The sequence below is a fragment of the Convolutriloba macropyga genome, chromosome 4 (genome assembly GCF_964194025.1).
Source record: "Convolutriloba macropyga chromosome 4, txConMacr16.3, whole genome shotgun sequence".
NCBI classification, from domain to species: domain Eukaryota; kingdom Metazoa; phylum Xenacoelomorpha; order Acoela; family Convolutidae; genus Convolutriloba; species Convolutriloba macropyga.
In genome coordinates, this window is record NC_134471.1 from 59410102 (window position 1) to 59554280 (window position 144179).

Consider the following 144179-nt stretch of genomic DNA (forward strand, 5'->3'; position numbering starts at 1 on the left):
TTTACTAATCTCGAGCCCAATTTTTGCAAAAAAATATTAACTGCTGACATTATCGAACCCTCTCCGACGGTAAATCAACCTTTAACGCTGAACAAAATGCTTGTTGATCAAATCGCGGAAAATTTAGCAAACATGGTATGCTTGTCCTGCTATGTTTTTTATTTCGTCGAGATTTTATTTCGTAATGTGTTGAGACCATATGACATCCCAATTACTTCAAATCTACTTTTTTATTCGTTCATGTAATGTTGACTGCACTGCGTGCTTGATGTCATTTTTCACTCTTAGTTGAGCGAGTTTTTGTTCTTTCTTGTTATTAAGTTTTTGGTCACATGTGACTTACCTCAATCTCAAAAATGGCTCCCCCGTCTCGAATGTACGTTTCTGTACTTTAATTCAAATAGATAAGGTCAAGTGAGTGTGCATTTGTTTGCTAATTTTCTACGCAGTCACATTCATTGTTCTGTTCTGCTCTGCGGTATCAAACGCTCACCTCTAATTTCACTGGAAAAACTCAATTGGGCTTTAAAATCTTAATTCAACTGTAAACAATTTGAAACTTCTCATGATCTAAAATGTGAGCACTCCCGCTTGACTTCTTAATGATCAAGAAAAATGTCTATCATTACAAATTTCTGACAAGTAGAGCTCCAGTTTGTCGAGAATTGGCGTTGCATTAAATTGCCACTCGAAATTTTGGCATTGTGACTTCAAGTTCCGATACCATAGAAAGATGTTTGTTCTCCACAGCTGCAGAATTCTTGAACGATTACATGAAATCAAATTCGGTCAAAATGTCAAAAGGTTTGAACTATCAAGCAAAAAATAAACAGCCATTTGTAGACGCTTATCCTGGAGAGATCTAAGGTTTTCGTGAAAAGAATCTTGAAACGTCGCAAATGGTCATTATTCTTTAAACTTCCAGGCCTTGCTTTAAAATTACATCGTTGAATTTGTAATTACTTTGCCTCTCCACTCCATTTGACACACGTAGTAACTGATGTCTGTCAATGGAAGTCAAGTTTTTTAATAGCCGCAAAGCGATATATGGGGCAATTATTGTCTTTCACTTGGTTTTTTACGATTCAAAGAGTTCAAATTTTTACGGGGCGCTGTCTTTAAGTTCTGTTCAAACATTTTGGTGATTTTTGAAGTCAGTTTGAAGTGATGATTTTGGTCACGCCGAAACATAAAACGGAGCCACAAAACGACTGGCTTTGCGACATGAAATTTTTTCAAGCTAATTTTGAACTGGAGTGAGAAAATGGTGTTTGAACTAAAATTTGCTTTCTCGCTGCTCATTTGTTGTTCACATGCGGAAATTTGACTTCGATTATCTGTTTTTATCGGATTGTTTTTTAAATGATTTTTTGATTCCATTCATAGTCCATTCTATGTCTAGTTTTTATAATAGCCGCCGTCAGCCTCTCAGCGGCTTTTTATCTAGGCACTCTCCTTTTTTTATTTCGCTTTACCTTTTGATCACGTTTTTCGTTTTAGATGACGTTTTACAAGTCACGCACGATTTTCACCCTTGACTCTGACTTACTTCACTCACTGTTTCAACTGAGTGGATTTTGCTTTTTTCACGTATTGAATTACGCGATGCAGTGAATTTGGTCAATGTCAAAAGATCAATATGAAAAAAAAACGGGATAAACATATAATATAAAAGGTCATTAAGTCATTATGCATTAAGTTATCATAGTTGATTAAAGCCTTTACTAGCTGGCATTAGTATATTATACTTAAAAGCCTTCAGTTTAGAAGCTGAATTAAGTGTAATTTTAGAACCTAACAGAGTATGCAGAATATACACAACAGAAAAATTATTTCAATTTTTATTTGTTCTGTTTCAATCCCAATGTACGTCAAGCGGGTCAACGGAGGCTATTTTCCTGCAATCTGCCGGCTATGTTTGTTTCATCAATGAAATTTCTTTGAATTGTTTCAGGACTTGTCCTGCTATGTTTTTTATTTCGTCGAGATTTTGTCATGTGTTGAGACCATATGACATCCCAATTACTTCAAATCTACTTTTTTATTCGTTCATGTAATGTTGACTGCACTGCGTGCTTGATGTCATTTTTCACTCTTAGTTGAGCGAGTTTTTGTTCATTCTTGTGATTAAGTTTTTGGTCACATGTGACTTACCGCAATCTCAAAAATGGCTCCCCCGTCTCGAATGTACGTTTCTGTACTTTAATTCAAATAGATAAGGTCAGGTGAGTGTGTTTGTGTGTGTCACTCTAAATGAACGTTATCTAATAGCAGCTAATAGAAGCAGCAATATGTTATACAGCTTCCCAATCAAAATGTAAGATCTCAGCATTTAATGAAAAGAATAAATTTCTTTTTGTTCTATTTTTTTTACTAATCATTTGAGACAGCAGATCTATAAAGCTATTGCGGCTATTTCCTGCCAACCTGCCAACTATGTTTATTTGGTATTCATTAAAAAATTCAGGATTTGTTTCAAATAGCGGTAATAATAGTTAATTATATATAGTTTTTTAACTATCAGAAGTAATTGAAAACTGATAATGTACGAGCACAGTAGCATATGTTTGGAGTTCAAGATCATTTATAAAGCTGTGAGCGTTCAGTTTGTGAATTACGTCAATGTCTGATCAGATTGTGAATGATATTGGTAGTTGATTTTCTAAAGGCGCCGTTTTAGTCACTTTGTCATTCCAGTTGCAACGAACTCTTTGTGTGTCTGAAAGAAATAAAATTTTACCCTTAAGATTGATAACTGACAATTTTCCAACTCAGCTTACGGTTTCAAGTTGGCGTCCAGCAACGTCTCGTTTCTCGAACCGCGTCTAAAATACCATCAAAGATATCTATTTAAAATTATTGCCAATTGTTATCCTATTGGACTTGAATTCAAATCCTTAAATTGAACGATTAGAAGCAAAAAGAATTAGTGCGTAACTTACCCCCTCTACCCTCGAGTCCCTTCCTAGTGAGTCAGCCTTCTCTGTTCTGAATGCACTCTGGTGTCTGTAGAAGGTGCCTGGTACCACTTCACTGCTAGTCCCACTCATTGTAGCCACTGGAAGACCTCCTGACAGGATCTGCTGCTCCTCATGGTGCTCTGATTTCATTGAAACTGACATTCTGTTTTATTTTTATCAAGTTTTAGATATAGTTGAGGTTTTTTAGAGTGTCTGTATATTAGAAATGAAATTGAGACAGATTGGGACTGTTTTTATACGTTTCATTTTGCTTTATGCCATTGTTTAATTTCAACTTGTTCAATGGGTCAGTTAATTGTCTCAGTTAATATAAATGAAATGCTAATTGATCGGGTGCTAGACGGACGGAAGAGTTAATTTGATATTTGCAGTGGGTTTGTGATTCGATTAGAACAATGGGCTGAGAAATGATTAGCCGAACATATTCATAACAATCACGGTTAGTTAATATTCATAATTGAGTGTTGTTCCTTTATTAAATTGGAATTAGTTTTGTATGGCAAGCTGCTTTTGTCGGGAATTTTTGGATTGATATTTAATTGAAATATGAGCCTGAAGAGAGTGTTTTCAGGTCTCGTAATATGAATATTTGTAAGCAATTTTGCTAAATTGAGGTATCAAAATTTCAGAAAATACCTATTGAAAATTGAGTAGAAACCTATCAATTTTAACTGTGCAACTGTATCATTTTGATGCCTCTAACCCCAACTGGAACGAGATAAAATGAATAATATTCGTCTAACAGACAAGAGCACAGATGTTTAAAATTTGCAGCGAAAAAAAATTGTCGATACTTTCATTTTAATATAACTTATCATATCATAATTTTTTTTTCTGTGAAATGTCGAGGAATTCAGCAGTTCTCCGTTTTTCTGAACTTACGATTAGCTACTTGGTGTTTTTTGTTGTAGAATACGGCTCCAAATGTTAAATCTATCGATCGCAAAAATGTGTGTCTGAAAATCTGAATCTTCTAATTGCTCTCGAATTAATCTTGAAAGAAATTTTTGTATTCGTGTCTTTTATTATGCAAGAATTTTGTCTTGACCATTTTAGCTTCTTCAGTGACATTTATCACGCTTGACTTCTTGATTCTTTCCGGCTACAATAGAATCGAGGCCATGTAAGTCGTTCCAAAGCAATTGAATCGGTTATGCTAATTGATTGCCAGGCTGTGAGCAGATTTTGTTTGTATTTAGAATTTAAGTTGCTTAATGCCATTTTATTTTTTAGTGGCATGATGAAGAGTTATATTCCCACATTTTGCCACAAACACTGAAAGATATTAAGTTATTTCTCGTCTTGAATTTATCTCTATTAAATCCATTTGAACTATGGAAAGATTTTTGAAAATCGAGTTACATAAAATTTACTCAAGTTGAAATGATCTGTTTAAACGGTGTGCTTTGTTTTAGCAGGAGAGAAAATTCAAACAACAGGAGAGAGTATTGGGTTGTTCGCCTAACTCCCTGTAATTTTGTTGATGTGCTTTGTGAATAAATGTCAACATAGTGTGACTACAGAAAAGAATTTATTATTATAGCTGCGAAGCTTTTAGCTGAGCATAGCTATATTGCGGTGTTCTTGGTTTTCTTTTTGATTCGCCAACTGACGCTCTTTTTCGTGCCAAAAACTTCAAAAGAATCATTTTGTTGATTTTTCCATTTTGCTATTTCACTGCTTTTTGCTAGTTTTATTTGCGTGACCTCAATTCTTAAATTAATTAGCAATGAGTTTTAAGCTGAACTGTCGGAAATTTTTGACGACCATTGAATTACCTCGCTCTTTAAATAATTTCTAAAATTTAAAACTTGTTTACTTGTTAAGAATTAAGGATGACCACCAGAATAAAATATTGAATTTGAATTTTAAACATTTTTTAGTCTTAAATTAATTTAGCCTTTAAGGAGGTTGGCGACTGCTTGAACTTAATTCTGTATCTGTTGACATCCATATTCTACATCACGTTTTAGTATATTTTACGGTGGCGGGCTTTCTAGTGATACCACTCAAAAGCCTCTACAATGATTATATTGATCGGCCAAAATTGACTGGAAAAAAACCCATTTGGTTATATAGTTCCTCCCCAACTAAAGTAGGTCAGGGCAATCAGTAATTCAATAGTTCTGCGGGTTTACTTTATGTTTAAATAAATTTAAATAAAATGTGAAACCTGCAAATGAGTTTTAAGCTGAACTGTCGGAAATTTTTGACGACCATTGAATTACCTCGCTCTTTAAATAATTTCTAAATTGCTAAAATTTAAAACTTGTTTACTTGTTAAGAATTAAGGATGACCACCAGAATAAAATATTGAATTTGAATTTTAAACATTTTTTAGTCTTAAATTAATTTAGCCTTTAAGGAGGTTGGCGACTGCTTGAACTTAATTCTGTATCTGTTGACATCCATATTCTACATCACGTTTTAGTATATTTTACGGTGGCGGTCTTTCTAGTGATACCACTCAAAAGCCTCTACAATGATTATATTGATCGGCCAAAATTGACTGGAAAAAACCCATTTGGTTATATAGTTCCTCCCCAACTAAAGTAGGTCAGGGCAATCAGTAATTCAATAGTTCTGCGGGTTTACTTTATGTTTAAATAAATTTAAATAAAATGTGAAACCTGCAAATGTAGTAAGGTGATGTAGATTAGAGAAAAAAATTAATTCGGAAATCTAACGGCCACGTTAATTTTTTTTCTCTAATTTACATCACCTTACTACATTTGCAGGTTTCACATTTTATTTAAATTTATTTAAACATAAAGTAAACCCTCAGAACTATTGAATTACTGATTGCCCTGACCTACTTTGAAGTCAAATGTTTTGAAAACTTATTATAACTTTGCTTTGTTGTTTTTTTTCTCGCTTAAAACATTAGTCTCTCTAATTACAGCTCGCATACCATATTATTGGTTCTGCCAAAAGGCACAATTAAATGGCTTCGACTGTGGGTTTTTTGCCAGCTTTAAATTTTTGATGCCTGTCTGTTGTCGTTTATTTTGTAGACATTTGACGTATTCTGACTAACGACAGATCTGAATGGCTTACGTTTTGCAGCTAATTCGGCAATCTGACGGCCACGTTAATTTTTTTCTCTAATCTACATCACCTTACTACATTTGCAGGTTTCACATTTTATTTAAATTTATTTAAACATAAAGTAAACCCTCAGAACTATTGAAATACTGATTGCCCTGACCTACTTTAGTTGGGGAGGAACTCTATACCCAAATGGGTTTTTTTTCCTGTCAATTTTGGCCGATCAATATAATCTTTGTAGAGGCTTTTGAGCGGTATCACTAGAAAGCCCGCCACCGTAAAATATAATGTTAGAAAGATTTTGTTTTTTTGCACGGAGTTATTGCGAGTTAAGGTTTTGTGAATATTTGACCGATTTGCGTTGTTTTTGTTTACATTTTTTGTATTTTAACTCAATTTTAGCCATTTTTATCTAAAAATATTAAAATTGTTAACGATAGTATTGTTGGTTTTACCTATAAAGATAGAAGAGTTGTTAAACAGTTTGACCCAATACTTTTTGATCCAACTGTTTGAACCAATTTCTTGGCTAATTTTTTTTGCTAAACTTTTAAAAATTCTGCTTGTTTGATCAAAATTGGCACGAAATAAGCTTCTTTATTTAGTACACTTTGTTTAAATTTGACTTATCAACACACCTTAAAACTGCTGAAACAATCTTCTTCAACTCTAAATAGGGCTGGTTTTACTTCCTCTTTCTTTGAGAGTGTTCTTGAATACAGATCTGAACAATTCAAAACAAGGCTCACTAATGGCAGGTGCAATTGACTTTCTAAGGAGTTCCAAAGAAACTATATATATTGTTTTCGGTTTTCGAAAGCTTACGGTTGTTTTGACTTATAAAAATATTTGTTTCTCAAATAAACAAGGAATTAATGAGCTTAGACACTTTTTCTCTTCATTTGTCAAATTGTAGTTTAAGGTCAGCAAAGACAGGTAGTTTATGGGTTATCGTTTAATTTTTATTGCTGATTGACGTTTTAAGTAAAGTTTTTTTTGGTTTTATACGAGTTTTAACAAAAAGTTCGATTTTTATCGTTTTCCCAATTTTACGCTTCGTTTTGTTGTTTTTTCACGTCCTTGGCTGATCAGACATTACTTTATTGGCGTTTGAGGGAAAGCACAAATCAACTTACTAATTTTGTTTGAATAGATTATGGTTTTAGCGGCTTCGAAGCCGTCTTCTAACAGAATTCAGTGGAATTTTTTTGTTTTTTACTTTATTTGTCGTTCTTTTCGTAGTCCAATGAAAATATCCGGATAATTACAGGTCTTAGTGGTTTTCTACGATGACAAATGAACCTTATCTACTGATTTCAGTTAATAGCTAAAGTTTTCACGGCTTTGAATTTTATTGGTTCTGCCAAAAGGCACAATTAAACGACTTCGACTGTGGGTTTTTTGCCAGCTTTATATTTTGATTCCTGTCTGTTGTCGTTAATTTTGTTGACATATGACGTATTCTGATTAACGACAGATCTGAATGGCTTTCGTTGGAGAATTAAAAAACCTATTTAATTATTGTAGGTGATAGCTAGTGTTTTTGGAACTTTGAAATTAATTATTTCCGAAAAATACAATTGATCTTTTTTTTAATTTTGCCTTTTTCTGTTTTGTCTACTATTTACCTAGTCTCATTACTGAGGTCAGACATTGCATTATCGGTGTTCAAAGAAGGCGTAATTGATTTTTTATTTTGCGTTATCGTACTTTTTGGAAATAAAATATGTTTAACGGCCTTGACACCGTTGTGTTGCAAATTTCAGGTAATCTTTTTTTCTGCGTTTGTCGTTTGTTTTTGTAGACGTACGAAATTCTGGATAATGACTGGTGTCAGTGTCTTTAAACGGAATTATGATGGTTTTAAGAAGAGTTTAAGGAGGTTTTAAGGAGGCTGACGGAACTCAATTCCTCAAACAGCTAGACCCTGATGGTTTTTGCACCGATGCTCTGGTCTTCATGGCTTGGAATTCTTTCCTCTATAGGTCTGATGACTAAATGCCTGAGGCTTCGGCTAAAGGTGAGGTGCACATAGAAGTATAAGTGAACACAAACCTATTTAAACATTTCAGTTGATATCTAATGGTTTTGATTGTTTGAAAATATTTGTTTAGTAGCCGCAAAGCGATAGCTGAGGTTATTTTTGGCCTTCTCTTGGTTTTTTTTTTTTAATTTCATCAACGGGATTTTTGTTGCGACCAAATGACGTCACAATCGCCACTTCAAATTTTCTTTGTGTGGGTGACGTCATTTTTGACTCTTATTTGAAAGTGCATTTTTCTTTCGTGCTCTTACTCTCAAAATGACTTCTTCATTCTGCAATTGACTTTTTTTCTTTTATTCATAGAGTTGAGGTCAAATCAGTGTTTCACCCTACCTGCAGGGCAGTATTTAAGGGCAGCTATTAGAATCATCATTAATTTAATTATATTTTAAAAATACAACAGCTCCGCATTTTAAAAAGTTCCTTTTTTGGTCTGCTTCTTTTTTGAGACCGCAGATCTGCGAAACTATTGCGGCTATTTTCTGGCAATCTGCCAGCTATGCTTTGAAAAACTTACTTTTTAAAACTTTGCCTTTTTGTTATGTGTCTACGTGTTACCGAGTCTCTTTAAGGACTGTTTCCACGTTTTTTCGATAAAGTACAAATTAATATGTTTAATTTAGGTTTTTTTGACGCTATTTTGACATTCTTATTTAGTTGAGTTTTCGATTTAAATAATGTATGTTGTTGTTATTTGATTTTGTCGGTTGTCTTGTCGTAGTCTAGAATATGCCAGGTCTGATAGGTCCTCTAATGTGGCCTTATTTACTGCGGGATCTGTTTTTTTATTACCAATTATTTTTGAACTACAATTGAACTTTTGGAAGTTTTCCATCTCTTCCTCATTTGGCAATTAAACCAAAAATTTGGATAACCGGGGTCGGACCATTATGTGCAAAAGCACATTACCGGGTCTATCACCGGCTCTACCAGTTTGGTATATCAAAATTGCTATCACAATGCATTTTTAGCATTGATTTCCTGACTGTGCTTGAATTCATTGAGAATTTTCTGCCTCCATCGAGAACCGCGTAGAGGTTTGAGATTTCAGCCATAATTTTGCAAGTACTCTATTAGTCACGTACGTAAACTTTGTTGAAACCGCAATTTGCAAATTTAAATATGCACAAAGTTTATGGTATACATCTGCCAATGTATATAGGAGCTTCTGGCATTGTGACTTCTGAAACCGCAGACTTGGTATTTTAACACCTAAATTTATATTCCCTTTCAAATTATAGTCACTGCTATAAATGGGGCCATTTGTGTCGAAAAGTTTTTAACGACATACCGAACCATTATAGCTGAAAAATTTCCCGAAAATCATTTTTCTTACCGGTATTAATTTTAGTGACTTAGCCGTTTTTCGCTATCTGCCGAGCGATGAGTTTCCGCTTATCAATAATGGTGGTTGGTATAACATCCGGCGTAGGCGAAAGTTAGTGTAAAAATTCTGCGACTGATGTTGTGAAAAAAGTTATTTCATACAATATGATAGCAGTGCATCACGTTCGAGATTCGAGGTCTTGACTTAAATAATAAACAGGTTTTAAAATCTAAGGTCATAGAAATATAAACACAGATACATCACTCATCTCAAATGTCGGCAGTGAGATTGAAAGCATACTTGAGTGATGTCTAGTCCAGCTGTTTTATAATTCTATCCGCTAACGCCCTCTGAACAGCAAAATAGCTAAAGTAAAATAACTGTCGTTTGTGTGTTATTCAGCTTTGCCAGAGAGGCGTGGCCACTTTGGTTAGCAATCCGGACTACACCAACTTGAGCACCTTTCAAAATGCGTGTTCTGGTGGAAGTGCTGCCTTCTTCTCCTCCCTCGCTTTGTGTCCCACAGAACTGGTCAAGTGCAGACTACAGGCCATACGTGAAGTGGCACAGTCCAAAAACGTTAGAAACTGTTTACATATTCGCATGGGGGAGGGGGTTGGGTGAGCTTCAATTCAATTGACCCTCTCCAGGGTGGGCTGAAGCAGGCTACAGTGGTATCGGCTCACTGCCTTGTCATTCAAGAGCAATTTGTCGGACACTCGTCCGCAAAATTGTGTCATCGCAAGAGTTGATAAATGCTTTACTTGTGATTTCAGCAACCGATGCAATTCTCAGGACCAGTGCAACTAACCAGGCACATCTTCAGAACCGAGGGTGTCCCTGGATTCTTCCGTGGCTTTGTTGGAACCCTGTTTCGAGAGATGCCAGGCTATTTCTTCTTTTTCTACGGATACGAGTTTGCAAAGACGCAGTTAACGCGAAAAGGAGAAAATAAAAACGATATTGGTCCTTTTAGAATGGCGGTTTGTGGAGCTTTTGCGGGTGTTTGTCTGTGGACATGCATATTTCCATCTGATGTTGTTAAGTCGAGGTCGCAGTTAGCCGAAGGTGAATCGATGCCGTTTGGAAAAACGTTAAAAACCATTTACAAAACAGAAGGAGTAAGGGCATTGTACAAAGGGTTGTTACCCACTGTGATTAGAACTATTCCTGCAACTGCTTGTTTGTTTTTGACTTACGAGTATTCAAGGAAGTGTATGATGTACATGTGCGGCGCTTCTATTTAGTATCAGTTGAAGCTTTCTTTTGTGCAATATATCTGTCACTGTATTAATAAATTGAACGAAAGATATTAGATAGTGATGATGAAATTTGAAATTGAAACATCGCTAATTTCTGTATTTTTTGTTGCTAGTCGTGTTTAAAGTCAGCCCTTACTAAAACCTGAATATGGTGTGTTCGGGCCTATACTTACTTTATTTCCAAAACTGGTTTCTTTTCAACTCCCATCCCCCATGAACATCTGTAATTGATGTTTTTAATTGCTCTTGAACGAAGTTCATAGCAATTATTGTAAACGTAATGGTCTTTTTTATGCAAATTTTTCGCTTGGCCGTTTTTGCGCTTTTCTTCTAGCACATTCTTTGACTTCCCTAGAGACTTTTTCACGCTTTCGTTCTTCATTTTTGAGTGATCTCTCTTGCTCTCACTTCGAAGTAAAGCTTGTTGCTAATAAAAAATCGCAAAGCAAGAGGGGACTGATAGCCGAGTGCGCAGTGAATCTGGTTATGGATCTGGAGGTGAATGGTTCGAATCTCAGTGTGGGAAGATGTTTTTCCACTCGCCTGTCGTTCGTGAGCAATTCTTCCGACATCAATCGGTTTATGTTTATGCTTTTATTTCAGGTCTTAGCTTTCAAGGTTTTAAAGTTACCTTACTACCATTACCTTGGTATTCGTTTTGATATTGATATTTTAATTGCTCTCGAACGAAGTGTGAAGCAATTAGTGTGAGCGTGTGTCTTTTTTAAACAGTTTTGTTTGTTTGAATGTTTTGTTCTAGAAAATTCTTTCGATTTCACTGCTTTTTTACGCTTGTTTGCTTGATTTTGTGTGACCTAAATTGTTTTTATTTAGAAATTATGTCTTGCTAAAACAAAAGCGATTGTTAGAGAAGCTATCACAGGGGCGTGTTTGCCGAGTGATTAATGCGTCTCACAGGAGGTCGATGGTTTCAACTCCTCCTTCGTCCTAAATTTTTACACCCGTAGAAAATTATCTAGCCTATAGTCCCTTCTGAATTAAACAGCCCCGCCTGTCGTTCGAGAAGCAATTTATCCGTCTTTATTCTGTTTATGTTTTGATATTGTTTTCATAGCGGCTATTTGTTGTTTGTTGAACTTTTTTAAAATGTGGAACATATTTCAGGTCTGTTTTCTAGTTTGATACGTAAAAGTTTGTGTACATTTATTTGATATTTTTAGCGTATGCTTATGAAAAGTCTTTACAGACCACTGAAGTACATTATTTGTTGGTCTAATGCTGACAAAGTTTAAGTTTTTGCGGCCTACATGGTGTTTTATAAATTTTCGCGTGTGAGACGCCACACTATCATTAAGGAGACCACCAACTGTTGAAATTTTTTTGGCTGCATTTTAGGCTTCATTGAGTGAGCGACGTCCTTTTTCACTCTTAGTGAGCAATTTTTTTACAATTCAAAGAATTTGAATTGTATTGGGGCGCTGTCTTTCTTACGACTCGAAGATGAGTATTGGAGAAGTCATTTTTTTTAATCAATTTTATTGGAGTGAATTTTTAAGCGGGAAATGAAACGCGTGAAAAAATTTGGAGTGATTTGGTTGCTGAACAAAAGTGAAGAGCGGAGCGAAAAGAGAGTGGTTTTTGTTCATACCGCTGTTTTTGAGAGAGCAAAAAATTGATCTGTGAAAAAATTTTCTCTAAGCGAGCGAAATTTTTTTGTTCACGTGCGGCATTTTAAAGCAGTTTTTTTCTTTTATTTTGATTAAGAGGTTTGGTTATGATTTTGTCTTAATTTTAGGCAGATTTCGGTAGTGGTTTGAAGGTTTCTGGAAATTCATTTAAATTTTATGATAATTCGGAGGTTTTTAATGTATTTTGCTGATTTTCGTGCTAATTTTTGCGTTTTTTGACGATTATTTTGTTTTATTGGCTCAAATGGGTATTGAAGAAAACCCTTCTACTTGAGCAATTTTATGATAACAATTGATTACAGTTTTGTAGGTAAGAATAATTTTTTTGTTGAGAAATTTGACAAAAAATGGCGAAAATTTTTTCTTAATTTTTCTTAATTTTTTGCAGTTTTTCCCTTTTTTTCTGTTTTTAGCTAAGTTTCTTTGCCTATTATGGCCTGCCTTTTGTTTTGCGAGAATCTGGATACCCCATTGGCTGAAGGGAATTTTTCTTTGGATTTATATGTTCTTGAAATATTAAAAAATTTAGTAACTTTTTCCAGTTTTTCAGTGAAAGTTGTTTTTAAAAGTTTTTTTTTTCATAATTTTAGCCTCAAGTATTTTTTCAAAATTCACAAAAGTGATTTTATGTAAGTACTAGTTGTTTTGATGAAGTTATTTTGGCAGAAATAGTTTTTTCGGGATCTCAATTTATAACAAAATCTGATCAGATTTTTTATCATATTTTAACAGATTTGATTTTATTGTTTTTACTTTTTTGTTTCAAGATAATCATAAATTATTGAAGGCACGTTTTGTTTGATGAGTAGTTGGATGGCGTTTAAATGGATTTTCACTTCGAGTCGTTTCCGGAATTCTTCCGGCTATGTTTTTTTCAAGAACTGTTTACACATTTTCATGATTTTTGAAGTCAAATTTGAGTAGTGATTTTGGTCACGCCGAAACAGGAAATGGAGCGAAAAAGCGAGTGGTTTTGCGGCGTGAATATTTTTCGCTCTAATTTTAAAGTAGAGTGAGAAAATGGTGTTTGAACAACAATTCGGTTTCTCGGTAGTGGTTTTTTGTTCACATGCGGCAATTTCACACTGATTTTTACTGTTTTTTCAATTTTTCGAATCGGATTTTTTTCTAAATGGTTTTCCCAATCCATACACAGCCATTCTAGGCCTAGTTTTTTGTTTCAATTAAATTTTCATTTCTCGCTAGTGGTTTTTTGTGTTCACATGCTGCATTTTGACATCGATTTTCTTTTTTTTCTTACTTTTTATCTGATGTTTTTTCAAAATTATTTTCTCAATTAATTCATAGTCCATTCTAGGTCTAGTTTTTTCTGTTTAGTCAATGAAAATTCTTTGAATTGTACGTCAGGACTTGTCCTGCTATGTTTTTTTGTTCATTCGCGTAATTAAATTTTTAGTCACACGTGACATACCTCACTCTGAAAAATGACTTTCCTTGCTCTCAGAGAGACTTCTGCTTACTTTAATGAAGGCGATAAGGTCAGCTGAGTATATAGCTCTCTAATTGAAGATTGAAGGTTATTTGTTTACAATTTCATCCAAATCCAAATAATATTTCGGCTTCTAGTCGAAAAAACGGAAGTTCTCTATTTTGGTCCTATTGTTTATTTATAGCATCGAAGTGATAGCGGCTATTATTGGGGACATCGTGTTTTTTACAATTGAAAGAATTTGAATTCTATTGGTGCGCTGTCTTTTTTAAAAGATCTGTTCACGCTTTTTTTCCGCTTTTTCACGTCAGTGCTGAAATTCGGTTACACTAAAATACTAAAGGGAGCAAAAATTGAGTAGGTTTGAGCCGTTGCTTTCAAAATAACTTTAAAATGGAGTGAGAAATTGAGGTTTAAACAATTTGGCGGTTGTTTAGATGGGTTGTTTTTCAGGTGCGTCAAGTTGACTTCTGTTTTCAGAGTTTCCTCTCCTTCAGTGCTTTTCAGACGGTATATTTTTTTTAACATTGTGCATATTTGCTCTTGCTTGAATTCATTAAAGGGCAGCTAACATTTTTTATGACTTTGCCACTATTTGTTATGAAATAATCGTGAATTTAAGATTTTGCCCCTTTTTAAAATTATCTGTTGTCTTATCACTTAGTATTATCAATGACAGGTCTGATTGGTTGTTAATGAGACATAAAAGAACCTATTTAATGGCTCGAGGTAATAGCTGGTGCTTTTGATGACTTTGACACTACTTTTTCTCAAATTTTCAGTGAATTTTTGTTCTGCAAGTATTCTTTGTACTTTTTGATGTCTTATCAATTAATTTCATTGGTGACAGGTCTCTGATGCTGCTAATTGGGGTCAGGTTTATCGTTCTAATCGTTTTTGTTTAAAGCTAGTGCTTTCTATGACTTTGACACTAATTGTTTTCAGTAGTAATTATTGTTTTTTGAGTTTTGCTTTTCTTTTGAGTTTTTCAGTTTTTCTTTCCGACTTTGTCATCTGAGCTCTTAGTATCATTATTGACAAGTCTCATTGGTTACTTAAAAGGCTTCAATTAAAGCAATTCATTTCAGTTCATAGCTATTGCTTTTTTTGACTTATACGCTTTTCCGTTTTCAAAAGAATCTTATTGATTTTTTTAAGTTTTGATAGTATTTGTTGTACTTATTGCTGTCTTATCACATAAAATCAAGTCTTAACGGTGGTCATTGGGGACTCAATTAATTGATGGTTAATTAGCTGAATTAATTATTGTATCCTTCAGTAGCTGTCGCGTTCTGTGACTTTTATACTGTTTTGTTGCGATTTATGGTTTTTTCTGTCTTATCATTTAATGTTATAAGTGAGAGGACTCAGCGACCTTTAATGACAGGTTGCTAATGAGAAATAGGGGAATATAGTTGACAATTTGAGTTCATAGCAGTTGTTTTTTGATGTTGATGCTGTCTTTTCAAATTATAAAAATTGAATTTTGTCTTGCTTGTTTTTTATTGTTCTTGTGTTGTTTTATTGCTTAGTCTAATTGCTAAAAGCTCTCATTTGCCTTTTAAAGCGAAGTAAATGGTTTTCAGGTTATAATTGTATACAATTCTTTGAATTGTATTTCAGGACTTGTCCTGCTATGTTTTTTTAATTCGTCGTCTCCATCGATGATTCTTAGTCTCATTGGGACAAGTTTTTTTTTAAATATCAGCCCCTTTTCAGTTGTTTGGGTTTAGATAGTTCGGCCTTAGTCCTTTGTTTGGTTATGTTTACTTTGCATCAAAGTTTCAGCATTTTTGCTCCTCTATGACTTCTTTTATGATGCTATAGTTTTGCTTTTTCGGAAAAGAAAATTATTGTTCCGACCCTCTTGAGGGGGGAGGAACTATATACTCAAATGGGTTTTCTTTTTTTTTGTTCCGTGAATTTTCGCCGCTCGATATATTCATCGTAGAGAGTTGAGACTGGTATCATTAGAAAGCTCGTCCAGCGTAGAATATGGAATTAAAAAGATTTTTTAAATTTTCGTTTTCTACAGGGAGTTATCGAGGTTTAAACTTCTGAGAAAAGAAGAGTGAATTCACGTTGTTTTTATTCACATTTTCCGGAATTTTCGCCTAAAATTTCGTCAATTTTGCTAAAATTGGTTATAATTTTTCAGAATAGTGTCGTTGATTTTATTTTTGAAGACGAACAAGCATGATTGATTGTTTTGATTTAATTTTTTTGGTCAAAAAATCTGGATAAACATTTCAAAGTTTAGCCTTTTTCATCAAAAACAGCACGAAATAAGCTACTTTAGTCCACTTTGATTAAATTTGCCAACACTTCACCCCCAAACAACACTCATACAATCTTTGTAGAGTCAGAGGGGGGCTATTTCTACTTCAGAGTCCGCTGAGAGTGCACTGTAGTTAAAACTTTGCCGTTTTTTGCTAACTTTACTAGTTGATTATCAAAAATGCAGAATTTATTTTGAGTTTTCAACTAACAAATTATCTATATCTACAACATTCGAAAAATCAATTGTTCCTAACGGACAATAAGTATTTAGCAGGGCTAGTTTTGGGCCATTCTTGGACTGTTACAATCCAAAAAAAAATCGGGTTGTAATCAGTCGGTCTGTTTTTTTTTAATAATAAAGAACAGAACATATCAAATCAAAGCTCAGGAGTGATAGGTCACACCAAGTCGCTTGCTTAGCAGCTCCAAGCTAATGCATTTAGTTTTTTAATTGAAAGTTTATGGTCGTTTCTTTTTTAAAAAATAATTGACTTTTCAATAAATAATGACTTAATTAACTTTTCCTCTTTTTTCTTTAATTTGTTCAACTTCCAGCTTAGTGTCATAAAAGAAAGACTGCTTCTTCTTTCTACTGATTTAATATTTATTATCGGTTGCAGTTTTAAGCCTGAAGTTATTGTTTTCTGGCTTTGATACTACAAGATTTCAGATTTTTGTTTGTTTTGATTTTTGCCAGTTTTTCACGTTTTCTAATTTTGTCACATTATCACATTATTGACAGTTCTCATGTCACCTTATTAGCATTCACAATAAGACAAAATTGAACATATTAAAATCCTGAAAGATATACATCATCGTTTTAACGGCCTCGACGCCTCTTTTTTGAAGAAATCAATTGAATTTTTTAATTTTGTCCCGAACTGTCATATATACTTTGTCGTTTCGGTCGTATGAAATTTCCTGTATAGTGATAGCTTTCATTGGCTTTTCATGGAGGAATAGAAGAAGCGATATTCTGATATTAGTAGATAGCTGATGGCTTTCATGACTTTGAAAACAATCGTTTTCCAAAATTAAAAAAAAACTTTTTAACTTCGCAATTTTGTTCATTTTATGTTTCTTTTTGTTACCTAATCTCGTTAGTTAATTACAGGTCAAATTTGACATTATGGGTGTCAAAGGAATAAAAGGGATTGGTGTCCAAAAATCTTTTTTAAAAGAATTTGTTATGACCTTACTGGCTTCGACACCGGTTTTTCACAAAAAAAGTAAATTAATTTGATTTTTGTCATATTTGACGTTCTTTTTGTAGATGCAAGAAATATTCTGGATAATAACAGAACTCGAGGGTTTCTTTTTCATGAATGAACGACCCTATTTAAATAGCTCTTTTTGTAATTAATGCCTTTCATGACATTGAATGTAATTTTGTTTCGAAAAAAAAAATGAAAAGTATTACATACTTTAGCACTTCGCTTTTTTGTCTACTTGTTACCTAGTCTTACTAATGAATTGCCACGTACTACATTATAGCTGTTTGAAGAAGGCGCAATCAAATATTTTTTGTTTGCCAAAATTTGGCTTGACGGTTTTGACAGCGTTTTCTGGCAAGTTTCAATTGAAATTTTGTTTATTCTTTGTTGTTCTTTTTAGCCGCTTTAAAAAATGAATAAGGACAGGTCCTAATGCCCTTCTATAGAAGCAGTGGTAATCGTAAATTTGTGGTAATATTAATTGATTCCTAATGGTTTTTATTACTTTGAAGTTAACTGTTTCAAAAAAAATAAGTTTATTTTTTTACTTTACTGTTTTTGTTCTTTTTTGTATAATTGTTACCAAACCTTTTTATGGACTGGTCGCATATGTTTTCTGGTGATTTATAAGTTATTTTTGTTTAGTTTTAGGTTTATCTGACGGTATGTTGACTTTGTTATTGAATTTAGTTTTTAAGAGGGACATAAGTTTTTTGATGTAATTAATGTTTGTTGTTGTTGTTGTTTGATTTTGCTGTTCGTTTTGACTCGCTTTCTTAATATTGACATATTACAGCAATCTAATGCATCAATTCTTACTCCACTGAGTTATTTGCTTTGGAGGCTATCTTATCGTTCATACAGAATTTTTTGAAAAAGTCTTGGGCTTTTTTGGGATTCGCAAAAAATAATTTTTGGGTTTTTCTATCTGTTCCTCATTTGGTAGACAATTATGCCAAAATTGTGGATGGGCGGGGTCGGAACCTTATGTGCCATCGCACATAATTGAGCCGCCTTGTTATCTATTATGTTGGAACCACCTATCGTTAATCAGTCAGTACGTTGTTTTCACATAAACGGTATACATTGAAATAATTGAGGCCGTCTTTGGTAGAATTTGATCTGAAATCGATAAATACTGCAATTTTTTTCTTTGATCCAATGATCATAATAAACTAAGTTTAACTGTCTGGTATATGATTAATCGAAATAATTTTCCTGCTTATACTTGATTAATATTTTACTATTTTTATCGCTATCGACCGAGACGTTATATGTTTCCGAATCAAAGGTGGGGTGTTTATTGACTGCGAGAGGGCAGTGACAACCGCGTGATATTGCTTTTTAAACAACTCACATTGTAATGACAACTGATATGCTGTAACAATGTTAACAACACCTTTCGTTTTTATCTTCTGAAATTGGAGTGGTGGATGTCTGTACTCTTGTTTCCAGACGCTGTTTCAGGCCTGTTCAGATTTTTGTAGTCTTCAGCTCATATTAATTATATTTCATACCGTAGTAGTTTAACGGTTTTTATCGCATGATTGATGTGTTTGTAGCTCAATAGTCGTGTGTCTTCTTTCAGAAAAGTTTTTGCTAGGGCTTTTTTTCTAGAGTATCCTGTCGTTTGTTTTAGCTATTTGATTTCTTTGAAGTTTTTTATGCTTGACTTCTTGATGTTTGCTCGAAATTGCTGGCATTCTGAATTTTTGATGCTAACTTAATTCGCGACACTTGACTACTCAAAGTCTAATGATAAATGAGCATTAATCAGATCCATTTTGCACACTAAAACTTAGTATCTTAAAGTAAGCTCCAATGACGCCATAATATGAAGTTGTAATTTTATAACTTTTTAAATTATGGGTTCAACCCGGGATCTTGAATGAAAGTTAAATCGAGCTGGACGTTGAAAAGCAATTCATGCGATTTTAGTTGGTATGTGTTTTCTTCTTTTTTTGTCTGTTATGGTCCATTTGAATGCGCCTCCTTTGAAAGATTCCCAGAGATTCGTTTGGTGTGCTTCATTGGAAACAGATATTTGCAATCGACTGCTCTTTCAGCGTGTGGGTTATTTAGTACAACTGTCATAAATTTTTTCCTGGTGGAGTTCGGTTAGGCATTAAGAAGTTATGCAGTAATTGACATCAATAATTGAAATGATGAGCATCGATTTTATTTTTTTCAGTGATTTGTATATACTGTACTTGATTCGACAATTAACGAAGCAGCTTTTTCTCGCTGACTGTGTGGGCAGGATTGCAATGGCTTCAGTATCCAACTTCAAAATAGGAAGTGCCTCTGCTCTCAAATTCAACAAGGATTTTGGTAAGTCACATTGCTACATTTTATTTATCAAGAGTTTTTTACGAGGCTATGACAACCATCCGTGTTTTTCGTATGTTAAAGTTAATGAAGAGTACTATCGAGATCTTATCTTTTTTATAGCTGCAAGCTGAGCGAAGCTATATTGCGGTGCTCTTGGTTTTTTTGTTTTGTCTGACGCTCTTTTTCGTTTTACATTTATTCACACAGCAAAGCTGAAAAATCAAATTTTCTGAATGACTTCTTCCTCTCGTTAACGGCGTTTGCGCGCGTGACGTCATTTCTTAATCTCTCTAGAAAAAGTATTTAAAGCATTTCCGTGATTAGATTTTGATCATACGTGACTCACTCAATAAAATGACTTTTGCACTTTAAAACTTAAGTTTAAATTGCATTAATTTAAGGTCAAAGGAACTCATATTAGCAGTGAAGGTCCCTAATAAAAGGCTTCTGCGGAATGAATTTTAACAAGCTTTATTAATTTATCGCTGAAGGTTTTTTATCTAGATTTTTGAGCGGCGTCGATTTTTTTTTTCAATTTAGATCTGTATCTGTTTCTATCTCTATTATACGGCACGCAAGTCTTTTCTTTCCCAGCTATTCCGGCAATCTGCTGGGTATGTTTTTACTTAATCATGGAAAATCTTGCCAATATCTTGCCATGTTACTTGGCAAGGTAATATCAAGATATGTGCGAACTTGTAAGATCTTTGCATGGGTGTCAAGAAACAAGATCTTCGCAAGATTTCCAAGAAAGATTAACCATGACATGGCAAGACGTACCAAGTATTAAAAATTCAATCGCTCCCAAGAATAAGATATAGCACGAAATCATAAGATTTATCAAGAATTAGCGGAAGCGTCACACTAGGAAGAATAATCGAGAGTAAAAAGTTCTCTGCTTTACAAAAAAGATCATGGGGTTCCCTTTGCTACCTCAGGACTAATAACTTCTCACTCCTTGATTAATTTAATCAAATTTTTATTGCCAAGTTTTACCATGATCTTGCAGGTCTAATCAAGAAAATTTCTTGAAACCCCTTGATAAGATCTTGGCAAGATCTTATCAAGATATACCAAGAAATTTTTTGCCTATCAAGATCTTGATAAGATAACCCTTGTTTTGTCAAGATCTTGCATTTATTGACAAGGTGTGTCAAGTTTCATTTCACTGGGATGTTCTATTGAGCTTCTGCTGAGGGTTTGATCCGTAAGTTTTCCTGTTTGTGCTATCGAAACTTTCAGGCAATAAAGTTGACAAATATGTAATTTGTTGTTAGGTTGTTTTGCGTGTTGCACTGAGAGTGGAGTGCAGATATTCAATACTGATCCTCTGCAGGAGAAGAGAAAGATATCTGAGTTGGGAACATGTTCCATAGTTCAATTGATGGGCAGGAGCAACTTCATCGCAGTTGTGAGTGGAGGAAAAGCACCCATATTAGAAGACTCAGTTGGTGAGTAGAACACAAGTGTGGATTGGTATGAAGGGTGTAATATGCTCAGATATATTACCGTAAAATAATCAAGGGAAGTGGAAGGTTTCAATAATAATGGCAGTAAAAGACAGATAGCAGAAACGTCTCATTTTGAAAAACGTTCCGTTGGTTTAGGATTTTGCAAATGGGCAACGGAGTGATATGGATAGAATAGATGTATAGAATAGGCTCTATCTAGTTCTGCTTGGTAAAATTGGTTTCAATGTTTAGATTTCCCATGTGCAACCAGGCGTAATTAACGGAAGCGCTTGCCGAATTTTTCTCTCGAAGTTCTTTTGTCTCGAATGTTTTTTCATTGTTTTCAAGTCAATCTCTCGTGTTTTAGTGACAATTTGGGACGATGCAAAGAGCAAGATTGTGTCACAACTGAAGTTCAACGAGCCTGTGCTGAACATAAAAATGAAGCCATCTCTGTAAGAATTTTCTCGCTTTACGTCCCTTGACCAGTTTACTTTCCTTCCCTAGTTTATGACCTGTTGCTTAACATAAATTAGTCAATTATAATTGAGGCAGCCAGCTTCGAAGTGGCAGCGTGGATCTCATTTGATCTTCAATTCGTTTTCCGTTTGTGCAGATCCTCACATCAAAAACATCACCTCTTGCTGTAATTTTGCTGTGATTTTGCTGCATCACGTCCTTTTTGCTGTAATTTCCTCTTTAAACACGAATGACCAGCTCTTGTAAACATTTCATAAATTGGGTAATGGAAATGAGCGTGTTGTGTGTTTTAATGTGGAACAGATGTCCAGCAAAGTCTGTTGAGCTCATCATGCAGATATATATTCTCTTCAGATATTGAGTTGGTTATAATAATAATAATAATAATAAATTGTTAGTTAGGAGAAATTATAATTGTTGATATTTCTCCATTCAAGCTGAGCGGAATAATTTTGATATACCAATCAAAGAGATTGGTGTTTAATTGCTCTTGAACGAAGTTCATAGCAATTATTGTAACCGTGTGTGTCTTTTTGTTTTTATGCAAAATTTTCGCTTGACAATTTTGACTTTTCGAGTGACTTTTACGCCCTTGACTTTTTGCGTTTCGCGTGATCTAAAATTCTCTCTCAATCACAATTTCAAGCAGCTAAACTCAATTGGCGGCAATTTAATACTAAAAGTCAAATGAAAAGTGCACCGAAACTGGTGTCATTTTTTACTTTAAATCTTAATAGTGTTAATTTGAATCCCACTATTGAACTTCTTAGTCCCATTTAGGCTTCCCTTCCACCCCCCCCCCCCGAATGAAGCAGGCTGCAATTGATAAGAGCTCCCACTAGTCGTTCGAGAGCAATTCTTCCGACGTTTAGTCGGTTATGTTTATTCATTCGCTGCCTGAGAGTGATAGAGCGAGTACATGAACTGAATTAAAAACTAAAAGCGTGCTATTTTTCTTTTCATCTGTTTTTTCGATTTTTTTAAGCTAGGTTTATCGATGATTTGACCGGTCTAAAAGAGTATTATTTGGATTGGCTTTGATGCTTTTGTTCTTTTGCCGATTTTGAATCAAATCTGGCAAATCTTTTAATTCGGGTGATTTTTTAGTATTTTTTGATGATCTCTTCTTCTGTTTTGACTTTATTATCCGGTATGGTTTTGAGACAATCGGATTTTTTGCAGACGATCGTTGAAAAAAATCTCATTTTTTTTCAATTCCTACTACGATAGATTTTTTAAAAAACTTGCTGCGGTTTTGATACTTCTGACTCTTCCTGAGCTCTCCTTTTTGCATAATTTTGTACAAGAGAAAGGTGTAAGTATTTATTTACAGTGGTTCCTAAGACAAATTGAGTCGAGTCTGAAATTTTTGGATCGTGTTGTTTAGATTTTTGTTCCGTTTGCTAACGTAAATGAAAGCTAAATTGTAGATATCATAGATTTTTATACGAAAAGACAGCTCTTTGAATTGTTTCTGGCTACCTTTTTTCAATTCGCTTGAAGCTTTGTTTAGGTTTTGCATAAGTTACAATTCTGACATCAGTCAGTGCGTCTTTGCACTGACTTCTTCATGGGGACAGGGGTGAAACCATGAATATTCGGCGGCGAATTGCACACCTTGCGTCTGCGCTATACCAAAAATTAATATTTGTAATATTGCTTGTTTTTCAAAGATTTTATATGCGAAAGCTGGTTAACGGTTGACAGCTGCTGTCATAGAGTTGATTTGATGGCTCGTAACTGTTATGCTTTTAAAATTAGCAATTTATATCAATTTACATTTCTAATTTCACAGTATTTTCTTTGATATTTTCCTGTTATATTGTTTTTTTGTTTCAGAATTGTGGTTGTACTGCCGACAAGGATTCATATCTTCCAGTTTCTTCCCGAAATCCAAAAATTGGCATCTATTGATACCAAAGAAAATCTTAGTGGTGGGTCAAATCATTTTGTCAATGCGCCAAACTTGCTAAACAATTTTTCACTCAGAGTTCTCAACAATCAGTTCTTAAAACATTTCCTTTCACTGTTATTTAATGCAAAACTCTCGTTGATGATCAATGTAAAACACAAAACTCTTGAAATTGAACTGTGCATTTTATTGAGGTCTTTATGGTTTGATATGCTTTGGATGATCAATTTAAGGAATATGCGAGCGTATTTTTTCTATTTCCTCTAGCAGCTGCCGATGGAATGTAAAGTTTAATTTTATTTGTTGGCGATTATAATTAATCCGAATCAGAAAGCTTCAAAATTCATGCGCCCGTGTTTGATCAATCGATTAATTTATCCATTACAGTATAATGAATTTTTCTTAGGTATCTGTGATTTGTGCATGGACTCTGGGAAGGACCTGCTAGTGTTCCCAGCTCACAGAGTGGGATCTGTGCAGCTGTTGACAGTATCGGCTGCTGCTCTCTCGCATGTTGTGTCAACTGCACCTGTCACCGTGGCAGCTCACAAGAACCCAGTTGCCATCGTTGCCTTGGATTCCGCTGGGTCTTATGTAGCCACTGCTTCAACTAAGGTAAGAGATTTGAAGTAATTTAACGAAATAGTTGACAAAAACGTGAAAAAATTCAGAGATGAAAAAAAACGTATGAAATTCAAATGTTTCAACGAAAAAACAGTTGAAGATGCATAGGTTTCGAAGCTTATTGAACAGTTCTGAACACACAGTAAAAATTGACATCTGTTTTGAACTATATTGAAGGAAAAAGTTTAATTGCACAGCCAGTCGTTGTCCAATGGTTTTTGGATTTTAAACTGTGAACCTGGAAGGATGCTGGGAAGCGTTATTAGTTACGCAAACAATATTGTAAATATTGACAATTTAGGCATCAATTTAGAGATGATTGTTGTGCGAGAGCAACCACATGAATCATTATTTCCCTATCAGTTCACTAATATGGCTTTCAACTGCATTGAAATACGGCATGCAACTTTTTTCAAAAACTTATTTTGATCGGTTACCATACAATACGTAGATGTCGGCAAAATTTGAAACGAATCGAAGTACTAGAGATTTTAAAAAGCTAGCAGCAGAAAAGGGCTTAAGATTGTTCAAACTCTTAAAATGTAGAGAGTGAGAAGCAGTGTTTGAATTAAATTTTTGGCTTTTGAAGTCAATACCGTCTGTTTCCTTTGGTTTTCGAGTTTTTGATCGCAATTTTCATTGGTTTTTGAACACCGTTCTCACTCAATTCGAGGTCGTCGTTCTTCTCCTGTTTGGTAACCAATAAGATGTAAACAACAAAATGATTCAAGAAAAATTGCGACATAGTTATCGAGTTTCTTAATTTCTATATTCTGCGTTATTGTTTCCTTTGTCTGTTGCTGGCTTTTATTAGCTTGTTGTTTTTTCACCTTGCCGTTTATAGGTATTAACTCTTTATTTTTAACTACTTAAATAATAAAAAAATTTAGCGAAACAGTTCTCTTGAAACTTATCCAATTTTTATTTTTTTTGTTTCTTATCCGGAATTCTTCTGATATATTTTTACTAATCGAAAGGAAGTAATGGAGATGTGTTTTTTTTTCAAAACCTTGATTTCTATTTTCATAGGACGTAAAGTCAGCTGTTTTGGGCAAATTGCCGAACATAGAAGTCAAAACTAGAAAGTTTTAGATCGATTTTTGTGCATTTATTTTTCAGAGATATTTGAGAAAAGTGGGTGTGAAAAGTTTTTGGCTCAGCCAGCAAATTTTCCTGTATCACGTGAGGTGTTTTCAAAGCAGTATTTAATAATACCAAGTGTTTCGACTTCAATGATTTGTCCCCAAAAAATTAACAAGATATTGTGCGTTTGGCAGATTTTTGACAATTTCAAGCATTTGATAAATTTATTGACGAAATTTATGGCGTTTTATTGTCATTTTGCCATTTTAGACGCTTTTAAGCGTTTTCGGTATACTTTTTTTACCGTTTATAGTGAGTTTCGTGGTGAGAGAGAGAGTCTCGGGTTGTTTAATTGACATTTGATGCAAGTAAGTTACATGTTGTTTCTGTTTAGGAAAATTGAATATGTTAGTTCTAATTTTGGAGTGATTGTGTCCATTTTTGAATTTTTTCCTCCCTATTTGTTATGACTTGTTCTGCGTTTTCGAAGGATTTTCTTCTCGAATCATTTTTGATCTGTTCTTTGGAACATAATTATGAGAGAGACTTGATTGTTTGATAGGCTATTTTTTGAAATAAATGAACTACCTATGTTTTTCTACTCATTTCTACTCTTTGCTTTTGTGTTTATTATTAGTGTGTTTTAGACTTGTCGGGATTCCCTGATGGTGCACATACGTCTTCAGAAAGTTACGGAAAATTTGTTTTCGGGGTTTTCAAAACTTTTAGAAAACTTTTAGTAAGAGAAATTAAATCTTTTAATTATTTTCTGTTTTATATACTTGGTACTTTTTGTTGATAGTCTAAAAAAAGTTTGGTGATGGTCTATTCTCCATCGTTCAATCTGTAACCGCGTATTCTCGCTCGTGCTCAACCCCACACCTTAACCCCATGCTCAAGCCCCCCATACTTAATTAAGCTAAAGCTAGTTTCCCCAAAGCGAAGTTTGCTACTGACAACGACAACCGCTCACCAGTTGCTTGAGAGCAATTCAACCGACGTCAGTCAGTCATGCTTTCATTTATTCAGAATTTTGGCTGAGCGTTTTTGCACTTCTGTTCTGTTATATTCTTTGACTCGCTTTTGGCGATTTGACTTCTTGGGTTACTTTTTAACACTTATTTTTGCGTGACCTAAATTGCTCTCATTCAGCAATTCAGTCTGTTGCTAAGATAAAACCAATTGGAGATCATGAGTTTGAAACACCCTCAGGTGAGTACCTTTTTGCGCTCATTAAAAGTTCTCTCAACTACCCTTCTGAATTATATTGCCCTGTATCTCATTCGAGAGCAATTCATCGGTCGTTAGTCGGTTTATCTTTTAAAAGGTATTTGAACCGTTAACTCAGTCTTCTAAAGATTTTTAATTAGCTACTACGAGAGTATGTTTTGGAAGAATACGCTGTGATTCAGGGTACATTGGTGAGAGTGTTTGACACAACTCAGAGATCTCTCGTGGCTGAATTCAGACGAGGAGCTGATAGTGCAACCCTATACAGGTGAATTTTCACAATTTTGTATCGGGGTCGTTGATAAAGTGTAAGACATTCACAATTTTGTACAAGATGTTTGTACTTTAATCGAAATGAATTGAATAATGTATTGTATGATGGGCACATCTGTTGGCTAAATCCTGATTATCAGGATTGAGTAAAATAGTTATTATCTTTTTAATAGCCGCGAAGCGATAGGGGCAATTATTGGGGCTCGTGGTTTTTTACAATTTATAGAATTTGAATTGTATTGGGGTCTTTTCTTTAAGATCTGTTCACACATTTTCATGATTTTTGAAGTCAAATTGGAGTAGTGATTTTGGTAACGCCGAAATGGAGCGAAAATGCGAGTGGTTTTGCGGCGAAAATTTTTTCGCTCTAAATTGTAAGTAGAGTGAGAAAACGCCGTTTGAACAGAAGTTCGCTTTCTCGCTAGTGATTTTTTGTTCACATGCGGAAATTTCATATTGATTTTTTTTTATCTGATTTTTTTAGAAACGGTTTTTCCAAATCAAACTCATCCGTTCTAGGTCTAGTTTTTTGTTTAGTCAATGAAATTTTTGAATTGTACGTTAGGATTTGTCCTGCTATGTTTTTAAATTCGTCGTCTCCATCGATGTTTCTTGCGACCTGGCTTCTTGAAATTGACTTTTTCAACTTCAAATGACTTCTACTGTTTTGTATGCGTGACGTTATTTGTTCTTGTTTTAGGTCAATTGCGTGACTTACCCTACTCAAGAGAATAACTTCTTAAATCACTTAATGAACTTAAATTTTTTGAACATTTACTAGTTGAAGATCAATAGTGTGCATCTAACTAGTGCAAAATGTATATGCCCTAATTGATTTCGAATACTAATTTTGAAAAAGCTCTATTAGGGCTTTTTCCTTATAGAGCGTATGTGTCTCATATAAATCAAAGTCAGAATCTAATCCAAAAAGTCTAGTGGTCTATTAAAGAACTAATGGTCAATCTGCCTATCTTATTTCTTTAGTTGTTTCATTTCGTTTCATGGAATGCCACAAGCGTCTATCGCGAAAATTTTCCAGCAATCTGGCGGCCAGGTTTTGTTAATGCAGTTACCTGACCAGATAAAACAGTCCCACACAAAAGAATCGCCGTCAAAACAGTCAGAAAAATGACAAAACAGTTCCGGTCAATTCGCGCTCTTTAGATAGATCAAAAAGAAAATGCAGCTTCACTCTTAAAAAATGTATTGATATCAGAAAACCAAAAGCACTTGAGCTCTGGGCTCATTTTTGGAGTGCGCTGGTTTGAGTCCGAGTTGTTTAAAAAAAATTGGAGGGCGCTTGACTGAGTCCGAGTTGGTTAAAAACTGCATTCTCTCTAGAAATCAGTCTTACTCTGATGTTGGTCATTTTAGACAGTGTTCTGTCACTTCTCTGCCTTTATTTTTGCGTTTTCTGCTCGTATTTCATTTTCTTGATTGGTTTCGGTAGCGATTGTTGTTTTGTGTTGTCTGCTTTACGAAATTAGTGTTCCAGCCCTCATGAAAACTTTTGTTCATGGGAAGCCGTTCTTTATGCAGTAGCGGCAGTTCCAACGTTCAATAGCTTGTTGCGATTTTTGCATGTTACCAGTATGAATGTATTTCTACTGGTAATTGTTCTCAAATTCAACGAACCAAGTCACAAACTCATTTTCGAAGAACTTGGGAGACATAAGTTTCAGAATTATAATAATTGTTCCGACCCCCACTTTAGTGGGGAGGGAGGAACTATATACTCAAATGGGTTTTTTTGTTCAGTCAATTTTTGCCGATCGATATAATCGTCTTAGAGAGTTGTGAGTGGAGTGGTATCATTAGAATTCCAGTCCAGCGTAGAATAAGGAATTAAAAAGATTTTTTCATTTTCAGCTTTTAATGGGGAGTTATCGAGGTTTAAAGTTTTGTGAATAATTGCTGTTTTTATTCACATTTTCAGTTTTTGTCAATTTTGCAAAAAAATGAAAAAATTGTTAACTGTACTGCTTTTTATTTTATCTCTAAAGATAAAAGAGGGTTGTTCAGTTGTTCGATCCCAGTTTTTTGGCTAGAAGTTAGACTTTTTTCGAGAAAAATAGGACCACCTTTGGTTTTTTAGCCCACTTGCTTTAATTTTGCTGGAAGTAGACACCTTAATACTGCGATCGCAATCTTCTTAATATCAGAAAGGAGCTATTTGTAATCCTGCTGGCTTTATGAGTCTTCTGGATCAGAATTTTGCAAGTTTTTTGCAAATTTAAACTCGATAATTACAAAAAAAAGTTTTTTTTGACATACTGAAAATTTTGTTTAAAAATTGATCTATTTCGAAATCATTTGAACAATTGAATATTTTGTTAGACGCGCAGCAATATCTGGGTTGATCTTGATTTCACCGTGGATCCGTACGATAAAAAATTTCATAGATTTAAATGGGGCGCGACTTCAAAGCATTTCCGCTATGTAAATGTTTTTGTAAATTACTGACATAAATCTCAAATCAGGGCTCAATTAATGCCAGATACTATTTACTAAAAAGATGTCCAACGAAATTATAATATGGTTTAAGAGTTAAGCTCATGGTGTTTATGGCTTTGACAAATTGTTTTTGTTAAAATTTTATAGACTTCTTGAGTTTTGCCTTCATTTGTTATACTTTTTGTAGCCCAACGACTTAGTGTCCCCAATCAAAGATTCAGTTAGTTTTTAAGCCGGTATAGATGAACTTAGATAATTCTTTAAGTTGTTATCTAATGTCTCATGACTTTGCATATATTTATTTTAAGAAAAGATCAGTGAATTTTTGAACTTTGCTACTTTTATCTTATTTCTCTCAACTTCGGGCGCAGCCTCAGTAAAAAAAGGGAAATACCAATTCCGTGTGAGGAATACATTATTGTTGGAAACGGTTTTATATTCAACTTATGTTTTCCTTGTTTTGATACTACGCGTTTTCAAATATTTTTTTTTCATTTTCATTTTTGAGCATAGTTTACATTTTTGCGTTTGCAGTGAGCTATAAATTAACCCTTGTAACAGTTTGAGCTTCAAACTTTTCCTCGTCTTTTTTACTTTTACCAGAAGACTTCATAAAATTTTTATATATTTTTATAGATTTTATAGATTTTTATATATTTGTACATTTTAGAGGATTTTTGTTTTCTTTTTGGTTTATAACAATAATCGTCCCACTGGCTTTGAAATTTTGCACAATTGAAGATTGGATTCTGGTATGTCTCAATTGCTTCCTATGGAAATATAAATGAAAATGTCAGTGATTCCAGGTGATATCTAATGACATTAATAACTGTGAAGTTAATTGTTTTCAAAAATAGAAACGTATTTTTTAACTTTGCACCTCTTTGCTATTTTTTCGCTTTTTTGTCGATCTGTTAACCAGTTGCATTGAGAACCGGTCCCATATTTTTTCTATTGAAGTATAGGTTAAACTGTTTTGTTTAGATTTTATCTGACGCGAGTTTGATTTTTTTTTATTGGAGACATCGAGTTGTGGTCGTATATAATGTTTGTTTTTTTTTTATTTTTTAATGGTCTTTTTTAGTAGTTCTGTTATCAAAAACTGTCATCGGCCCTCTAGTGTGGCATTATTATATTCCATTGGTTGTTTATTGAACGATATCTATGTTTTTGATCTCTTCATCATTTGGTAGCCAATTAAGTTAAGAATGTGGATGAGCGGGGTCGGAACATTATGTGCGTACGCACATTACCGAGCCTCCTTGTTAGATATAGGTGAGAATTTAAGCTTCATTTTGGTTTTTAAGCATCTCATTCAGTTTGGACTCTGCTTATCTATGTGTCTCAAGTGACAAGGGCACAGTTCACCTGTTTGCAGTGAAGCACCCTCTACAGAACAGACGATCAAATCTGCGACATGTTGTTCCTCAGGTTTGCTATCTTCCTTGAATGCTTAAGGGATTTTCCTTCAACCACGAATATAACTGTTATTGCTATCTGCGAAACGCTGACTACTGTTTTCATTCACTAATCTCTTATACACTAATATATCTATGTAAGAAAGTTATGGCCCTATTCAGGTTCAGAGTTAATTGTTCATACACTAATCTCTAAGAAGAATATCTACTGTAAAAAGTTATGGCCCTGTATAGGATCAGAGTTAATTGTTTCAAAATATACGTGCGATGTGTTTTTGCTCCACAATTTACCAAAGTTTTGGTTATTGGAGTCTTGTGAACCTTGTAGCCTTGTCTACCTTGGAGCCTTGTTTTTTGAACCATGTTTACCTTCTAAACAAATATACATGAGAGTTATTGAATTTGTGGGTTCTGCTTGTGTGAATATTTTGCAGGGATATAATCATTTATGATTTTGGATCTTTTTGTTTTTCACTTCAGTTTGTTAACTCCAATTTTTTTCGCAAACGTTTTTTTTGTCTGATCAATGAATTTCGTGACTCTGAGAGGGCTTTTTGAATTCCGCGTTTTTCGAGGAATTATGGCGATGTGCGACATTTGCGTTCTTATTTTACGGAAAATTCGTTTGTTTTAGGAAGAATCGGAGTCAAACTATTCAAAATTTGGAGAATTAATTAAAAAAAACTATAGTGATCCGGTTACCGGCCTTAATGAATGAGTCAAATAAAGTAATTTAACCTAAACTAGAAAAATGAACTTACATTGGAAAAAAGGAGCCAATATATGTAGTTGAGAACCGACTACTTGGTTTAGACATAACTTAACTTAATCACTTAACTTTTGATCTGTTTTGTCGCAAATTCACAATAAAGAAACTTGGCATTAAAGCTCAAATTTGTCGTCAAGCCCTATTGAGCTCCCCATGAGCAAAGTAGTAATAAGTAATAATTAAACATAACCTGGCGTTTGGTGTTCATAAGTTTGCACTAATTCTCAAAAAATAGTTCTAAACATTTTTTGTTTAATGATTTTCTTGATAAATATTGTTGTTTTCATAGTGGGGACTATATGCCCAGCTGAGTTATTTTGTTCAGTCAATTTTGGCCGAACGATATACTTATTCGTTGCTCACAGATGTGTGTGGTATCATTGGAAAGCCCGTCGTCCTGTGTAGCATAGATCTTTAAATATTTGAATTTGAATTGTGTCTTTTCCAAGGAGTTATCGAGGTTTATAGTTCTCTTCACCTTGGACTGATTTCCATTGTTGTTGTTCACATTTTTCCGTTGTTTTTGCGCCAGTCTTCGTCAAAGTTGTCCTAATCTTAACGATCAGGTTTAATTGTTGGTTTTCCATTTGAAGATAGAAGATGGCTGCTGATGTTGATCCAATTTTTTGGCAAAACTATGGCTAAATTTCTAAAAATTCATTTTTTTTCCCAAAAGAATAGGCTCCAATTATGCTTCTTTAGCCGACTTTGTTTAAATTATCCGGAAACACAGACCTCAAAACTGCTGACATGATCTTCCTTTTACACCGAATAGGGCTATTTTTACCTCCGCAGCCTTAAAATTTTTTTGGAACTAAAATTTTGCCGGCCTTTTGCGAGTTTGAATTGATATGAAACCGAAATGAATCCTTTGTTTTTGATATTTTAAGACTTTTTTGACAAATTATGTAAACTTTTGGAACAATTGCAGTTTTTGAATAGAGAGGTAATAACAAGTTTAGGCTTGGTCTCTTTTTGTGTTTTGGCAATCAAAAAGTAATTGGATGGTATTGGGGGGATTTCCTTTTTAAAATTTTTTGGCAAATATTTCTCTTGTCAAGTTTTTTTTATGAAAGTCTGTGTAATTGGTCTCAAACGAAGTTTGTAGCAATTAAGTCAGTCTTTTTGGTTTTTATGCGATTTTTCGCTTGACTATTTTTTTGGTCTGACGCATTCGTCCTCAAAAACGGATGAACAGGTAACGGCCAGCGGGCAATAAGTGCTCTTAGAGCCTTTCAGCTCACTAGTCCTCAAGTATGCGATTCACAGAATCTGTTTTGGAGACATGCTTATGGTGCGAAGGGCGGTTCTTAGAGATTGACTCGCCCACTGTTGCCACCCCATCAGCCCCCGGTGCACCAACCTCCTCCCCCCCCCCCGCTGCGCTCACTTACGCCACTTAAGCTAAAGTTAGCTTACGCTACTTCAATTAAGCTAAAGTTAACGGAACTAAACCGTGCACAGCTGCTGATGAAGCCAACCGCTCGCCGGTCGTTTGAGAGCAATTCGCCCGACGTTAGTCGGTTATGTTTTCAATTAGAGGTTCAATTACTTAGAGATTCCATTTGCATTTAAGTAAGGCCCAGTGAACAAATTTCATTTTTTCAGAGAAAAAATCATGGTTTTTGTTGGTCCCGCGATATGCTTCCGTATTTTTTTCTAAATTCTCTGGTTTTGCGTGAACTTGTTGTTTTTGATTTTTTTGAGACTTGCGTGCAGTTGTTTTTTTATAGTGTTGTGACGTAGTCTCATCATTCAAAGGTCCAAATGGTTATCTGAAGAGGCTGAGGTGAACCTGTCTAATGGTTTTAGTTGGTACCTAAATGGCTCTTTTATTTGAATATATTTCGTTTAAAAATGCCGTGATGCTTTGTAATCAGCCACCCCTTTAAAAATAATTTCTGGTAACTTGTGGCTTAGTCTCATTAATTACTGGTCTCACCGTCTTTTAATGAAAAATTTCTAGGGTAAATTTTTTAATATTTTTTTGCATATTTGCTTATTTTTGTGGTTATTTTTTGGTTTCTTGTCACATTATTGCAGTAGAAAAGAGATCCCATTGGCATTGAAAGGAGGTGCAGTTGGAAATAAGGTTTCCAGTGAAAAGCTCTTGGTTTAAATGGCTTTGACACTTTTCTCGCAAACATCATTAATTTTTGATATTCGTGTCTGATTATCTTTGTCTGATTAGTCGTATGACATTCTGTATGGTGACAGGTCTTAATGCCTTCCTATGGAGCTATAAGTGAAATTATTTGATATTTTCAGTTGATAGCTAATGATTTCGAATTTCTTGGTTTTATCAGTGTAATTTTTAACTTTGCACTTTTTGCTTTCTTTTTCAACTTGTAGCTTAGTCCCATTCACGACAGGTCCTATCAACTTTCTTGTCAAGCGAACATGGGACCTGACTGTTTGTGTGCTTTAACCGTTGTTTTTTACCACTTCCACACTATGAGTTTTGATGAAAAATTTTATGAGTTTTGATACGGCGCAATATTTGTGGTTATTTTGTTTGTTGTCTTTTCACCTTGCCGCTTTTTAAAACTGACCCTGTTCAATCGAGGCCTAAGTAAACTTATTTTTATCTTTTCGGTTGATGGATTATGATTTGAATAGCTTCAACACTTAGTTTTGAACTTCATACACCAATTGTTCTCGAACAGTGCGAATTTTGGAAAAATTGGTATTTCTTCCTCATTTGGTAGACAATTATGTCAAAATGTGAATGTGTGGGGGTCAGAACATAATCAGCAAACGCACATAACAGAGCCTCCTTATTAGTTGTTAAATTCAGGGGGCATACCGATCGAACACCATTGTTAGGTGCCTGCAAGGACTCCCTCAACTTCTGCGATTTTTTTGGATTTTTATGAAAGATGTTAATAGATGTTAAAATGAAATTTTAAGCTTCACATTATATCTCTAACTCTTTTCTTGAGACTGAAATTCATTTGTCTGATGTAATTTTTGGATATATTTTGTACTACAGGAGGCAATGAACTTGTTTAGTTGGGAAGTATTTCACGCAATAATGAATTTGAGGAGACTTCACTTTTGGATACAAAAGTTACTAGTCTACCGAGATGTTCATCTATCTATTCTCTTTAAAATACAAACCTAACTGGTTGCAGAAGAATTGTTTGTTTGAACTTCATTGATGTAACAAGTAAATTGACAAAATTAGCGTCATATGAAAACATTTAGGTTATAAAACAGAATGGCAGACTCGGGTTTTTATCTGCTTGCCAGCCAGCGCCCACTGCCTGACTGCAACAAGAAACAATCGAAGGAATGGAACTGTATCTGTATATTTGGTTGAATTTTGATGGCAAATTGGAAAATATTATTTGGCGACAAAACGTTCGTCTGGTTATTGTTAATTTGTTTCTTTTTAATTGCTCTCAAACTAATTTGTGGCAATTATATTAGTCCTGTCGGTCTTTTTAATGCGATTTTTCGCATGACCAATTTTTCGTCTAACGGCTATTGCCCCGATCCCCCCACCGCGCTGTTGCCCCCCCCCCCACTGTTACCAACCCCTCCCTCCCCATCAGCCCCCCGATGCACCCCCCTCCCCCTCCCCATCAGCCCCCCGATGCCCCCAATTTTTGCATTTTTTTAAAATAAAACTTGCATTTTCAATTTTTTTGAAAATTTTTATCGGTTTTTAGGTTTCTCCAGCCTCAAGAGCCGAGGAACCTCCTGTAGGGTTTGACAATAGGTTACTGTATAATTTCTTAACGTAATGGAATGTGTTTCATGATTTCAACAACACGAATTTTTGCATTTTTTTTTTACAAAACTTGGAAATTTTTGACATTTATTGTCATTATTCAGGTTTTTCTGCCGACCAGAAAATCTACGTCAGGATTTGATAATAAGTTACCGGCAAATGTTTTTTGGCCATGGTTTAGTTTTCAACTTTTATCACAAATTTTAGCAGTTTCTTTAGGCAACTTGCAATTGAAACTTTTTTTCAAGTTTTGAAATTTTGTCATTTTTCAGGTTTCTCCAGCCTCAAGAGCCATATAACCTGCTTTAGGGTTTGATTATAGGTTACTGCATAGCTTCTAGGTGTAATGGAATGTTTTTCAATATTTTTCAATTCAGCAATTTTTAAGTTTTTTTTATCTTTTTGAATTTTTTATCATTTTTTCCGGCACCAGGGTCCTAGGGACCTCCTCCATGGTTTGATAATGAACTGCTGCTTAATTTCTAGAGCTATTGATATGGTTATCAGTATTTTCTTCAGTTTTAGCAGTTTTTTGGTGAATACTCCAGCCTTGGCAGTTTTTTGGTGAAGTGTATTTTTCCATATTTTTGGAAAATTAATATCTTCCAAGTTTATGGATCTTTATGAGCCAGTGAAACTATTTTAAGCTTGAAATAGGGATACTGAATAGTCTCTTGAGACAATGAAATGATTTTGAAGATTTTAATATCTTGAATTTTAGCAAGATTTTGTTAAAATTTGCGATTCAAAATTTTTGATTTTTTTTGTCGTTTTCTGAGTTTAACGATCATTACTGGCCCACGAAGCTTTTCAAGTCTAGCAGATGGGTTACTAGGCGTAACTCCAAAAACAAAAAATAGTTTTGAACATTTTTACTGCGAAATCTGGAAGCTTTTCTTTTAAATTTTGCAATGTTTTGCAAATTTTAATCAGTTTTTTATTTGATTTATTTACTAACAAGGCTAAAAAACTAAAAGTTGCATAGTCGAATCAAGCTAAAGCTAATCTCACTAAACCGTGGCTAGCTACTGACGAAGTCAACTGCTCACCGGTCGTTTGAGAGCAATTTGCCCGACGTGAGTCGGTTATGTTATTACTTCTTGCAATCGACGTGAAAACCGACGATAATTTTCGACCTCTTAATTTGATGGAATGTTAAAATTAAAAGATGATTTAACAAATTATTTAACAAATTAATTATTTATCAGAAAGTTTTTTATACCGTCTTCTAAATTCCTGACCCTTTAGGATTACTTTCTGGTTTGAAACCATTACTTTTTAAACTACGCCAGTAAAATGCAGAAAAAGATGTTATTTCTCAAAAACAATTTTTAATTTTCCTAACATTTCCTTTCTTTTTCCTGGAAGACATTGAAATTACTATCTTCTTTTAGCTAATGAATAATGCGAGCGCAAGTGATCTAAAATTTTGAAACATGGAAAAATGCAAACTTTGAATTTTTTCCCAATTAAAAAGTCAATGGCATTCTAGTTCTGTCGTAACTGGTTTAACAGAAAAGCGAGGCTGACATAAGGTCCATTGGCCCTCAATTACGCTCGGAGGGCTAGAATAATCACCCTTCTTGCTTTCTGAGTTTTCTGAAACGTAGGCGGCATAGACAACGAAAAATAATCGACTAGAAAAGTATATTAGATCTGCAATTTTTAATGTTTTTGAGCGTCTTGCAGTTCTCTAAAATTTCGCTTGAAAAGCCTAATTTGACTTGCATTAAGATGACGAATTGGTTTCGTCTCTCTATAGTGATCTCCGTGTAGTCTTATTAATGTATTTTGTAAATGAATGTCATCATTGTGTGATTTTTCGGACTGTTTTGCATTATTTCAGGAATTTCATATTGAATTATAGAAACTTGGTAATAAGGAACTAAAAGGCAATATTTCATTATGATTTTATAGCAGTAAAGAACTAAAAAAGGCAAAAGGAATTCAAATCATTCTTTTGACATTTTTATAATTGAACTAATATCAACATTGTTTGATTTTCATGACTACCGAAAACATTTTGTTTTCAAAATGGGCAATATGTATTTGTGAATGGCTTTTTTCTAGAGTCCAGTTTTCAATTTTTGATTAAGCAGTATCGAGAAAAGAAGAAAAACATAAATTTGCACTTAAAGGCTAATTTTGATTTTTATTTTAAAATTGCCAATGCAATTCCAGTGTGAAAAAGCTGATCAGTTGAAGGAGAACTGGAAAATTTTATGGAGAGCCAACAAAACAAATGTGCTAGAGTTGTCTCCTGTTGTCTGCATTCTACTAGCCAACAAGAACCCCTTGCGTGCGCCGAGCTGGAGCCCTTAAGAACCATCGCCAAAAAGCGAGCAGGATGTCTCCGTGAGAAGATGCTAAGACTGGACGAGCGAGTACCGGCACACGGCACAGCGAGCAGAAACACAGTACCAAAACTGAAGAGCAAAACACACGAAGCCTGGAAGAAGATCGGGGAGAGGAAGTCTGCCGACGACCAGCGAGATTTCCGTGGGAGCTTCTGCAGGATTGCACTGGAACCTGAGAGTGCAACGAAGCTCGACACAAGGGAACGAGAGTCTCTTGTTGCAGTAGACAGCCCGCTCTGGGAACACCGCCCCAAACAGGTGTCCTTTCGCATGGACCTTACGAGGAGACTGAAAAGAAGCGATGAGTGTACAGAGAAAAGAAGGATAACCGAAGAGTTTCTTGCGTCACTCCCTCCCTGCGACACACAGGTTTGGACAGATGGATCAGTGGACAAGGGACACGGTGGGGCTGGAGCAGTTGTCATCAGAGAGTCGGGAAGAGAGGAACTCAAGACAAGCGCAGGAATATTCTGTTCATCCTTCACGGCCAAGATGACAGCAATCAACATGACTCTAGAACACCTCCAGCGCAACTGGCCAACACAAACAGTCAGGATACACACCGACTCACTATCAGCAGTGGAAGGTCTGGAAGAAGGACCGGAAAAACAAATGTGCAGCTTAGGAAGACAAATTTGGAGCAAGTTAGCCGTATGCCCTGGAACCCAGATAGTTCGGATCCCGTCGCACTGTGGAGTACAAGGCAATGAAGAGGCCGACCGAGTAGCAAATGACGCCACAACACTGGAACCAGAAAAGAGGCCAACCACTCTTCCGACGGCGATGACCGCTATCAAGTTGTACGCAAGGAGGGAAACTCTGAAGTTCTACGGAGGTGCAGCCAGAATCTTCAAAGAGAGGAAGCTTGACAGGAGAAGAGACCAGACCATATGGAATCAACTCATGACAGGCCACAGCCTGCTAGACAGGGCAACCCTCAGAAGCTTTGGGGCGACAGAATCGGACCGCTGACCTGACTGCGACGAACCCCACACTGCTGAACACTTCATGAAGGGCTGTCAACGAGGGGCGAGCCTACGGCATCGGATGATGGGAAACGAGGAGCCAAAAGACCACTTCATCAATAACCCAAGGAACCTTATTAAGTTGGTGAAACACGCGGGGATATATCCATATTAGCCCGGGAGGGGCTACACGGATCCTGAAGAAGAAGAAGAACTGGAAAACAAAAAGAGAAATTGGAAACTCGGTATTAGGGGAAGGATGAGTGTAGAAGTTTGACATTTTTTTTAATTTTATTGCAACGATGATAATAATATTGGATTACGGAAGTTTGTTCTGTACCTAAAAAGGAATATTCCATATTAATTTAATAGTACGGAAGACCTCAAAAGAAAAAAAAATGAACTATTTTTGCTGTTATTTTTTTTGTTTTTCCTGAATTCCTTTTCTTTTTAATATCCTTTTTTTAAATAACGCTTTGGTAGTTTAATAGGCAGGTTTTGTTATGTTATCCTTTTTCCTTCGAGTTTTTTTAGTTGGCGTGAGAACCTAGAACATAGCTTTAGATTTTTCCAATAGCTTGACTCATTGTACATAAATAAAATTATACAAAGAAATTGAGAAGACAAAACGTGATATACAAAATAACAGAAAATTTATTTGAGAACGAGAGAAGGACAAAGATGTTCTTTTTTTCATAGTTTGTTGGATTCGTTATTGAGTTTTGAGCAATTGACAATTTCTGATTTTTTTGCTTCTATATAATTGATGCTTAATGAACGTACAAGAACGTTAGTATTCATCATTCTAATTTAAAAAATCTTTAAGAAAAATTAAGTAAGAATTATTGTTTGCCAATTGATCCCAAAGTTGATAATTTTCACATCATACAGAGATCGCCAGCATGATAAATCAGAATTTCAAAACTGGAAACTTCATCACTTATAGTTTTTAGAAGTTTTTCACGGAAACATTGAAGTGATTTTCTTTACTTTCATTATATACTATTACATTTTGACTGAAGCTGATCACATTTGACATATTTAGGTTACTTGGAATTGAAGAAGGACCATCTGAAAAAATGTTCTGCCAAGGAGACAGATCTTTTATCTTCAATTCTCCCACATAAATAATCTTCAGCTCTAATTTTTTTTTTACTTATCTATTCTTTGATTTTAAAGTCCTTGAATTTTGTCTGTGTCTATGAGTTCGAATACTAACCATGGAGATCTTCTGCAGCCTGTTATTTGTGTCCATATTTCAGTGGGTAAGTTTTCGTATCGACCTTTTTCGCAATTCTTTGTCTTTAAAACATTTGTTTTTACTAAACATTCTTTTGGTTTGTTTGTTTCGTCGAAATAAATGACACCATGTAGTTTTAAGATCAGTAACATTAGCATTTTATCGGAAAAAATAATATTTGGGTAATTTTCAGCTGATTGTTGTTACATTATAGGAATAAAATACTCTTAATTTGTCCAGAGAAATAACACGGCTCCCACACAGACTCACGGGAGCAGTGTTATTATCGTTATTGTTGTTATTGATAAGATTCAAGATATTTAAACTGCTCTCAAACAGTCCCTTTCAGTACCCTGATATTTTTTAGCCTCGACGTGAAATCGGGAACGCTCAATTTAAATATTATTTATTGTCCGATATTATTGTTCCGACCCCCTCTAGTGGGGGAGGAACTATATACTCAAATGGGTTTTTTCCATTAATTTTGGCCGATCGATATGATCATCGTAGAGAGTTGTGAGTGGTATCATTAAAAAACTCGTCCACCGTAGAATATGGAATTAAAAAGTGTTTTCAATTTTCGCTTTTATAGGGAGTTATCGAGGCTTAAAGTTTTGTGAATATTTGTCGTAATTCAGCTGTTTTTATTCACATTTTCGGTATTTTGACCTAATTTTTGTCAGTTTTGCTAAAATTTGTGAAATTTTTTTTACTGTAGTGTTTTTAATTTAATCTCTAAAGATAGAGGAGGGTTGCTGAATTCGTCGACCTGAGGTTTTTGGCTATAATTTTTGCTAAATTTTTTGAAATTTGACTTTTTTCGGGACCAAGTTTGCTTTTTTAGCCACTTATTTTAAATTTGCCTGAAGTAGATACCTTAAAACTGCGGCCATATTCTTTTTAAGCTGACAAACGAGCTAGTACTAAACCCGCTGGCTTAGAGCGTATTCTGGATTTATTATTTTGCCAGTTTTGTGCAAATTAAAACTCGATAATACCAAATGCATTTTTATTTTTGACAAACTAAAAAAATTGATCTTTTTCGCAACCATTTGATTAAATGAGTATTTTAGACGCGCAGTAATATCTGGGTTGATCTTGATCTCGGCATGGATTCTTACGAGAAAAAATTTCTTACATTTTAATGGGGCACGACTTTTTAAAATCATTTCCGCTATGAAAAGGTTGTTTATGTAAACTATTTTTTACTTACAAGAAATTCAAATCATGGATCAATAAATGACAGAAACTATTTAAAAAAAGGAGGCCCAACAAGATTATATTACGGTTTCAGAATAAGCTCATGGTTTTTGTTTCTCTGACCACTTGTTTTCTTAAAAATTTTATGTACTTCTTGAATTTTGCTTTCATTTGTTTTCTTTTTTTGTAGTACAATGACTTAATGTCAACGGTCAAAGATCCAGTTAATCTGTTGGAGCTATGAATGAATCTAGACAATTCTTTAAGTTGTTATCTGATGTCTGTTATGATTTTGATTATAATTGTTTTAAGAAAATATTGGTTAATTTTTGATTTTAACTAATCTTATTTATTCTTCGTAACCGTTTTATGTTAAACTAATGGTGTCTTTGTTTTTATACTACGCGTTTTCGAGTTTTTTTTAACATAATTGCATATTTTGTGAGTTCATGTTTTTCCTTGTCCAATTATCATACTGCTGACAAGTCCAATTGGAAGAAAGCATAGTAGGGAATATGAACAGCGTTAGTAAAAAAGCGTATATGGATATGTTAATTGTTTTAGTTAGATAGTTTATGCTTTTTGGGCTGAGGTAGTTATCTCGCAAAATTTAAATGGATTTTTTGTTTGCCTATGTTTGTTTTCTTTTTTGTTGTACGCCATGTACCTGATAATGATAGGTCTCAATTGCTTCCCCAGGACGTATAACTCAACCTGGTTGAGGATTTCAGTTTGTAGCTGTTTGTTTTAATGACTTAAAATTGAAATAAAAAATAACTATCTTTTTTGCTTTCGTTTTTGTAACCATGTAACTCAATCTCACTAATCAGAAGACTCATTTACGTTTTTCTTATTCAAACACTTCTTTGCGCTTAGTTATACGTTGTGACCTATTGCTTTCACCGTTAATTTCACAAAAAGTTTTCGAGACGTCTATTCTGTTAAATTTTTTGGGTTTCTTTGTTGTCATCTCCTCGTAGTCCTTTTATAAGGAAAGCCTCTCTGATGTCAAAGTGAAGAGAAAATGATAATTTAGATTTCTTGTAGATATCATCTTATAATTATAGTGCCTTCAACAGTGATCTCGTAAAATTGTTGGAAGGTTTGGCTTCTTATTATATTTGTTGTTATTTTGTGGGGTCGTGACTTAGTCTCTTTATTAACATGCCAAGTTGGATTCCTGAGGTATTGTAACTTATTTCATCGTTGTTTGTATAATTTTTAAGTCTGTTAAGACTTTGAAAATACTTGTTTTCAAAAACATATTTGGGTTTTTGAACTTCGTCATTTTTTTAAATAGTTTTTCGGTCGATTTGTAGCTCAGTCTCTGTAAACACAGGTCACAACTTGTTTCCATTGAACTATAATTTGATCTCTATAACGGTTTTAGCTTCAAACATTTACTACGAGATTGCATAAAATATTTGAGATTTTTTGATATTTCTACATTTTATAGGATTTGTTTTCTTTTCAGTTTATAACAATAATCGTAGGTTCCATCGTAGATTCCAATAATCGTAGGTTCCAATAATCATAGGTTCCTTTTTGTTTTCTTTTTAAATTATAACAATAATCGTAGGTTCCATAATCGTAGGTTCCAATTGATAACAATAATCATAGGTTTTTTTTATATTTCTACATTTTATAGGATTTTTGTTTTCTTTTTAATTTATAACAATAGTCGTAGGTTTCAATTTTGGACATTGGATAATGACATGTCTTAATTGCTTCCTATGGATATATAAATGAACATTTTAGGGATTTCAGTTGATATCTAATGACATTAATAACGGTAAAATTAATTGTTTTCGAAAATGGAAACGTATTTTTAAACTTCGCACCTCTTTGCTCTTTTTGTTGAGCTGTTAACCAGTCGCATTGAGGACATGTCTCATCTTTTCTAACGAAGTCTAGGGTAGATTGTTTTGTTTAGGTTTTATTTTGACGCGAGTTTGATTTTGTTATGATTTTATTTATTGTAGACATCGAGTTTTGGTCGTAAACAAGGTTTGTTGTTTGATATTTATTATTGTCCTTTCTAGTAGTCCTATTATCAACAACGTTAATCGGCCCTCTAGGGTGGCATTATTATATTCCATTGGTTGTTTATGGAACGATATGTATGATTTTGAAAGATTTCTGTCTCTTCATCATTTGGTAGCCAATTAACTCAAGAATGTGGATGAGCGGGGTCGAAACCTTATGTGCGTACGCATATTACCGAGCCTCCTTGTTGCCAATCTACTATGACACAGGCATTTCTTAAACACTAAATTAAATTCTGATCAAATATTTTGTCGGATTTTTGTCGGAAGGCAAATATTCGAGCTGGAATTGGCTTGAATTTTCATCCATTCCCCCGCATTGTCTCCATTGAGGCTACTATTCATTTGCATATTTTGTTACAATTCAGCTCTCAAAAAAGCGGTCTTTTAATAATCTCCAAAATAAAACATAGTATAGTCATTGTCAAAAGTTGAATTATAATATAAGCTTTTACAATAGGTCCCGCAACCACTCATTGTTAATTTGAAACAGCGTTACTTTCGTCTGAATATTAAATATTTAAACATTATTTTTGAGCTGTATCCAAGTTGTTAGGCTTGTGGAGTGATTTGAAATCTTTGAATACTGACTGCTCAATTTCATCCAATTCGGCTGCCGTCAAACCACCTGCTTTCTTATGAAAATTGTCGTCCCTGTTCTCGACACCTAACGCAGATTTTTGAAACCTTTAGTTTAATTCACGAAATGTCATGCATTTAATTCTTTAACTTTAATTTTTCATGTTAATACATCAATAAGATTTCAAATATGTTGTACATGATTGTATTCTACAATTAACTGAATCTTAAAATTTGACTGACTCAAATCTTCAAATAGGTTACGGTTTCTGGATATCTGAAGCAATTCAAGAATAAATCGTTTCTAATGAAATACTGAATTGTTACTGATGTTCTTCAAATATATGAATAACTAAGATCGTGTAAAATTTTAAATGCAATTTTTTAAATTTTTGCTCGAATGTTTGATGGAAGTGGAGTGCTCCATTTTGAAGCCTTTTTTTTCAAAAAAAATGAATTTATTTTTGTTTATTCCATTTTTGCGACAAAATTCGAGAAACCTTTTTCATATCAGATTTTTGCGAATTTTGTAATTTTGGACTGTTACGAAAATTGTTTTGTTAAGTTGGTGCGCCTCAATATTTAATTAGGTCGAGTTGCTGGTGCTTCTAGTATAACAGTACTAGAATACGCGAGGGATAGCAAAAACTGGGTCATAAGATAAAGAATCAACAAAAAAATAGTTCAATCCGCTTAAACTGGATCGAAAGGATAAAGACAAACAACTTTTTAATTGCTCTCGAACGAAGTTTCAAGTAATTATTGTAAACGTGTTGACCTTTTTATGCAAAATTTTTGCTTGAACATTTTTGTGCTTTGTTGTAGAGCATTCTGTGACTTCTCAAGTGACTTTCAAGCTTCCCTTCTTCAATTTGAGTGATCTCAACTGCTCTCATTCTGAGATAGTTTTTTGCTAATATAAACCTGATTGTTAGCGGTTGAGTAGTAACATGGTTGTAGACTAGTGGTTAAGATGTCTGACGCCTATCCTGGAGGTTACGGGTTGGAACCACTGTCAGGACCGAATTTTGCGACCCAAAACAATTCTAAGCTACACGCCTAGTTTAAATTGACCCTCGCCTGTCGTTCGAGAGCAATTAATCCGACGTTAAACGGTTATGTTTTTTCACCGGTAAATTTTGGCGGTGTTTTGGCCGTTAATGTTAGTTGAAATTCCCTGCAAATCAGTTTGAGCATTATGAAACTGTCATAGTCCCATTGTAATTTGATGACGAAAAATTACCAAAATAATTTAATTCAAAAGTTGAGCTTAGAATTTGTAAGTCGACGTGAAAAATCAGCAAAAGTATCTGTCTCTAAAATGTTTGAAGGATATTAAAAGATTTAGGGGATATGAATGCCAATCTTAACAGAAAATATTTTTACTCTCTATAATTTTCGAGTTTTTGTACTCTATAATTTGCGCTTTTCTGAGAGATCATTGAAATGATACCACTAATATTGGTTTGGGATGCCCTCAAAAAGTCGAATATCGTGTGAAAGCTAGCATAATCTTTTCAAGATTTTTTTCTTAGACAAACAATGGGTACAAAAACCCACCAATGTAAAAAGCAGTCATATGAAGTAAATCATTTTTCCCAGATGTAGTCCCCCCTGAAAGCAATAGCTAATTAATTTGCGCTTTTCTGAGAGATCATTGAAATGATACCACTAATATTGGTTTGGGATGCCCTCAAAAAGTCGAATATCGTGTGAAAGCTAGCATAATCTTTTCAAGATTTTTTTCTTAGACAAACAATGGGTACAAAAACCCACCAATGTAAAAAGCAGTCATATGAAGTAAATCATTTTTCCCAGATGTAGTCCCCCCTGAAAGCAATAGCTAATTAAATCCAGCAAAAAGTCCGAAGACTTTCTCAAAAATGTGTTGAAAATAGCCAAAAATGTTTTGAAAAGAGCCAAAAATGGGGTTCAAAAAGGATGAATTTTTATGTTTCACTAAGTTTCAAAATGAATTCTTGAAAAATCTTTTTGTAGTGATATTCTAGAAGCAAATGGCTTTAAATTGATACTTCATAAATTAACTGGGGAAAAAATTCAAAAATTGTCTGAAGAAAATACGTGGGGCTAGCATAAAGTTCTCCAATTTTTTCTTTAAAAAATTTGGGAAAAATTAGTTCGTATTCGAGGCAGCGATTTGCATTTTTACGTGCAAACAGTTACGTTTCAATAACTTGACCGTGTTTCATCGTCGCTTGTTATTTTGGAGCTGTTATCCGTCGACGCGTTGATTTGATTTTGTTAGTATGTATTGTCTGTCGTTCGATCAGGGAAATTTATATGCCTCAAATCATCAACTTACCCGGAATGGCACGGCATGTAGCAGTTTGAACCATTATAGAAACGAATAGCAAGAACTTGAGGAATTCATAGTTGCGCATCTCTGAAAGTAGAACGAGAATAATTTAAAGAAATAAAAGATAGAGATAGCGTGTACGTTTTTGAAGAAATAAAAGAAGAAATAAAAGATGGAGATAGCGTGTACGTTTTTTGTTTAATTAAAATACTTTTATAACCAGTTGAGTAATTTTTACTAGTCAAAAAATTTGCATTATATTGTTTCAAAACGTTGAAAATCAAGGATAAATGTTCCGTGTATTGTTAAGGATGGCGTCAGGAATATTTACTCAATTCCATTTTACGCAATGACTAAAATTTACCCTGTTATTAAAATTTAACCTATTTTTAAAATAATTTTTCATGTAACCGTTAAGGATAAAATTAACTTCAAAATAGCCAATATTTTTTTGGTGAAGTATAAATTATTGGAGCAGATTTTCCGATTTTGAAAATTAAAAATAACGCACTCGCGATCAGTATACTTCAACGTATGCCTAGACAGCTACAAATTCCCTTTTGAAATGCCTAATTAACTTTTAATAAAATAACAGATATTTTCCGTTTGTTCCCCCAGTACTTTATGTTCCCCCCAGTTACACAGCACGTGTCATTAAATAGTAAATCAAGATCTTTTCCGTTTGCCCTCCAGTACGTTATGCTCCCCCAGTTACAGAGCACGTGTGATTATATAATAAACCATTGTAAAAATATGGCACGTGCCTCTGAACGTGCAAATATGCAGCCACTAAGCATTGGCACAAACGGAAAAGATCCTAATTAATTTTTCACAATCTAGAAATTATCTTTCTTGGCGGCCGATTATAGAAAACCGATTTTGTTACAATTTTTTTGTTTACTATTTACACGAAATGCTCAATCGAATTGGTTTTTTTGAAAATGAAAAGCAAAATGAGTAATCTACCTTGATGACGGCAAAAGAACAATCAAAAATTGATTGCAAAAATTTCCAACAAAAATTTGAGAGTGCAAATGTAGGAATGGAAAACAAATGACCCAGAACTTTTAGAGAAATTTCTCTTTAACTTCCACTGATAAAAGATTAAGCTGCTTTATAAAAAATGTAACTTGCCTAAAACTTGTTCAAATAATTTTGGTTCAATTATAGCTGATGCGTTGAGGTCAGCCGTTCTTTTAATGAATTATAACCCAAATGATTGTTTCGCCCCTTTTTCATTTTTTGAGCTAAACTTACTAAAGCAAATGTTGTTTCGTCTAGCCGCTCGCAATGAGATACATTAAAGCTGAATTTCATGATAAAATTTCGATGTATAACGATACCAATTTTACAGCGCTCGACCTTATTGTGGGAAGTGAATATGAGGATATGACGAATCAAAATTCATTTAAGGAAAACGAATTGTGGATTTTGTAATAAGATTTTAGTGACAACTTTTACGCTATAGAGCTGACTTCTCTTGACTGCCGACTGGGATCTGCAACAATTTGAACTAACAGTAACAATTGATAAGGAAGTAACGTTTGGTCTCTGTTTAATTGCTCTAGAACGAAGTTTGAAGTAATTATTGTAAACGTGTCTTTTTTATGTAACATTTTTGCTTGGCCGTTTTGCGCCTTTCACGTATGGCATTCACGCTTGACTTCTTTAATTTTTCAGCGATCTGAATTGCTCTTATTCGGAAATTAAGTCTGTTGCTAAGATAAAGGTGATTGTAAGCGAGGAAGTAACAATGCTGGTATACCTTGAGCTTGAATGTATAAGTTGGCCATCCGGGAGATTGCGGGTTCGATCCCTCCAGTCGGATTTTTTTAACCCATAAAATTTTCTAAGCTACACACCACCTCAATTAAATTGCCCCGCCTGTCGTTTGAGAGCAATTAATCCGGCGTTTGTTGGTTTATGTTTTCAAATTTTATGTGAATGTGACTTTTCATTTGATTCATTTGACTTTTCATTTGACTTTTTGCCGACATAAACGCATATTTGGTAGATTTTGACTAGTCTCTGGACTGAAAGCTGCACGGTGCGTCGAAAATATTGGAAAGACTATTTATTAATAGCCGCCCTCATCTTCTCAGCCGGCTCTTACAGCGCTCCTATTTTTTTACTTCGTCGAACTTTTTTTCGCTTTACTCATTTTGCCGCTTTTTCGAAATTTTGCGTGAAATCTTTTTAATAGCCGCCCTCATCTTCTCAGCCGGCTATTATAGCGCTCCTATTTTTTTTACTTCGTCGAACTTTTTTTCGCTTTACCATTTTGCCGCTTTTTCGACATTTTGCGTGAAATCTTTTTGACTTCTCTAGGCTAGTTTCTCTCTTCTTTCATTCTGCTAAAAGTGATTTTGAACATCAGTTGCTCAGCAAAGCAAATCAAAATGAACAGAGTCAGTATAAAAAATTGAAGTCAGAAATGGAAACGGGATAAACCCATAAAGCCCAATTTTAGATGCCCGCTATTTGAACGTCGTTCCTATAAGTCTTAGTTACCATCTCTTATGCTTATTGGTATTAATAGTAGCCCCTGTAGCCTCTCTCTAAGAAACAGAAATATGTTCAACTACGAAATGCCGTCAAAATAAATCGGACTTAAAAATGTTTTTGTACAAAAATTTTTTTTGTCAATATCTTTTCTTTCAATCCCAATCATGCTTATTGGAATCAACGGCGGCTATTTTCCGGCCATCTGCCGGGTATGTTTGACTTCTCTAGGCTAGTTTCACTCTTCTGTCATTCTGCTCAAAGTCTTTTTAAACAGCAGCTGCTCAGCAAAGCAATTCAAACTGAAGAGAGTCAGTATTAAAAAAAATCAAAGTCAGAAATTGAAACGGGATAAACCCACAAAGCCCATTTTTAGATGCCCGGTACTTGAACTTTGTTCTCATAATTTTTAGTTACTATCTATAATACTTATTGGTATTGATACTAGACCATGTCGCCTCTCACTGAGAGACAGGAGTATGTTCAATTACGAAATGACATCAAAATAAATCGCACTTAAAAATGTTTGTATACAAAAATTAATTTTTGTTGATATTTTCTTTTCTTTCAATCCCAATAGAGTTATGGGAATCAACGGCGGATATTTTCCGGCAATCTGCCGGGTATGTTTATTCATGGTATAAATGTTAATATTTAGCTTTGGAGAAAACCGAGGTACCATTTTTTGCCCCTTTATTATGCCAACCCACTCGGTGAGGTTATGCTCTCTAAGCGTATCCTGGTTATTTACAACTACCCACCATTCGTTTAGAAAGACCCACCATTCGTTTGCCCGACGTTAATAAGGGCTGTTCTAGTTCTTCACGTCCCTCCGATTTTTTGTTCCGCCCCACTTTTTTGGAGGAGGATTTATATGCTTAACTGTTTTTTCTTGTTCCGTCAATTTTCGCCAATCCATATTTTGCCAATTTGAATCGATATTTATTTTTTTTAAATGCATTTACTTTTGGTAAATTAAGATTTTCGTATGCTAAACATTTAATAACAAAGTTTTTAGAACAATTGAGTCTTTAATCAGCCGCGCAGTTATAGAATTGCCAGTTTTAGTCTCATCGATGATTTTTGCAACAAAAGGATTCGGATTGGATTTTTGGTCTAACCTTTGAAAATATTTTGTGCATTATTTTCATCTCAATTACAGACATTTCTGTTTCATATAAAATTTAATTTAAGAAGGCCTATTTCTGTTCAAACTGGGTCCATTGAATGACAATTGTGTTTCGTGAGTAAAGCTCATGGTTTTAATGGCAAATTGTTTTCATGAATTTTTATTGAATTCTTGAGTTTTAACATCATTTGATGTGCCTTTTGCTGTCTTATTACTCAGTCTAATTAATCAAGTGTCTTGTTTGCTATCGAAAGGGCTATTAAAGAAAATATCTAATGCTTTCAATTGATATATCATGGTTTTTTTGGTAACATAACTTGATAAGTATCAAAAATTCATCATTTATTTGTGATATATTGACTTTCTGGTCAAATTATCTATTTTGTCAACATTTGAAAAAATAATTTTTTTGTTGTAACTGTGAATCAGCAAGAGCTTGACCAGTATAATTTAGTTGTTGAGTTGTATAGTTCAAAAGTTCGCCGGGTTGTAAGTGCGCGCTGTATATTTTTTTTGAACTACTTCCTTTTTCGTTTTGCCATTAGTTTTGCCTTCAGAACTACTTCTGCCTTTTTTGTTTTGCCTTTAGTTACTGACCGGAATGGTTTTAAAACCTCAAATACTGACAGGTAAAATGTACGTGCAACTAGGCCATTGAACTTGCATTGTATTTTCAGCGAAAATATGTGGTTTTTGGCCTCAACGCCGTTTGCGTAAAATATTCAAATTTTTGAGTTCTACCTGTATTTGTTTATAATTTGTAGTCTTTTGACTTAGTCTCAATAATGACATGTCTAATTAGGTTCCTAATCAGTAAGAAATCATTCTATTAACCATTTTTTGTTTGAAAGCTTATTTGAAAGTTAATACAAAATATATTTTCAGAAAAAGAAACAATGTTGTCACTTTCAATCTTCTTTTGGCCACCTTTAGCGTAGACTCAGCAAAGAGACCGACAGAGAGAGAGATAGAGAAGTCGCCTTCCTTTCCAACTGATTTATTTTGTGGTCTTCCTTGATATTTAATTATTTAAATGATTTTTTGGCGTTAATACTATGTTTTCTTTGCTTTTTAATAGCCGCGTCAACAATTCCAGGCGGCTGTTATTGGACTCCTAATTTTTTTCTATCGTCTAACAGATCTTTGTTTGTATTTACACTGACTTCTTGGAATTAACTTTTTCGATGACTTCAGTGACTTCTACTGCTTTGCAGTTAAAGTTATTGTTCGTGACGTCATTTCTGCTTTCAGGTCAATTGTGTGACTTACCTCATCCAAAATAGTGACTTCCGAACTCACTTATGGAACTTTCATTTTTATGAACATTTACTAATTAAAGGTCAATAGTGTGCATCTAAGTAGCGCCGAACCTATAGTCCCTTATTCTTGAGTATTCAGTTTCAATATCGAATATTAATTTTGAAAAAGCTCCATTAGGGCTTTTTCCTTGTAGAGTAAATAAGTCTCATAAAGTCTAGTGGTCTATTAAAAAGCTGGTGGTTGATCTCGCAATTTTATTTCTCTAGTTGTTAATAGCCGCCCTCATCTTCTCAGCCGGCTATTATAGCGCTCCTTTTTTTACTTCGTCCAATAAAAAAATGTTTCGCTTTACCTCATTTTGCCGCTTTTTCAACATTTTGCCTGATATCTTTTTGACTTCTCTAGGCTAGTTTCTCTCTTCTCTCATTCTGCTAAAGCTGATTTTGAACATCAGTTGCTCAGCAAAGCAATTCAAAATGAACAGAGTCAGTATAAAAAATTGAAGTCAGAAGTAGAAACGGGATAAACCCATAAAGACCAATTTTGGATGCCCGCTATTTGATTGTCGTTCCTATAAGTCTTAGTTACCATCTCTCATGCTTATTGGTATTGATAGTAGCCCCTGTAGCCTCTCGCTAAGAAACAGAATCACGTTATGTTCAACTACGAAATGCCATCAAAATAAATCGGACTTAAAAAATGTTTTAGTACAAAAATCTTTTTTTTTCAATAGTTTCTATTCTTTCAATCCCAGTCATGCTTATTGGAATCAACGGCGGCTATTTTCCGGCAATCTGCCGGGTATGTTTTCAATTCATGGCAGGCCACAAGCGTCTATCGCGGCTATTTTCCGGCAATCTGCCGGCTATGTTTTTTTTTGACATTATCCCATTCTTTATCATCGCATTATTGGCACATTAATGAAGACAAATTTTACACTAATGACGTTGAAAGAAAGTGCAATCGTTTATATTCAGTATTTTTAGTGAATAGATTGTGAGTTTTTAGGCTTCGACGCCGTTCCATCGCAAAATTGGATTGACTTTTTTGCCTATATTTTTCTTTTTGTGGTCGTATGAAATTCTGAACAATGACAGGTCTCTATCCTTTTGTTTGGATTTATGAATGAAGTCATTGAATAATTTCACTGGATAGCTATTGACTTTCCTGAAATCAATTGTTTTCGAAAAGTGTGAATGTTTTCTTTAAGTTTGCGGTTTTTGTTTTCGGATTACTTGCTAATTTTTTTCAATAATGACAAATCCCATGTCTTTTTTGGTGAAATGAGAGTAACTGGGTTGAGTTTAGTTTTTATCTGATGCTGTTTTGACTTTTTTGATAAGTTTGTAAAAATAGATGGACATTGAGTTTAGGTCCTAACTAATTCTTGCTGTTTTTTATTTGATTTTGTTGTTTGTCTTGCCTTTTAAATGCTGGTAAAATCGGCCCACTTATATATTTTTTTGTATATTGGTTTGAGCTTAATGCAAGTTTTTAAGTGGATACACCAATTATTTTTGAACTATAAGTAATTATTTGAAAGTTTTCATTCTCCTCGTGATTTGGTGGACAATTAAGTCAAAAAAGTTTTTCAGCAAGGGTGGGGCATTATATGCAAACGCACATTACCGAGCCTCCATGTTTCTCAATAACCACAAAGTACTGTCCTCTTTGATCTGTTAATGTTTCAAAAGATTTGCATTCATGGCATTCTGTCCGCATTTCATTTTATGCTAAATTTTAAGCTACCAAAAGACATATGTAAAAAGCTCTGTTTTTTATTCTGAAGCTTTCTTAACGCGTTCGAATAAAAAAGTGTTATAATTGAAAGCTCTAGATTTGTAAGTTCTGTTGAGGGAGCTCCTATGTTTTTGTGACATTGTTAAATTTTTGTTGGGTAGATTTTAATTAATAAGTTGTTCAGATAAATTTTTGACAGAAAACACCTTCAGCTATATTAAGTTGAAAAAGTAGAACTTTAAAATTTTCAAAATGCCAACGTTAAAAGAATATATAATCTAATTAACTGCCGCCGTCCGCCACTCAACGGTTGTTATGTATGTGCTCTCCTTTTTTTTAATTCGCTTCACCTTTTGATCACGTTTTTCGTTTTACACAAGTCGCGATTTTCACGTTTGACTTCTGATTTACTTCACTCACTGTTTCAACTGAATAGATTTTAATTTCCTACGCATTCAATTACGCAATGTGGTGAATACTGTCCAAGTCCAAAGATCAAAATCAACAACGCGATAAACAGATAAAGCCCGGTCATTAAGTAATTGAGAATTAGGTTATCAAAGCTCATTAGAGTGTTTGCTAGCTGACATTGGTATTCAGCTGATTAGTTTTCAGTTTAGAAGCTGAGTTAAGTATTGTTTTAGAGTCCAACTGAAACTGCACGCCAAATTAGAACGCTTTTTGACACCTTTTGATTTTCTATTCTGTGGTGTGATACAACACTCTGAGTGAACCATTGATGTCTCAATCGTATATAGTTTTCGGGAACATCCTTTAATGGCTTCTGCTTGTAAATTGTAACGTTCAGTTACTTTTTTAGCTGGAAAACAAGTTACCATGTGAACTCTTGTTTATAATATCAAATGAAGTTTGAAGCATTTATTCAGTGCTTTTTTATTCAAATTCGAAAGACTTTTTTTCACGCTTGACTTCTCGATTTCTGCTTGACCTATTTTCTCTTCAATTCATAATTTTAAGCAGTTGAACGTATTAAATGTATAACATTGTTTGAATATGAAATAGTATACTCAATTGCTGATTTGCGTCTTTGTTGTCGAGAAAACAATGCTAATTTCACGTGCAGTTTATACTAATGTTTTCCAGAACTATTCCGTTTTTATATGAGAATTGATAACATTTGATTTTAACGTTTGATTGATTCCTATGATAAAATGCTAGTAAACATCACATATCACCGCAAGTCATATAAGTTGTAAATCAATTATGATTTTCATTAACCGTAAGGTTATGGGCCCAGAGCTTTTCTGAGATAAGTAATCAGCCCAGCCTAAAAATGACACTATGCTTCTTTGTCTCTGCGCTGCATTAGGGGATTGCTGACGTCAATTGGAAAATGAACGAGAGGACAAGGAGAGACGAGACTTGTATCCAAGCAGTTGTCAAGAGTCAGAAGGAAAGCAAGTGGGATGGAAGCTTTAGTGTGCTCTAACTACGTTGGAGAACGATTTTGTGGAGCTCATTGGAGGACTCCTGTTTGTGCAAAACGAGCTTGTGTAGCTGATTGGAGACTCTGTTTGTGTGGAGGAGATCGTGTAGCTGATTGGAGGACTACTGTTTGTGGAGAACAAGCTTGTGTAGCTGATTGGAGACTGTTTGTGTGGAGGATTTTGTGTAGCTGATTAGAGGACGCCTTGTGTGGAGAGGGAGCATCTGTAGCTGATTGTGGACTCTGTTTGTGTGGAGGAGATTGTGTAGCTGATTAAAGGACTCTGTTTATAGAGAGGGAGCATCTGTAGCTGATTGAGGACTCTGTTTGTGTGCAGGAGATTGTGTAGCTGATTAGAGGACTCTGTATGTAGAGAATGAGCATCTGTAGCTGATTGTTGACTCTGTTTGTGTGGAGGAGATTGTGTAGCTAATTAAAGGACTCTGTTTGTGGAGAGGGAGCATCTGTAGCTGATTGTGCAGTCTGTTTGTGTTGTGAAACTTGTGTAGCTGACTGGGTGACTCTGTTTGTGGACACAGAAGTTGTGTAGCTGTGTGTGTGTGTGGCTTTGTTTGTGGAAGCTTGTGGGGGTGTCTTGTGTTGAAGTGGGAGATGTTTTTGTAGCAGAACTTTCAACGAGGACTTCTCCGGCATCTTTAGTATTGCTGAGAACAGCTCAGTTTAAACAATTGTTTTTTACCCTCATTTCTCATTGTGCTATTCTTACTCTGCTCATAGTGCTTTCTTGTTGAATTCTCAATATGCTAAAAAGCATTTTTTGGCTAACACAACGACACACCGATTCGTCGCTTAATAACGAGGCCACCAACAGGCAACACATCTCTAAACGCTGAAAAAACGGCTAGGGGTTTTGCTCTAATTCAGAATAATTTTTTACCTCAAACTATATCAAAAGAGCAAATTCTTACGTAGAAAAGTACTAGTTGTCGTGTAAACCACGGTAACACAGGGTACATAGGCTGAACTACTGTTTGAGTTAAAACTAGGTAAAAGGGATAAAACTAAAAGAATTTAAAACAAACAGAAAGGTAATGAGTTCAAAGTCAGAAAAAAAATTTTTAGTGGGCGTGAGGATGACTTCATATATTTTGCGGAACATTTTGAAGCTCGTATGCACTCATTGAAATTAGGAAAAAGTCCTTACTGGTGATGCCACACATGAAGATTATATGCCTACTGTTAGGAATGGTGCATCAGAGGAACAAAGAACACAAGCTGTAAATAAAAGAAGGGAAGAACTTGAAGAGAGGGAAAGGACTTTATGGTACGAACTTGTTCAAGCATTAGATTAAAAGTTAGTTCTGTTTCTGTGACCACATAAAGGTGATGGTACTAAAGCTTGGGATATACTTTGCAAAAGGTTTAAGAGTTTCCGCAATTGCATAAACTCATACTAGAATTAACTAGACTTAAGAGGAACTCAAATGAAAGCATAGTAGACACTTAACCAGAGAAGACATGAATTATAACTCGACATTGGTGAACGAAGGCGTGACCGAGAAAATGTTTATTTCAATAATTATGAAAGGACTACCTAAAGAATACGAAAGCTTCACCACACTCGTAAAATTTAGTAAAGAAGAGAAAGGTTTAGGAGAAATTAAGCGGGACCTTATCAACTTTGATAACGAGATTGTTCTAAAGAAAAGTGAGTATATTCTACAATATAGAACGAAATTGTTTCAATTGTCAAAACTTTGGATACATGGCTAAGGATTGTTGACTTCAGAGGCCAAATACAGAACAAACAAGGGGACAAAGAATAAAGTGTTTTAAATGTGGTGAGCAGGTTCAAACCTCCAAGTTTTGTAAGAAGCAGAAATCAGAGAAAAAGTTCGTAAGCCAGAGCAGAAAGTGTAGCCAAACGTTCAGTCGGGTGAGTACGAATAGTACGTCTCATTCTTTCAAACCACAAGTAAAAATTCTGCCTGTGAATTAGTGTTAGACTCTGGAGCAACAAGTCATATGATTAATGGTGAAAGTTTATTTATTTAGATTGACAAAGAATATACAGGGACAATAATTAACGCTAATAGTTGCCAAAGTTGAAGTGAAGGACGGGGGACAATTGAGTTAAAAACAGAGGACTCAAAATGTTGGGAGTGGAAAATAAGATTTTCAAATGCACTACTTGTACCTGATAATTCTAAAAATTTGGTCTCGGTGTCGAAACTTAAAGCGGCTGATATTTAGGTTTTTTTCGGTAAGCACTTAGAAACAACAACTAGAAACGGAACAATTTTCCCATTTGAGGAAGATGACAGTCTTTTTCTATGGAAAAGAGTGAATTCAACAAGTTCAGAAAACTAACTTAGCTAGTGGAAACCGGCTAAGTTTATGGCACAAACGTCTAGGACATAATAATGTGGAAGATCTTTTGAAATTAAAGGGTCATGCCATCGGGCTGAAAATAAGTGAACATGACGTAGGGAACTGTGAGACATGTCAAATGAATAAATCAACGAAGCTTCCCGTTCCATAAGATTCTGGGACAAGAGCCAAGGATTGCTTAGATAACAGTATAGATAATAGTCCATACTGATATATTAGCGCCTATTAATCCAGAAGCTGTAGATGGTCACCGATATGCAAGCGGCTTCGTAGACAGCTTGAGCAGGTATCAGAAGGTGTACTTCCTAAATACAAGGGATGATGCAATAGAAAAAGTGTGGCAATTCTCTGCAGATATAGGAAAGCCAGGAACGTTGGTGTGCGATGGTGCGGGCGATTTCAATTCGAGTGAGATAAAGCAATTATGTCTAAGGCCAAGCCTAAGACTACAGCTTTCAGCTCCTTAAACACCATTTGGGGATCAAAAGAACACAATTCGAAGCAATGTATGGACTAAAGCCATATTTAGAATCACTAAAAATTTTAGGTTGTACTGCTTACGTTCATATAGAGAAATCATTCCGAGGAAAATTAGATCGGACTTCACAAAAAGGTATATTCATGGCGTCTTCAGATAACAGCAAATTATTTCTTATAGGAGTAAAGGATGAAAAAGGCACATTTAAAGTTAGTAAGTCTAGAAACGTAACTTTCAACGAACAGAAAAGGTTCAATAATAACTCATTAAGTGCAGGGCAAACAAGGTTAGAAAAGGAAGCAGATCTGAACCCAGTAGCATTTTCAATTGAATTAATAAACGATAATGTGATACCTAAATCAACAGAAGAAGCAATAAAAGACAAATCTGGTATGAAGCAATGAAAACAGAGTATAATTCATTAGTTGAAAACAACGTCTGGGAACTTGTAGATAATCAGGAAATCAAACCTATTGGTAGCCGTTGGCATTCTGCTCTGAAGTGCGCGCCTAGTGGTGAAAAATTGAGTTATAAAGCAAGGTTATTAGCTAAGGGTTTTAGTCAAGTTCCAGGCAGAGATTACAACGAGACCTATTCACCGACAACGCGCCTCTCAACTATCAGGATACTTTAAAGCTATGCACTCCGTAACGGTTGTGAGCTCAAAGAAATGGACATTAAAACTGCATACTTAAATGCTGACATTGATGAAGAGATCTTTATGCAGGAACCTGAGGGTTTTGAAAAGAAAAACAGTGAGGAAGGAAGTCCATTAGTTTGTAATCTTGGTAAAAGTTTATATGGATTAAAACAATCTGAAAGAAATTGGTACTTAACAATTAGTACTTACCCAAAATTTTCTAGGTTTTTTGGGATTTTCCTCATCTATTGAAGACGAATGCCTCTTTATAAAAAAGGCAGAAGGAGATATAGAGGGAATGAACTGTCTTTGGGTAGATGATATGGTTATATTAGGAACGCGAAATTTTGTGAAAAATTCAAAAACAAAGTTAGAAGTTCAAAATAAGTGGCTATAGTGACCTGAGTTGGTTCTTAAACATTAAAATAGAAAGGACAGAGCACAAAATAATGCTAATTCAAGAGGCTTATATAGAAAAACTAATAGAGAAGTATAAATTGAGTGACTCTAGGAAACTTGAAACATGTCTAGATGTTAGTTCAAAGCTTTCAAAATCTGATTCACCAGATGTAGGAAGTAAAGAGTTTCACGAAATGCAGTATTGTGATGATAGGGGAATAGTAGGATGTTTAAATTATTTAGCGTTGACTGCCAGACCAGATATTGCACATACAGCTAATGTTCGTTTGTAGAAAATCCGGGGAACAACCATTGGAACGCCGCAAAAGCATGTCTACGCTACTTGAAGGGTACAAAATCTGAAAACTTATAGGAAGTGTGATAAGTTAGATCTAAAAGGTTTTTCGGATTCTGACTGGGCTGGTAACTTTGATAGCAGAAAAAGTACAAGTAGTTTTTGTTTCAAGCTTGACAATAGTTCAGGAGCAATCAGCTGGGCTAGTAGGTTACAGAAATGCGTATCAACCTCCACAGCTGAAGCTGATTTGAATGAAGTAGTAGAGACAAGTAAAGAGGCGGTACACTTAGCAAATTTTTTGAAGGAAATAAACATAGATGTTGAGCAACCTTTACAAGTGTTCGTAGATAATCAAGCATGTATTGCTCGTAGTAAGAATTCCATGAACCATGGCAAGACTAAGCACTTTGCTTTGAAAGCACATCATTCGGAACTTTAGGTTTTCAGACTATTAGAGCTGAACTACTTGCCTGACGATCGTCGGCCGGCAAACACCCTAACAAAACTTTGGGAAGAACAAAAATTTCACTTTTCCGTGATGTTCTCCGAGGTTGAAACACTTAATATGATAGCAGGGCTATTAAATGTATAACATTAATTGTTTAAATATGAAAAAGTATTCTCACTTGCTGATTTACATTTTTATTGTCGAGAAAACAATGCTAATTTCACGTGCAGTTTTTACTGATGTTTTCCAGAACTATTCCGTTTTTGCATTTGAATTGATAACACTTGATTTTGACTTTTGATTTTATTCTTTGATAAAATGCTGGTAAACATCACATGTCATCGAAAGTCATAGAAGTTGTAAATCAAAGATGGTTGTATGTAATGTAAAAGGGCGGTAATAACTGGGTACATAATTCGACCAAGATTTTTGCCTATTGCCACTGTTGTCACACATCAATTCCAATTGAATTATTTGATTACAAGATTTGTCTCTGCGTTCCCATTAACCGATAGAACGCGTTTGGCTGCAAAGGGCCAAATGAAAAAGGCGCCAAATGTGATGCCTCGGTTTCACATTAAATCTTAGCATTGGCTTTTTATAAGCGATAATAAAAGCATTTGAATCCGCTTAGTGAACCTAATGTGAGGTTATGAAAGGAACTACCATATTCAGCAATAGTTGTTCGTCATGCTTCATGAGATTTACATGAAGTTCGTATGTAAAGTTGAAGTTGAATAATAAATGTTGATTGTACCTACCTTCATACAAAATTTACAAAATTGCCTAGAGGACCGGTAATTTTGTAAAAGAGCTCTCTTAATTTAATCTTAATATAACTATTATTATGCATCAGTAGGAAGACCCTTGCAAAACCCGCCAAACATGCAGTCGCTATATGACTAATCGATGACTGAACCGGTTTTTTTTCAAGGAAAACTTTTTGTCAATGTGCTAAGAAAACTGACATCTTCATATTGCTGTTTTTCTTTTTCCGTGAAATTGAATCCTGTCATCTTTTCTGTGGGCTATTATTGCGCTCAAGTCGAACAGAATTTTATTTAACTTTACCTACTTTTCCGATATTCTGTGTGAAGTATTTTTGACTTTTCGTGGCTAGTTTCATTCCTCGCTCGTTGTGCTCAATCTGCATTGGAGGCATTGAAAATCAATCGCGTCTATTTTCTGGCGATCGCTCGGATATTTTTGGAACGGTTATAGTTTACGGTTGTGTAAATTAGATCGACATAGTTGCAAGTAATTGTTTCAGTTTACTGTTTCTGATGATATTTTCCATCTGACCGATATATTCTCGAAAGTGACGAGATAAATTGGTAAATGTTTAAATGGTAATATTTAAAGTTTTACACCATATTTTTCTTAACTTTTTCCGTTTTTTTTCTTTATTCATTACTAGCTGCCGTCAGCCTCTCAACGGCTAATGTATAGGCGGTCTCATGTTTTTTGCAATTCAAAAAATTGTATTGGGGCGCTATCTTTTTTAAATAATGTTCGCTCGTTTATATGATTTTTTAAGTCAAATTGGACTTTGGTCACGACGAAATAGGAATTGAAACAAAAAGGCGAGTGGTTTTTTGGCTCGAAATTTTTTTGCTCTAATTTTAAGGAGGGAAAAACAATGTTGTTTCATGCTGTTTTTTTAAAAGTTTTCTTTAAGTTAAAATTGACTTTTCTTTACTTTAATTCAAAGAGATAAGGTCAAGCGAATGTATATCACTCTGATTTAAGGATGTTCATGAGCAGCTAATAGAAACCGCAATAAGTTATTCAGATTCTTAATCAAAGTTTAATTAGATAATCTCAGCCCTTAATGCAAGGAATAAAGTTGTTTTTAGGTATGTCTTCATCTTTTTGAGACGGCAGATCTACGAACCTATTGCGGCTGTTTTCTGGCAATCTGCCAGCTATGTTCTTAGTTTTTTCTCCTCTTTTCCCAAAACTAGAGATGTTTGTGAACTAATTATTGCTTACATAATTTTTTTGGATCATTCAATGGTCTCGATTGCATGGAACAAACTTTTTTGTTGTGTACTTGTACCACGTAAAAACTAATTGAATGTTTATAGTTTCGCAGGCAAATTATACTTTTTGTTCAACATTTCTTTCTGTTATATAACTTATGATTTTTTTTCTATGGTTTGATGCTTTGTGTCAGTAGATACTACATTTTTCAAAGGACAGTTTTTTTTTCGGTGAAGACGAATTCGAGTCGTTTCTGGAATGTTTCCGGCTACGTTTTTTGCTAAGTTAGCGAGCAAAGAAACCAGAAGTTTAAGGAACGAATGTAGTTCCGGTGACCAAATTTGCAGAGCAAGAATTGTTGGTGTGAACAAATTTTTTCTTAGTGAGTGAAATCTTTTGTACATGCGCGGTTTTTATGCTGTTTTTAATTTTCAAAACTAAAAAAAGAAACTGAATTACCTGAGTATTTACAGTCTTGTGTAAAGTTCCAGGCAATTAATTTTGCAGTTAATATGTTTAATAGCCGCCCTCATCTTCTCAGCCGGCTATTATTGCGCTCGTATTTTTTTTTACTTCGTCAAGCTTTTTTCGCTTTACCATTTTGCCGCTTTTTCGACATTTTGCGTGAGATCTTTTTGACTTCTCTAGGCTAGTTTCTCTTCTCTCATTCTGCTAAAAGTGAATTTGAACATCAGTTGCTAAGCAAAGCAATTCAAAATGAACAGACTCGGTATAAAAAATTGAAGTCAGAAATGGAAACGGGATAAACCCATAAAGCCCAATTTTAGATGCCCGCTATTTGAACGTGGTTCATATAAGTCTTAGTTACCATCTCTAATGCTTATTGGTATTGATTGTAGCCCCTGTAGCCTCTCTCTAAGAAACAGAAGTATGTTCAACTACGAAATGCCATCAAAATAAATCGCACTTAAAAAAAAATTTTGTACAAAAATCTTTTTTTTTTCAATATATTCTATTCGTTCAATCCAAATCATGCTTATTGGAATCAACGGCAGCTATTTTCCGGCAATCTGCCGGGTATGTTTGTTATGAAATTATTACAATATTACATTAATGTTTCAAAGGATATAATGTACCTTTACAAACATAAAGGAGAAATGGAAAGTGCACTTAAATATTACAAATGGGAACCAAACCAAAATTTATGTTATTAATTGCTTTAATGAAATCACGAAAATTTGAAGTAACACGACACTTTATCGAAATAATAATTTTCATAGTTTGCAACAAACTGGTTAAAGAAAAAATCTTCGAGATTTCTTTTAAATGTCGCGTTATTACATGGGCAGGATAAAAGTTTTAGGTATTTTTTCAAAATTTCAAGACCTCTTCGGATTAAGCTTTTGTCGAAGTGTTTGCTCCTACTAAATGTTTGATGAAAAACTTTCCACTTCTTTGATGTTTATAGCGAGATTCCATTTGGTCTATTTAATGCTGGGTTGTGATGGTTGAGAAATTAAGAGGAAGAGGAAGCAATTTAACCTGTAGTCAAGCAAGAGGCAAACAGGCAGTATTTTCTGCAGCTTAATATCTATTGACGATTCGAATTTCGAACGATGATAACACGCTTTCAAGGCCAGATTTAGTTGTTTTTGTAAGGTAACGATTGAGTTGTTAATTATGCTCAATAGTACGGCTGAATATTGTAAATGGCTAATTACTAAAGAATTAACAACAAGTAGCTTTTTTCGTGGGTAGTCTCTCAAGAGTCGTATGAGCACTTAATACTTTAGCCATTGTTGAGACCAGATTCGTAACTTCTGTTTGATAGCTGAGCTCATTATCTATAGTTACACCCAGGTTTTTCAATTGAGTTTTCAATATTTTGCTCTCGAATTTGTAAAGATATTGGTTGATAAATAGTCACCCTCATCTTCTCAGCTATCTATTTTAGCTTGCGTATTTTGTTTACTTCGTCGAATAGAAATAGGTCTCGCTTTACCTTAGTTCATAGCTTGTCCAGTATTTTGTCATTTACAAGTGTGTTTAAACATTAGCTCCTCTGCAGAGAGATCTAAAACAAACGGTTAATACTAAAACAATATTTAAAATAGAAGTTGGCTAAACCCATAAAGCCCAATTTCAATTGCCTGCTACTCGAGTTTTGTTTTTATTAGTCTTAGCTGCCGTCTCGACTCTTTGTGGTATTGATACTAGCGCCCTCTATCTTTTCATTATAAAACGGAAGTATTTTGAAATTTACTTGATAATTTGGTAAAGGTATCATTTTTCATGTTTAACTTTTTTTTTAGCTTTTCCGTTTATTTCATTAATTAGGTCAAGCAGCCTCTGAACGGCTATTATTTAAGCGTTATCCTTGGGCAATTCAAAGAATCACGATATGTTATCATGATTTTGGCCACGACGAAACAGGAAGTGTACCGAAAAGGCGAGTGGTTTTGCAGCTGACATTTTTTCGCTCTACTTTCAAAGAAGACTACTTTCGTTCTAATTTCAAACATCGAGAAGACAATGTTTGAACATAAAGTTTGCTTTTTGGCTTGTATTTTTTTTACATATGACAATTTGTATTGGTTTTCAATTTTTTTTTGCTTTTTGTCTAAATGGTTTTCCCAATCCCATTCTTTGTCTAATTTTTAAGTCAATGAAAATTCTTTGAAATGTCTTTCCGGGCTTTCGCAACTCTCGTGTTTGACTCCTGGCTTAATTTTACCGCTTCAACTGATCATCGCATTTTAATTGCTTTCACATTGAATTACTCAATGTAGTGAATACAGTGATGGTCAAAAGAGTAAAATGAAAAAACGGGAAAACCGATGAAGCCAGATCATTCATTAAATCAGTGCATTAGGTTATCAAAATTCATTAGAGCTAAAATGAATTGCGCACCAAATTAAATGAATTGCGCACCTAACTGAAAATGAATTGCGAACCTAACTGAAAATGAATTGCGAACCTAACTGAAAATGAATTGCGAACCTAACTGAAAATGAATTGCGAACCTAACTGAAAATGAATTGCGCACCTAACTGAAAATGAATTGCGAACCTAACTGAAAATGAATTGCGAACCTAACTGAAAATGAATTGCGAACCTAACTGAAAATGAATTGCGCACCTAACTGAAAGTGAATTGCGCACCTAACTGAAAATGAATTGCGAACCTAACTGAAAATGAATTGCGAACCTAACTGAAAATGAATTGCGAACCTAACTGAAAATGAATTGCGAACCTAACTGAAAATGAATTGCGAACCTAACTGAAAATGAATTGCGAACCTAACTGAAAATGAATTGCGAACCTAACTGAAAATGAATTGCGAACCTAACTGAAAATGAATTGCGCACCTAACTGAAAATGAATTGCGAACCTAACTGAAAATGAATTGCGCACCTAACTGAAAGTGAATTGCGCACCTAACTGAAAATGAATTGCGAACCTAACTGAAAATGAATTGCGCACCTAACTGAAAATGAATTGCGCACCTAACTGAAAATGAATTGCGAACCTAACTGAAAATGAATTGCGAACCTAACTGAAAATGAATTGCGAACCTAACTGAAAGTGAATTGCGCACCTAACTGAAAATGAATTGCGCACCTAACTGAAAATGAATTGCGAACCTAACTGAAAATGAATTGCGCACCTAACTGAAAATGAATTGCGAACCTAACTGAAAATGAATTGCGAACCTAACTGAAAATGAATTGCGAACCTAACTGAAAGTGAATTGCGCACCTAACTGAAAATGAATTGCGCACCTAACTGAAAATGAATTGCGAACCTAACTGAAAATGAATTGCGAACCTAACTGAAAATGAATTGCGCACCTAACTGAAAATGAATTGCGCACCTAACTGAAAATGAATTGCGAACCTAACTGAAAATGAATTGCGAACCTAACTGAAAATGAATTGCGAACCTAACTGAAAGTGAATTGCGCACCTAACTGAAAATGAATTGCGCACCTAACTGAAAATGAATTGCGAACGTAACTGAAAATGAATTGCGCACCTAACTGAAAATGAATTGCGAACCTAACTGAAAATGAATTGCGCACCTAACTGAAAATGAATTGCGCACCTAACTGAAAATGAATTGCGAACCTAACTGAAAATGAATTGCGAACCTAACTGAAAATGAATTGCGCACCTAACTGAAAGTGAATTGCGCACCTAACTGAAAATGAATTGCGAACCTAACTGAAAATGAATTGCGCACCTAACCGAAAATGAATTGCGCACCTAACTGAAGATGAATTGCGAACCTAACTGAAAATGAATTGCGAACCTAACTGAAAATGAATTGCGAACCTAACTGAAAATGAATTGCGAACCTAACTGAAAATGAATTGCGCACCTAACTGAAAATGAATTGCGAACCTAACTGAAAATGAATTGCGCACCTAACTGAAAATTAATTGCGAACCTAACTGAAAATGAATTGCGAACCTAACTGAAAGTGAATTGCGCACCTAACTGAAAATGAATTGCGAACCTAACTGAAAATGAATTGCGAACCTAACTGAAAATGAATTGCGAACCTAACTGAAAATGAATTGCGAACCTAACTGAAAATGAATTGCGTACCTAACTGAAAGTGAATTGCGAACCTAACTGAAAATGAATTGTGCACCTAACTGAAACTGCGCACCAAATTAGAACAAATTTTGACTCTTAAAAACAAATTTTGTCAAATTGTATCTCTTCGTGTTTTGTTTTCTGTTCAATCCCGATGTGCGTCAAGCGCCTCAACGGCAGCTTTTCGACAATTTAGGTTTGTTTAAGCTATCTTTAGGCTTTTCTTTCGTGTACATATCCGACGTTCATCCTATCAATTAGATATCTGTTACCTCTGTCAATTTTGAACTCTTTATATTTGTATAAATCCCGGCTTTAGTTTGAAGTGAAATGATATGATGGTAAACAATTTTTGTTGTTTACTAAATATTTATGCTAAATACTTTTGCAACTTATTTCCGCTTGATTTAAATGAACGAATTTGTCGTATCTAATTTGTGCTTTAGGGCTCCTCGGGGGGTATTTTGGCTCCCTATGTGACGTCACAGTGGGCAGTGGCTTCATTCACAACGCCTGCTGAGTGTCCCACAACAGCCGCATTCTCATCTCACAACACCATAGTCGGTTAGATAATTATTCAGCTCAATGGTATGATTGTATTGTTTTTCGTCTTCGTTTTTTAAAGCAGAATGAGCTTCATATCCAATAGTTGTTTCCTCAATCAATAACATTTTTCTCGCCATCACCCCCCTCCCATCGGCGCCCCAACCATCACCATTAGCGTAAATATTCCATGATTGGTGGCCTGTAATAGTTAAACCCTAATTATATAACATGTTTTTTTGTTAAAATACCTGGTACACTTGGGGGTTAAACAATATGGGGGAGGGTGGTTAAACCTCTTTGATGCAAACGAAGAAGCGCATGATAACTAAAAAGTCGATCTGGTTTATGAAACTCAAATTTTCACATCGTGGCCTCGAGGAATTATTTGTCACCTTTTAGCGTCTTTGTTCCGGCAGATATGTTTGCAATGGAAAGTACAATGTCATGGTACAATTGTTTATGATTAGAATCTTCACAATTTCCCATGATTTAATATCATAGTATTTAAACTTTCTTTATACAGATATTATGGAAAATAGATTGATCTGATTGGTTACAATTGTAAAATAAAATAGTTGGGTACTAACCAAAAATAGAAGTAGTTGGAAGAGTTGTGGAATAGAAAGTTGAAGAAGCAAGAAGTTGATTGAATTGAAAGATCAGTAGAAAATTGTTTTATTAAAAGGGAAAGACCACACAAAGAACTCTTAGCATTCGATGGCCTGAAACAAAGGGGAAAGATAACCTCGAAAATCTGATTAAGTCTAAACTAGAATGTAAATAAGATGGTGACAGGTAAAAGTGGTCTATGATTCCTTAAAATGTCGTGTTTTTACCTAAATAATATTGAATCGAAAAACCTTTACATTCAAATAGATCTTATACAAGCGAAAATTCTTTCTTATTTCATTGACACTGAAAGTTCAAAAATTTATTTACTTTATGAGACAATTATCTCAAACTGCCATGGCCTCTTTATAATTGATAAATCGAACTTCCAACATAGTAAAGTTTTAGCTCTTTTAGATTCTACCAACACAAAAATTTACCTATTATCAGAGAAAACCTTATTTTGTTTAACAAACTGAAATGTTGCCTAGCATTGTTGACGCACTTATTGATTCGGCTCATACGGAAAATTCTTTGGAAATTTTCTATTTATTAGAGACAAAACTTATCTTTCAAAACCGTTCTTTAGAAACCTTGTATTATTACTAACGAAGAAAAAAGAGTAATATTTCTTGTTGTTACCGAAGATCATGAAAAAGAGGAATTAATTATTCTCACACTCGACAAACACGCTTTCTTATATCTGAAAAACTATATTCTCATTGCAACAACAGTCGAACTTGATATTTTTGAATTTGAACTTCTTCACTTATTTTAAATATGACAGATGTGGCAGCAGCAGCAAATGCCATTGCAACTGCTATAACAACAAGCATCGGTACAGCGACAGCAGCTGCACAACCTGCTCCTACAGTTCAGTTTACGCCTTTCTCAGGGGGCCCAACAGAAGACTTTCGTGTGTTCAAAGAACAAATTCAAAGCTCAATCGCACTATCACAAGTTCCTAACGCCGGAAAAGTTGACTATCTCAAATTGCATTTAAGCGGGGGAGCACTTAGTTATTTCTTAGAATTACCAGCAGCAAGTAAAGCAGACCTTACAACTGCTCTCAGATCACTTGAGACTCGATATGCTAGTCAAAATCAACTTGAACTGTATAAACTTAAATTTCAAGAACGCAAATTCAATTTGACGAAGGAAACACCGGAAGATTATTTGACTGACCTGATGAAATTAGCAAACATTGCATTTCCAAGCACAACAGGAGCTGGCGCAGTTGATAGAAGTGGTGAACGAACAAGAAGAATTAGAGACGCATTCATTGCTGGAATGCCAACACAAATAAGGCTCAAACTCTTACTGCGTCCTGACACCGATACAGTTGACAATTTATGTTCGCAGGTGTCTAAACGACTAGTGCTTAAAAGTATTCTTCCAGACGATGAAGCTAATGCTACTGCATTTAACGCCGTCACACAACCAGAAACTTCAACGTCATTGGTTACAGCAATCAATTCAGTTATTGAAGCACAAAAGGATCTTGTAAAAAATCAAAAGGAAATGGGAAAACAAATGACAAAACTGGACAACAACTTCAGGAATAGTCGAGGAAACTACTCTCGTGGATATACTCAATACAGAGGTAACTTTCAAAACAGAACACCGAGGTGGACTGGACGACTTCAACAAAATTGGACTCCGAGAAACCAAGGTCAAAGTCGCCGAGGATACGGATACAACAACAATAATTACAACAACAACAACAATATTTACCGAGGACAACAAGGATACAGATCAAGATTTAATCCTATCATCTGCAGAAACTGTGGGCAACCGGGTCACATTGTCCGCGACTGCTTCTACAAAAAACCACCGGAAAGAGGCGGACATTTGCCGTATGATGTTTATACTGGACAATCAAAAAACTAAGTAAGCCACAGCCTGAAAATTTTTTATCAACACTAGCTCACTCAACTAACAGAAAATTTATACACACGCACGGTGAAAAACTTTTCTACGTATACCTAGAATTCGAGAACTTTTATATCGAAGCTTTGCTTGATACTGGCGCATTTTCTAGTGCAATGTCTCTTCCCAATTTCGAGAAAATCAAAGTACAATGTCCTCACTTAGTGAAATCACAATCTGAAAGTATTACAAAAACAGTAAAAATGGCAGATGGGACTTCCGCTTATATAGCTCTCAAATGTTGTCTCATAATATCAATCGGCGGACAAACATTTCAAGAAAATTTCCTAGTCTTGCCACAATTAAACTCGACTCTACTTGGGATGCCTTTTTTCAAAAACCACGAAATTGTATTTCACCGAAGTAAGGGACTTCTTTATCTGCCTGACTATACTTTTACGATACCTCAGAAAAATTCGAAGACAATCACAAAAAAATATGTATTAGAGAATGTTTCACGAGTCTCTATTGCAGCAAATCAGCAGGAAATCTTGGAGTGCAAATTACAAAAAGAAAACAGACACCTGGAAAATGCAATAGGAATAATAGAACCTTCAACAAAATTTGAGCAAAAGACAGGACTCTGCCTCATGTCATCCATTAGTAAAGTCGATAATAATCTAAACACAAAGGTGGGAGTTATTAATCTTCTCCCCCACAAAGTAACAATACCTCCAAACACAAGAATAGGAAAATTCACAATTCTCACGCCAAAACAAGCATCATTTATAATTCCTATTCATCCTTCTCTCATCAACACAACAGAATCTACACATTCAATCTTAGAAAACAAATCTACAAACAACAAATCAAATTACTGCCCATACTACAATGATGGATTTTGGTTCGCCACTCCAGAAAACTGCCCAAATGCTACAACGCTTTCTGGCGTGCAAAGAAAAATATATGACACAATAGTTAATTTCAAAAAATTAGAACTACTTGATCCAACAAAGGACACAAAAAGCAGAAACGAATTTCTTAACAAATTTTATAGGAAAAACACGGACTTCACGAAAATCGAACGCAAAAAAATGGAAAACCTTTTAGTAAAACACCACAAAATTTTTGCCAGACATCGACTTGATTTAGGGAAAAACACAGATTGCCTAGTTAAACTCACACCAGAACATGAAAGACCGATCTATACTCCGAATCCAACAACAGCTATTCACTTACGAGATGAACTTCTTATCGAACTAGCCCTCATGCAATATTACGACATTATAACAACACTGCCTTTTTCAAAATATTCTTCACCAATTTTTGCTCAGAGAAAATCATCAGGTAAACTTCGAATCCTAATTGACCTCAGACGAATAAATCATTTACTCAGACATGACTATAAAAATAACAACTTTCCTATTCCGACCATGGCAGATGCAACTGCGCATTTAGCAGGCAAGAAAATTTTCGCAAAATTGGACTGCAGTCAAGCATGTTTCTCAATGCAAATGGCTGATGAGCTGAGCATACAACTACTTGCATTCAACTTTGGTGGCCGAACTTTTGCCTTCAAACGACTAGCACAAGGACTTAGTAGGTCACCAACTGCATTCAGTTCATGTGTAAGCAAGCATTTACAATCATGTGTAGCAAACGATCAATGTTTTGTTTATTTTGACGACCTAGGCAGTGGTGCTATTGACGGAGAGTCCTTGATACAAAATTTAGATCACATTTTTGCTTGCATTGAAAAATTGGGATTTAAACTTTCAATGGATAAGTGTGAATTCGGTATTCGAATAATTAATTTCCTGGGACATAAAATAACTGAACATGGAATCGCTCCAAACAAAGAGAAAATTGAACAGTTTTTGAAAACAATTCGAATGCCTAAAACGTTGAAACAAGTGCGCAGACTAATTGGCTTCATGCAATATTTCGCTAAATTTATTCCCAACTTATCTGTGAAACTCCAACCATTTTTTCAATTGTTAAGGAAAGAAACTGACTTAATAACTACTCAAGAACACCAAAATAGCCTTGACATTTTGAAAAATAGTTTGAAGGAAGCATGTAACTTATCTTTAAAAATGGCTAAACCAGGATGCCAATTCATAATAGTCAGTGATGCAAGTTATTACGCAGCAGGCTATATTTTGCTTATTGAAGACTATCATGACCACTCTCTTAATCCAAACGAAAAAACCTATGCACCAGTGGCATTCGGATCGCATTTATTCTCGCCGGCTCATCTAAAGCACTCAATTTTTGTGAAAGAATTTTTGAGTGTTTATTTTGCATTCGAAGCTTTCGAACACTATATTTGGGGAGTTACTTCAAAGCCGATAATTGTATTAACCGACAATAAGAGTGTCAGTCGATTCTTCCAAGCAAAAAGATTGCCAACAAATATCTGGAACGCAGTTGACTATGTACTTTCTTTTCATTTTATGTTAGGCCACATACCAGGGAAAGCTAATGCTGCAGCCGATTATTTATCTAGAATTCATGTTAATCCTGGAACAAAATTTAAACTGAAGATTGATACCAAAGTTCCGATAAAAGACATTGACATCCAAGTTTTGTCAAACACGCCAGATAATAGTCTAAGTTCCATACAAAACGATTTTTACACGAACAAAAAAATTCAAAACGCTCCTATAATACAAGTTCACGATGACGAAAATACGTTTGATGCTGAGATAACAGGTTAAATTGATGTTCAAAGTGGAACACTAAATGCAATGTCGGAAGAAAACCCTCTGGATAAATTATATCTGAACGAGTCAACAAACACTTTAAATATTGCTTTTGAACAAAAAAATGATCCTGACATAAAAGAAGTCATTGCTTGGCTTCGAGCAAAGCAGAAACCAGACACAACTTACAGATCATATGATCAACAAAAGTATTGCAAACAGTTCAGCAGACTAGTTTTAGAAAACCAGACATTGTATCGGAAATATTTTGATCATACAGGGAAAATTATTACCAAACAACTAGTAGTTCCAAAACACCTAAGAAAAGAACTCCTATATCGAATTCACAACTCAAAACTGAAAGGACATCTGGGCATCAAAAAAACCATTACTGAATTCCGACGAAAGTACTATTTCCCAGGGTTTACTGAGTTTCTGATAACCTATATAAACAACTGTCTGTCATGCTTGCAAAGTAAATCAGTAAATCAAGAAACAATAAGACCACCACTAAATCCAGTTAGTTCAAATACTGGCTTCCCTGCAGACCTACTCGAAGTTGATATCGTGGGCCAATTACCTAAATCAGGAGGTTACTCATATATTGTCACGGCAATGGATGTTTTTTCAAAATATTTGTTTGCACAAGTAGTAACTTCCCCATCAGCAGAGGTAGTAGCAAAAACCTTAATGCAATGGTTCATGAGACACTCTTACATACCAATGGGAATTCTTACAGACAAAGGCTCTGCATTCACCTCCTCTCTTATTCGACAACTAGCAGAGATGCTCGAAATTCAATTGAATCATGCTACTGTAAAACACGCACAAACAATTGGATTATTGGAACGATCACATGGACCGTTGAAAAGATACCTCAAAATTTACGAAAATCAAACTAAACATGACTGGCACAAGTATGTTGATTTAGCAGTTTTTCAACATAACACTAGCTATCATACTGTTTTGGGATGTCCACCATCATTGATATTTCATGGTAGAATTCCGTGTAACCCAATCGACTTAAGGTTTAATAACAAAACGTTACCAAAATTTGAAAGTAAGTTTGACTATATCAGTGATCTTCAATCAAAGATGTCGACGCTATTCGGTGAAACTAAAGAGTCGTTAGTTTTGTCATTCAATAAATACCGAGATTATTATGACAAAAAAGCAAAAGCTTTTCCACTAAAAGTTCACGAATACTGTATGCTTTTGAATCCACAAATTTCTAATCAGCATGAAAAAGTAGGAAAATTAGAATGTAAATGGACTGGGATTTATGGAATTGAAAAAGTTTTAACACGGAATAACTATTTGATTCGAAAAGTCAACACCAACTTTACACAAATAGTTCATAGAGCCCGTTTAAAACCTTTTAAACCACAGTATAAAGTTGAAGATATAAAACTGATAGACGACAAAAACTTTTGCGAAGATCCACTTATCCCCGAAGTTTTAAAAGAACCTCAATTATTTGATTGTCAAGTTGAGCACATAGTCTACAGACCAATTGACAGCCGAAGTACCCCTTCAGTTATAACTACAATAAAAACACAACTACCAAAAACGTCAGAAATTCCTCATCAACCAAGGCCGAAAACACCTCCAAAAGCACCAGAAAATTTATCACAAACAACCACCCCAACGTTACCACCATCACAAAGCCCATCTCCAACTTTCAAAACACCACCAGACGATTTGCCTGATAAAAATGACATTCTAAGTAGCCCGACCAGGGAAAAATTTAATGAGCCCGGACCAAGCAGCACACCGACTTCAAATTTAGCAAAAATCTTAGCTCGGAAAAAACAGGAGAGAGACCAACAGCGCGAGGCTCCAGACTCAACACAACAACCCTTAATTCCTTCATCACAAAATCAAACTGAACTTCAAACGAAACCCAGTCAAATACCGAAACCCAAAGGCGTAATAACACAAAAATCTGGGCCACAAGTAGCAAATACAACTTCGAAATACGGACGGCAGCGCAAACAAACTCAATTTTTTGGAACTAATACTTAGCATGTTATCCAATTTTCCCGATTACCACCTTATTTTAATTACCAACTTAATTCAACTACCAAACTTTATGTTAACACCCTAATGAAAAGTTATTTTTATTAGGTTTATTTAAAAATTCAACGTACCTTAATATTAGCCAGCTATTAGTTCAAAGACATATAATTTCTTGGATAAATTTCTAACTTAGTGAATGCAAGCTGCAAATTTCAAATAACTTAGAATAAAATGGGTAACCTTGAATGATTCATGATTCTGAGTGCAAACATATACATATCTAACTCGATATAGCATGGTTTCTGCTTAGCTAACAAAAAGCCATTCCGAAAGCGCCTCAGGGTATTTTGGAATGGTACGGAATGCATACACATAAACTATTAACAATTCTTTTACATATAAAAGATATGTTATTACCTATCTTAATACATTAAAAAATTGGAAAAAACTTAAAATATTCAAAAATGAAGACAAAATTGAAAAAACTAAACACACAGCTTTGAAGCCCTGTATCATACCTATCAACTACTGAAATATCAATTTGATCCAACTGCATGTGTCTACGGGGGGTTCACTTAAGTTCAGTTAAGTAAATACTGCTTACAGCTCAAATTGATCACAATTTGAACATTACAGTGTTGCCATTTTGAAATTGCCACTTCTGAGCATGCAGAATTCACCAGCCCACTAACTTTTTCAGTACAGGACACTTTTAATAACTCCAGCAAGCCCAAGGTCGACACAGGTTCACATTTTCTCCAACTAAATTTCTTGACATGCTTTATCCACGTATCTAAATATATTCCTGTTACATATGGTACAAGTTGTATTTTACATATAATAACATTAACCTTGCTCTCGTTCCTTTGTTGCTAGATATTTCTCCTTTCTACCGGGTAACCTGAAACTACGTTTCATTCGTTTACTGGCAGTGAGCAAGGGCGACTTATTCAAACGTTTGTTACTATTTGGCATGTGAGTGACACCACTCCGAGTAAAGGCATACAAATGCTCTGATAACCCACTGACTTCAGTTTTATGGCTCTTATCAAGCTCCTTACTAATTTGTAGTGCACCCTCCATGCCGGCATAACCAAGCAAAGCTTTAAAACCTTCGTGTCTAATTCCAGAACCATAATCCCTCAAAACACGCTCAACCCTATTTAAATCCTTCGTATTACACGCCTCCCAGCCCCACACAAAAGACGCTCCCATAGTAGACGTTAACACAGCATGCGAAGCTAAACTTGGTTGGCACAGAATGTACCCTGGCTGTGGAATGTAACATTTAATATTTTCTTTCATAAACGAATTAACGGGGCCTTTCTTCACAAAATTCATGAAATCATCAGAATTACGAATAGCTTTCTCAAAATAAATGGAATGTTTGCCGGGAGTACAAATGAAATAAAGTTTTTCTCCGAGTAACGTTACAGACACTGAATCGTCACCTCCGGTTTCGATGTGCCCGTCGGTGATCCATGAATTGTATTGCAAAATTGCGTCTAATTTCGTTAATTTTAAACACGTTGGAACATCTGTCGAAACAACATTCTTTAATGACATGCTATAACACCAGGAATACTGATTAATTTCATTGTCAGGACACTAAAGTTTGGAATAGATTCGTGATTCACGGCCCAGCTTGTTAACAGTTGAAGGCAAATTGAAATAACAATCGACATCTGATAAAAACTATTGCTCATTCGAAATGTCATTTAGAAAATTCAGAAAGTTTTTGTCGAATTGGAACAAATTATGGTTACTAATTGCAATTGGCTTGTTTACCCAATCATTCGATATGTAGTTTGCATAGCCCGCTGTTATAATTTTACTTGTTGCTTCCAACCAAGTAGACGATTGTTCAACATCGATAATTGGTACAACATTCCAGCCGAGACTTATCAATTTATCGAAATTTCTAAATATACTGTTGAAATTAACTATTCGCTCATGCAACGATTCTGAATTACTTTTGAAGCGAGTGAGAGGCATTACATCTGGAATAATTTTACGCCATTTAAAATTATTGCTCTTTCATTTGAAGAAAACCACCTAAAATAAAAGAAAATAAAAATAAAGCCAAGAAATAAACTCAAGTTATTTACAGTACATTACCAGAAAGGCAACACCACAAGGCCAACCACAAACGCAACAAAATACAGTTACTAGAATTATGACAAAGTAATGAAGATGCGTTGTGTTTCCCAGTTGAGGCTGAACTTGGCAAGGATAATCAACATTTGTAGAATAATGGACAATTTTACTGTCCTCTACAAATGCCATGTAGTTCTTGCAGCATAGAATATAGGACCTTTCGTCCAACTCAACATTTTCACAACATAAAGATGAAGAGAACAGAAAGAACAGAAACAGGTGAGCAAACATTACCAAAACTGAAAAATTACCTTACCTGTTAGTGTTTCATTATTCATTTTATACATTACGCTGACTGCAGAACTGAAATTAAAACAAAAAAATCATCTTTGAACTTATTTTATAATTTGATCACTGCGCCCCTAAAATACTTCGCACTTGGCAGTAACATCTTTCATTTACGTCAGCAAATTTACCCTTGGGTTTCATAGACAAAAATAAACAAGCAAATTTTACAACTCAAATAAAAGTTTAATCATTCGCTACAAACCTCCTTTGGCCTGTTTTTACTTTCTCAAGAGTTTCATTATGCCTCAGAGGAAGCCACCCACATATGGGATGAACTGACAAAATTTAATTTCACTTCCCCAATCCACGGCTGCTATTTTAAGCACTTTTATTGATTTTTCTGCGGGTAATGTCTATGTTACTGTCTGGCCAACTGTAGCGTGCAATTAAATCCCGCCTCTATTTTTCCCAATCTTCTGATAAGATTCCTCGAATGATAGCAGCAGACATGTTATCACAGAAAAGTTTAATCATTTACAGTGCTTTGATATTTGTATTTTACAAAAAAAGAGATGAAAATCAAATCACAAACAGCGGAATAGAGTTCGTTTACCAGCAAAAACTTTTATTGGCAGAAAAATTCTCAAACGTGGAATTTTTAGTTCCTTTTCCCAGATTGCCCACTGGACTGCATATAACTCTCAAGAACATTTCGGACCAACTAGGAAAATCGTGGTTCTCATACAAGTTTGGTTGTAATCTCACGTATATGAACACTAGCGAATCGATTCTTAACTATGATTACTTCGCTGAATATGTTCAAAACCAATTACAGGCAGCTGATCTTGACATCAAAAATTTGAAAACTGAAATTTCTCAAACCCTTGCCGCTAACAAATCGAATAACAGAGAGAAAACAGGTGTACCCTTGGTGGCATTTGGAGCGTTAACCGCTTTAACAGCAGGCGCTGGAATCGCGTGCGCAGTCGGTAGCATTTTTGGTAGTTGCGGAGGAGCAAGTCGAAATCGTGAAGACATCGATTTTGCCTTGAAAAACTACAAAACAATGACCAGATTTGGACAGAAGTTAAGAATAATCTGGAAGAGAAATTCTTCGTAGTGGCTTCGCAACTGAAGGATATACGATTAAACGAAAAACAAATAATCGCGACGCAGAAAAATCATGCCCGAATTCTCAATAACGCAATCGCAGTTATCGAGTCGAACTCTCGCAGCTTAATGGCATGTTCTCAGTATTTCTATGCTCGGGATCAAAAACTCAAACTCCAAATTAATTTAGCAAGTTCATTATTGGCTCTGAATAACGAAATTAAAAGCTATCGAATTGCGACCTACGCTTATCGGCTAACAATTTTAAATGCCGTAATGACAATGGTCGAAAAATTAATTCCAATGACACTGTTACCGAAAAATGTTTTAGAAAAAATACTAGAAAAAATTGCTAGTCAACAAGTGAAATCAACTGACAGGCTTACTCTCGCAATCCCGCCAGCTCAGATTCTAACATATTACGAAACTAAGTTGTTGACAAGTGTTTCCGTGGAAGAATATGGAATATTATTTCGTTTGGCAATACCATTTGCATCAGGATCAACCGCCTTGAATTTATATCGCGCAATTACTATTCCGATGCCCACTAACGACTCGGATGGCTATGCATCACAGTACGAAACCGAGGCTGACTATATAGCTGTTGCTGAATCTACCCGAAGGATTGCATTGTTATCACAGCACGAAATTGATCTTTGTGTCGGTTCCAGTAGCTTTTCAGTTTGCACTAACGGATTTTCTCTGGAAACTGCGGAAGATACGTGTTTGGGAGCACTTTTACTTGGAAACCAGTTTGCTGCTCTTCAAAACTGCAACATCAACACAGTCAAATTGCCCGTGAAGGAGAAAGCGAAAAACTTAGGGAATGGAAAGTGGCTTATCATATCTGCAACAGAGCAGTTTGATATGTATTTGAGTGAAATGAGAGATACCAATCCTCTCAACAGAAAGAGACTTAATGGTTGTAAGGCATGCGTTATAGAACTAGAATGTGGAACCAAAATCGAAACTCGATTTATGGAAATTCGTGCAGATATGGTGTCCTGTAGGAATGATTCGGTAATGCGAGTAGACGTAAATTTAACAGAACCACTTCGTTATCTATTTTCAAAAATCCCATCTCTAAATGAGATGCCTCATATAGCAACGGAGTCGCAAGCCAGACAGCAGATTATTGAAAAAGTTCAACTGAAGATGACAACAAACTCTGATTACTATCGCAAATCATTTGACCGGTTGAATGAATTAACAACACCAATAGTGGAGGATTTGAAAATTATCCGTCCTTGTTTAAGCAGCAGGTTTACGGAGAGTTCAACGTGGAAAATGACTATTTACTTTGGTCTGATATCATTTGTGATATCATCGGTGCTGCAAATTTTATACGGATATTTTTGCAACAAATACAGAAATCGTTACAACTTAACAGATATGCTAATTGGGCATCAGCAAATCAAAGTGAGGCCGCTTGCAGTTGTAAGTGATGCCGAATACAGTTTTCTTCAAACACAATCAAATTCTGAACTCATGAGGAAGTATTTCATTTTAAAGGAAAGTGACATACGAGAGAGAGTAATGCCATTAGTGCCCAGTTATTCAAGCAGTTCACCAATGAACGAACTTTGTGAACAAATTGCAATGCGAATTCAAAATTCATAAATCGCTTTCTTACACAAGGCTGTGGTCATTATCGCTTAATAAATTGCTTTCAAATGCTTTGAAAATGCTTTCAAAATTTTCTCCTTAATAGTGATAAAATTTAATTTTAGAGGCGCAGTGTCATGGTACAATTGTTTATGATTAGAATCTTCACAATTTCCCATGATTTAATATCATAGTATTTAAACTTTCTTTATACAGATATTATGGAAAATAGATTGATCTGATTGGTTACAATTGTAAAATAAAATAGTTGGGTACTAACCAAAAATAGAAGTAGTTGGAAGAGTTGTGGAATAGAAAGTTGAAGAAGCAAGAAGTTGATTGAATTGAAAGATCAGTAGAAAATTGTTTTATTAAAAGGGAAAGACCACACAAAGAACTCTTAGCATTCGATGGCCTGAAACAAAGGGGAAAGATAACCTCGAAAATCTGATTAAGTCTAAACTAGAATGTAAATAAGAATGGGGGAGGGTGGTTAAACCTCTTTGATGCAAACGAAGAAGCGCATGATAACTAAAAAGTCGATCTGGTTTATGAAACTCAAATTTTCACATCGTGGCCTCGAGGAATTATTTGTCACCTTTTAGCCTCTTTGTTCCGGCAGATATGTTTGCAATGGAAAGAGGCGTAACTTTTTGTAACTTGGCGGTTTCCTATTGAATAGGGCAACTTAACTTATCGTATGAGCGAGATAAGAAGCCATGAAGAATCAGTTTGTTCTTAGTTAAGGCAAGAGTAAAGGTCACTTCAGAAGAATGGAGGATAAAACAAAATTTTCCACTGTATGCGGCTACCTTTTGTCAAGCTTGATTGAATCACCTTAACTGCAGCTGTATTTAGCAATCATGATATAAAACAAATGGATCTTTTCCGTTGCGCCCCCATTGTAAAATATATGGCAAATCATGCGTCTGGGGGTGCAATTATTATGAACGCACTGAGCTGGGGGGCACAAACGGAAAAGGTCCTAAAAGTTTTTTGTGATTAAGAAGAACTGTAAAAGAACCGAGTTGCTTTATTTTTTCGCTGAGCCCAACATACATCCTATAGATTTATTTCATTTAATGTCGGTTAATTCATTTCGAAGTCACGCAATGTTTACTTTGACGTCCTCATGTTATTTATAGCAAGGAATTTCCCGTCGCCAGCCGAATTTTTCTGATAATTTCGCTGATATCTCTGCATAAATAATCTTTATAAATTCTTGAGTGAAGGTCATACGACTGCAAAAAGAACAAATACAAGCAAAAATCAAAGTCTTTTCAATTTAGCGAAGAAAACGGTGTCGAAGCCTATAAGATCAAAACTATTCACCAAAAATAATGAATAGAATCACTTGCGCCTTATTGCAACGCCATTAATGTGATATGTGACTTGTCATTAATGCGCCATTGAAGTGACGATCGGACACGATATTCAAAGAGCACCTCCCAAATTGGAAAATGTCAAAAAAATACCACTATACACATGAAACAATGAGTCATTATAGGGCCGAGAATACTGCCATTAAGGAGAGTAAGAGACAAGACAAACAAGAAAATCAAATAAAATCGACAAGCCTTACTGACGACCAAAACTCAATGTCGATCTATTTTTTTTAAAATAATGAAAAAGTCAAGATAGCATCAGATAAAAGTAAACTAGAGGAAAAAAGTAAAATACCAAAAATTAACTTAACCAAATGAATTACATTTTACCAGAAAAGATATGGGACCTGTCTTTCTTAAGAATGATTAAGAAGTAGACAGAAAACAAAAAGACAAAATTACAAAACACAATTACACTTTTTGAAAACATTGAAACTCAAAGTGAAAGCAATTAGCTATCAACTGACATCATTCCTAGGACTTCATCGAGACCTTAATACAATAGCATTGGAGCTATCCAGAAGGTCATACGTCTGCAAAAAGAACAAATACAAGCAAAAGTCAAAAATTCTTTTCAATTTAGCGAAGAAAACGGTGTCGAAGCCTATAAGATCAAAACTATTCACCAAAAATAATGAATAGATTCACTTGCGTCTTATGGCAACGCCATTAATGTGATATGTGACTTGTCATTAATGCGCCATTGAAGTGACGATCGGGCACGATATTCAAAGAGCACCTCCCAGATTCGAAAATGTCAAAAAAAAATAAAAATTGTAAATGAAAACTTGTAGTATCAACATTAAAAAAACCCATATTTAAATAATGAAACAGCAATTAAGAATGCAAACTAATTCGCTTGAACATTCGACCTCTCGTTTTGCATAGACTACATTTAAATGGTGCAGGAATAATATTGAAAGTTGCAAATCTAAAAAAAAAAACAATTATTTTGTTAAACACAATTTTTTTAAAACCGCAAGACAAGAAGGGGCGTAAATTTTGAACTGAAAAATGGTAAATGTTTTAACTTGTCATTGCACAGGAAGCCAATTGAACGTGTAATTTCTCAGATTAGGTCAAAAGACTACACATTAACTCAGAATACAGGCAGAACTCAAAATTTCCAGAACAACTTTATGCCAACGGTGTTGAAGCCAAAAACCATACGCTTTCAGAAGAAGTTATTATTTGTGTTTATTGGTCTCTCCTTGCACGTAAATTTGACTCGTCAAAAATTCAGGCTTGGTGCCAAATGATTTTGGTCTCTGACTAACATAGAAAAAAGTCTAATGTATTTTAAAAAAGTATACAGCCCCCCATAACAATCCGAAGCATTTATGAAAAAATATGAAATTGCACAACTAGACCAAAGCTGGTATACCTCTTGCTGGTTCTCCATTGAAACGAAAAATGTGCCAAATGTACCGAAAGTTCTAAATTGGCCAAAAGCTCCTTGTATAAAAAAAATGATGAATTTTGGATACTTATCGAGTTTTTTTTTCAAAAAACCCTTATATATTAACTGAAAGCGATAGAAAGTTTCCTTAATAGCTCACTAGTTACCGAATTGAGCATTTGATTAATTAGACTCAGTTATAAAACTACGAAAAGAACAATAATTGCTGGCAAATCTCAAGTATTCATTAAAAATTTACAAAAACAATTGGTCGGAGTCATCAAAACCTTGAACTTAACTCATAAAACAAAATTGTTTAATTGGAGCTTTCTGGAACAATAGGGAACTTCTTTATAATTGAAACTTTAATTGGCAGAGGGCTTTTATCTAATTGGGATTAAAAAAATGCAAAATTATTTCAAAGGACAGATATAAAATACATAGAATCTTTTTTTCATTGCAAAAATCAACAATGAGACCAAAACCGATTTTGCTACCGCTGCACGGCTGTTGCAAAAGGCAATTGTTCTAAAAAATTGCCTAATAGTTTTCTAGCAAACGAAAATCTTAATATCAAAAATAATCTACATTTTTTAAAATATCGGTTTAAATTAGCGAAACACCGCAAAAGTGTTACTTCCTATATTTTTTAGGAACTGGAGGTTCAATTAGCCCTTATATGAGGCGAGAAAGATCGTGTCAACATTTTTTATATCTGCGTCACTGGTCAAACTGGACAAAGGGGTTCAAATAGGCGTATTTGATGCCATTTTTAAAAAGAAAATGCTGAATTTTCAAAAATTTGGCTGAAAACCTTGCCAAAACAATTGGTTCCAACTATTCACCAACTCTCTTCTTCCTTTAGACGTAAAACCAATGAGACTATCTTTGCAATTTTGTGCATATTTTAGTGGAAATTGATTGAAATTTAAGCAAAAATTACGAAAAATATGAACATAACAACGGAAGTTAGTCTAACGTCCACAAATCTTGAAACCTCCATAACTCCTCGGAAAAAGCGAAGCTCATAAAAATCTTTTATTTTAAATTCTTCGCTTGACATGCTTTCTAATGATACCACTCACAATCTTGTACAATAAATATATCGATCGGCAAAAATTGACGGAAAAAGCCAGTTGATTTATAGGTCCTCTCCCACTAAAGGGGGTTGGAACAATAAGTCTTGGAAGTCATAGAGCATAACCCAGATTTTTATTCCTGTGAATATTAATCGATTGAAACATATTTACGTTGAAAGTTGATCAATGGCCGCCCTCATTTTCTCAGCCGGCTTTTATAGCGGCCCTGTTTTTATTGCGACTCGAGGAGCACGCACTTTGGACCCCCCCCCCCCATTTTGCTCACCCCATCCAAAAAAATTGTTAGCATCCTTAAGCCTCAGTCGGACGGTACCGAATCCAACCTCACGTCGGTGGCTTGAGAGCAATCCACCAGAAGTTAGTCGGTTATGTTAAAGCGAACGAGCAACGAAACCGGAAGTGGAGGGAGTGAATAAAGTATGGAGCACGGAATTTTGAACCCCCATTTTGCTCACGCCTATCCAAAAAAAAACGTTAGCATGCTTACGCCCTAGTTGGACGGTAGCGAAGCCAACTGCACGTCGGTGGTTTGAGAGCAATCCACCAGAATTTAGTCGGTCATGTTAAAGTGAGCGAACAACGAAACCCGAAGTGCAGGGAGTGAATAAACTACGGAGCACGGAATTTTGACCCCCCATTCTGCTCACCCCTATCCAGAAAAAACGTTAGCATCCTTAAGCCTCAGTCGGACGGTATCCAAGCCAACCGCACGTCGGTGGTTTGAGAGCAATCCACCAGAAATTAGGTGCACCTCTCATTATTAATGGCTCCCGAGCGAAGTTTGCAGCATTTATATCAGTCCTGTTGTCTTTTTTATACAATTTTTGGCTTGACCGGTGATTAGTCTAACCGTTTGACTTTTCTTCGTCAAAAACTAGATAATCATGTAGACCCCAGAGAGCATTAAGTGGCTGAGCAGCCGTCCTAGAGCCTTATGCACTACTAATCATTTAGTATGCCATCGACTGAAATTGTAGAAAATGCATCCCGTCCCTCTTCCTCCAGCTGGCGATTTGATTTGAGCCCTCTCGTCGAGCCCTCTCAACCCCCCATCGCGTTAGCCCCTCCACTCAAGCCCCTTATGCTGCCATCCCTAAGACCCAGCTGGCTCATATCGAAGCCAAACACTCGCCGGTCGATTGAGAACGATTTGCACGACGTTATTCGGTTTTGTTTTTGTTAATAGCCGCCATCCGCCTCTCATGGGCTATTATTTAGGCTCTCCTCTTTCATTATTCGCGTTACCTTTTGATAACGTTTTGCGTTTAAAATAGGTCACGATTTTCGAGCTTGACTCCTGACTTGCCTCACTCAGTCTTTCAACCGAATGGATTTGAAATTCTTTCACTCACTGAATTACGCAATGGAGTGAATGCGGCCAAGATCAATAGAGCAAATTCAGAAAATGAGATGAACATATAAAGTCCAGGCATTAGGTCATAGTGAATTAGGTTATCAATGTTTATTAGCTATTTGGCATTAGTCTCAGGCTTAATATACTTCATTTTAGAAGCTGTATTATTTATAGTTTCAGAATCTAACTGAAACTGTTGTTTCGATAGCGCCTCAGTAAGTTAAGTTTTTTTGGAGCTTTCTAAACTATTTTGCAGATTTTTAGGCAATTTTACTCATTGCATTGTTTTTCTGCATGAGACTTTTGTGAGCTTATTTTGGCTAGCTTACTATTTATGAGCACTTTTATAGTCTCGATTACATAAAAAATTGTCTTTAATTTGTGTATGTACTTGTACTATATGAAAAAGTAATGAATTTTTCCTATTTTTTTAGAAGTTATTAATAGCCGCCTTCAGCCTCTCAAATGGTTATTATTTAGGTGCTCTCCTTTTATTCGCTTTACTTTTTGATCACGTTTTTCGTTTTACATAAGTCACGATTTTCACGTTTCGCGATTTTTACATTTTCACGATTTTTCAACTGGATGGATTTCAAACTCTTTCAGGCATTGAATTACGCAATGTATTGAATGCCGTCAACGTCAAAAGAGCAAAATCAAAAGAAGCGGGATAAACCGATGAAGCCCGGTCATTAAGTCATAGTGCATTAGGTTATCAAAGTTCATTAGAGAGATTGCTAGCTGATATTATTATTAAGCTTAATACCCTTCAGTTTAGAAGTAAGTAGAGGTTTAGAACCTAACTGAAACTGTATACTGATTTAGAACATATTCTGAAAATTAGGAAAAAAATTCGTCTATTTCAATCTTTTTTCTTTTTCTGTTTTAATCCCGATGTTCGTCTAGCGCGTTATCGGTTTTTTATTTTCCGGCAATCTGCTGGCTGTGTTCGTACTTTTTGGCTAATTTTCCTTTCATTTTTTGACAATTTTGATTTCTGCTTTTATGCGTATGCCCATTAGATTTTAGTTATTTGGAAGGCTAGTTGTTTTTGTGAAGTCGAGTATTTTCCGGAATACTTCTGGCTGTCTTTTTTAAACGTCGTTTAGCAGCGAATTCATTCTGATCAAAGTTCTGTTAAGCAGCGGTTGCTCAGCAAAATATTCTAGATTGAAGAGAGAAAGTATTAAAACAGAGATGGAAATTTTAGGTGCCCGGTACTTAGTTTGTTCTTATGTCATATTTTTCATCTAATGCTTATTGGTACTGTTATTATTCCCTGTGTCCTCTAATTGTGAAGCAGAATTATGTTCAACTACGAATTGAGATCAAATTAGTTTGCAATTTTAAAATGTTTTTTACAAATATATTTTAAAATTTTCTGTTCTTTCAATCTCAATTGGGGTGATGTGAAACAGTGGTGACAATTTTCCAGCAATCTGTTGGGTATGTTTTTACATCTTTTTACTTTAATTGCATTAATAGCCCCCTTCAATCTCGTAAAGGCTGTTATTGGGGCGCTCTCTTATTTACAAATCAATGAAATTGAATTTATTGTTTTTTTTCTTAAGATCTGTTCGCCCATTTTCAATATTTTTTTGAAGTCAAATTGTTGCAGTAATTTTTGTTATGTAGAAACATAAGAGCGAAAATGAGTGTGGTCTTGCGTGGTAAACTTTTTTCAGTTTAATTTTAAATCAGAGTGAGAAAACGGTGTTTGAACAAATATTCGTGTTTTTGAATGTGCTTTTTTTTGTTCACGTGCGACAATTTGCCGTACATCTTTTCTGTTTTTTTTCTATTTTGTTCTAGTCATTTTAACGTCCAGTATAGAAAACGGGTCGGTTGATTAGAACAGATGATAATGTTTATTTTAAATTGATGCCACTAAAGCTGCAACTAAAAACTTCTTTGCTCCAAAAGTATTTCCTCTTATTATCTTAAACTACAATTTTCTCAGGTACTCTGCCAATGATTATTTCAAATGAGTAGAGACCCGTAGAAACTATTATAGAAGGAAACTTGGAAACGAATTCAAAATTTTCTAATTGAAATGAATTCGAATTCTTATGGTATGTATCCAAATGATATATTGATGTTTTTCTGCATCGATTCATTGTCTCGCAGAACATGTATTTCTGCTTTCTCTAGAGTTTTTGAAAACAAAAGACTAGCGACCAAATCTATTAAGATAGCATGGGTTTTAAAAATAAACTCAAACTATGAAAAGATTATTTGTTATTTTAAAAAACAGACACTGAACGAAAAAAATATGTACGAAGGCTGTTATTGTAGAGGAAGAGTTATTTTAAAATTTGAAATCGTTGATCCCTAATTTGACATCAAAGGGTCGGCCTCTTCTTACGAGAGAGGATGGCAAAGATTTGGAACTTTATTGGGAACTCAAGATAGAACTTTTGTCATGAGGTCTTTGAACTTTTTGAAAAATACATCTTGAGTCTTGGAAAAGTATTTGTCTTTTTGAGCACAGACAACATACTAGAAAGCAGAATTTTTGGATGAAGGATAAATTGAATAAATAGATTTCAATAAATTGAAAACGAGTTTTTTTGTTTTTCAATTTATTAACTGTTTTTAATTTGAATCTGATATTTACTGAATGTTTTATGTTGTTCGGGTCTTTTAAGAGATACTTATTTAGTCCACTTGTTTTTACAATTTTTTTCACTACTTGGTAATGTAGCGTTTTTCGTTGCGTAAGAAGGCGAGAAAAGTGAGAAGTTTTGGAAATTTATTCGTCCAATGTTCACCGAGAAATCAACTTTGATATCTGTTCAACAACCAATTCTTTTTTCGAGGATTTTTTCTAACTATGTCACTCTTGTATCTCTGTCAAAAATGGCTTAACAAAATTGTCGGTCCATTTTATTGGAGGTCGGAACAAACTGTTGTTTATTAATCTTTTGTTACAATTTTTCTGCTCATGCACGATTTTTTGTGCGTTCATGATCAGACTTTCGTGCGTTCATGTCCAGACTTTCTTGCGTTCACCAGACTTTCGTGCGTTCATGTCCAGACTTTCGTGCGTTCTTGTCCAGACTTTCCTGCGTTCACCAGACTTTCGTGCGTTCATGTCCAGACTTTCGTGCGTTCATGTCCAGATTTTCGTGCGTTCATGTTCAGACTTTCGTGCGTTCATGTCCAGTTTTCGTGCGTTCATGTCCAGACTTTCGTGCGTTCACCAGACTTTCGTGCGTTCATGTTCAGACTTTCGTGCGTTCATGTCCAGACTTTCGTGCGTTCGACAGACTTTCGTGCGTTCATGTTCAGACTTTTTGCGTTTTTTGGTGTTTCCAGACTATGTAATTTTGAACGCACGACGCCCCCCTCGTGCGTTCATCTTCGGTCTGGACATACTTGCTTCCGTCTGGGATCTCCTCAACCTGGTAGTGATTTTGCAACCTTGATAAGTGAGAAGTTTTGGAAATTTATTCGTCCAATGTTCACCGAGAAATCAACTTTGATATCTGTTCAACAACCAATTCTTTTTTCGAGGATTTTTTCTAACTATGTCACTCTTGTATCTCTGTCAAAAATGGCTTAACAAAATTGTCGGTCCATTTTATTGGAGGTCGGAACAAACTGTTGTTTATTAATCTTTTGTTACAATTTTTCTGCTCATGCACGATTTTTTGTGCGTTCATGATCAGACTTTCGTGCGTTCATGTCCAGACTTTCTTGCGGTCACCAGACTTTCGTGCGTTCATGTCCAGACTTTCGTGCGTTCATGTCCAGACTTTCTTGCAGTCACCAGACTTTCGTGCGTTCATGTCCAGACTTTCGCGCGTTCATGTCCGGATTTTCGTGCGTTCATGTTCAGACTTTCGTGCGTTCATGTCCAGTTTTCGTGCGTTCATGTCCAGACTTTCGTGCGTTCACCAGACTTTCGTGCGTTCATGTTCAGACTTTCGTGCGTTCATGTCCAGACTTTCGTGCGTTCGACAGACTTTCGTGCGTTCATGTTCAGACTTTCGTGTGTTTTTTGGTGTTTCCAGACTATGTAATTTTGAACGCACGACGCCCCCCTCGTGCGTTCATCTTCGGTCTGGACATACTTGCTTCCGTCTGGGATCTCAACCTGGTAGTGATTTTGCAACCTTGATAGTAAACACGAGCTGGGTGCATGCAAAAGCAAAAGAGGCATTTCGTAGGTAGGAATTAATGGAAGGACCAGGAACCCCGTGTTGTTCGAATATGGTATCAGATTAGGTTTTTAAGACCCTATAGTTTTACCAACATTTGTTGGTTTATGCAACGGGGTATAAGCTTTTCATGCAGCTTTGTTTGAGGTATACGCTTCAATGTGCTCTATATAGTATGTGTTTTAGCAATCTGTTCTGATGGTTCCTACTTCAAGTACATCTTCAGTGTAGATGGCAGTGGACTCATCAAAAGAGAGATGTACGACAACTTCCTACAGCTAGCTCTATCCTCACCCGAAAACGATTTCTAACATTTACTTTTTTGCATTCTGGATTCTCTTTTTCCATTGAGAGTCATGTGCCAGCATAGATTAGTTTCTGCAGTCGTTTCTCCCTTAAGTACAAGCTTTTTTGAATATTAATTTAGTTAAGGCATTCATAATAAATTTTGGGTGATATTCAACAACGGTGGTGTACATTTGGGTGCTACAGTATTTTCGATTTTGTCATGACGTTGAATTTTCACGTGAGATTATCCACTTGGAAATAATTTTATCTTCAAAATTATTGGCCCGCTGATCAATTGAGAGGTTCGCATTACAACAAACCTATGGGTGTTTAGCGTTTCAAAGGATTGTGCCATAACTTGCATGATTCCTTGAATAATTTTAAAAACGATTCACCAGCGTTAGTTTCCCCAGGTCTCATTTGGATAATAGCCACAGGGCGTGAATTAGTTCAATATTCCGTTTAAATTATTCACGCTTTTCTCTTCAATTTTTCACTTGTTTCTTTAACTATTATTCTCAAGTGTTTAGTTTGTCGTTTTAGTGTGCATTTATTTATTCTTATGGAAACGATGCAATTTAGATAAAAGACCGAAAGTAGAATACAGAAAATTAATTATTTAGTCAAAATTTGTTTTCGTCCATGACCAAAACGGGGAACATTTCTGATAGTTTCCATAGAAATTTGTTTTCAATGACGTCTTGTCTTATCGCGTTTCTCAACAAGGAAATTTAATAAAATTAGCCATGGTACCTTAGATGACGTTGGCAACGCGTAATGGAGTTGTTTATTTGAGGAAATTAGAGAGACAGCTTCAATCAAACTGACTGCTTTCAACTAATCGATTGGCACAGCATGTAACTGTGCTAGAACTGTGGAATTTCATGAATAATTAGGTAGAATGAACGCATACTGTTTTCTTATCTTCTTTGCTCACCAGATGAAGAGAATTGTTACGTCATAAAGGTCTGAAGTGCTCCTAAGGATTGCTATAGAGAGGAATTATAGATCTTTGAACTTGTGTAATGTAAAAGAAAAATGGGTAGACCGCAGATACTGATCTGAAATATGACGATGCCGACACGGTTTTATCTTAATACTAACTTCATTAGGGAAGCAAGAAAAACTATCTATTTTTTTTCTAAATTTTTAACTCAGTACTCAATTACCACTCACGCAATGTTGATGTGAGTTTCTTACAAGATGTTCAGTTTTCCGAAAATGTGCTTATTAGTTACTTGCCCTAATTGATTTGCCTTTAAAAAAATGTCAAAACTTATGGCGACAAATTTTAAAATTGTTACAAATAGTTACAAACTAAGGTTGTGGCGTAAAATGGTCCGACATTTAATCGCAAGAAACAGGTGAAACTGGTTTAGTCCGAGGTCATTATAACGCGGTACACCACTTGTAGCCATGTCTGCATGGTGTTCAAAACTGCTGAACAAGCAGTATAAAGCGCTTTTTTAGTGAAAACAAATGATATGCAAGTTTCCTCTGATTTAATTTGACCATCCCTCACCAGTGGGTATAGATTAAACTGCTCAGAGTAACCTTTAGCATTTTTTGTGGAGCAGTTCTTTGTTCCCTACAGTTTTAGCCTTAAGCCTTGTAAAAAAAATATTTTTTATTAGCACTTAAGGATTGGCTACGGAATTATAGGAATCCAAATAATAGAAAAACGGTTTTTATTCTGGAGCGATTGAGCAAGTGCGATAAATCATTGAAAGGGGAGGCTCAAGTAAAGCAATTAAAAGTCACTACTGAGACCTAGGCACCACTTGTGCAAATCGAGTCATGGGATGACGCGATGTCTAAAACTGAACTCTAATCAGGATATTATTGAATTGCAACCCTTTGCTTGTAAAATTGATCTCAAATTCAGTTATCCAAGGAACCCACAACAAAAGCAAAGCCAAGGACGCACCAAAACAGCGTTTTCAATGAAAGTGAGTGAAATTATTTACAACAAGCATGTTCCAAAGCTAACAAAGCAACCAAATTTTGCGCCTGGTACACATTTATCAACCAAAATGCCTTCCCTAAAACTTATTCGTGAAAATCCTTAGAAGAGCGACTCTAGCAATCTACTGGAGGGAGGAACTAAAAAGCAGGAGAGCTGATAAAGACTACTTGCTAGATTTTTTGGGTCTCATTCAGAGATATTGAGGAACATTCGTTTCGGAGCAAAGCAGATCTGCATCAACTCACTTCAAAATTTTACACTTAAATACTAGACCCATTAACAAAACATCATTAATAATAAAGGGCACTGATATCTTGTTTTGAGTCTCCGCTTTGCGTCATATGCTTAACAGAATCTTGGCTAGCAGGTAATGATGATCCCAATTGAAGATTCAGAAAGTTTTTGTAACTGAGGATCAAAATTATTTCGATCATTTTCCTATCATTTTGCAATTTGAGAAGAATAGCCAAAGTTGTTTTTCCGAAATTGGTTTTCGTGTCAACAGTTTTTTTAATTAAAATGTCTGCTTGAAAAAAGTTTTTGAATAAAATGTCTGCTTTTCTTAAAAACTTTTCTTAATCAATAGCTACAATAAGATACCAGGAAACGGAAAGTATAAACTGCGCATTTGACAGATTTGAAAATATTTTTAAAGAAGTATTAGCAATGTTAGTACCGTATCGGAGTTCCAACGGTAGTACAATGAGAAAACCTAAATGGTAGTACAAGGAGAAAACCTGAAATTTTGAATTGCAAAGGAAACGAATTACACAGGTCATGGAAAATAGACCGTCAGAACAGCGGAAGATTATGAAATTTAAAGGACTACTTAAGTGGGGAAAACAATCAAAACCAAATAGAAAATTTACTATGAGCCGAAAATCTCAATATGCATCGGGGTCTCAAAACAAGTTTATATATATTTAAATGAGCTTAAGGGCGTTTTTATTAAAAACTCTAGCGTTCCTCACCTTATAAAAGATGGTAGGTGAATTGATAATAACTTAGATGTGGCAAACGAGCTCAACACTTTTTTGTAGGTATAGGACAGAATCTAAAAGAAAACATCCCAAATGAGGTCTTTGTCAGCCGTCAGGTTAATCAACTGTGGCTTAATGAAGCATTTCGAAACGAAATTTTGCAAATAATTGAGGACCTCAAAGAGAAATCATATTCGAAAGTTGATGGTATTAGTACGATTTTAACCAAGTAATCACCTTCCTTAAATTGCAAGTATATTGTTCATCTTGTAAATGAATCTATTAAAGACGGTAAATTTCCACTAAAACAAGCTAAAATTGTACCTCCGCATAAAGCAGGGGCGAAAGACCAGATAAATAGATTTTAACACCATTTTCGCTACTCATTGAGTGGAGTCAAATTTTTAAACGCGTACTGTTTAATCGAGTTTTTACGTACTTTTAAACGTTCGTTTGTTCCATCCCGATCAACTTGGTTTTCGAAAAAAGAACTTAGCACAATTGATGCCATTGCAAAATTAGCGGAAACAGTTTGTGACAGCAGCAATTTTCAGCTAGCCACATTTTTATTGACTGAAGAAAAGCTTTTGGCACCATTGACCACCAAATCCTATGACAAAAGCTTGAACTATATGTTATAAAAGGAGTTTGCCTAAGATGGATTTTTGATTGCATATCGGAAAGACTGCAATCTGTTTCAGTCAATAACTGCAACTCCAGCTGGCTGAAGCTAGATTGTGGCGTTGCACAAAACTGGATTCTTAGCCCACTTTTTCTCATATACATAAATGACCTTCCAGACGTGTGCTAATCTTCAGAATTTTTCTGTTAGCAGATGATACCAACCTAACAGCCGACAATAGTGATTTTGAATCATTACAAAAGTATTTAGTCAACGTAGAGAATTGACCTAATGCCAACAAGCTGGTCCTTTATCCTGAAAAAAGTTGTCAAATGATTATTAAAACAGAAAACAGTGCCTCTAATATCAATAGGTCTTCTGTTTTTAATAAATTCTATTAATATACCTGAGTCAGAAAACTGAATTTTTTTGGAGTGCGCTTGGATCAAAATACTTAAAATTTACTGAGCAAATTAAGGAAGTGAAAAAAATGTTATCAGTTCAGTACTGAATAGTGTCAATACCAAGGCATTATGTTCCAAAAGGTCTCTTACTCCAGTTTTCTTCATCAAAATATCAAACCAATCATTCAATATGATGTGTTGATATATGAATGTGTTAACTTTACCGGCCTTCAAACAAGCTAAATTTTGTACCTCCGCATAAAGCAGGGGCGAAAGACGAGATAAGTAGATTTTATAACCATTTTCGCTACTCATTGAGTGGAGTAAAATTTTTAAACGCGTTATGTTTAATCGAGTTTTTTTACTTTTCAACGTTCGTTTGTTGCATCGTGATCAACTTGGTTTTCGAAAAAATACATAGCACAATTGATGCTATTGCAAAATTAGCGGAAACCATTTGTGACAGCCGCAATTTTCAGCTGGCAATTTTTTTAATTGACTGAAGAAAAGCTTTTGGCACTATTGACCACCAAATCCTATGACAAAAGCTTGAACTATTTGGTATGAAAGGAGTTTGCCTAAGATGGATTTTTGATTGCATATCGGAAAGACTGAAATCTGTTTCAGTCAATAACTGCAACTCCAGCTGGATGAAGCTAGATTGTGGTGTTCCACAAAACTCTATTCTTGGCCCACTACTTCTGATAGACATAAATGACTTTCCAGACGTGTGCTAATCTTCAGAACTTTTCTCTTAGCAGATGATACGAACCTAACAGCCGAAAATAGTGATTTTTGAATCAATACAAAAGTATTTAGTCAACGTAGAGAAATGACCTAATGCCAGCAAGCTGGTCCTTTATCCTGAAAAAAAGTTGTCAAATGATTATTAAAACAGGAAACAGTGCCTCTAATGTCAATAGGTCTTCTGTTTTTAATAAATTCTATTAATATACCTGAGTCAGAAAACTGAATTTTTTTGGAGTGCGCTTGGATCAAAATATATGAAATTTACAGAGCAAATTAAGGAAGTGAGAAAAATGTTATCAGTTCAGTGCTGAATAGTGTCAAAACCAAGGCATTATGTTCCAAAAAGTCCCTGACTCCAGTTTTCTTCATCAAAATATCAAACCAATCATTCAATATGATGTGTTGATATATGAATGTGTTAACTTTACCGGCCTTCAAACAAGCTAAATTTTGTACCTCCGCATAAAGCAGAGGCGAAAGACGAGATAAGGAGATTTTATAACCATTTTCGCTACTCATTGAGTGGAGTAAAATTTTTAAACGCGTTATGTTTAATCGAGTTTTTTTACTTTTCAACGTTCGTTTGTTGCATCGTGATCAACTTGGTTTTCGAAAAAATACATAGCACAATTGATGCCATTGCAAAATTAGCGGAAACCATTTGTGACAGCCGCAATTTTCAGCTGGCAATTTTTTTAATTGACTGAAGAAAAGCTTTTGGCACTATTGACCACCAAATCCTATGACAAAAGCTTGAACTATTTGGTATGAAAGGAGTTTGCCTAAGATGGATTTTTGATTGCATATCGGAAAGACTGAAATCTGTTTCAGTCAATAACTGCAACTCCAGCTGGATGAAGCTAGATTGTGGTGTTCCACAAAACTCTATTCTTGGCCCACTACTTCTGATAGACATAAATGACCTTCCAGACGTGTGCTAATCTTCAGAACTTTTCTCTTAGCAGATGATACGAACCTAACAGCCGAAAATAGTGATTTTTGAATCAATACAAAAGTATTTAGTCAACGTAGAGAAATGACCTAATGCCAGCAAGCTGGTCCTTTATCCTGAAAAAAAGTTGTCAAATGATTATTAAAACAGGAAACAGTGCCTCTAATGTCAATAGGTCTTCTGTTTTTAATAAATTCTATTAATATACCTGAGTCAGAAAACTGAATTTTTTTGGAGTGCGCTTGGATCAAAATATATGAAATTTACAGAGCAAATTAAGGAAGTGAGAAAAATGTTATCAGTTCAGTGCTGAATAGTGTCAAAACCAAGGCATTATGTTCCAAAAAGTCTCTGACTCCAGTTTTCTTCATCAAAATATCAAACCAATCATTCAATATCTTGTGTTGATATATGAATGTGTTAACTTTACCGGCCTTCAAACAAGCTAAAATTGTACCTCCGCGTAAAGCAGGGGCGAAAGACGAGATAAGTAGATTTTATAACCATTTTCGCTACTCATTGAGTGGAGTAAAATTTGAAAACGCGTTATGTTTAATCGAGTTTTTTTACTTTTCAACGTTCGTTTGTTGCATCGTGATCAACTTGGTTTTCGAAAAAATACATAGCACAATTGATGCCATTGCAAAATTAGCGGAAACCATTTGTGACAGCCGCAATTTTCAGCTGGCAATTTTTTTAATTGACTGAAGAAAAGCTTTTGGCACTATTGACCACCAAATCCTATGACAAAAGCTTGAACTATTTGGTATGAAAGGAGTTTGCCTAAGATGGATTTTTGATTGGATATCGGAAAGACTGAAATCTGTTTCAGTCAATAACTGCAACTCCAGCTGGATGAAGCTAGATTGTGGTGTTCCACAAAACTCTATTCTTGGCCCACTACTTCTGATAGACATAAATGACCTTCCAGACGTGTGCTAATCTTCAGAACTTTTCTCTTAGCAGATGATACGAACCTAACAGCCGAAAATAGTGATTTTTGAATCAATACAAAAGTATTTAGTCAACGTAGAGAAATGACCTAATGCCAACAAGCTGGTCCTTTATCCTGAAAAAAGTTGTCAAATGATTATTAAAACAGGAAACAGTGCGTCTAATGTCAATAGGTCTTCTGTTTTTAATAAGTTCTATTAATATACCCGAGTCAGAAAACTGAATTATTTTGGAGTGCGCTTGGATCAAAATATTTGAAATTTACAGAGCAAATTAAGGAACTTTTTCTCATATACATAAATGACCTTCCAGACGTGTGCTAATCTTCAGAATTTTTCTGTTAGCAGATGATACCAACCTAACAGCCGACAATAGTGATTTTGAATCATTACAAAAGTATTTAGTCAACGTAGAGAAATGACCTAATGCCAACAAGCTGGTCCTTTATCCTGAAAAAAGTTGTCAAATGATTATTAAAACAGGAAACAGTGCCTCTAATGTCAATAGGTCTTCTGTTTTTAATAAATTCTATTAATATACCTGAGTCAGAAAACTGAATTTTTTTGGAGTGCGCTTGGATCAAAATATATGAAATTTACAGAGCAAATTAAGGAAGTGAGAAAAATGTTATCAGTTCAGTGCTGAATAGTGTCAAAACCAAGGCATTATGTTCCAAAAACTCTCTGACTCCAGTTTTCTTCATCAAAATATCAAACCAATCATTCAATATGATGTGTTGATATATGAATGTGTTAACTTTACCGGCCTTCAAACAAGCTAAAATTGTACCTCCGCAAAAAGCAGGGGCGAAAGACGAGATAAGTAGATTTTATAACCATTTTCGCTACTCATTGAGTGGAGTAAAATTTTAAAACGCGTTATGTTTAATCGAGTTTTTTTTACTTTTCAACGTTCGTTTGTTGCATCGTGATCAACTTGGTTTTCGAAAAAAAACATAGAACAATTGATGCCATTGCAAAATTAGCGGAAACCATTTGTGACAGCCGCAATTTTCAGCTGGCAATTTTTTTAATTGACTGAAGAAAAGCTTTTGGCACTATTGACCACCAAATCCTATGACAAAAGCTTGAACTATTTGGTATGAAAGGAGTTTGCCTAAGATGGATTTTTGATTGCATATCGGAAAGACTGAAATCTGTTTCAGTCAATAACTGCAACTCCAGCTGGCTGAAGCTAGATTGTGGCGTTCCACAAAACTGGATTCTTAGCCCACTTTTTCTCATATACATAAATGACCTTCCAGACGTGTGCTAATCTTCAGAATTTTTCTGTTAGCAGATGATACCAACCTAACAGCCGACAATAGTGATTTTGAATCATTACAAAAGTATTTAGTCAACGTAGAGAAATGACCTAATGCCAACAAGCTGGTCCTTTATCCTGAAAAAAGTTGTCAAATGATTATTAAAACAGGAAACAGTGCGTCTAATGTCAATAGGTCTTCTGTTTTTAATAAGTTCTATTAATATACCCGAGTCAGAAAACTGAATTATTTTGGAGTGCGCTTGGATCAAAATATTTGAAATTTACAGAGCAAATTAAGGAACTTTTTCTCATATACATAAATGACCTTCCAGACGTGTGCTAATCTTCAGAATTTTTCTGTTAGCAGATGATACCAACCTAACAGCCGACAATAGTGATTTTGAATCATTACAAAAGTATTTAGTCAACGTAGAGAAATGACCTAATGCCAACAAGCTGGTCCTTTATCCTGAAAAAAGTTGTCAAATGATTATTAAAACAGGAAACAGTGCCTCTAATGTCAATAGGTCTTCTGTTTTTAATAAATTCTATTAATATACCTGAGTCAGAAAACTGAATTTTTTTGGAGTGCGCTTGGATCAAAATATATGAAATTTACAGAGCAAATTAAGGAAGTGAGAAAAATGTTATCAGTTCAGTGCTGAATAGTGTCAAAACCAAGGCATTATGTTCCAAAAACTCTCTGACTCCAGTTTTCTTCATCAAAATATCAAACCAATCATTCAATATGATGTGTTGATATATGAATGTGTTAACTTTACCGGCCTTCAAACAAGCTAAAATTGTACCTCCGCAAAAAGCAGGGGCGAAAGACGAGATAAGTAGATTTTATAACCATTTTCGCTACTCATTGAGTGGAGTAAAATTTTAAAACGCGTTATGTTTAATCGAGTTTTTTTTACTTTTCAACGTTCGTTTGTTGCATCGTGATCAACTTGGTTTTCGAAAAAAAACATAGCACAATTGATGCCATTGCAAAATTAGCGGAAACCATTTGTGACAGCCGCAATTTTCAGCTGGCAATTTTTTTTAATTGACTGAAGAAAAGCTTTTGGCACTATTGACCACCAAATCCTATGACAAAAGCTTGAACTATTTGGTATGAAATGAGTTTGCCTAAGATGGATTTTTGATTGCATATCGGAAAGACTGAAATCTGTTTCAGTCAATAACTGCAACTCCAGCTGGCTGAAGCTAGATTGTGGCGTTCCACAAAACTGGATTCTTAGCCCACTTTTTCTCATATACATAAATGACCTTCCAGACGTGTGCTAATCTTCAGAATTTTTCTGTTAGCAGATGATACCAACCTAACAGCCGACAATAGTGATTTTGAATCATTACAAAAGTATTTAGTCAACGTAGAGAAATGACCTAATGCCAACAAGCTGGTCCTTTATCCTGAAAAAAGTTGTCAAATGATTATTAAAACAGAAAACAGTGCCTCTAATGTCAATAGGTCTTCTGTTTTTAATAAATTCTATTAATATACCTCAGTCAGAAAACTGAATTTTTTTGGAGTGCGCTTGGATCAAAATATTTGAAATTAACAGAGCAAATTAAGGAAGTGAAAAAAATGTTATCAGTTCAGTACTGAATAGTGTCAATACCAAGGCATTATGTTCCAAAAGGTCTCTTACTCCAGTTTTCTTCATCAAAATATCAAACCAATCATTCAATATGATGTGTTGATATATGAATGTGTTAACTTTACCGGCCTTCAAACAAGCTAAAATTGTACCTCCGCATAAAGCAGGGGCGAAAGACGAGATAAGTAGATTTTATAACCATTTTCGCTACTCATTGAGTGGAGTAAAATTTTTAAACGCGTTATGTTTAATCGAGTTTTTTTACTTTTCAACGTTCGTTTGTTGCATCGTGATCAACTTGGTTTTCGAAAAAATACATAGCACAATTGATGCCATTGCAAAATTAGCGGAAACCATTTGTGACAGCCGCAATTTTCAGCTGGCAATTTTTTTAATTGACTGAAGAAAAGCTTTTGGCACTATTGACCACCAAATCCTATGACAAAAGCTTGAACTATTTGGTATGAAATGAGTTTGCCTAAGATGGATTTTTGATTGCATATCGGAAAGACTGAAATCTGTTTCAGTCAATAACTGCAACTCCAGCTGGATGAAGCTAGATTGTGGTGTTCCACAAAACTCTATTCGTGGCCCACTACTTCTGATAGACATAAATGACCTTCCAGACGTGTGCTAATCTTCAGAACTTTTCTCTTAGCAGATGATACGAACCTAACAGCCGAAAATAGTGATTTTTGAATCAGTAAAAAAGTATTTAGTCAACGTAGAGAAATGACCTAATGCCAACAAGCTGGTCCTTTATCCTGAAAAAAGTTGTCAAATGATTATTAAAACAGGAAACAGTGCGTCTAAAGTCAATAGGTCTTCTGTTTTTAATAAGTTCTATTAATATACCCGAGTCAGAAAACTGAATTATTTTGGAGTGCGCTTGGATCAAAATATTTGAAATTTACAGAGCAAATTAAGGAAGTGAGAAAAATGTTATCAGTTCAGTGCTGATAGTGTCAAAACCAAGGCATTATGTTCCAAAAAGTCTCTGACTCCAGTTTTCTTCATCAAAATATCAAACCAATCATTCAATATGATGTGTTGATATATGAATGTGTTAACTTTACCGGCCTTCAAACAAGCTAAAATTGTACCTCCGCAAAAAGCAGGGGCGAAAGACGAGATAAGTAGATTTTATAACCATTTTCGCTACTCATTGAGTGGAGTAAAATTTTAAAACGCTTTATGTTTAATCGAGTTTTTTTTACTTTTCAACGTTCGTTTGTTGCATCGTGATCAACTTGGTTTTCGAAAAAAAACATAGCACAATTGATGCCATTGCAAAATTAGCGGAAACCATTTGTGACAGCCGCAATTTTCAGCTGGCAATTTTTTTAATTGACTGAAGAAATGCTTTTGGCACTATTGACCACCAAATCCTGTGACAAAAGCTTGAACTATTTGGTATGAAAGGAGTTTGCCTAAGATGGATTTTTGATTGCATATCGGAAAGACTGAAATCTGTTTCAGTCAATAACTGCAACTCCAGCTGGATGAAGCTAGATTGTGGTGTTCCACAAAACTCTATTCTTGGCCCACTACTTCTGATAGACATAAATGACCTTCCAGACGTGTGCTAATCTTCAGAACTTTTCTCTTAGCAGATGATACGAACCTAACAGCCGAAAATAGTGATTTTTGAATCAATACAAAAGTATTTAGTCAACGTAGAGAAATGACCTAATGCCAACAAGCTGGTCCTTTATCCTGAAAAAAGTTGTCAAATGATTATTAAAACAGGAAACAGTGCGTCTAATGTCAATAGGTCTTCTGTTTTTAATAAGTTCTATTAATATACCCGAGTCAGAAAACTGAATTATTTTGGAGTGCGCTTGGATCAAAATATTTGAAATTTACAGAGCAAATTAAGGAAGTGAGAAAAATGTTATCAGTTCAGTGCTGAATAGTGTCAAAACCAAGGCATTATGTTCCAAAAAGTCTCTGACTCCAGTTTTCTTCATCAAAATATCAAACCAATCATTCAATATGATGTGTTGATATATGAATGTGTTAACTTTACCGGCCTTTAAACAAGCTAAAATTGTACTTCCGCATAAAGCAGGGGCGAAAGACGAGATAAGTAGATTTTATAACCATTTTCGCTACTCATTGAGTGGAGTAAAATTTTTAAACGCGTTATGTTTAATCGAGTTTTTTTACTTTTCAACGTTCGTTTGTTGCATCGTGATCAACTTGGTTTTCGAAAAAATACATAGCACAATTGATGCCATTGCAAAATTAGCGGAAACCATTCGTGACAGCCGCAATTTTCAGCTGGCAATTTTTTTTAATTGACTGAAGAAAAGCTTTTGGCACTATTGACCACCAAATCCTGTGACAAAAGCTTGAACTATTTGGTATGAAAGGAGTTTGCCTAAGATGGATTTTTGATTGCATATCGGAAAGACTGAAATCTGTTTCAGTCAATAACTGCAACTCCAGCTGGATGAAGCTAGATTGTGGTGTTCCACAAAACTCTATTCTTGGCCCACTACTTCTGATAGACATAAATGACCTTCCAGACGTGTGCTAATCTTCAGAACTTTTCTCTTAGCAGATGATACGAACCTAACAGCCGAAAATAGTGATTTTTGAATCAGTAAAAAAGTATTTAGTCAACGTAGAGAAATGACCTAATGCCAACAAGCTGGTCCTTTATCCTGAAAAAAGTTGTCAAATGATTATTAAAACAGGAAACAGTGCGTCTAAAGTCAATAGGTCTTCTGTTTTTAATAAGTTCTATTAATATACCCGAGTCAGAAAACTGAATTATTTTGGAGTGCGCTTGGATCAAAATATTTGAAATTTACAGAGCAAATTAAGGAAGTGAGAAAAATGTTATCAGTTCAGTGCTGATAGTGTCAAAACCAAGGCATTATGTTCCAAAAAGTCTCTGACTCCAGTTTTCTTCATCAAAATATCAAACCAATCATTCAATATGATGTGTTGATATATGAATGTGTTAACTTTACCGGCCTTCAAACAAGCTAAAATTGTACCTCCGCAAAAAGCAGGGGCGAAAGACGAGATAAGTAGATTTTATAACCATTTTCGCTACTCATTGAGTGGAGTAAAATTTTAAAACGCGTTATGTTTAATCGAGTTTTTTTTACTTTTCAACGTTCGTTTGTTGCATCGTGATCAACTTGGTTTTCGAAAAAAAACATAGCACAATTGATGCCATTGCAAAATTAGCGGAAACCATTTGTGACAGCCGCAATTTTCAGCTGGCAATTTTTTTAATTGACTGAAGAAATGCTTTTGGCACTATTGACCACCAAATCCTGTGACAAAAGCTTGAACTATTTGGTATGAAAGGAGTTTGCCTAAGATGGATTTTTGATTGCATATCGGAAAGACTGAAATCTGTTTCAGTCAATAACTGCAACTCCAGCTGGATGAAGCTAGATTGTGGTGTTCCACAAAACTCTATTCTTGGCCCACTACTTCTGATAGACATAAATGACCTTCCAGACGTGTGCTAATCTTCAGAACTTTTCTCTTAGCAGATGATACGAACCTAACAGCCGAAAATAGTGATTTTTGAATCAATACAAAAGTATTTAGTCAACGTAGAGAAATGACCTAATGCCAACAAGCTGGTCCTTTATCCTGAAAAAAGTTGTCAAATGATTATTAAAACAGGAAACAGTGCGTCTAATGTCAATAGGTCTTCTGTTTTTAATAAGTTCTATTAATATACCCGAGTCAGAAAACTGAATTATTTTGGAGTGCGCTTGGATCAAAATATTTGAAATTTACAGAGCAAATTAAGGAAGTGAGAAAAATGTTATCAGTTCAGTGCTGAATAGTGTCAAAACCAAGGCATTATGTTCCAAAAAGTCTCTGACTCCAGTTTTCTTCATCAAAATATCAAACCAATCATTCAATATGATGTGTTGATATATGAATGTGTTAACTTTACCGGCCTTTAAACAAGCTAAAATTGTACTTCCGCATAAAGCAGGGGCGAAAGACGAGATAAGTAGATTTTATAACCATTTTCGCTACTCATTGAGTGGAGTAAAATTTTTAAACGCGTTATGTTTAATCGAGTTTTTTTACTTTTCAACGTTCGTTTGTTGCATCGTGATCAACTTGGTTTTCGAAAAAATACATAGCACAATTGATGCCATTGCAAAATTAGCGGAAACCATTCGTGACAGCCGCAATTTTCAGCTGGCGATTTTTTTTAATTGACTGAAGAAAAGCTTTTGGCACTATTGACCACCAAATCCTGTGACAAAAGCTTGAACTATTTGGTATGAAAGGAGTTTGCCTAAGATGGATTTTTGATTGCATATCGGAAAGACTGAAATCTGTTTCAGTCAATAACTGCAACTCCAGCTGGATGAAGCTAGATTGTGGTGTTCCACAAAACTCTATTCTTGGCCCACTACTTCTGATAGACATAAATGACCTTCCAGACGTGTGCTAATCTTCAGAACTTTTCTCTTAGCAGATGATACGAACCTAACAGCCGAAAATAGTAATTTTTGAATCAATACAAAAGTATTTAGTCAACGTAGAGAAATGACCTAATGCCAACAAGCTGGTCCTTTATCCTGAAAAAAGTTGTCAAATGATTATTAAAACAGGAAACAGTGCGTCTAATGTCAATAGGTCTTCTGTTTTTAATAAGTTCTATTAATATACCCGAGTCAGAAAACTGAATTATTTTGGAGTGCGCTTGGATCAAAATATTTGAAATTTACAGAGCAAATTAAGGAAGTGAGAAAAATGTTATCAGTTCAGTGCTGAATAGTGTCAAAACCAAGGCATTATGTTCCAAAAAGTCTCTTACTCCAGTTTTCTTCATCAAAATATCAAACCAATCATTCAATATGATGTGTTGATATATGAATGTGTTAACTTTACCGGCCTTTAAACAAGCTAAAATTGTATCTCCGCATAAAGCAGGAGCGAAAGACGAGATAAATTGCTTTTATAACTATTTTCGCTACTCATTGAGTGGAGTAAAATTTTTAAACGCGTTTTGTTTAATCGAGTTTTTTTTACTTTTAAACGTTCGTTTGTTGCATCCTGATCATCATAGTTTTCGAAAAAATACATAGCACAATTGATGCCATTGCAAAATTAGCGGAATTAGTTCGTGACAGCCGCAATTTTCAGCTAGCCACATTTTTTATTGACTGAAGAAAAGCTTCTGACACGATTGACCACCAAATCCTATGACGAAAGCTTGGACTATATGGTATAAAAGGAGTTAGCCTAAGTTGGATTTTTGATTGTATATCGGAAAGACTGCAATCTGTTTCGGTCAATAATTGGAACTCCAACTGAATGAAATTTACAGAGCAAATTAAGGAAGTGAAGAAAATGTTATCAGCTCAGTGCTGAGTAGTGTCAAAACCAAGGCATTATGTTCCAAAGGTCTCTTACTCCAGTTTTCTTCATCAAAATTGCAAACCAATCATTCAATATGATGCGTTGATATATGGATGTGTTAACTTTACCGGCCTTCAACCTTTAGTTATATTGCAATAAATTTCTCGGACTCATTTTGTTCCAGGAATACACAAAATGGTAATCAATTTTTTTGAGCAATAGAAGGTCTTAACTGCTTACGAATTGCATACTTTCGAACTTTATGAAATCAATAAATGAAATGCACGCAGATACATATCTTACTGAGTTATCTGAGTTATTATCTCTTGACACCCGATCAAACACTTCGACAAGAAAATGTTTGAAAGTGTTGAAAATACCAAAGCGTCAGCGAAAGTTTGAAATGACTTCACTAAGATAGAGAGATGCCAAATTACTTATCTTTTTTTATCGAAAACAATGTGTTACCATCAAACTTTATTGAGCGTGCTGATTGTTCGTTTGGCAGCCTGGTGCACAAGATCAGATACAACTACAATCTTTCGAATAATGTGTTAACAAAGACAATCTTCTAACTGCTACTTTGTGTGCACTTTTCGAGGAACAAAAATTATTTAAAAAGACATCACAGAATGATTCAATATGGTGTGGCCGAGGTTTCCTAAAGGGACAAAAAAATTCAACATGATATCCAATTGAAAAAATTTAAGTGCAGTGCTCAGTGATCCGGTCGGATCCGTAAGCTGTCATTTCTGAGTGAACAATAGTTATATGAATAATGCAAAGATAATTTGACGCTTTCTGACTCTAAAGAGGAATTAAATCTCTCTGTCTCTCTCTCTCTCTCTCTCTCTCTCACACACACTTGCCTCATACATTTCAGTTGAGAAATCATTGAAATAAACTGAAGTAAATATCAACTATTAAAGCAAGCCTGAAAATTATTTAAAATGTCTCCGAAATACTTTAAGATGTTGAAAGTTATAGTATAGATACGCCACTCAAAATCTGCAATTTTTGAATGTGTTTATAGTTTTGCAGACGTGCAAATTGATATAAATCAGCAGGAAATTAATCCAATGCCGGTGAACTCCAAATATTCAAAAGGGGTTACCACAATATCTTTGTACCAACTTTTACATTTTTTCAAGAAATTTGAAAATTTTCAGGGTCTTGAATATGTTAATGAATGGAACTGGTTGATTTTACATTGAAAAGCAGAATTTTATGCTCAAAGTTGAGAATAATAGACAAACTGTAGAGAAAATGTTCCATTTTTTGCAATAAGCTTTTTTGAGAGATTTCTTTGTAATTCAATTCTAGGCTAAAGAGCTTTAAAACTATTCCAAACAATTTATTGGTCTGGGATGTCGAAATTCAAATTGAATTATACTTTCCTCGCAAATGTCCTGTCTAAACAGCGGTATGATTTAAAATGCTAACAGAAAGCTTTAAATTGATAACGCATCAGAGCATCAGGCTTTATAGGATGCTTGTCCAAAAGTAGTTTTTTGTTGAAAATGTGGAAGCAACAAATCTGCTAATTTGAGTATTCATTCAATTGCTTGTGTTATGTAAACAGCTGCATACAGTTTTTAAATTAAGTGGAATGTTTCAGAAAAATAAGCATTGTTCACAAACTGTTTTACGAACAACACGGAAAAGGCACTCCAGTGTTTTTTTATACTATTAACCGCTCTTGAGCGGAGTTTGAATCAATTATTGTAAAATTGTTTTTCGCTTTTTCGTGTAGTTTGCTTGACCCAGTCATGTACAGGTGTTTAGTCACCCTGGAGTAGTAAAGGCAGAGAAAAGTGAGTACTTTTCAAACGTAAACGTTTTGAATCTGCTCATAAAGAGTTTTCTTTAAGAAATTGGTTTTTGAACAATTCTTTGGTTTTTGAAGTTTTTGATTTTTGAAATTAGTGCATTTTTTTGTTTCGCTTTTTTGCTCTTTTTGTTTTTTTCTCTTAGTTGCTTTATTGGGAGTCCCATTAGATGTCTAATGAGACATAATGGCACCTGATAAATGGCAGACTTTGATAACTGAAGATTTTTTTGACTTCAACACTGTATCCTAAGAAGATATTATTGCATCCTGATCATCTTGGTTTTCGAAAAAATACATAGCACAATTGATGCCATTGCAAAATTAGCGGAAACAGTTCGTGACAGCCGCAATTTTCAGCTAGCCAAATTTTTTATTGACTGGAAAGCTTCTGACACGATTGACCACCAAATCCTATGACGAAAGCTTGTTTCGCTTTTTTTTGCTCTTTTTGCTTTCTCTTAGTTGCTTTATTGGGAGTCCCATTAGATGTCTAATGAGACATAATGGCACCTGATAAATGGCAGACTTTGATAACTGAAGATTTTTTTGACTTCAACACTGTTTCCTATGAAGATATTATTGCATCCTGATCATCTTGGTTTTCGAAAAAATACATAGCACAATTGATGCCATTGCAATATTAGCGGAAACAGTTCGTCACAGCCGCAATTTCCAGCTAGCCAAATTTTTTATTGACTGAAAAGCTTCTGACACGATTGACCACTAAATCCTATGACGAAAGCTTGGACTATATGGTATAAAAGGAGTTTGCCTAAGTTGGATTTTTGATTGTATATCGGAAAGACTGCAATCTGTTTCGGTCAATAATTGGAACTCCAAGTGAATGAAGTTTACAGAGAAAATTAAGGAAGTGAAGAAAATGTTATCAGTTCAGTGCTTAGTAGTGTCAAAATCAAGACATTATGTTCCAAAAGGTCTCTTACTCCAGTTTTCTTCATCAAAATAGCAAACCAATGATTCAATATGATGTGTTGATATATGGATGTGTTAACTTTACCGGCCTTCAACCTTTAGTTATATTGCAATAAATTTCTCGGACTCATTTTGTTCCAGGAATACACAAAATGGTAATCAATTTTTTTGAGCAATAGAAGGTCTTAACTGCTTACGAATTGCATACTTTCGAACTTTATGAAATCAATAAATGAAATGCACGCAGATACATATCTTACTGAGTTATTATCTCTTGAGACCCGATCAAACACTTCGACAAGAAAATGTTTGAAAGTGTTGAAAATACCAAAGCGTCAGCGAAAGTTTGAAATGACTTCACTAAGATAGAGAGATGCCAAATTACTTATCTTTTTTTATCGAAAACAATGTGTTACCATCAAACTTTATTGAGCGTGCTGATTGTTCGTTTGGCAGCCTGGTGCACAAGATCAGATACAACTACAATCTTTCGAATAATGTGTTAACAAAGACAATCTTCTAACTGCTACTTTGTGTGCACTTTTCGAGGAACAAAAATTATTTAAAAAGACATCACAGAATGATTCAATATGGTGTGGCCGAGGTTTCCTAAAGGGACAAAAAAATTCAACATGATATCCAATTGAAAAAATTTAAGTGCAGTGCTCAGTGATCCGGTCGGATCCGTAAGCTGTCATTTCTGAGTGAACAATAGTTATATGAATAATGCAAAGATAATTTGACGCTTTCTGACTCTAAAGAGGAATTAAATCTCTCTGTCTCTCTCTCTCTCTCTCTCTCTCTCTCTCTCTCTCTCTCTCTCACTTGCCTCATACATTTCAGTTGAGAAATCATTGAAATAAACTCAAGTAAATATCAACTATTAAAGCAAGCCTGAAAATTATTTAAAATGTCTCTGAAATACTTTAAGATGTTGAAAGTTATAGTATAGATACGCCACTCAAAATCTGCAATTTTTGAATGTGTTTATAGTTTTGCAGACGTGCAAATTGATATAAATCAGCAGGAAATTAATCCAATGTCGGTGAACTCCAAATATTCAAAGGGGTTACCACAATATCTTTGTATCAACTTTTACATTTTTTCAAGAAATTTGAAAATTTTCAGGGTCTTGAATATGTTAATGAATGGAACTGGTTGATTTTACATTGAAAAGCAGAATTTTATGCTCAAAGTTGAGAATAATAGACAAACTGTAGAGAAAATGTTCCATTTTTTGCAATAAGCTTTTTTGAGAGATTTTTTTTGTAATTCAATTCTAGGCTAAAGAGCTTTAAAACTATTCCAAACAATTTATTGGTCTGGGATGTCGAAATTCAAATTGATTTATACTTTCCTCGCAAATGTCCTGTCTAAACAGCGGTATGATTTAAAATGCTAACAGAAAGCTTTAAATTGATAACGCATCAGAGCATCAGGCTTTATAGGATGCTTGTCCAAAAGTAGTTTTTTGTTGAAAATGTGGAAGCAACAAATCTGCTAATTTGAGTATTCATTCAATTGCTTGTGTTATGTAAACAGCTGCATACAGTTTTTAAATTAAGTGGAATGTTTCAGAAAAATAAGCATTGTTCACAAACTGTTTTACGAACAACACGGAAAAGGCACTCCAGTGTTTTTTTATACTATTAACCGCTCTTGAGCGGAGTTTGAATCAATTATTGTAAAATTGTTTTTCGCTTGTTCGTGTAGTTTGCTTGACCCAGTCATGTACAGGTGTTTAGTCACCCTGGAGTAGTAAAGGCAGAGAAAAGTGAGTACTTTTCAAACGTAAACGTTTTGAATCTGCTCATAAAGAGTTTTCTTTAAGAAATTGGTTTTTGAACAATTCTTTGGTTTTTGAAGTTTTTGGTTTTTGAAATTAGTGCATTTTTTTGTTTCGCTTTTTTGCTCTTTTTGTTTTTTTCTCTTAGTTGCTTTATTGGGAGTCCCATTAGATGTCTAATGAGACATAATGGCACCTGATAAATGGCAGACTTTGATAACTGAAGATTTTTTGACTTCAACACTGTATCCTAAGAAGATATTATTGCATCCTGATCATCTTGGTTTTCGAAAAAATACATAGCACAATTGATGCCATTGCAAAATTAGCGGAAACAGTTCGTGAGAGCCGCAATTTTCAGCTAGCCAAATTTTTTATTGACTGGAAAGCTTCTGACACGATTGACCACCAAATCCTATGACGAAAGCTTGTTTCGCTTTTTTTGCTCTTTTTGTTTTCTCTTAGTTGCTTTATTGGGAGTCCCATTAGATGTCTAATGAGACATAATGGCACCTGATAAATGGCAGACTTTGATAACTGAAGATTTTTTTGACTTCAACACGGTATCCTAAGAAGATATTATTGCATCCTGATCATCTTGGTTTTCGAAAAAATACATAGCACAATTGATGCTATTGCAAAATTAGCGGAAACAGTTCGTGACAGCCGCAATTTTCAGCTAGCCAAATTTTTTATTGACTGAAAAGCTTCTGACACGATTGACCACCAAATCCTATGACGAAAGCTTGTTTCGTTTTTTTTGCTATTTTTGTTTTCTCTTAGTTGCTTTATTGGGAGTCCCATTAGATGTCTAATGAGACATAATGGCACCTGATAAATGGCAGACTTTGATAACTGAAGATTTTTTTGACTTCAACACTGTATCCTAAGAAGATATTATTGCATCCTGATCATCTTGGTTTTCGAAAAAATACATAGCACAATTGATGCCATTGCAAAATTAGCGGAAACAGTTCGTGACAGCTGCAATTTTCAGCTAGCCACATTTTTTATTGACTGAAAAGCTTCTGACACGATTGACCACCAAATCCTCTGACGAAAGCTTGTTTCGCTTTGTTTTTGCTCTTTTTGTTGTTTTCTCTTAGTTGCTTTATTGGGAGTCCCATTAGATGTCTAATGAGACATAATGGCACCTGATAAATGGCAGACTTTGATAACTGAAGATCTTTTTGACTTCAAGACTGTATCCTAAGAAGATATTATTGCATCCTGATCATCTTGGTTTTCGAAAAAATACATAGCACAATTGATGCCATTGCAAAATTAGCGGAAACAGTTCGAGACAGCCGCAATTTTCAGCTAGCCACATTTTTTATTGACTGAAAAGCTTCTGACACGATTGACCACCAAATCCTATGACGAAAGTTTGTTTCGCTTTGTTTTTGCTCTTTTTGTTGTTTTCTCTTAGTTGCTTTATTGGGAGTCCCATTAGATGTCTAATGAGACATAATGGCACCTGATAAATTGCAGACTTTGATAACTGAAGATCTTTTTGACTTCAAGACTGTATCCTAAGAAGATATTATTGCATCCTGATCATCTTGGTTTTCGAAAAAATCCATAGCACAATTGATGCCATTGCAAGATTAGCGGAAACAGTTCGAGACAGCCGCAATTTTCAGCTAGCCACATTTTTTATTGACTGAAAAGCTTCTGACACGATTGACCACCAAATCCTATGACGAAAGCTTGTTTCGCTTTGTTTTTGCTCTTTTTGTTGTTTTCTCTTAGTTGCTTTATTGGGTGTCCCATTAGATGTCTAATGAGACATAATGGCACCTGATAAATGGCAGACTTTGATAACTGAAGATCTTTTTGACTTCAAGACTGTATCCTAAGAAGATATTATTGCATCCTGATCATCTTGGTTTTCGAAAAAATACATAGCACAATTGATGCCATTGCAAAATTAGCGGAAACAGTTCGAGACAGCCGCAATTTTCAGCTAGCCACATTTTTTATTGACTGAGAAGCTTCTGACACGATTGACCACCAAATCCTATGACGAAAGTTTGTTTCGCTTTGTTTTTGCTCTTTTTGTTGTTTTCTCTTAGTTGCTTTATTGGGAGTCCCATTAGATGTCTAATGAGACATAATGGCACCTGATAAATTGCAGACTTTGATAACTGAAGATCTTTTTGACTTCAAGACTGTATCCTAAGAAGATATTATTGCATCCTGATCATCTTGGTTTTCGAAAAAATCCATAGCACAATTGATGCCATTGCAAGATTAGCGGAAACAGTTCGAGACAGCCGCAATTTTCAGCTAGCCACATTTTTTATTGACTGAAAAGCTTCTGACACGATTGACCACCAAATCCTATGACGAAAGCTTGTTTCGCTTTGTTTTTGCTCTTTTTGTTGTTTTCTCTTAGTTGCTTTATTGGGAGTCCCATTAGATGTCTAATGAGACATAATGGCACCTGATAAATGGCAGACTTTGATAACTGAAGATCTTTTTGACTTCAAGACTGTATCCTAAGAAGATATTATTGCATCCTGATCATCTTGGTTTTCGAAAAAATCCATAGCACAATTGATGCCATTGCAAGATTAGCGGAAACAATTTGAGACAGCCGCAATTTTCAGCTAGCCACATTTTTTATTGACTGAAAAGCTTCTGACACGATTGACCACTAAATCCTATGACGAAAGCTTGGACTATATGGTATAAAAGGAGTTTGCCTAAGTTGGATTTTTGATTGTATATCGGAAAGACTGCAATCTGTTTCGGTCAATAATTGGAACTCCAACTGAATGAAGTTTACAGAGAAAATTAAGGAAGTAAAGAAAATATTATCAGTTCAGTGCTTAGTAGTGTCAAAATCAAGACATTATGTTCCAAAAGGTCTCTTACTCCAGTTTTCTTCATCAAAATAGCAAACCAATCATTCAATATGATGTGTTGATATATGGATGTGTTAACTTTACCGGCCTTCAACCTTTAGTTATATTGCAATAAATTTCTCGGACTCATTTTGTTCCAGGAATACACAAAATGGTACTCAATTTTTTTGAGCAATAGAAGGTCTTAACTGCTTACGAATTGCATACTTTCGAACTTTATGAAGTCAATAAATGAAATGCACGCAGTTACATATCTTACTGAGTTATTATCTCTTGAGACCCGATCAAACAATTCGACAAGAAAATGTTTGAAAGTGTTGAAAATACCAAAGCGTCAGCGAAAGTTTGAAATGACTTCACTAAGATAGAGAGATGCCAAATTACTTATCTTTTTTTATCGAAAACAATGTGTTACCATCAAACTTTATTGAGCGTGCTGATTGTTCGTTTGGCAGCCTGGTGCACAAGATCAGATACAACTACAATCTTTCGAATAATGTGTTAACAAAGACAATCTTCTAACTGCTACTTTGTGTGCACTTTTCGAGGAACAAAAATTATTTAAAAAGACATCACAGAATGATTCAATATGGTTTGGCCGAGGTTTCCTAAAGGGACAAAAAAATTCAACATGATATCCAATTGAAAAAATTTAAGTGCAGTGCTCAGTGATCCGGTCGGATCCGTAAGCTGTCATTTCTGAGTGAACAATAGTTATATGAATAATGCAAAGATAATTTGACGCTTTCTGACTCTAAAGAGGAATTAAATCTCTCTGTCTCTCTCTCTCTCTCTCTCTCTCTCTCTCTCTCTCTCTCCTCTCTCTCTCTCTCTCTCTCTCTCTCTCTCTCACTTGCCTCATACATTTCAGTTGAGAAATCATTGAACTAAACTCAAGTAAATATCAACTATTAAAGCAAGCCTGAAAATTTTTTAAAATGTCTCCGAAATACTTTAAGATGTTGAAAGTTATAGTATAGATACGCCACTCAAAGTCTGCAATTTTTAAATGTGTTTATAGTTTTGCAGCCGTGCAAATTGATATAAATCAGCAGGAAATTAATCCAATGTCGGTGAACTGGACTTGTCCAAATATTCAAAAGGTGTTACCACAATATCTTTGTATCAACTTTTACATTTTTTCAAGAAATTTGAAAATTTTCAGGGTCTTGAATATGTTAATGAATGGAACTGGTTGATTTTACATTGAAATGCAGAATTTTATGCTCAAAGTTGAGAATAATAGACAAACTGTAGAGAAAATGTTCCATTTTTTGCAATAAGCTTTTTTGAAATATTTTTTTTTGTAATTCAATTCTAGGCTAAAGAGCTTTAAAACTATTCCAAACAATTTATTGGTCTGGGATGTCGAAATTCAAATTGATTTATACTTTCCTCGCAAATGTCCTGTTTAAACAGCGGTATGATTTAAAATGCTAACAGAAAGCTTTAAATTGATAACGCATCAGAGCATCAGGCTTTATAGGATGCTTGTCCAAAAGTAGTTTTTTGTTGAAAATGTGGAAGCAACAAATCTGCTAATTTGAGTATTCATTCAATTGCTTGTGTTATGTAAACAGCTGCATACAGTTTTTAAATTAAGTGGAATGTTTCAGAAAAATAGGCATTGTTCACAAACTGTTTTACGAACAACACGGAAAAGGCACTCCAGTGTTTTTTTATACTATTAACCGCTCTTGAGCGGAGTTTGAATCAATTATTGTAAAATTGTTTTTCGCTTTTTCGTGTAGTTTGCTTGACCCAGTCATGTACAGGTGTTTAGTCACCCTGGAGTAGTAAAGGCAGAGAAAAGTGAGTACTTTTCAAACGTAAACGTTTTGAATCTGCTCATAAAGAGTTTTCTTCAAGAAATTGGTTTTTGAACAATTCTTTGGTTTGTGAAGTTTTTGATTTTTGAAAATAGTGCATTTTTTTGTTTCGTTCTTTTTTGCTCTTTTTGTTGTTTTCTCTTAGTGGCTTTATCGGGAGTCCCATTAGATGTCTAATGAGACACAATGGCACCTGATAAATGGCAGACTTTGATAACTGCAGATTTTTTGACTTCAACACTGTATCCTAAGAAGATATTGATGAATATTATATTTTCACCTCATTTGGCCTTCCATTTGTCGTACGGACGTTTAGTCTCATTAATTCATTAATTGAGTTTTTAATTATGCGGAAGTGAAAATATATAACGAATTCAGTTGATCAATAATCGTTGTTACGATTTTGACACTGTTTGAGTAAATTATTACTGTTTTTTGCCCATATTTGATGTTTTGGTTGTCTTTTCATGTAATCTCGATAGTAATGGAGTTCATCGGCCTTCTAATGTAGTTAAGTTTGAACCATTTATTGTTTTTGCAGCTAATAGTTTTCATGCTTAAACGCTATTTGTTTCCGAAGAGTTTTTCCTATAATTTTTTTTTAATTAATTCCTTTGTTTCGCGGAATTTATGTTGTCCTTGTGTAATTAATGAACAAATGTGCTTTTTGCGTTAAATGGTATGATTTGCTTGAAAGTTTCATTTTCTGGGCAGTGTTTTAGTGATTTCCAAATAAGAAAACTAGAAAAATTATGGGATCTTTTGTTCTGTTGACAATCAGAGGCTAGTTTTTGCAAAATTGTTGGTAGTCAGATTATTAGCTTTTGAGTTATAAGGATTGTAATTCAGGACTTCTTCGCTATATTTTTTAAAATTCTCTCTTGTTATCTAACGTTGTAAACTGTTATACGTAGAATTTTTTTTTCTTGGTGAAGACCCGAGAAGGGAATGAAAAGAGAATTCTAATAAAAACTGTATCTTTATAGTCTCAAACGATATAAAAACTTACAGTAATATACTGTCAGTCTTATCAGGAATCTACTTATTTTTATGAGGACAGGTTTTATCGTGCAAGATTTTGATAGATGTGGATGCTTATTCTTATGATGTTTCGCTAAGAATTATAGCACATCAGCTTTTTTAACCTTGTGCTGGCAGATCCCTCGAGTGAGACTATGGTTAAAAAAAGCTGATATTCTATAATTTTTGGCGAAATATCATAAGAATATGCATCCCCATCTATTCAGATCTTGCGCAATAAAACTTGTCCTCATAAGATTAAGTAGAATTCTGATAACTTGACAATTTATTACTGTTAGGAATTTATGTCGTTTAAGGCTATAAAGATAAGCACTATTTTTATTAGATCCTGCGCAATAAAGAAAACTTTTTTCTCCGGTCTCCGCAGAAAATAGTTCTACGTATAATACTTTACAGCGTTAGAAGACAAGCAGTTGAATTTAAAAAAATATAGCACAAAAGTCCTGAATTAAAATCCTTATAAATGAAAATCTAATAATCTGGCTACCTATGGAAACTAGCCACTTATTGTCAAAAAGAAGAGATTTTTTTGGATTTGAGACTAGAAGAAAATTTTGGCGAGAAAGGGAGAAAAATTAAGGAGAAAGAGAATGAGACGATAAACGAAAAAAAAATCACCTTTGAGTTAGTTGGTTATTTTCATTCCAAATTGAATAAATTTTTTTTGACTTTTCGAATTCTCTCTTTTTATCAGTGTTTTTAAAATCTGCCTGTCCACAGTGGTGCTGCTGCTAGTTTTAACAAGCAACATGCTATTTTCAAGCTGTCCTGACTGCTTATATAAAAAGCTCTACTTTTTTGTTAAAATTAAAACTGGGGTCAAATATCATTCTGCTATGATCATGTCAATTCTAGCTCTGCCTCATGTGAACTATAGTTTCAGATTTGATCTTTGTTTGTTGTTTACACTTCTAATCATGAATTCGATAACTAACGAGCCAAACATCCGTTCTTCTGAGCGGGGCACGACACAGCCCAAAAGCTACAGCGATACTCAGAGCGTGAAGAAGATAAAGATGGAGGAAAATAAAGAAAACGAGTCTTCAGATGACGAGGAGTATGTAGTGGAGAAGATAGTGGACAAAAAGTTTGACACCGATGGGACTGTAAGTGTTCTTTTTATCTTAGACATTGGTAAGTAATTTTTCATTTTGCTGGCATTTAAAACCTCATTGTGTGGGTTTTTTCAAGTTCAAAATGTGCCATAGGTGACGATTTGATGTGTCATAATCTAAACTGATTTTTTTGAAGTTTGTTCATCAAGGTTTTTCAACTAATCAAAATTGCAATAAATATACTGTATTGTAGCATACCAGCTTTTTAAGCCCGTATCCCGCACGAACTAAGAGACGCTCTCACGAACGTGAGAGCACAGAATAGAATTTTCGAATTTCAAAGTCTGGACGGAAAAAATTGGAGAGAGAAACGAGGGCGAAAGAGAAAGATTTATGATAAGCGTAAAAAAATTCAGTGCCTAAAGTTCACTTCTGAAGTTTCCTTTTATGCTTTTTTTGCATATTATGGTATGCTATAGGGTGTGTTGATATAATCTGAAAGCAATGTTACGCAATCAGTCAAAACTATTTTTTACCATAGCCCAGAAGAATATACATTATGACGCCTCATTTGTGTTGTCAGCAAGTATTGAATTGCTCTTGAACGAAGTTGTGTCTTTTTTACGCTAATATTTGTTGTTGCCGTTTTGTTTAGAATATTTTTTTGCTCTTTAACGTCTCGAGTAATTTTTTCTCAGATTTTTTTTATAACTCAAGCAGCTAATTTAATTCGCGGAAGGTTACTATAGTACTGTAATCAAAAGTGCGTCGAAATTGTTGCTTTCGCTTCAGAATCTTGACATTGGTATTGGAAAGTTATATGGGCATAAGCAGGCTAAATCGAGCAACACCTGTGATTCGAGAGCAATTTGTCAGATTTTGGTCCAGTTTCTGTTTTTATGCATTTCTGCGATAATTTAGTGTCTTGATATTTCCATTAGTACATAAACAAAAAGAATTCTTTAACTGTTGAAGTGATTCCTGAAGTAGTTGAGTTATCAACATTTTGATTTTCTGGGGCAAAATCAGATTTTCTCAGATTTTCATCTCAGAAATCTCACATTTTCATTAATCGCAGGATCTGTATTTCTCTGCTCATACCGATTTTTGATAGCCTTGTTTCACAAAGGTTACAAATGATGTAAATTTGTCTTGAATTGTTGTTCGATTGTAGGTATTGTACAGAATCAAGTGGAAGAATTGGAACAGTAAGGACAATACATGGGAGCCATCTGCCCACCTCACTCACTGTCCTCAGATGGTTGCTGACTTTGAAAGGGAGTGGGCTCTCAAAGAGAAGGAGAAACTCAACAAAGAGACAGTTAGTTAGTCCACATTACCTGCGAGTAAAGGAAACTACACTTTCACGCTTGTTACTCAAATCTCTTCAAATGAGAAAAACTATCTGTCAAAAGTTCTAAAATTGCGTACCTTCAGGCTAATTTTTTAAATGGATTGCTGTCAGTTGTCTAGGATGTTAGGATGTATTTGTTAGGGACTATTGAAAGTTAAAGCAGAGTTGACCTATCGGCTGTGGAAAATGATGAAATAGCATATTAATTTATGGAATATGAAAAAAAAACAGGATATGTCAAACGTGGCGTGGTACCTTATAGCTAAGGTGTCTGATTCACATCCCAATTGTTCAATCCCTTGTCTCCGTGAAGCTACCTGTGCCACGATGAGCTCTCGTAGCCATATCTTCAGGTCGAACATAACCTGGCCAATCCTGACTCGAATTATGACACGTGAACTTTTCAGTCGCATACTGCTTTTGAGTAATATGAAATGGGAGGAATAAAATAGGGCCGCTGATTACAGGCTCTGAACTAACCACTCTTGCGTTGAGAAAAAATACATTCATTTTCATTACCATAAAAACTAATGCGCGTTTTTGTATTATGGTTTGTATATAGCAGATGGGATGCATTTTTTCTAACAAGAGTTGGGATAATTTTTATTCATTACTACAAAGGTGTAGGTAGTTATGGATGAACATAATCTGGCAGAGGGTTTGAATTTTTGCTGTCCCGCTGCAAATACCCAGAATCGGAACTATGAGTATGATATAAGCAAATTATAGTCACGTGATGACGTTTCAGAAAGGGAAGTACGGTTTCGCGCGTGGTCTTGTCCCTGAGAAGATATTGGGTGCTACTGACACTGGAGGTACTCTCAAATTCCTCATGAAGTGGAAAGGCAAAGAGGAGACAGACGTCGTACTCGCCAAAGATGCAAACGAAAAGTGCCCTCAGGTACCAATATCTTCTCAAAAATTACATATCTCAACTAATTACACTCAATATCACAGCCAACGTACTTACTGTAAGGTATAGCAACCAAGTGCACAATGAACTTATCGGTCCATTTGTTTCGATAAGTTTTGGGAAATTTTTACGCGAGTCTAAAAATGTGTAAATTTTCAGCTAGGTTGACTTTTTAAGACCAAGTATCATTGCAACCCGGACCTAACGCGCCGAAAACATTGGCACTGATTCAGAATAGTTTTAGAGAAATTTTAGTTTGCAGTACTGATTAATGCAAAATATGACCTGAATCAGTATTGATAACGTCCTGAATTTCATTCTGATTCAGTACTGAATTTGCTTTAGCGTTAGGTACGGGAAAGACGTCTTGTTTCTAAAAAGTTTTATTTCCGAAACTGTAATGTGTAACACCTGCTTGTGACTCGTTGAACTAACTGTCGTTATAGATTGTGATTAGCTTCTACGAATCAATGATCACGTGGCACAGTGAATGAACAAAAAACATCCCCAAATCATTTTTGACTCTTACGAGGATACGAGTCGTATTGGCAACAATCTCAAATCAAAATCAATTGCTCATCATCAAAAACTACATAAACTGCTTTTAATGTTAAAACTTTGCTTCTATCTGCTTATGAATAATGCAGCTGTTTCTCATTCAAGCCAGACCTTTTCAACTGATAAAACAAAAATAAAAGACTTTATATTTGAGGTTAGAGTTATTAAAGTGCCTTGCTAAGCAGCATTACTGCCGTTAACTGCCATGTTACAGAAACAGTTGTGGCATCTTTTCTTGATTCAAGCGATTTATTGATAAATTAGATTGTGATCATCTGTTGTTTAATCGGACTTGACCTTACGATTGTTGATGTTCTGATTGTTTCTGTTTTCAAACTGATTTTGTTAACCCATGATCGGTGCTTAGCACAATTTTTTCTGCCATCCATTTTAATTCTTGGTCTATTATTATTTATTTAAAATTCTTCAATTCAGTTTTCAGATATTTTTTGAAGGGCCGTGAAACAGTGGAATTCCAAATTCACCAACTCCAAAAGCTGACATCATTTAGAGTTAGGAAGACGATGTCTCATCATATAGTTTAGTTGATAAGAAATGAAATAACAATTATCAGAGTAACGCAACGTTTACTGCCTTTTGCAATTTCCCACCAAATTGTTCACGAGTTGGTTTTTTTCTGGGGAACTAGAATTTTTTCTCATTAGGAAGGAATTTTGCAAGCGTTTACCAGAGTAACAAAAATAGGGGTCGATATACTAGTGTGGAGACAAACACATATATCAAATGGGAAGGAACTATATGCTCAAATGGGTTTTGTTCAGTCAATTTTGGCGGATCGATATATTCATCGTAGAGAGTTGAGACTAGTATGATTAGAAAGCTTGTCCAGCGTAGAATATGGAATTAAAAAGATTTTTTTAATTTTAGTTTTTTACAGGGAGTTATTGAGGTTTAAATTTTGAGAAAATAGAGTGAATTCCGGTGAGATTTTATTCACAATTTCCGGAATTTTTTACTAAAACTTCGCCAATTTTGCTAAAATTTGTTAATATTTTTTAAAAAGTGTTGTTGATTTTTATTTGTAAAGACACAAATCTTTATAGTGGTCTATTTTTATTAATTTTTGTCAAAAATTCTTGCCAAGTATTTCAAAATTAGGACTTCTTCATCAGAAACAGCGCAAAATAAGTTTCTTCAGTCCGCTTTGATTAATAGCCGCCCTCATCTTCTCGGCCGGCTATTATAGCGCTCCTTTTTTTCACTTCGTCGAATAAAAAAATGTTTCGCTTTACCTCATTTGCCGCTTTTTCAACGGTTTGCGTGATATCTTTTTGACTTCTCTAGGCTAGTTTCTCTCTTCTCTCATTCTGCTAAAAGTGATTTTGAACATCAGTTGCTCAGCAAAGCAATTCAAAATGAACAGAGTCGGTATAAAAATTTGAAGTCAGAAATAGAAACGGGATAACCCATAAAGCCCAATTTTAGATGCCCGCTATTTGAACGTCGTTCCTATAAATCTTAGTTATCATCTCTAATGCTTATTAGTATTGATAGTAGCCCCTGTAGCCTCTCTCTAAGAAACAGAAGTACGTTATGATCAACTACGAAATGCCATCAAAATAAATCGGACTTAAAAAATGTTTTTGTACAAAAATCTTTTTCTTTTCAATATCTTCTATTCTTTCAATCCCAATCATGCTTATTGGAATCAACGGCGGCTATTTTCTTGCAATCTGCCGGGTATGTTCGAATTTACAGGAAGTACAGACCCAAACGCCACTAACACAATCTTTTTAGACTCAAAATGGGGCCTTTTCTACTTCAAATTCCGTTGAGAGTGCTCTGTAATTTAAACTTTGCCGTTTTTTAATAAGTTTATTCGTTGATTATCAAAAACGCAGCATCTATTTTTGAGTTTTTAACTAACAAAATATTAATATCTGGAACATCCGAATAATTAAGAGCTCCTAATAGACAAACAACATTAGAAAGGCTGGTTTTGGACCAATCTTGGACTGGTATAATCCAAAAATAATTCGGATTGTAAAAAGTCGGTCTTTTTTTATTAAAAACATCGATCTTTTCTACATTAATTAAATAACAGAACATTTCAAATGATAGGTCCAATTGGATTCCTAAATAGCTCCGAATTGTTGTTTTTAGTTGATTACTTGAAAGCTTATGGTTGTTTTGTTTTTAAATAAATAATGACTTATTGAACTTTGCCTCTTTTTTTCTCTTAATTTGGTCATTTTGTTGCTTATTCCCAGCAATGAAAGAATGCTTCCTCTTTCTATAGAAATCAAATTCTTTCTTTATTCCGGCTTTACGCCTTAAGTTATGTTTTTCTGGCTTTGATATTACTAGATTTCACATTTTTTTAAAAATTTTTTGGGTTTTTGCCCATTTTTCACGTTTTCTAGCTTTGTCACATTATCACAAAAGTTCGTATGTCACATTATTGGCTTTCAGAATAAGGCAAAATTGATAATATTAAAATCCCTAAAGATATAGATTATGATTTTAACGGCTTCGACACTACCTTCCCGAAGAACTTTTGAATTTTTTAAATTTTGTCTTTAACTGTCCTTTCTACTTTGTCATTTTAGTCGTATAAAAATTCCAGTACAATGACCCGGTTTCATTGGCTTTTCAGGGAAGAATAGATGATCCAATTATCTGATATTAGTAGATAGTGCGTGGCTTTCATGACTCTGAAAACAAATGTTTTATAAATTGAAAGGAGACACTTTGTAACTTCGCAATTTTGCTCCTTTTTTTGTCCGTTTGTTATCTAGTCTCGTTAATTACAAGCCAAATGGGACATTATTTTTTCCAAAGGAAGGTTTCAAGAGGGATTGGTGTCACACAATCTAATGTTTTTATAGAATTCGTTGACTTTACTGGCTTCGACACGGAAAAAAATCAAATTAATTTTTGATTTTTGTCATGTTTGACGTTCTTTTGTAGACGTAGAACATATTCTGGAATATTTAAGTTTTCAAGGGCCTGTTGTAAAAGAAAAAAGAATTTATTTAATTATTTCTTTCTGTTATTAATGGGGTTCATGTCTTTGGAAATATTTTTTTCGAAAAAAAATAAAAGTTACTTAATTTTTTTTGCATTTTTATCCACTTGTTACCTAGCTTCATTAATGAGAGGTTAAATAATACATTGTCTGTGCTGGCAGAAAGTGCAATCGATCATATTTTGATGGTCATATTATGGCTTTACGGTTTCGTTTGCGTTTTCTGCCAAGTTTTAATTGATTTTTTTGTCTATCTGTTGTTCTTATTGTAACCGCATGAAAAATTGAATACCGGCAGTTCTTAAAACCTTCAATGGAAGGATTGGTAATCGTACACCTATAGGGTATTTTAGTTGATTTCTAATGGTTTTCATTGCTTTGAAATTATTTGCTTTGAAAAAATAAGCGAAAATTACAACTTCACTGTTTTTGTTCTTTATTGTCTAATTGTTACCAAGCCTTTTTATTGAGCAGTCCCATAACTTTTCTGGTGAATTATGAAGTTTTTGATGTAATTAATTTTTGTTGCTGTTGTTTGATTTTGCTGTTCGTCTTGATTCGCCTTCCTAATATTTGCCCATCTCGTCAATCTAATGCACCATTATTCACTTCACCACTGGGTTATTTGCTTTGGAGGCTATCTGTTCGTTCACACACCAATTTTACTTGAGTTTTTGGGTTCTTCTGTGTTCCTCATTTGGTAAACAATCCTGGCAAAATTGTGGATGAGCGGGGTCGGAACCTTATGTGCAACTGCACATTACCGAGTCGCCATGTTTGATTCATTTCTCTACAAAGAAGGAGACAGGTATAATATGAAGTGATTCGAAATAAGCGTTCATACAAATCGAATCTTCATTTTTTTCATTTATTCCCTGCTTTAAGAAGATTAAACACTCCTGAAGCCATTATGACATTTTATTTGATCGAGTTATAGACAAGTGGAAAAGAAAAAATCATGTAAGCAAAAATCTCTCAGCTTGTCAACAGTTTAAGCTTTTTTTGGCCAACAGATGTTGGTTTTTTGGATAACAAATTTGATGGTCGGCGATGTTTGTTGTGCAATATTCAAAAATCTTTTGCAAATGTATACTTTCACAACGAAAAAGCGAGTCGTTGTACTGAAACAAATAAATGTAATAATCGAACCCTTTTGAAAATTTGTGCGCAATGCTTAATATTTTCCCTATTTATACCTAATTTTTGCTAAATGTTGCCAAAGCTTACCAGGGCAATTTAAAACTAGAAAAATTCTGAATCTTCATTTATAAAAATTTATTAGCAAAATATTAAATTGTTGCTAGTTGATCAAGTATTGATTTGAAATATTTCCAAGTTGAAAACGAAAAACAACTTTGAATCTGTATCAGCATTTTTTGTTTTTCTCGTTTATATTTTGATAGTAAGCTTTAATAATTTTCTCATTAGTATAAAATATATCAATCACGCGGCTCAAAAGTGGATTATGGTCGTTTCCGAGATTTAAAAAAATTGTGAAAAAACGGTCTTACAATTAAATTTTGACCGACAATATACTTTTCAGTACCGAAAAATGCTAGAATGTTATTAAAACTTTCCAGAGAGAATTCTAGAAAATTTCAAACAAAATTTAGAAAATCTCATAGCCATTGAACACAAGCATTCAGATGTGTCTACCAAGTGCGCAGGCTAAAAGATTAGTTTCCTTATAAGCACATTTTTTTGTTGATGAAACAGACGGAAATTTAAAATGACTTTAATACCTGAATTTAATTTCTTTAGTCCAGTTTGATTAAATTTACAGGAAGTACAGACCAAAACACCACTAACACAATTCTTTTCTGGTGCATTAAATCTTTTGATGTAATTAATTTTTGTTGTTGTTTGATTTTGCTGTTCGTCTTGATTCGCTTTCTTAATAATTGCCCATCTGGTCAATCTAATGCACCATTATTCACTTCACCACTGGGTTATTTGCTTTGGAGGCTATCTGTTCGTTCACACACCAATTTTACTTGAGTTTTTGGGTTCTTCTGTGTTCCTCATTTGGTAAACAATCATGCCAAAATTGCGGATGAGCGGGGTCAGAACCTTATGTGCAAGTGCACATTACCGAGTCGCCTTGTTTGATTCATTTCTTTACAAAAAAGGAGACAGGTATAATATGAAGTGATTCGAAATAAGCGTTCATACAAATCGAATCTTTATTTTTTCATTCATTCCCTGCTTCAAGAAAATTAAGCACTCCTAAAGCCAGTATGACATTTTATTTGATCGAGCTATAGACAAGTGGAAAAGAAATAAATTCATGTAAGCAAAAATCTCTCAACTTGTCCCCAGTTTAAGCTTTTTTTGGCCAACAGATGTTGGTTTTTTGGACAACAAATTTGATGGTCGGCGATGTTTGTAGTGCAAATTTTAAAACTCTTTTGCAAATGTATACTTTCACAACAAAAAAGCGAGTCGTTGTACTGAAACAAATAAATGTAATAATCGAACCCTTTTGAAAATTTGTGCGCAATGCTTAATATTTTCCCTATTTATACCTAATTTTTGCTAATTGTTGCCAAAGCTTACCAGGGCAATTTAAAACTAGAAAAATTCTGAATCTTTATTTTTTAAAATTTTTTAGCAAAATATTAAAGTGTTGCTACTTGATCAAGTATTGTTTTGAAATATTTCCAAGTTGAAAACGAAAAACAACTTTGAATCTGTATCAGAATTTTTTGTTTTTCTCGTTTGCTTTTTGATAGTAAGCTTTAATATTTTTCTCATTAGTATAAAACATATCAATCAAGCGGCTCAAAAGTGAATTATGGTCGTTTCCGAGATTAAAAAAAATTGTGAAAAAACGGTCTTACAAATATATTTTGACCGACAACATACTTTTGAGTACCGAAAAATGCTAGGATGTTATTAAAACGTTCCAGAGAGTTTTCTAGAAAATTTAAAACAAAATTTAGAAATCTCATAGCCATTGAACACAAGCGTTCCGATGTGTCTACCAAGTGCGCAGGCAAACAATTAGTTTCCTTATAAGCACATTTTCTTGTTGATGAAACAGACGGAAATTTAAAATGACTTAAATACCTGAATTTATTTTCTTTAGTCAAGTTTGATTAAATTTACAGGAAGTACAGATCCAAACACCACAACAATCTTTTTAAACTCAAAATGGGGCTTCTACTTCAAATTCCGTTGAGAGTGCTCTGTAATTTAAACTTTGCCGTTTTTTAATAAGTTTATTCGTTGATTATCAAAAACGCAGCATCTATTTTTGAGTTTTTAACTAACAAAATATTAATATCTGGAACATCCGGATAATTAAAAGCTCCTAATAGACAAACAACATTAGAAAGGCTGGTTTTGGACCAATCTTGGACTGGTATAATCCAAAAATAATTCGGATTGTAAAAAGTCGGTCTTTTTTTATTAAAAACATCGATCTTTTCTACATTAATTAAATAACAGAACATTTCAAATGATAGGTCCAATTGGATTCCTAAATAGCTCCGAATTGTTGTTTTTAGTTGATTACTTGAAAGCTTATGGTTCTTTTGTTTTTAAATAAACAATGACTTATTGAACTTTGCCTCTATTTTTCGCTTAATTTGGTCGTTTTGTTGCTTATTCCCAGCAATGAAAGAATGCTTCCTCTTTCTATAGAAATCAAATTCGTTCTTTATTGCGGTTTTACGCCTTAAGTTATGTTTTTCTGGCTTTGACATTACTAGATTTCACATTTTTCAAATTTTTTTTGGCATCTGCCCATTTTTCACGTTTTCTAGCTTTGTCACATTATCACAAAAGTTCGTATATCACATTATTGGTTTTCAGGATAAGGCACAATCGATAATATTAAAATCCCTAAAAATATAGATTTTGAATTTAACGGCTTCGACACTACTTTCCCGAAGAATTTTTTTGATTTTTTTAAAATTTGTCTTCAACTGTCCTTTTTACTTTGTCTTTTTAGTCGTATGAAAATTCCAGTACAGTGACCCGGTTTCATTGGCTTTTCAGGGAAGAATAGATGATCCTATTATTAGATAGTTCGTGGCTTTCATGACTCTGAAAACAAATTTTTTATAAATTGAAAGGAGACACTTTGTAACTTCGCAATTTTGCTCCTTTTATTGTCCGTTTGTTATCTAGTCTCGTTAATTACAAGCCAAATGGGACATTATTGTTTCCAAAGGAAGGTTTCAAGAGGGATTGGTGGCACACAATCTAATGTTTTTATAGAATTCGTTGACTTTACTGGCTTCGACACGGAAAAAAATCAAATTAATTTTTGATTTTTGTCATGTTTGACGTTCTTTTGTAGACGTAGAACATATTCTGGAATATTTAAGTTTTCAAGGGCTTGTTGTGGAAGAAAAAAGAATTTATTTAATTATTTCATTCTGTAATTAATGGCGTTCATGTCTTTGGAAATATTTTTTTCGAAAAAAATAAATGTGGTACTTAATTTTGCATTTTTTTTTTCATTTTTATCCACTTGTTACCTAGCTTCATTAATGAGAGGTTACATAATACATTATCGGTGCTCGCAGAAAGTGCAATCTATTATATTCTGATTATTCTGATGGCCATAGTATGGCTTTACGGTTTCGAAAGCATTTTCTGCCAAGCTTTAATTGATTTTTTGTCTATTTGTTGTTCTTATTGTAACCGCATGAAAAATTGAATACCGGCAGTTCTTAAATCCTTCAATAGAAGAATTGGTAATCGTACACCTATGGGATATTTTAGTTGATTTCTAATAGTTTTCATTACTTTGAAATCAATTGCTTTAAAAAATGCGAAAATTACAACTTTACTGTTTTTGTTCTTTTTTTAATTGTTACTAAGCCTTTTTATTGAGCAGTCCCATATCTTTCTGTTGAATTAAAAGCTTTTGATGTCATTAAATTTTGTTGTTGTTTGATTTTGCTGTTCGTCTTGATTCGCGTTCTTAATATTTGCCCATCTCATCAATCCAAGGCACCATTATTCACTCCAGCAATGGATTATTTGCTGCGGTGGCTATCTTTTCGTTCATAAACCAATTTTTAAAATACTTGACTTTTTGGGTTTTTCTATGTTCCTCATTTGGTAGATAATCATGCCAAAATTTTGGATGAGTGGGGTCGGAACCTTATATGCAATTGCACAATACCGATTCGCCTTGTTTGATTCGCTTCTCTACAAGGAAGGAGACAGGTATAATATGAAGTGATTCGAAATAAGCGTTCATACAAATCGAATCTTCTTTTTTTATTTATTCCCAGCTGTAGGAAAAATAAACACCCCTAAAGCCAGTATGACATTTTATTTGATCGAGCCATAGACAAGTGGAAAAGAAATAAAATCATGTAAGCTGAAATCTTGTCCCTAATTTAAGCTAATTTTGGCCAACAGATGTTGGTTTTTTTGATAACAAATTTGACGGTGGGCGATGTTTGTAGTGCAAATTTTTAAAATCTTTTGCAAATGTATACTTTCACAACAAAAAAGCGAGTCGTTGTACTGAAATAAATAAATGTAATAATCAAACGCTTTCGTAAATTTGTGCGCAATGCTTAATAAATTCCCTATTTATACCAAACTTTTGGTAAATGTTACCAAAGCCTACCGAGGCAATTTAAAACTAGAAAATTTCTGAATCTTTATTTATTAAAATTTATTAGCAAAATATTAATTGGTTGCCTGTTGATCAAGTATTGATTTGAAATATTTCCAAGTTGAAAATGAAAAACAACTTTGAATCTGTATCAGCATTTTTTGTTTTTCTCGTTTGTATTTTGATAAAAAGCTTTAATAATTTTCTCTACTTAGTAAGCTTTAATAATTTTTCTCTACATTAATTAAATAACAGAACATTTCAAATGATAGGTCCAATTGGATTCCTAAATAGCTCCGAATTGTTGTTTTTAGTTGATTACTTGAAAGCTTATGGTTGTTTTGTTTTTAAATAAATAATGACTTATTGAACTTTGCCTCTTTTTTTCTCTTAATTTGGTCATTTTGTTGCTTATTCCCAGCAATGAAAGAATGCTTCCTCTTTCTATAGAAATCAAATTCTTTCTTTATTCCGGCTTTACGCCTTAAGTTATGTTTTTCTGGCTTTGATATTACTAGATTTCACATTTTTAAAAAATTTTTTTGGGTTTTTGCCCATTTTTCACGTTTTCTAGCTTTGTCACATTATCACAAAAGTTCGTATATCACATTATTGGCTTTCAGGATAAGGCACAATCGATAATATTAAAATCCCTAAAGATATAGATTTTGAATTTAACGGCTTCGACACTACTTTCCCGAAGAATTTTTTTGAATTTTTTAAAATTTGTCTTTAACTGTCCTTTTTACTTTGTCTTTTTAGTCGTATGAAAATTCCAGTACAGTGACCCGGTTTCATTGGCTTTTCAGGGAAGAATAGATGATCCTATTATTAGATAGTTCGTGGCTTTCATGACTCTGAAAACAAATGTTTTATAAATTGAAAGGAGACACTTTGTAACTTCGCAATTTTGCTCCTTTTATTGTCCGTTTGTTATCTAGTCTCGTTAATTACAAGCCAAATGAGACATTATTGTTTCCAAAGGAAGGTTTCAAGAGGGATTGGTGTCACACAATCTAATATTTTTATAGAATTCGTTGACTTTACTGGCTTCGACACGGAAAAAAATCAAATTAATTTTTGATTTTTTTCATGTTTGACGTTCTTTTGTAGACGTAGAACATATTCTGGAATATTTAAGTTTTCAAGGGCTTGTTGTGGAAGAAAAAAGAATTTATTTAATTATTTCATTCTGTAATTAATGGCGTTCATGTCTTTGGAAATATTTTTTTCGAAAAAAATAAATGTGTTACTTAATTTTGCATTTTTTTTCTTTTTTATCCACTTGTTACATAGCTTCATTAATGAGAGGTTACATAATACATTATTGGTGCTGGCAGAAAGTGCAATCTATTATATTCTGATTATTCTGATGGCCATAGTATGGCTTTACGGTTTCGAAAGCGTTTTCTGCCAAGCTTTAATTGATTTTTTGTTGTCTATTTGTTGTTCTTATTGTAACCGCATGAAAAATTGAATACCGGCAGTTCTTAAATCCTTCAATAGAAGAATTGGTAATCGTACACCTATGGGATATTTTAGTTGATTTCTAATAGTTTTCATTACTTTGAAATCAATTGCTTTAAAAAATGCGAAAATTACAACTTTACTGTTTTTGTTCTTTTTTTAATTGTTACTAAGCCTTTTTATTGAGCAGTCCCATATCTTTCTGTTGAATTAAAAGCTTTTGATGTCATTAAATTTTGTTGTTGTTTGATTTTGCTGTTCGTCTTGATTCGCGTTCTTAATATTTGCCCATCTCATCAATCCAATGCACCATTATTCACTCCAGCAATGGATTATTTGCTGCGGTGGCTATCTTTTCGTTCATAAACCAATTTTTAAAATACTTGACTTTTTGGGTTTTTCTATGTTCCTCATTTGGTAGATAATCATGCCAAAATTTTGGATGAGTGGGGTCGGAACCTTATATGCAATTGCACAATACCGATTCGCCTTGTTTGATTCGCTTCTCTACAAGGAAGGAGACAGGTATAATATGAAGTGATTCGAAATAAGCGTTCATACAAATCGAATCTTCTTTTTTTATTTATTCCCAGCTGTAGGAAAAATAAACACCCCTAAAGCCAGTATGACATTTTATTTGATCGAGCCATAGACAAGTGGAAAAGAAATAAAATCATGTAAGCTGAAATCTTGTCCCTAATTTAAGCTAATTTTGGCCAACAGATGTTGGTTTTTTTGATAACAAATTTGACGGTGGGCGATGTTTGTAGTGCAAATTTTTAAAATCTTTTGCAAATGTATACTTTCACAACAAAAAAGCGAGTCGTTGTACTGAAATAAATAAATGTAATAATCAAACGCTTTCGTAAATTTGTGCGCAATGCTTAATAAATTCCCTATTTATACCGAACTTTTGGTAAATGTTACCAAAGCCTACCGAGGCAATTTAAAACTAGAAAAATTCTGAATCTTTATTTATTAAAATTTATTAGCAAAATATTAATTGGTTGCCTGTTGATCAAGTATTGATTTGAAATATTTCCAAGTTGAAAATGAAAAACAACTTTGAATCTGTATCAGCATTTTTTGTTTTTCTCGTTTGTATTTTGATAGTAAGCTTTAATAATTTTCTCATTAGTATAAAATATATCAATCACACGGCTCAAAATTCTTAGAAAATGTATTTTGAACGACAATATAATTTTGAGTACCGAAAATTGCTAGGATGTTATTAAAACGTTTCAGAGAGAATTCTAGAAAATTCCAAACAAAATTTAGAAAATCTCATAGCCATTGAACACAAGCGTTCTAATGTGTTTACCAAGTGTGCAGGCTAAAAGATTAGTTTCCTTATAAGCACATTTTCTTGTTGATGAAACAGACGGAAATTTAAAATGACGTAAATACCTGAAAAGAATTTAACTCATGTGTATACCTGTCATACAACTGTGGTGAACATTTTTCAGTTTTGAGTTGTGCTTAGAAAAAGTTGCTAATTTTTGAGTGTCCTTATTTTTTCCTCTCAAAATTACTGGTTTCGAAGACGGTGCAAAGGCCAGCGTTTCCAGATAATTTTTAAATAACTTGATTTTTTCTGCTGCTGGTTTTTTCCATTGATTTACTATTTCGTTGTAAAAATAGCATTAAAGAAATTCAAAACGTTTTGCTCAGCTCTAGGAATTTTTGACTAACCAATTACTGACAGTGGACAAAGTTGACCAATTTGACAGTTTTGCTGCTTCAAAAAATTAGGCAATAGAAAAAATCTTTTTCTGAAAGTGCCCTAGTTGTAATTTGATATTAGCTAAATGAGGTTTTATGTGTTTTTGTTTCATTTTCAATAGCCGCCGTCAGCCTCTCAAACGGCTATTATATAGGCTATGTTTTACACTTTCATGATTTTTGAAGTCAAATTGGAGTAGTGATTTTGGTCACGCCGAAACAGGAAGTGGAGAGAAAAAGCGAGTGGTTTTGTGGCGTAAAATTTTTTCTCTCTAATTTTAAAATAGGGTGAGAAAACGGAGTTTGCACAACAATTTGCTTTCTCGCTAGTGGTTTACACTCGACAATTTCACTTTGATTTTGAATGTTTTTTCACTTTTTTGGATCGGATTTTTCTCTAAATGGTTTTTTGACGATCCATTTATAGTTCATTCGGTGCCTTTTTTGAACTAATTTTCCATTTCCTGCTAGTGGTTTTTTGTTCACTTGTGGCATTCTGACATTTATTTTCTGTTTTTTTTCTTTTGGTTTTTTTAGAAAAGGTTTTCCCAATTCACTCATAGTTTGTTCTAGGTCTCGTTTTTTGTTTAGTCAAAGGAAATTTTTTGAAATGTATGTCAGTACTTGTCCTGCTATGTCTTTACAATTCAAAGAATTTGAATTGTTTTAGGACGCTGTCTTTAAAGATCTGTTCACACATTTTCATGATTTTCAAGTCACATCGGAGTAGTCATTTTGGTCACGCCGAATCAGGAAGTGGAGCGAAAAAGCGAGTGGTTTTGCGGCGTGAAATTTTTTCGCTCTAAATTTATACTGGAATGAGAAAACGCTGTTTGAACAAAATTTCGCTTTCTCGCTAGTGGTTTTTTGTTCACATGCGTCAATTTCATTTTGGTTTTAACTGTTTTTCTTTTCAATTCTTGTATCGATTTTTTCTCTAAACGTTTTTCCCAATCCATTCATAGTATCCAATTTAAATTTCTTGCTAGTGGTTTTTTGTTCTAGCTAGCGGCAATTTGACAAAGATTTTCTGCTTTTTTTCTGATTTTTTTTAGAAATCGTTTTCCCATTTCACTCATAGTCCGTTCTAGGTCTAGTTTTTTGTTTAGTCCAGGAAAAGTCTTTGAATTGTAAATCTTCATTGACAAATCCATTTGTTCAATGATTTACGCAAGATAAAGAATACAGTCAAGTCCAAAAGAACAAAATCAAAAGAGACGGGATAAACCGAGAAAGCCCGGTCATTAGGTCATTTAGACTTATATTATCAAATTTCATTAGTGTTTTCTAATTGAAATTGGTATTACGCTTAATAGCTTTCAGTTTAGAAGCTGAATTAAGTATAGTTTTTGATTCCAACTGAAATAGTACGCCGAATTAGAACACGTTTCGACACTGATAATAATAGAACAAAATTTCTCAATATTTATCCTTTTTTTGCAAACCCGATGTGCATCAAGCGCGTCAGCGGCGGCTTTTTCCCGACAATCTGCCGGCTATGTTTATATTTCGCAAACCTGAGAACTTTATTTTCATAATATACGCCGCTGTTTTGTTGTTTTTTTGTGACCTGGATAACCTTGAGTTTTTAACTAACCGCATTGCGTGATTAGTTTTTGATCAAATTTGATTTATCACCCTCTCACTGACTTTAACAAAAAATTATGGATGGAGATTTGAAGAGACTACAAAATTGTTTATCGTCAATACTGGACTCCTATATAGTGAGGTCAACCAATTGCAAGGCCACACAACCACAATTTTTCTGAAAGAATTATTTTTGGAAGCAGAATTCCAAGTCAAGTACAAATTTCAAATAGAGAAAGAAAAACTTTGTTTGGTACCATTTAAATGCTTCCTCCAATTCAGATACTACTTAATGTCACTAGCGTTCTGCAAATTAGTACAATAGGGCTACTGAAAGGTCTGAAAAAATTACAAAAATTTTAATGTTTATTGCCGCCTATTGAAACAAGTTAGATGAATAGTGTTGCAGTTCAAATCTCTAAATTTAAATTCTAAAAACCACGCGGTTGATTTTTTTCAACAACAAAAGAAAAGAAATTAAATTTCTGATCTAGTATGCAGCCTAATTTTTTTGGTTTAATTTTGTTTGTTGTAATGACCTTGTTGTACTCTGGAGAGGAACTAGATCGATAGAAAACGAAAAGTCGTTGACAACTTTTAATTCATGTAAGTTAAGCAGATGTGCGATTGATCACTTCGCTGTCAACGCGAACACAATAATAGACGAGGTCAAATACCTGTCAAGTATAGAGTCAATCCTGAGACGAATGACTCAGCTACATACAATTGGGTAACAACGTGAGACATAAATGTACTACATTAAGAGGTGTTTTAATTTACTGCACTAGGTGAGATACATGATGGTACCCATGTACCACATTTCCCTCCTTTGAGAGAACGAAACGAAAAAATTTTAGCAACTGTTATGCTTCAAGTTTAGCTGGATCGATATGCAAGTTTTAATGGGGTTGCATTAAGCAAGGTTTGTCTGAGTTTATGTGTTGTTGTTAATTAGAGTTCATCCGGGTCTGAGCATCTCTCGTTTCCTGCCATGGCTTCGTGTGGATCCTCCGACTGAGGTGGGTTGTCGTCAGCTGTCGGCAGTAGGTTGTGCTCAGGTGTTGGTGGGTGGTTCAGCACATAGGTCCCGGGTTCAGCGCATACGTTGGCGGGTGGGTGGTTCAGCGCATGAGGTAGTTGGTACGGCCCGGTAAGGTCCGACGTGATGAGATTGATGTGTGCGGATGTCGTCTGGCTTTGCTGATGGTCTTCGGGAGTTGGAAGTTAGCCGTACCCGTGAATTGCTTCTTGGGCGGGGGTAGTTCATTGTCCGACGAATTGCTCAGGAGGTCATCTTCTTTATTTGCGCCGTAGTAATGAGTGCGTTCTTTGATTCTGTCACTTCGACGTGTCGGGAGGCCTCAACTTCGAAGTCCACGTTGGGGTCCGATGAATCGTCATTGGTGTCCGAGGTGTCCTTAATTTGTGCCGCGGGTTCTTGGTCTTGGGAGCTATGAGAAGAGTTTCGTGCGCGTGCTTTTGCCTGTTTCCCCATTTTGGGGGGCGTGTGTATCGCTTTTTCGTGCGCACGTTTGTGCGGGAGACTTTCTCTAAGTTGGACTTGCTGTTCGGTTCTCTTGGCTTTTTGTCCCTTACTCTGATGGTGCGTACTCCCATAATTTTGCTCCATTGAGCTTGTCCATGGCTTTCCATTTGTTGCTGGAATTTTGAGTGATGGTTGCGGACCATTTTGCGGGCAACGAAGTTTATCAAAGGGATCTTCCGTTGTTCGGCGGTACCGAATTCGGCCACGTCTGCCTTGTTCAGGACTGTCTCTCTCTGACCGGGGACTTTCCGGGTAAAAGTCGCGTCCGTGGTCTTCACTAATACTGTGCCCTTTGGAACTGCGTCATACAACTCTTTCAGGTGCTTCTTACTTCTATTCTCCGCGATTGTCTTCCGAGCAAGTTGAAGTTTTGAGCTGGTGGCGGCTAGGTGCTCTTCAAATTTAGAGAATTGTTGTCGGAAGGTTCGTGGTACTTCCCCTTTGTCCTGTTTTGCGTCTTCGAGCTTTTTGGCTTTAGCTGCCTTAACTTCCGCGTAACTGACTTGGTCCGAAATTAGGTCCTCCTGTTCGATGATGTTGTTATCTAAATATGTATTAATCGTGTTAGACCAATCGAGGTTGTTTCGGCGGGGATTTGTGGTAGCGTTGCTGAGGGCCGTATTCGGTTTCATACCGTTGTGGGCTTCGAATGGTGATACTAAAGCTGACTTTTTCCGACAAATGCGTAACTCGTTTGTGATTTGGCTTAGTGCCCTTTTAATGTTGAATGGCTTTTGTTTATGGTATAGTTTTATTCATCCTAGTCTGCGTTTAACCGTTTGAATAAGTCGTTCGACTAGTCCGATCGGTCGATGATCATTGGCGGGGGCAAATATTATGTACATGTTGTGCTTGGTACATAGTTGTTGGACTTTGTTATCTTTTAGGTAGCGAGCTTGGTCAATTCTTAAATTGCGCGGAACTACATGTTGTATCATATACTGATTCAAAATTTTTTCAATGTTCGGGCCGTTGGCATTATTATACATTTTAAGTGTTGGGAGTTTCGAGAAGCGGTCAATGGTTGCTAGAAAGAAGACTTCTCTACCTTGACCGTCGGTTATAGGTCATCCTATATCAATTTGTATTTCTTAGTTGGTCTTTCTTCGTTGACGATTGGTTTTTCTTCGTCACTTTGACTTATGGTCCATTGTTCACGGTGATCCGTAGTTGCGGCAGTTGTGCCTCGGTTTTCGCCCTGTTGTCGGTGTAATGTTTCGCGCCGGTCGATTTGTACCCCTGTATCGCGAGCTTGATATAACAATCACGTCATCCTGTCTGGCTGTTAATGACGCTACTGTTGTGGGTTGTAGGTGCTTTGCCTGCAAAACGAGTTGGCTTCTTACCCCCAGTTCTATACCTATTACCACCTCTAATGCTCGTTCTGGAGACAATGTGACCTTCAACAATTCCCTCTGATTTTCGTGGTCAATCATGTTGGCCGTGAAGATGTCTCGGAGTAATTCGTCCTTCAGCGCTCCGAGTTGGCAGTGTTCGGCCAACGATCTTAGTGCCCAGTGAAATTGCTCCATGATCTCTCCTCTCTGTTGTCGTCGGGTCAATAACAAGTATCTGTCGAATGTTACGTTTCTGGGTCTTATGAATGTTAGTTGTAGCTCTTCCCAGATGTCCTTTGTTGTTGTTGTTTCAACAATTGTGTGTGGGAACTTCCTGCTATGCATTTTTTGGCCTTCCATGCCTAGGCTGAGGTAGAGTAACGATTTGACTTTTCTGTCTGTAATGTCCCAAGGTTTGTCTCCACAAAGGACTCCTATTTGGTCAATCATATTGAATTCGTTCTTCCATCTTGTAATTGCTTGATGATAGCGCGTGAGTCGCCCTCTTTCCATTGCCTGTGTTGAGTTAGTGACTGGTGCCTCTTCTACTGGCTCAGGGGGGTAAATGACTGTAGTCGGTTTCTCTCTAAGGAGGTCATCTAATTGTATATTTGTCTTTGCGACGATAGATAGTTTTACCTGGCTTCTCCGTTTTTCCCAGGTTATCGGAGGGTTACTACTAGGTCTTTCCCAGAATGGTTCTAGGCCCAACATGGTTTTGCTTTTTGACTCTGCCTGCGCTATGTTGTACTCTGATGAGTGGAACTAGATCGATAGAAAAAGAGAAGTCGTTGACAACCGTTAATTCATGTAAGTTAAGCAGATGTGCGATTGATCACTTCGCTGTCAACGCGAACACAATAATAGACGAGGTCAAGTACCTGTCAAGTATAGAGTCAATCCTGAGACGAATGACTCAGCTACATACAATTGGGTAACAACGTGAGACATAAATGTACTACATTAAGAGGTGTATTAATTTACTGCACTAGGTGAGATTCATAATGGTACCCATGTCCACACTAATTGAAATAACATGTTTGAGAAATATGTTTTTTTTTCAAAACAAACTTCAGAGCTTGCCAAAACCAGATAGTTAATTGCTTTCAAACGTAGTCCGTAGCAATAATGTTCGTCTTGTGGTCTTTATTATGCAATTTTTGGCTTGAACAATATTTTTTCTTACGATCCTCAAAAACTAGAAAAACGAATATTGTACGAACTTTTTTTTAGTCCTGTTTGATTTTTAATGCAGTTTTTTGTACTGTGGAATTTTTCTTTTGATCGTATTTTCTTTCGTTTGACAAAACTGCATTTGTAGCTAATTTTTTTGAGTTTTTCCATCCGTTTGCTTTTAGTTTGTCGCCTTCTTGTACAAACATTTTCTGTATTCTGACATGTGATTTTTTAATTGTTGAAGAAAACTTATTTAAAATTGTAGAAACAATCATTATCAATTTTTTTGCTGTTGTACGCTGTCTTGGTCGATTCTTTTTCTTTTCCCCACGTTTTTTTAAATTCCGTATCATTCAACAACGTGTGTCTGCAAACCTCAATACTTCAACCACGCATTTCTTTCAACCCGAAATCGCTTTCAACCCGAAACGAAGAGCAAAACGAAGAGCATTTCTTTCAACCCGAAACGAAGAGCAAAATTAAAATTCCAAGAACTGAGATAGTCCAAATGCGCTAATCTTCTCCAGTTCTTCATTAAACAGCTTGCTTCTGTTGATAAACCAGAACTAATGAAAAAACGCATTCGTAATAGAACACATGGCAAGTCCAAAATCTTATGTTGAACTTTGATCTGAATCAAAAAAAATTCAACAGTTGTCTCATTCTAGAGGTAATATCGGTAAAATTGGTATTATCCAAACGAAATAATCTAAGCTAAACAGAAAAATCTAAAATTAGAGGAGGCTCTAATCAGGGGGTTATAACTAAACGTAACCCTGTATTTAAGAGATTTTTTATTGAAACCCACATTGAAATGTTTGCAAGAAGATAGGCTGTGCAAGTTTTATATCTCTGGAAATGCTGTGCAAAACTATGACCCCAAATAGGACGAGCACCACAAGATTAACGCCAGGTATCAAATAGTCTAGCCAGTCACTATATAAGGCTTCACCAGTCACTATATAAGGCTTCAAAACAACTCCGCGAGGACGCTGGAGGGCACAACACGAAATTAACGAAATGGATTTCAAACTCTGTATAACATAATTTAAACCAAACGCAGAATTGTGACAATTTGGCAATAGGCCGGTGGAAATGAATGACAATTTCCTCCTTTCTTTATAGACCTCCGTTATTTTAAAAACCCTTCCTTTTAGGCTCTCATACTTCTTCCTGTAGAGCGTTTTTGCACAGATAAAGCATAAATAAAAATTACTTTTTTTCACTGCTTCGCCTTTTTGCAAATAAATCAAAATTTTCCAAATGAGCCAAAACATCAAGAATTAGGCCATACCTTTTTCCTGGTTGGTTCAGGCGGATAGCATAACCATGCAAGATCAGTACCGAGATTATGAGCAAAAACGTTAAAAATTTGATTTACAAAAAATGGCATTAACGGTTTGTCTGCCAGTCAAATGCAGAATCTGCGAGAAATGGTATCGTGTTTGGGTCCCCAAAATTAAGATTCCCTGTAGGTTCAGTCAATGAGACTGTGTTAAGTCTTGCTTAAACGCCGAGAAGTTGGCATTCAATTTCAGTTCGGGGTTTTTGTAAACTGTGTTTGTTATTGATATTTATGTGGAGGCTACGACTGCTGCAGGCGTTAAATTTCTACTGTTTTTTGATCTTTTTGCAAGTTTTCGAGTGCTGGCTTCCAATAGAAGAATTATAAATGCGTTCACCGTTCACGCGAATAAGTTGGTCATCGTGTGTAAAAACCGAAACCGGGCATTTGTATTTTTGATAATTCATGCAGTTCCTGTCATTGGTATACTTGTTCACGCTTTTAAAGTAAAATTAAAGGCCTGCTAGTACGAACTTTTCTTTACTCTTAGAACGGTTGGTGCTCAAAGTTGACAGTTATCATGCTGATTTAAAGATGCATTAAAGCAAGAATGTTGTAGAGTTTGATCAATTTTTCAATTGCCCTGGTTTGCCCTATAGAGGAATTTGACTATAGAGGAATGTGAAAATGTGAAAAAGTTTTTTTACTGGCAATTCTGAGCCTTAGTTTTACAGATTAAAATCAGGTGATATGAGTGAGTTGTGAAATTGTTAAATGCATACTGCAGTAATTTTACGGTCATTTAATTTCTGTAAATGCGACTAATTAGAATTGAACTGTGCCTAATTATTCTCAATCATAGAAAGCTTAAAAACGAGGTGAAAGAATAAAAGGGTTAGATTATTGCAAGGTTAAATGGTATCAGCATTAAACAACAGGGTTAAGTTTTAGAGGGTTAAATTTTGGGGGTGGAGAAAAACAAAACACCGCCTTGGTGATTATGAAAAATTCTCATCCTCGGAAATCTCTGGCTTTCATTTGAAATGAATGGTTTTTATAAGTTTCACATTTGATTTTTTTTTGTAATTTATACAAACAAGGGGGCTCCGTAATGTCTGCTCGCACATAATGTTCCCACCCTGCTCAACCAAGAATTTGACTTAATTCCTCACCATGTAAAGAAGAGATATAAAATTTTCAAAAAACCACTTATTGTTCGAAAATAATTTGTGTATTCATTTAAAAAATCGCTTTGAGCTCTAACCAATATAAACATGAAACAATAAATCATTAGAGGGCCGAGGATACCTGCAATTAAGGAGAGCAAGAGACAAGACATACAGTACAATGAAATAAAATCAACAAGCGCTTCTTACGACAAAAATTCAATGCTTTCTATTTTCGTAAAAAAAAAACTTAACAAAACGTAAAAGATAAGAATCAGATTAAAGGTAAACCAAACTAAATGACCTGCTTTTTACCAGAAAAGAAATGGGACCTTTCTTGTTTAAAAGTGATTAACAAGTATACAGAAAAAAGGGCGCAATTAGAAAAGATGTTTACATTTTTCGAAAACAATTCATTTTAAAGTCACGAAAGCAATTAGCTGTCATAGGAAATCATTCATGGGCTTCATTAAAATGTTTCATACGAAACCATTTGAGTGCCGTAAATAATCAGTTGGTCATACTACTACAAAAAGTGCAAACATGCAAAAAGCGAAGATCCACTTCAAATTAGCGACGCAACGTGGTCTAAGCCTAAGCCCAAAATCTATTCACAAAAGAAAAAAGTAATCAAATTAACGAAAAATGTCAATTGCGTTTTTTTTGGCGGCATCAATGTGATCTTCGACTTGTCATTATTGTGTCATTAATTGGAACATCAAAAGTTGGAAAACGTCAAAAACAGTAAATAAATTTTTTTTGTGAAAACTTTTAGTATCCAACCCAAATATCCATTATTTTAAAAAATAGCGTCGAAGAATAATACATTGCGATTCACTTTCAAAAATGCGAATTATCTGCTTGCTGATACGAGGCTGAAAAGTTGCAGAAATAAGATGGAAATTGGAAAATCTCAATTTAGATTAATTTTCTTGAAATAAATTTCTTAAAAGTTTAAGGCATAACAACCATAAGCGGTCAACTTAAAAACGTTAATTTGTTCCACTTGTTTTTGCATAGGAGGCCAATTGTACATGTCAATGAGGAGACCAAATCAAAAGACTACACAAAAAAACCGAAAACAGTCAGAACTCAGTTTTGTGAATTTTTGAATCCAAATGTTTTTTAACTCGAAAAACCATATGATTTGAGCTCAAAATACTATCTAAGTTCATTGTTCTCCTTTTTCACTTAAATTTTTATCAGTTAATAAGGGAGATTTGATTTGAAATGATTCTGGTCTGTAAAGAACATGAAAAGCAAAGGTAAATTTTTTTAAAAAAAATTGTATGCCGCGCCCAATTTTAATCCAAGTGATTTTTGAATTAAAAAATTAAAATTTCAAAACTAGACCAATATTGGTTATGCTGCTGCTTCTCCATTACAGTAAAATTGTAACATTACAAAAAAACCCCTATGTACCAACTGAAATCATTATATAATTTTTAATAGCTCCACTGATACCAAACTTAATATTTGACTATTTAGATTCAGTCGTAAGACCACATAAAGATCGTCAAATGCTGAAAATGTTAGGGAGTGAAGTAAAATTTTACAAAATATTTGTCGGAGCCGTGAAAACCATGAGTTTTACTCATACAACACAATATTGTTTCACTGAACTTATTGGAACATAATTGGACCTCTTATTAAATGAACGTTTAATTGAAAAAAGACTCTCTGTTGATTGCAAGGAAGAATGCAAGAAATATTTCAAAAAAGACGGCCCCAAAATACAATCAGAATCCTTTTCATTGCAATAAAAAACGACTAAAAATGGCTTTGCTATCCCTGCGAAGCTTTTAATGAACTCATTTTTTCTATAAACTTGGGTAATAGTTTTCTTGGCAGTTTAAAATCTTAATATATGGAAAATAAACTATAATTTTCTTAAAACAGTATTGTTCTAAGTTAGCGAAAAACAGCAAAAGTGTTATTCCCAGGCAACTTTCATAAGAAACGGAGATGTAATTAGCCCCTATCTAAATAAAGGAAGATTGTGTCGGCTGTTTTCATGTCTGCACTCCCAGTCCAACTGGACAAAGTGGAACAAATAGGCATATTTGATGCCTTCTTTATGAAAAAAATGAAGATTTGACGAATTTTCAAAAGTTTTACATAATTTACCTAATTGGTTCAAACTGTTCATGAACTCTCTTCTATCCGTCTATCTTTAAACTTAAAACTAATGAGACTATCGTTAACAATTTTGACATATTTTACCAAAAGTTGGTCAAAATTACAAAAAAAGATGAACGGAACAGCGGAAGTGAGCCAAACGTTCACGAAACTTTGAACCTCCGTAACTTCTCGGAAAAAAGAGAAATTCAAAAAATCTTTTTAATTAGATATTTTACGCTTGACAAGCTTTCTAATTATACTACTCACAGTCCTGTACGGTGAATATATCGATCGGCAAAAATTGACTGAAAAAAAAACCCAGTTGAGTATATAGTTCCTCCGCCCACTTAAGTGGGTCGGAACAAAAATCCCTTTCCTCTCGACCCTTGTACCCTGCTGTCGGATGCAAATACAATGTCGCTTAGACCCTCGGGCGAATTAGATTTATGGGCTAACATATACTTGGAAACAATTAAGTATTTCAGATTTGTACCTTAGTGCATGTTTAAGAAATCAATTATTTGTTGAGTACAAGATAATACTATTACCTGGCAAACGTCTGAGCCAATTTTTGCGGTACTTTGAATGGTCATTGAATGAAATTAGAATATTCAGAACTGGAGTGAAATAGCGTGGTATGTTTATATTTAACATCCCTTGAGTGGAAGAAAGTCTTTGTAAATTTATAATAGGTCCTTGAACCTATTGAGACACTGTGTATTGTTAATCACTGGATATTTTGGGTTCCATTTGGGTACTTTACATTAAAGAGCTCTGTATATTTGCGGATGTAAAGGTGGAAAAGTCATCAATAAATGGCAATGGTGGAGAGTTATTTATTTTAGTGAGGAAATTGGGAATGGAGAGAAGTTTTGTTTATTTCCCGAGGGAGATACCAGCTTAAGGGTAGGATTTGATTAAGCCGTCAACTCACTAATAAGTGGTACGAATAAATAAATCGCATTCAAACCTGAGCACAGGCTGTGCTTATTAACCCATAGTTATCATATTGAGGAAATTAGTAGAATAGGGAATTTGACGAAATTGAAGCTTATCTAATCAGAGTTGAAAAAGAATGATAAGGCAATTAAACACTAAACGAAACTTATTAAATTGGCGAGACATTTTTTGAAAGCTTGCAAATTTTGACACCAAATCTTTCTTTTTTAAAAGACCATGATGACGCATAAAAAATTACAATTGAAAGAGCGTTGTTATCATTATTCAAAGTAAAAAAAAAACGAAATAAGGGCACCTGCAAATTAGAACCTTTTAAACCAATTTAGAAGCTAATTGGAAAATTTTCAGCCTACTCAGCGCAAGTTTACTTTTTTAAGAACATTGCTAGCCCGCTTTTGCTGAAGAAAGCAAATTGATACGGCAATACTTCAGATACTCTCAACAAATAATGGGTGTTAAAACAGCATGATATCAATTATGTGGACTGTTAAGAGGTTAACAAAATGTTTCGTCCAAAATATCGTTTTACAACATTTCGGTCGTCTGAACAATTTTATTGCTTTAGGTTTGACCTTAATACATGTATTGCCTCAATTTGAAGGCCGCCTTGAATTTTAAGTTAGCTAGGATCAAAACAATAAGAACAACATGAAAACAAGAAAGAAATGTCATTTTGAAGATGTGTATTTGACCATGTATCAACTAAGAACAGTTCTGATCTTAGACTAATCCAAAACGAATTAATTTTCCCACGGCAATCGATAAATTGAATATAATTGAGAGATGTGAGTGTATATGTCTGCACGCAGTCTGTTTGTTTTCCATTTTGTTTACTTGTTTACTTCTGGTATTCCCCACACTTTTCCTTGTTTATCCTCGTTGTTTGTATACCAAACTGTACAGAGAGCTACCACACACGGAGTTGTACCTGAAGCAAGGATAAAAACGTGATTAATTATTGCAGTGTCTGAAACAGGTGTGAAATAATCAATTGAATGCTACCACAAAATGATGGAAGTCAATCTTTGGGAAGTGGGATAAATAAAAGCATCAAGAAGTCTATCTTCAAGGGAAGTTATGTTTGATTCATGGAAAACGCCCTCCATTCAAATTTGGTCGAGATATCACCCCTCGTATTTTTTGTCACGCCTCCTTATTCATGAATAATTGATGTGAAAAGCCTTCAGTTCTTGTGTTACGCTTGAGGCTCAAGTTTGACTGAAAAGATTTTGAGCATGTATTTGCGAAACACTATCAAAACCCCGTATTTGAATGGAGCACACTTGTGCAAAATTGTACCACGTAAAAATGAGAAACACAGATTTTGTTGAAAAAGGTTTGATTCAAAAAATGGTTTGTTTACAATTTGAAGTTGCAATTTATTCGGGGACGGTTGGTGCAAGAACTTCTGTTGACAAAATTATTATATTTCTTCTTGATAAAAATAACTTGGCAAAAATGATAATTGAAATAGCTAAAGCGAAGTCAGTGCAGCCCAAAATCAGCATAAGCAATGATATGTGTTGATTAGAGCTCTATGATTCAAATGTTTCAATAATGATCGTAATGTTAAGGTTACTATATCATGCGAAGATCTATTATTTTCATTACTTAACATAAAGAGCTGAAGTTTGCTATCGTAAAAAGAGTAGCTGAACCAATGATCGATCTTATATTCAAAGAAATAAAGCATTAATTTATCAAACATCTGTGCGGCTGAATTGTGATCAACGATCAAAGGGATCTAAAATGATATGCCGAATCGCATCATGTAATCCTATGTAATCTTATGTTCTGGTAATCTTTTGTTACATAATCATATTTATATACATAATCACACATAATCCGTTCAAGTCTGCTAGGAAATATATCCTTGCATGAATTATGTAAACAAAATACTCAAAATTGCATAGATTTTCCACTGGTTTCAGTATAAAGCAGAGTAACACAACTACTAGATGTCTTGTTAAAAATTTTGAAGGGTCACCATAAACTCAACGCAACGTGTCAACTTCAAATCACCCGGCATCAATGCATTGAAAAACCTCTGACGTCCCCACTAAAACGTCAAAAAGAAGAGCATTGCATATTATCCACTTTCATTGCATGTGCAAAAAGTTTCTAACACACGCGTGAACATAACTGGCAGTTCGAAGCGTCAGCGGTGAGTAAGTATAATTATTCGAAAAATTGATGTAAGTTTGAAGAAACTGATTTCTTTTAAATCTTAAACATGCAAATGCAAATAACCATTTTGTTATAGCTACACGCACTCAATTTCAAAATCAAACAATGCATCATTCAAAAAAATGTGAAAAAATTAGCTTTTTTAAGGTCTGAGCAAGAGCGCTGATAGAAAATATTAAAATACGCTAGTTCGTTTGTCGGTTAGGACTTGTGCAGTTTCTAATAATTGAGCTGTTACTCCAACAAGGCGGCTCAGCAATGTGCGATGGCACATACGGTTCCGACACGGCCAACCACAACTTGGGCATAATTGTCTACCAAATGAGGAACAGATAGAAAACCCAAAAATTATTTTTTGGGAATCCCAAAAAAAACCCAAAAAAGCCCAAGTATTTTTCAAAAAAATTGTCTATGGACGATAACATAGCCTCCGAAGCAAATAACTCAGTGGAGTAAAAATTGAAGCATTAAATTGCTGTGATAGGCCAATATTAAGAAAGCGAGTCAAGACGAACAGCAAAATCAAACAACAACAACAACAAACATTAATTACATCAAAAATTTTTTGTCCGTTTTAAAAAACAAAGTTTTATAACAAAATCAACATACCATCAGATGAACCTAATACTAAACAAAGTAACTGATAAATCACCAGAAAAGATATGGACCAGTCCATAAAAAGGTTTGGTAACAATTAGACAAAAAAGAACAAAAACAGTGCAAATTAAAAATTCGCTTATTTTTTTTAAAACAATTACTTTCAAAGTAATTAAAACCATTAGAAATCAAGTAAAATATCCCAAACGTTTACGATTACCAATGCTTCTATAGAAGGGCATTAGGACCTGTCCTTATTCATTTTTTTAAGCGGCTGTAAAGAACAACAAACAAAAGTTCAATTGAAACTTGCCAGAAAACGCTTTCAAAACCGTCAAACCATATTTCGGCCCTCAAAATATATTCGTTTGCGCCTTCTTCAAACACCGATAATGTAGTATTTGGCCATTTATTAGTGAGACTATATAAGAAGTAGACAAAAAATAGAAAAGAGCAAAAGTATGTAATAATTTTGATTTTTTTTTCGAAACAAAATTATATCCAAATCCAAAGTCATGAAAAACATTAATTACAAAATGAAATATTTAAATAGGGTCGCTTACTCATCCAAAGGAATTCATTGAGACCTGCAATTATCCAGAATAATTCTTGCGTCCACATAAAGAACGTCAAACATGACAAAAATCAATAAAATTTACTGGTTTTGTGAAAAACCGGTGTCGAAGTCGGTAAGGTCATACCGCAATCTTTTAAAAAAAATAGATTTTGGGACATCAATCCCTTTTGAAGCCTTCACTTGACACCCATAATGTCATTTTTGACCCGTAATTAACGAGATTAGGTACCAATAAGAAAAATAAAAAGAACAATCTTGCGAAGTTAAAAAGTTTTTGTATTTTTAGTTTTGGAAAACGATTGTTGTCAAAGTCATGGAAGCCATCAGCTATCTATTGATGTCAGAATACAGAATAGTGGCTTGTCTGTTTTTCCATAATTATTCAGTGAAACCTATCACTATACAGGAAATTTCATTCAACTGAAATAACAAAGTAAAAATGACAGTTAAAGACAAAATAAAAAAATTCACTTAATGTCTTGAAGAAAGAAGTGTCGAGGTCGTTAAAACGAGAATCTATCTCTTTAAGGATTTTAAAATGTTCAATTGTAATTCATTTTAAACGCTAATAATGTGATATGAGAACTGTCAGTAATGTGATAATGTGACTAGAACCCGTGAAAAAAAAACAGGCAAATTTCTAAAAGCAAAAAAAAAAATCTGAAATCTAATAGTATCAAAGCCAGAAAACAAAAACTTCAGGCCTGAAAACGCAATTGAGACTAAATTTCTAATCAGTAGAATGAAAAAGCATTCTTTCTTTGCTGACACTAAGCTGTAAGTTGACCAAATTAAGAAAAAAAAAGGAGGAAAAGTTCATTAAGCCATTATTTATTTAAAAATCAATAATTTTCAAAACTCGAAACGATCATAAACTTTCAACTAAAAAACTAAAGGCATTAGCTTGGAGTTGCTTAGGAAGCCAATTGGACCTATCACTCCTGAGCTTTCATTTGATATGTTCTGTTCTTTATTATTAAAAAAAGTTCTTTTTTTCAAAAAAAAGACCGACTGATTGCAATCCGAATTCTTTTTGGATTCTAACAGTCCAAGATTGGCCGGAAACTAGCCCTGCTATTGCTTTTGGTCCGTTAGGAACTATTGATTTTATGAATATTGTAGATATAGATAATTTGTTAGTTGAAAACTCAAAAAAATTCTGCATTTTTGATAATAAACGAGTAAGGCTAGCAAAAAACGGCAAAATTATAATTACAGAGCACTCTCAGCGGAAGTTGAAGTAAGAATAGCCCCCTTCTGAGTCTACAAAGGTTGTATTAGTGTTGTTTGGGGGTATAGTGCCGGCAAATTTTATCAAAGTGGACTAAAGTAGCTTATTTCGTGCTGTTTTT

At 34.8% G+C, this 144179-nt stretch overlaps 4 protein-coding genes across 6 annotated transcripts in view; 3 read left to right on the top strand and 1 right to left on the bottom strand.

Annotated features, from left to right (window-relative positions):
* LOC142337791 (mitochondrial ornithine transporter 1-like) overlaps window positions 1–10761 on the top strand; it is a 49735-nt gene extending 38974 nt beyond the window's left edge. The window contains exons 3-4 of the mRNA XM_075387310.1: window positions 9803–9979; window positions 10177–10761. Of these exons, the coding sequence (XP_075243425.1) occupies window positions 9803–9979; window positions 10177–10647 (648 nt within the window). The 3' untranslated portion in view covers window positions 10648–10761. The remainder of the gene's footprint in view (window positions 1–9802; window positions 9980–10176) is intronic.
* An 8689-nt stretch (window positions 10762–19450) lies between these two features.
* LOC142337793 (WD repeat domain phosphoinositide-interacting protein 4-like) lies at window positions 19451–88123 on the top strand. The gene is made up of 9 exons (XM_075387311.1): window positions 19451–19586; window positions 20864–21037; window positions 21405–21492; window positions 23357–23451; window positions 23836–24044; window positions 26549–26634; window positions 30401–30524; window positions 65404–65521; window positions 87393–88123. The coding sequence occupies exons 1-9, from the start codon at window positions 19523–19525 to the stop codon at window positions 87515–87517; spliced, it is 1083 nt and encodes a 360-aa protein (XP_075243426.1). The 5' UTR covers window positions 19451–19522; the 3' UTR covers window positions 87518–88123.
* Window positions 88124–113500: 25377 nt separating this feature from the next.
* On the top strand, window positions 113501–116980 carry LOC142338571 (chromobox protein homolog 3-like). Its single transcript, XM_075388368.1, has 4 exons — window positions 113501–113752; window positions 114876–115022; window positions 115804–115956; window positions 116415–116980. Exons 1-4 carry the CDS (start codon window positions 113564–113566, stop codon window positions 116460–116462), a joined length of 537 nt encoding a protein of 178 aa, XP_075244483.1. The 5' UTR covers window positions 113501–113563; the 3' UTR covers window positions 116463–116980.
* Window positions 116981–140134: 23154 nt separating this feature from the next.
* Window positions 140135–144179, bottom strand: part of LOC142338572 (uncharacterized) — a 51196-nt gene continuing 47151 nt past the window's right edge. For all 3 annotated transcript variants that reach the window (XM_075388372.1, XM_075388371.1, XM_075388370.1), the window contains exon 4: window positions 140135–140394. In XM_075388372.1, the coding sequence (XP_075244487.1) occupies window positions 140337–140394 (58 nt within the window). In that variant the 3' untranslated portion in view covers window positions 140135–140336. The remainder of the gene's footprint in view (window positions 140395–144179) is intronic.

What these genes read in the sequence shown, in the direction of transcription:
- LOC142338571 (XM_075388368.1), top strand. Translation starts at nt 113,564, where the DNA reads ATGAATTCGATAACTAACGAGCCAAACATCCGTTCTTCTGAGCGGGGC. An exon ending in AGTTTGACACCGATGGGACT is followed by an intron (nt 113,753 to 114,875) that starts GTAAGTGTTCTT and finishes GTTCGATTGTAG; the next exon opens with GTATTGTACAGAATCAAGTG. An exon ending in CAAACGAAAAGTGCCCTCAG is followed by an intron (nt 115,957 to 116,414) that starts GTACCAATATCT and finishes CTGTCGTTATAG; the next exon opens with ATTGTGATTAGCTTCTACGA.
- LOC142337793 (XM_075387311.1), top strand. Translation starts at nt 19,523, where the DNA reads ATGGCTTCAGTATCCAACTTCAAAATAGGAAGTGCCTCTGCTCTCAAA. An exon ending in ATAAAAATGAAGCCATCTCT is followed by an intron (nt 21,493 to 23,356) that starts GTAAGAATTTTC and finishes TTTTTGTTTCAG; the next exon opens with AATTGTGGTTGTACTGCCGA. An exon ending in GATAGTGCAACCCTATACAG is followed by an intron (nt 26,635 to 30,400) that starts GTGAATTTTCAC and finishes TTGGTTTTTAAG; the next exon opens with CATCTCATTCAGTTTGGACT.